The sequence below is a fragment of the Sylvia atricapilla genome, chromosome 16 (genome assembly GCF_009819655.1).
Source record: "Sylvia atricapilla isolate bSylAtr1 chromosome 16, bSylAtr1.pri, whole genome shotgun sequence".
Taxonomy (NCBI): domain Eukaryota; kingdom Metazoa; phylum Chordata; class Aves; order Passeriformes; family Sylviidae; genus Sylvia; species Sylvia atricapilla.
The window spans coordinates 8,665,631-8,788,421 of NC_089155.1; the positions used below are offsets into that span (position 1 = coordinate 8,665,631).

Genomic DNA, 122,791 nt, shown 5'->3' on the forward strand with positions numbered 1-122,791 from the left:
TGCTCCAGCACAGCCTGGGTGGATTCAAAGGCTCTGGCCTGCACTTGTTAGCACACTCCCTTGTCCTACACTTTTATGAGAAGATATATCCTGAAACGACCTCCTGCTTTGTACATAAAGACTTGTGGGATTGAGGCTTGGGAAAGCACGAGGAAGATACACTCTTCAGACAAATAGCTCTTTTTATTCCAGCTGCCTTCATCCCCATCCCTCAGTGGGATGAATAAACCAGCAACCGTTGTAAAAATGGTAGTATCTGTTTTAAAGACATTTTTGAACCTGTCAACAAGGAAGTATAAGAACCTTTAAAGCCTGCCTTCATATTTATGACTGCAGTGCTCTTTTGTTTAAATGACAGGGACTATCTGTGATGACCCAAAGAAACATGAGCCATCAAGGCGTAGAAAAAGGACATATGCTCTGCCTGAGCTTCCCCAGAAGAAGGGGAAGCTTATTTCCATTATTTCTGTTATTTCCCTTATTTCCCTTATTGAAGGGAAATAGAAGTTTGAATATCCTTACTGAAATCAGGATTTCCCAGAACTTTTCCTTGCCTTTTCCTTACTCACAACAAGTCCCAAAGTCCACCTACACTGAGCATGAGGCAATGGTTGAATGGTCTGGACTCAGACAGGGGCTAACCTGGCCTTAGCACTGCAGGGAAGTTGGTTTTGATAAGCCAAGCCCAAGATCAGGCTCCTCAGGTTTTGCCATTTGTTAGAGGACTACTTCTCAGGCTCCAACATTTAATAATCCAGCCTAACCATGCTGAGACTGTTTAGCAATTAAATAACATAAATCCAGAAGCTAGATTAATAAACAGTCTGGTCTGTCTAGAGCAGTCTACAGGGTGGAGAGATAAAACTATAAAATATTTATTACCAGCTTGAGGATAAAGTCATTAATTTAATAACTACCCATTGCTTTGCTTCTTACAGTTGTTAGGAGTCTGAAGGTTGCAGAAGATTAGGTGGGAAACTTACTGCTTCCCTGCTGAGTGGAGCCTTTCCCATGAAAGCCAGGGCCCAGTTCCCATCTGTCACCCCATTACGTACGGAGGTGGTGAATATATTACTGTGCCGCTTCCCAAAATAAAACAAAACAAAATTTCTGCTGGCCACATGGCAACCCTCTGCAGGATTTAATGAGGACACTGCCCTTTGTGCACGAGGCCACTTCCAACAGCTGTAGAGATGAGGGCAGGGGATCTCTGACCACGCTCATGACGTGGCTCCCACGGCGAGCACAGCCCTGGCAGCACTGCCACTGCAGGTGCCTTTGGGGACCAAAGCTTTGGCTGCCTCTTGTCCTGAGAGGTCGGGAGCACTGTCTGAGCCTCCCTCATCAAGGATTTCTCAGTGGGTCTTCACGTTTTCAGTAGAGGGAACAAGGGTATTAGTTGGGCCCCTGCTGTGATTTGATATTGGGGAGCATCCAGGACTTAGATCCACGCATCCGCTTTGCAGTGATTATGGCTGGAGCCCCCTGATGAGTGTGCTCCCCTGCTGACAGCTACAATTTGCAGCCATGCTGTAGCAAAAGTCATGGGGGGAGAGGGAGGGAGGGTGGCTGTGTGCCCTTGGCATGTTTTGTCATTGGTTTTGTCCAGGGACAGCAAAGAGGTGCCAGCTGAGGGAGCAGGGTTTGAGCGGGAGCGGTGTGTGATGAGGGACATCACTGCTGATGAGGGGCTGGGACACTGCTAATCCTCCCCGATGGCTGCACTGACAGCAAAGGCAATCAAATTCCCTAAATAATTGAATCAAATCGTTAACCTGTTTTGTAAAATAAATGAACTAAAAATGGGCACAGCCTGTGAACACCAACTACAGCATGGATGAACACGGGTGCAGCCACCCAGCCCTGCCTGGCCTGTGACTGATGGCTCCCTTGGGAGGGATCAGCTCCTGCAGCACTTGGTGCCACCCCTGTTCCCAACACAGGCAGGGAAACAGCTCAGGGAGTACTGAAGGGTGCTGGGGGGCTCCTGTTGTGACAGAGCTCAGCCACCAGCCTCTCAAGAGCCCCACTGTCCATGGGCATCCCCGATCCTCTTCCAGTCCTGGTGAGCTGCAGAGGCACAGGACTGACCCCAAGCAAAGCAGGAATAGTAGGAATCTGAAGTGAGTGCCTTGAGGAAGTCAGAAAGGTCAACAGGAGAGATGGTGGCCAGGGATGGAGAATGGCATCTGTGCTGTCCAGGTGAGAAAGGAAAACAACATCTGTAAAATAATGCTCTGGCTTCTGAGGAGAGTCTTGCATGAGGTTTGTGGGCAGATCAGAACAAAGAAGTCCAAGTCTGGGTGTCCAGGTACTGGAGATGAGAAGCTCTGGATGGATGGATCTGCAATACCTTGGCCAAGAATTTGTACCATAAACAGAGTGAGATTTTCAGGGTACTTTCAGCAGGGTAGGGAGGAGAAAGAAAGAGAGAAAGTTCTTGTGAATCACAACAGACCTGCAAGATATTTCTACTGTCACCCAAAAAGTACCAGAAAGGTTTCTGCAGAGCATTCACCTCAATTTTTCTCTCACAGCAGACTAATTTGAAACTGTCAGCACAAGCATCTTTGTCCTGACCATCCTGTACTGCAGAACACATCCAGCACAGACAGGGCTAACTGCAGAGGCCCCACTCCAGTATCATGTCATCACATTACCCTTTCATTTCTCTTATCAATGCTGCCATTCAGTTCCACTCCTTATTCCCAGCCCTTATCACAACGAGCCAAAAAAGTGCAGAACATCAGTCAGGAGGGAAAAAAATTAAAAGAACAGGTGAAATTCTGATTTTGTCAGCTAAAATAGTTTCTAGATGAGCTCTGCCCACAAAGAAGCTGAATCTTGGTGATTTAGTTGCCAAATTTTACATTTGCTCCCTCTCCCCCATCTGTCCTCTCAGCTCGGAGCTCAAAGTGGAGTCCTGACATTGTAAAGTGTTAATAGAATTAGTCTCCTGCTATAAACTGTTCACTGGGGCTTGTTAGCTCAATTGTTGATGCTAAATTCTTATCAGCAGAGCCACTTAAAAGAGCATTAATCAAGAAAAGCTGAACTCCCTGCCTGGGTCACAGAAATTTAATTAAATCCCGAGTAAAACTGGAAAATCATTTTGAAAAGAGAAGAGACGAATGCAAAATGTTTTTCATCATTTGACTCTGCATCTCCTCAGTTCAGACCCTCAGCTTTGTGTTTTGCCACAGCAAAGGCTGAGGGAAACACAGAAAAGACTTTCCTCAGTGTCTCCTTTAATACAAGGTCCGGATGCTTATCCAGGGTGAATGAAATATGGAAACCCACTGATTAAGGCCTGTTAAGGATCTGCACCCACAAATTCAAAGGAGCAGAATGCAAGCCCAAGTAACACAGTGATCTCCTTGAGTAAGGTTCTGTTATGTTTAAGGCTGTGTTATGGTTATTAATTTATGGATTTGCATCTATTTTCCATTTGTTCTGCAGAAAGTCTCATGCACCAAACCATTTATTTGACAGATGCAGAGAAATATCAGTATTGCTACGACCTCGTGTGGGATATTGTGTGTAGTTCTGGGATGTCTCTTTGGAAAAAGAAAAGATTAATTTATCCTTGAACAGGTGCGGAGAAGGACTGGCAGAGCGATTAGCAGAACCGAGATCCTATCTTAGGAGAGGAGATTAAAAGAGCTTGGCTTGTTTAGCCTAGAAAAACAAAGGTTAAGAGGGGATATGATTACTTTTCATAAATACATTCAGGGTGGGAGGAAGGGGAATGATTTATGTTAGAGGATATATGGGTGGGAGGATCAAATAAGACACATCTTGGCCAGGAATAAATTTCCACAGGAAATTCGAAGATGTTTTCCTATTGCTGGAGGAGGGAGGTTTGGGGAAAGGCCTTCTGAGCAGGATGGATGTGCCCCCGTGGTCTTTGAGGGAACGAATGTGCCTGGCTCAGCCTGACCAGTGAGTCTGAAGGTGGGACACGTCGGGCTGCCAAAGGCAAAGGAGGAAGTGTGATATGGCTGCTGTCTGATGGTATTTTTATTATTTATAAATCCATAAACCCTATCAATTTTATTTAATCCATGAATCACTTGAAAGATCCGGGAATGGTTTTTTTTTTTTTTCCTCCATCAATATGAAAAGCTCAATTTCTGAGATTTTTATTCAGGAGCTGCCTCCTAAATCCTGGCAGATGGGCCACAACAAAGCAGCAGAGACAGGACTGAGAGCTGGGCTCACTGCTGCTCCTGAAGACATGAAACACCTCTCTGCTCCATGTCCCCACTGTCAGGGATGTCTGGGGACACCTTCTCCCACTCTCAGCCAGGCTGCAGCATCTCCTGGCTGCCTTCCTTCGATGACACACTTAAGTGAGATGGATCCAGGGCTTTAGGAGTCCTTTTTCCATGTGGCACTGGTTATGTGCGGTGCAATCCAGTGGAAATCAAGACATATGTTCTTCCTCTTGCTTCAGCAATTACTCACAGAGCCCTGAGATGAAGTGAAGCAAGAGGACACACACACACACATATATATATAAATATAGAAATCCTTTGCATGGAGGATCTCAAGCGATTTGCTGTCAGTGTGTTCATATTAATTCTAGTGTAAATGCATATGCCTGCATGTATTTGCATATATGCACGTGTGTGCATATCCATGTATAGAATATTTGCATATGAAAGTGGTATAGAGCCAAATTGACCACAGAAAATACAACATGGCATATTTTACAAAATAATAAAAAAAAAAAAGGTGAAAATATACCCCTATGATTTAATGCTCCCCCAGCTCTTAATTTATGTGAGTCCTCCTGTCACTCACTAATTACCCTGCTGACTTAACCAACCATCTGTATCGCCAGGCTGCAGGTCAGCTCAGTCTGCTGGGCCCTGGTTTGGGGGATAAAATGCATTTCTACTGTTTGATCTTCCAAATAAATGAAATAATCTCATTTTTAAACTCAGCATCACTAAGAGTTCAGAAGTCAATTCATGCTGACTGTTGTTTTGTAAATATTTATTAACGAAATTGGTCTTTAAAAAAATGAAGGTGGAAACTGTAAAACACAGGGAAATAAAGACAAGGAAAATCTCGGCGTCAGCTTGGCCTTGTGAAAATTGCTGGTTCTCAGCAATTACCTCAGCTAATGAAGGATGGAGACTGATTCTCCCTGGTGAGACTGGTTGCTGAGAGCAGGGACCTGTGCCTGTGAGGGACCCTGCCCTGCCCCAGCCGGGGAGAAGATGCTGAGATGCCACCTCCGAACCCCGCGGCAATGCCTGTACTGCTGGGGACACCTTGTGGTGCACGGCTGGGACAGGAACGCTGCCATTGAAGTGCCACCAGGCCCTGCTTTCCTTATCCTGCTCTGCTTTTTCCACTCTCAGGTCCTGCTGGGGCTCTCCAAGCCACCCACAGGCGTTTGTAGACAGGAGAGAGGCACTGATCTATTGCTGACTGTAACTCCAGGCTCACCCAGGGAGCTGTACGGAGGAAATGAGGGACTTTGTAAAGAACAGGGAAAGAGGAACACAGAGAATCAGCAGCTGGAGACACGGGGAATGATAAAACACTCAACCATTTTATTATTTTTTTTTCCTAAATGTGGGGATTTTTGCAATATTATCAGGCAATTTTTGGTATCCTCCAGGGCTGGAGCCCTGTGCTCTGACACCCACGGAGGTGTTTGCAGCCACAGCTACATTCTCGAAGAAAAGAGATGGGGAAAAGCTGCCAGGGGAGGAGAACCAGTGGGAAGGGGGGATGAGCCCATGGAGCAGTGATGTGCAGGAGTTAGAGGTAAAGAAAACAACCTGTCCCTTGGGGATGACCGTGTCCTTTCAGCTGCTCCCTCCCCGTGGCTGTGCTCCTGACAGGTTTGGGGTGCAGGCAATGAGGTAGGGACCTCCAGTGGGTAAATATCCTCCCTGTGTGTTTCTGCCTGTCATTCTCTGGCTGGAAATAGGAGCTGCAAGCCTCCCTGATCTTGGAAGTTCAAGGCTGCTAGGAGTCTTGAATACACCCAGGAGCGGACAGAGTATTTGGGAATCCCCAAATCACTCTTCAGGTTCTTACTGGGCTTCCTGAGGACTCCTTGCTGCCAGAAAGAGACACAAGCAGTGCTCTCCTACATCCCTGCGAGCTCTCTGCTGACAGCACAGCTGCTTTAGCAACAACTACAATTTTTTATTTTTTTTAACCCAGCTTTTATTTTACCAATTTTTGCACACAAAAACCTCCCCCCAAAAAACTAAAATCCGACTGCTGTTTTCTAAGTGATTCCAGCAGCAAAGGGAGCAGATGCTGAATGGGATCACACGTGCAAGGAGTCTGTGTGTCCTGCGTTTGCAGTTTCCAGTGCGTTGCCATTATCCCTGAGCATTCTCGCTGTGAAAGACGAGGAGAGTGCAATCACCACGGCCTGTTTCGGTTGAATCAGCAAGGAGGAGTTTCAGAGCTGGCTCTCCACGAATAATCCCATTCTCCCAGGCAGCTGTCTTCTGCAAAATGAAAGTGCAGACATCTACAGTATTACCCTGCGCCTGTTTGCAGAGTCTGCTGTTATCACGTTAATGAAGGGAGCTGAGATAATCACCTTAAAGCATAAATAAATCTCGAAAGCTGATTCACTTTCTCTTATTTGAGTCTCATTTACCAGGGCAATTCTTATTTTTTTTTTCTGCTGCAGGCTTGTTGTGTCTGCCAAGACAGCTTGCCTTTTTTTTTTTTTTTTTCTTTTTTTTTTTTTTTTTTTTTTTTTCCCCACAATTCATCTCCAGAGAACTTGAATTAAGAGGCCTCTTGTCTTGTTGCAGTTATTCCTTCTCATTTTGCAGCCATATGAAGTCCTAGATCCAAGGCCAGTCCAGACAATTTTATTTGATCTGCAGCATCAGCCAATGCTGGGTGGGTCACTTACACATGAAAACAAACACACACTTTTAGAGGATAATTTCTCTGTCTTAGGTGACAGGAGACACCTTTCCCCCAGGTCACTGAAGGAGCTCATACAAGTGTGTAGAATTTAAATTCGTAAATGTAAATTTAAAATTTAAATGTAAGATTTAAATTAACAGTGAGTTATGGGACAGGGATCCCTCACAAAATGAATAGCATGTCAAATATTGTGAAATTTCACAATATTCCATGTTTCCTTCAAGCCCCAGCCCCTGGAATCAGGTGAATCTGCATCTCACTTATTTATCCTTCAGTAAATTCACATCTGTCACTTACGGTTGCAGGTAGGAAAAAAAATAACCGGAGCATGTGACTAAATTTGGATGTTCATCAGCTCAAAATTAAGAATATCAACCAGTTCCCACCACATTTTTTTCCCCCTGAGTTCCCATGATTTTTTCCCAAGACTTATGACACCAGAGCATCTTGTGCCGGCCAGGCTTCACACAGGAGGTTCGGCTGCTGTGTCTGTGCCGGCAGCTCACCGCCACCTCCCCGTGCCTCGCTCTCCGCATCCCTCCGCATCCCGGGATGTCCTGATCCCGCCAGGAGCCGGGACACGGCGCTGCCACAGCGCCATCGCTTGCATCAGGACTGGGACAACTGGGACAACTGGGACAACTGGGCCATGAGCTGGAGGAACGGGTGTGGAGATGATGCCTCGTGCTGGGAACAAGAATTTTTGGGAAGGGCAGAGACTCCGGGAATGGGGGAAGGCATCCATGCTGCGGTGGGGCGATGTTCCCAGGAGCGCTGAGATGGGAAAAACGAGAGTCACAGCCTGTGTCTGGCCTTGGTACGCCATACTGAGAGTGCCTGGCAAGCCTTTGGTAGCGGGGTGGCTTCTGGGAGAAGCTGCTGGAAGTTTTCCCTGTATCTGACGGAGGCAATTCCAGCCGTCTCCATCCCCAGGACTCCCCTCTCCCGGTACAGCCCCGTCCCCCGCGCCGGCTCCGCGTGGTACGGGCCACCGTGCGCCCCCCGCCGGGCGGTAGTGGTGTGCTCCTTCTCCCCCCGCCCGCCGCGGTGGTTCGCTCCGCGCTTGCGCATTGCCGCGGCCGGCGCTCAGCTGGGCAGTGTTTACAGCCCGAGCGCGCCGGCCTCGCCTGAGCCGAGCCGAGCTGACCCGAGCGAACCCGAGCCGAACGGAGCCGAACGGAGCCGAACGGAGCCGAACGGAGCCGAACTGAGCCGAACGGAGCCGAGCCGAGCCGAACCGAACCGAACAGAACAGAACAGAACAGAGACGAGGCGAACCGAAACAGACCGAACCTCACGGAGCTGAGGCGAACCTAACGGAGCCGAAGCGAGCCGAACGCAGCCGAGCCGAGCCGAACGCAGCCGAGGCGAGCCGAACGGAGCCGAGCCATCCGCTGAGGTAGCGCTTTTATCTTAAATCACGGAGTAACCTCCCTTTTACTGCTCCCAGCGCCGTGTCGGGGCAGCGATTGCCCTGGAGACGTGCTGGGGCTGAGCAGCCGCGGTTTTGAGTCTTGTGCATTGTTCGGAGCCCTGCCCGAGCGGCGGGCCGTGATGGTGTGCCTGGGCAGGAGCCGCTCCAGGGACAGCGCCTTGTGCCAGCCGTCGGGCTGGGCGCTTGGTTCGTCTTCTGGTTTGTTTTTCTCCGAGGGGAAGATGGCAACGAGGGGATGTTTCAACACGTAAAGCCACCTTTGATGTTTCTGTGTTGGGCAGCGGTCCGAATTTCTGCGTGTGGACTTTGCCCCTGCTCAGATTTGGGGAGATCCGTGTTTTGCCTTAGAAGTGAGGAAAATGCTCCCGGGGTTTTGCTGCGGGGGGAGAGAGTTTTATTTTGAAAAGTTTAATAAAAATAAGACCTACTTGGTTCCCGTTTTCCACCAAGTTTAGCGAAAGCGTGGAATCACATGAAGAGAGCAGTCTGAATTGCCAGAGTTTTAAGTTCTGCCTACAAAACATGCATTTTACTGGGAGTAAGTTTATGTGCAGTGAAAGTGACGATTTCGGAAGTGACTGGCACCTGTCACAGCTCGGATATTCCCATTGTGAAAACGTCTCAGCCAGCTGTGTTTGTTGTTGTTTTCATGGTGTGGAGCATGGAAGAGCACTAGTTATCCATGGAGCTGAGCTAAAACCAGGTCAGACCAGTTGTCCCAGTGGGGCTTGCGTACATCAGCAGGAATTTGTTGGGGATCCAAAGTGGAGCACTGTTAAAGGCACAATTTCCTAGTCATGCTTTAAATCTAAAAATGTAGATTTGGGGTTTTTTTTAATAGCAAAAAAGTGAAAGAATGAAAGAAGCCTAAGAATAAAAAAATATATAAAAGAAAGTCAAGGGAATCAAAGCTCTTTGGTGAAGAGAGTATTTTAATGTGGAATGTTAAATAAAACACCAAAGATACAAGCAGCCCTGTGTTGCAAATGCAGTGAGGTTTTTTGTGTGTAAGAGGAGGGGGAAAAATAATTGGTAGATTAACCCACCTGAACCTTCAACCTGATGTGTTCCCACTGTGAAGTAATAAAACACAATCATTTTTTGTAGAGAAAATGAGGGAGTAACTGTAGAAAGTGGAGTGGTGGTGTTTTATTTCCAGTGTTATTAATGGTCTTGAACTGGATTGATGTGTTTGGGACATGAATGGATTAAGAACTGGCTCGAGTTCCCTGCCTAAGTATATCCTGTTTTGTGTGCCTCTACAGGTAATCAGAACGGTGTGTTATTTGAACAACTGTGAAATCTCCTTGGAGTCCTGTAGCTTTGCTTTGTTTCCTGAGAGGATGGAAGTGTATAATTTGCTCTGGCTGAATGTAACAAATAAACCCCAACAATTTCGCTGTAGGCAGATCTTCTGATCCCAGGAATGAACTCCAAAACTGCTGCTTCGTGGTTATTACTGTGAGCAGGGATAGGCATTGTAAATAAACACGTCTTAAAAATTGTGCTGTGCTTTCTGGATGGGATTTTTTTTCCCTTAAGATGCGAGAAGGGGAGAAGAAGCCAGGTTAATTTTGAGTGGATTTGTTTCCCCTATACGTTTTCCTTTAAAACCTGTAGGCTGCATTGGGAATTCTCTCTGGAGCTGCTGTCTGTGTCATTAAGTGCTTTACTAATGGTGGTGGCTCAGGCTCTGGGGATGAGCTGTGTGAAAGTGCATTTGCTAAAGTGCATTTGCCAAAGTAAGCAAGGTTGACGGGTCAGAGTTTTGTTGGGTATTTTGAACCTCTGTGCAATCAACATCCTGATGCACGTTCAAAGGAAATGCAGTTTGAGATTCTTCTGGATTTTCTGCCTGTGTCTTAGTCTCTTCAGTTGCCATTGGTGCTGTTAGAGGTGGAAAGTTTGCGTGTGACAGGAGCTCTGACAGACAGCCCAAACTTGCCCTGCTGTTCGGGCTTGCAGTGAAAAATGACCCCTAAGCGCAGGAGCTGGAATAATCCTTTATATAAAAGGGTTCAGCTGATGTGCTGGTAAAACGATGGGAGGGTTTGAAGACAGGCCTTGCACATTGAAATTGCCTATTGTGATTTTGTCCCCCACTGGTGTCAGGTACTGGATGCCAGATCTGCTGCAGTTTGTTTTCCATTGTTGGGATGGGGGACGGGAGTGCTGGGGTGAGGTTTTTTCTGGAGCTTGTGGCCCTTGGAGTAGGTAAAGACCTGTCTCAAAGTGCTCTGTCTACAGCTGCATAATTTAATGCTGGAGTGGATGTTCTGTACCTCACCTTGCTTTGTTGTTATTTCATTTTCAGTGTTTTCAGGAGGCTACTGAAGATGGGAGGCGCGGTGAGTGCGGGAGAAGATAACGACGAGTTAATTGATAACCTGAAGGAGGCTCAGTACATCAGGACAGAGCTGGTGGAACAGGCATTCCGAGCCATTGATCGGGCAGATTACTACCTGGAGGAGTTCAAAGACAATGCCTACAAGGACTTGGCATGGAAGCATGGGAATATTCACCTCTCAGCACCGTGCATTTACTCAGAGGTGATGGAAGCTTTGGACCTGCAACCAGGGCTGTCCTTTCTGAACCTTGGCAGTGGCACTGGTTATCTCAGTTCCATGGTTGGACTCATCCTGGGTAAATATCTCTTCAGTTTGTGTTAGAGCTTTGAAAACAGGTTTTGAAATCAGGGATGAGGCATTCCTGCACTAATGGAGCTAAAGAAGTAGCTGGGAAAGTAAAGAATGCATTAATCCAGCTCGGCAATTTATCAGGATTCTCACAACCTTCTCACTGGAAGTGGATGGGATCCAGATTTCCATCGCAGATCAGAACAGGCAGCAATGTAGTTGTAGAGGTGGCTATAGTGGATTCCTGCAGGTCTGGACACAAACCTGGGTTTGTTTCCCCTTAAGCAAGACCTGGGGTCAGGATCAGGAGTACAGAGTTGAAACTGGGACTGAGCAAGTCCACAAAAAGCTGTGATTATACCTACTCCATGCCTGGTTTGTGTTCACAGTCCTGTCTGAACTTCTCAGTTTGAGATCCACTTTTGACTCTTAACTCCCCAACACACAGATGGGAATATTCTCTGGAAAACACTTTAGTGCAGCAAAACTGATTTTGTGACCACATCTACAGTGGCACAAAGCAAATCATCCAAGTGTAATTGGACAATATAAATTCCCCCTGCTGTGTTTCAGTCAGAGTTGTGCTGCCAGGATAGATAGCAGGTGGCTATAGGGTACTTATTTAAATTTTGGGGAAGTGTCCAGAATTTTGACTGCTGGGATATTTATTCTCATGGTAAAATCTCATTTCCCATTTTTGATTTTCTCCTAGTTTTGTTGACATTGCTTACAATACCAATATGTAACTCCAGGGCTTTTTATATTCTTTTTGCAAAAGTTTCTCTGTCAGTTCTTTATAAAAAGCATGAGTGCTGAACATCTTTTGTATTTTCCAGTTAGTTTCTGCTGTTAATTGGGGTACAGTGTATGATAACTGTTCCTGGTTAATTGCAGAGATTTTTAGCATATCAGCAAGGGGATATAAAAATAACATGAATGTGCTAAAACATGCAGGCCATTGGGATTTTTTTCCAGGTGGTCACTTTCACAGCAATGGCATCAGTGTTTCCCTCCTATAGAGAAGTTTCCTCCATAGTTAAGAGCAAATGATCCAGAATCAATTGTGCACAAGAGGCTCATTTGCTACCAGAAATTGCAGGTACAGGGTTGCAAATCCCATTGTAGCAGTGAGAGAGCTGACCCTACACAAACACCGGCTCTGCCGCTCGTGGAACAATCTGCTGGAGGAAGGAACCCAAAGTGTATTAATGCTGCTGGATTTCCTGTTGTTGCTGGTGCCATTCCCTGGTGTTCTGCACTTGCAGGTCCTTTTGGGGTTAACCACGGTGTGGAGCTTCACTCAGACGTGATCGAGTACGCGAAGCAGAAATTGGACTTTTTCATTAAAACAAGCGACAGCTTTGACAAGTAAGAGTGCAAAATGCCTGTTGGGATTAATTTTGTGCTTTTGGCTTTACTCAGGGCAGTTCTTGCTCCCATGTGGCCCCTCTGGATTCAGGGTAATCTGAGGATTCAGGCTCCTTAGGCTTGCTGAGCTGCAGTGTGTGACCTTCGAAGCCTGTGTGTGTGGTGGGGAAGTTTCAGAAATGTTTGCAGTGTTTTTAATAGCAGTGCTGATGTTGCAGGGCTTAGAGGGAGCTGAGGAAGTTTTATTTTTAAATGCACTTGCAGTAACAGCTTAAAACTTGCAAGTAACAATGCTTGGTTGTGCTTGTGATCTGAGAGCCTGCGTGGTGATGAAATTATGAGCTGGTTTTTGTGGTGGCCTAATATGTTTTATCTGAGAAGAAGGAAAAATGGCATTTTAAAATATGAAGGTAGTTTTATGATGATTAAGTTGGTACTAAAACTGCCTGGGATTTGATTTATGTTCTTCCTTAGACCCTCCATTCTGCTACTGTCACAAGTAATAACTTCCCAGCTAGATAACCATTGCTAATGGTAACCTCAGCAATAAAAGTTGTGGCTGTCACATTTTTGGATCTGTTTCACAGTTTGTTCAAACGGGGAAGCAAAGCATCTGTGAATACCTGATATCCTCCTCTCCTGGGAGGAAGAAAATTAAAATCATGACATGCAGGATTTTAGGCTGCTCAGCCTTTTGCTGTTCCTGCTGCCCTGGGAAGCTGCTGAGGAGGGGGTTGTATTTTCTGCATATTGGCAGAAGACTGAAAGTTTCTGGCATGGATGGTGCTCAACAGGGTTTTTTTCAGTCACATTGCTATTGTTTGAGGAGATGTTTTAAGGAAGACTTTCTTCTGCCTCTAGACAAATAATAGCTGTGGAGCAACAAGCAAGCTGAATTAAGAAAAACATGCCTGGAAAATTTGCTTTGCTGAGTGATGTCTGCTGGGTTGTGCTCCTGGAACAGCGTGTGCAGGAACTGTTCTCTGGCTGCTCTGAATGTCCAGCACTCTTTGCAAACCCAGAAAGCTCCAGGAAGCATTTAGGAATAAAATAGGTGCTATGTTGAGCTGCCACTCAAGATACCAGTAAAAGAATGGATGTGTTGAATAACTTCTACCAAAATCAGCCTTTAGACAGAGGACTTAAAACTTAGGGAGTTTTGGAGCTTCTAAGAAAACCAGAGGCATCAGAGAATCACTCATTTTTCTTTTAAACCGAGTCAGAAATACTGTAGGCAAAAAGTCTTTTTTATGAAGGGTGAAATCACACTTCTTTTGAAGCTGATGGCAAAACTTCAATTGGTTTCAGCACAGCTTACTTCTGTAGCATCAGGTGGTAATTCCCCGCATCTGAGAACCAGTTAAAAGCTTTTGAAAATGCAAAAATAAACCCAGGTGCAGTCCTTAAAAGACTTTGACATTTGGAAGCTTAGGTCTAATATTTGTATTTGCATGTTACATCTGAATCAGCATCAGGTGACTAAAAATAGCTTGTTCTGAAGAGTTACCTGCAGCTCAAGTATGAAATTATGCATCCTTATCCTTTGGAGATTTTAATCCATGAATTCTGACCTCATTGTGCTGTGGTTTTGAGACTTCTAGCTGTGGTTATAATAATATTTAGAATAGATGGGCTTTGGAGGAGTAATCCTGTAAAACTGTGGGGTTTTTTCAAGTGTTTCTCACAGTTCAGTTTTTCCAGGATTGTGAAAACAATTAATTTGATAAATTGTCATATTCTTGTCTAACACAAGTCTTTTTCACTTTCAGGTTTGAATTTTGTGAGCCATCCTTTGTCATAGGAAATTGTTTAGAGATTTCTCCAGACTGCACTCAGTATGACCGTGTTTACTGTGGAGCTGGAGTCCAGAAGGAGCACGAGGACTACATGAAGAACCTGTTGAAAGTTGGGGGAATTCTTGTCATGCCTCTAGAAGAGAAGGTGGAGTGCCCTTTTACTTATATTTCAGTTATTCTTAATTCTGATCCTGGTTAAGTCAGTTGCTGTTCCTTTATCTTGCTCTTGTAGCAGGCTGAACAAAGGATTAAGTGCACCGGTTTTCATATGACTGAAAACTGAACTCTGCACATTCCTAATATTTAAGAAATTTGTGGTTCTGCAGCCTTCCATATATTGTAATCTGTTGTTAATTGCAGTTTTATTTCCACACTGCAGAAAATGTGAGCAAAGCTTTGTTTAATTATATAATTTAGTGTTGTGCTTAATGGCAAAACACTACTTTTTGTACCCTGACTGGCTCTTGAAAGAGCGTGCAGGATGTCTCTATTCACAAGTGTCAGTGGATTATTTTTAGTAAAAAGTGGGTCAAATGCCTGACCTTTTACCTCTGTCAGGGAACGTGAGAGGAGCAGGGTGCAGGGTTTCTTCCCAGTAAGAGGCTGTGCAGTTGGCTGGGGTAGGAGATTTGATCTGCAGACCTTTTCAGGGGCGAGTGTTCATGGTGACTCAGGAGTTTTCCCAGAGGTCAGACACAGCTGCTCTGGTCCAGCCTGGAGGAAGATCTGTGCAAGCAGAGTGACCCAATTACCAGTGCTCATGCTCTGTTCCAATAGATGAAATTACTTAGGGCTAATCCTACAAGGAGTTCCCAATTGTTTTTTCCAAAAAGCCAGCGTTGTTTCTCCTTATGACCATTTACTGTTGCAGCTTCCAGTACTTCAATTTGTCCAGGTAGAAAAGTCATTTGTTCACTTTTGTGTTCAAAAATCTCACTGTAAGTTCCCACAATGGATAATAATCTGTTTGTTTTGCTTCAGTTGACTAAGATAACTCGGACTGGTCCTTCTGCCTGGGAGACAAAGAAGATTCTTGCTGTTTCTTTTGCTCCTTTGATTCAGCCAAACCATGCAGATTCGGGAAAATCGAGGCTCGTTCACTTGCGTGAGTACAGACATTCCTGAGCACGGGGGAGTTCCTTCTGCTGCTTGGCTGTCATCTATAACATCCCTGGCAGTCCTTTCAAGGAAAATGACTCCAAGTCCTTCCTTTATTGAACAGTTTGCTGTCTTGTGGAAGCGTTGGAGTTGAATGAAACAGATTCTAAATCACAGACTCACAGAATGGCCTGGGTTGGAAGGGACCCTAAAGATCATCTAATTCCAATACCCCTGCTGTGGGCAGGGACACCTTCCACTGGGCCATCATTCTAAACAATTTCTTGTGAAGTTGTATCTGAACTTTGCAGGGTGTTTTATCCTTGTTTTTGCACATTCTGTTTCAGTCCTGAGTGATTGATTCCTGTCACGGTTCTCAGGCACTGTGCCATAAGGAGAGGAAAATACACAAGCAGTACCTGTGAACAAATGTTTCTACCCAAGGACTCTCCTCCCCAGCAATCCAGAATTATCCTGAACCTGGAATGCTTGAGGGGATGCAAGTTATGCAGTTCTTGCTTAGGTGTTTGAAATGCAAGTCGTATCAGTGGCCCCAATCTTTAGATTAAGACTTCAGTGTCAAGAGGCCTCTTAAGAACACATGAAGACAGAGGTACTTTCATAAAGAGATTAGTCAGGCTTTGGTCTTAACCTGGAAAGGTGTCTGCATGACAGAGAGGAGCTCAGAAAACAGTCCACAGCATGCTAGAAAGTCTAATAAGTGCATGTTTCAGCATGTTCTCGTTTTGTGGTGAGACCTGCACATAAATTACATGTAGTTATTTTCTGCTTCTTTTATTCAGGTCCCAGGAAAGCTCACTTGTTGGCAGAGGACAGGGACTTTTTGTGTCAGTTTTAATTCGTTTTAGTTAGTGGATCTGTGTGCATCTATACATTTTTAAAAAGTTTTTACTGCATTTCTAGGCTGGCAACAAATAAGTGCAGAAGACAGAATAGTCTTCCAGGCCACTATTGTGGGAGGCATTTTAATGCAGTAACTTACTGTAGTGTTTCTATAATTGCTTCTACAAAATGGTTTCCAGCCTGTCTTCACCCACTAAGTCAGAAGCAGTTTTTGAAGAGCAGAAATAGTACTTGCGTTTTAGAAGTGCAGAACTTGGCAAAGCTGAAGAAACTGTACAATAGAAAAATCATTTTATGGAAGAATTAAACAGACTTCAGGTCTAGTTATCTAGCACAGGAAAACACCTTATTCTAAGCCATTAAACAGTCATAGCTCCCATCACTAGGTCTGTATTCATACAGTCTTTAAGATGTGCATCGTAGAATAATGGAAAACTTGAAATCGAGGCAGGAGATTTTTTAATGAGAGAAACGCGCAATTAAATTTTGTTTGGAAAGTCGCAACACAGTTTATCCGAGCTGACAGGAGCTGAATGGAGCTGTTTGTGCCATCCCAGCAGGGAATTCAAATGGCCTGATTTAGTCTGAGCAAACAGAACTTTTCCCGGGAGCCCTTCTGGGGGCGTTTCTCCGTCCCTGCTGACGGCTCTGGTTTGTTTGCAGCCCCCGTGGCCGTCCGCAGCCTGCAGGACCTGGCGCGCATCGCCATCCGAGGCACCATCAAGAAGATCATCCACCAGGAGGCCTTGAGCAAGGCTGGCAACGGGCTCAAGAGCCCGCCCAGGTTCAAGCGGAGGCGGGTGCGGCGCCGGCGCATGGAAACCATCGTGTTCCTGGACAAGGAGGTGTTCGCCAGCCGCATCTCCAGCCCCTCGGACGACAACAACAACAGCGAGGACATGGAGGACGACAGGCCCGAGGAGGAGGACACCAAACCCTCGGAACTAAAGCCAGACCCCCCCGTGAACTTTTTGAGAGAAAAGGTCTTGAGTCTGCCTTTACCCGATCCCTTGAAGTATTACTTGCTTTATTACAGGGAGAAGTAGTTTTTCCTTCTGCTAGGAGGTGGGAAGTAGGCAGAGAATAAAGTATTCCTTAGGGCTTGACAAACATGTCCCACTTGCTTGCCTGCCAACGTGACACCCGAGGCAGTAGGCTGGCTGGGGAATGTGGCTGCTGTAAACTTTGACATTATAGCTTTTTTGAGTTCCTTCTTTCTTCTCAGTTGTGTGCTATAGTTTTATCCTACAGCAGGGATTCCTTAGGAAGCAAGTTGGTGAAGTGCTCAGCTGCTTATGGAAAGGAGGATTTAATTCCCTCGAAACTAACTGCAGGAGATACCCCTAAAAATCTCATGGCTGCTCTACCTGATATCAGTTGGGAAAAACTCCTAAGCGGTTCCCCAGAGACCTTTCCTGTCTGTGCTCTCTCCCACTAAACCTGCCATGTATTTGCCATGGTGTGTGTTTAATGGAGGATGGAGATTATTAGTTAAAACCTGACCTGGCAAATCATGTTTCTTCCAGAATCTGAAAAGCACAACTTTTACAGAAAGGAAAGAATTTTTGGCATTACCCTTGTGGCATCCAGGTTTTGATGAGAAGGAAAGCATCAGCTCCCCTTTGATTGGTCTGTTTTGCTTGTAAATTATATATAATTTTTCAGTAAAAAGTGTTTTACAGAATATTGGGTTTGTTAATGGGAAACACCTTCTAGAGAACGAGTTGTTGGGTTTTTGTGGTTCTTTTTAAATCAGTGGAGGCAAGGTAGGAATTGCAAAGGTGTTAGGATGCAAGGGTAGTCAGGGATGGGACTGTTACCTCTGGAAGCGTTTACAGAGTAATTCTGAGTGGGGAGGAGGGTAGAGAAGAGCTACAGAGCCGTGAGTTTGTGCAAGCTGAAAGCAGTATCCATGAATTTTGCTGTGGTATGAGATAACTCAGATCATCTGGGCTGAGCAGAGCGAGGTGCAGAGCACCAGCCTGAGCAGTAAATCGGCCAGACAGAGTTTTGTGGAGGGTCTGCAGAAGCTGAGAGAAGTCTGGAGAGCCAAACTGATGCAGTTCTCAGGTGTTCTTGTGTGTGCCCCTGCTGTGGTGAGGTGGCCAGAGTACAAATTGTTCACAAGTGTTCCACAGAGGAATGAAACTGCTCAGCTTGGTAGGTGAGTTTATTCCTGCAGCAACAAAGTAGAAATTTTAACAGGTTCATATGGAGGAACTTGTCACTCTGCAGTTCTGTGGATGTGAGCTGTAATTTTTATTCCCAAAACTCTGTCATGGTGATGGAAGGAGTTGCCATGGAATCGTAGGATCAGAGAACGGTTTGGGTTGGAAGGGACGTTAAAGACCATCTTGTTCGAGCCCCTGCCATGGGCTGGGTTGCTCCCAGCCCCATCCAGCCTGGCCTTGAGCAGTTCCAGGAATGGGGAGTTCACAGTGTCTGTGGATGATAAAATACTGTGTTTAGGAGAGGTTTACTTGGTTCAGCCTGTTTGGAAAATGTGCCTAAACTGGTAAAGGCTGGAAAGAAACCCTGGAGTTTATGTTGATGTGAAATAGTCCTGAAGCTGGGGGGCATGAAAAGCTCTCTCTCAGCAGGTAATGAAGCTGTGTTAAGGCATTGCCCCATCAGGAGCACTTAAATTGGTATCACTTTGGTATCTTTTGGGTTTTTTAATGTATGTTGTCTCCTCATTTTCTGAGGAGGGATGAGTGAAGACTGTATTGCCAAATGGTCATGAGTTGCACGACTTGCTTCATGAAAAATAGTTTCAAAGTTCTGTGTGGCTTTGAAAATAAATGAATAACTTCTATGTCTAAGCCTGAAGTGGAGAACTTTTCCTTGCTTAACAGGATTTTTGTGTCTCTTTGGGAATATTGTCTGATAATCCTGTATCATGTGGCTGCTGGCACGTAACACAGTCAGAGGCTGGGTTTTCCCTCTGTCTCCACTTCTGGTCTAAATGGTACCCCAAGTTATCTTGCTCCCTTGGATTTTGATTTCTTTATTTGCAGTGGGGCAGTTCTGTGACCACTGAGCTGATGATTTCCTGTAAAGGTGCACGTCCCCATCGTTGGATTCTGGCAACCCCCATGAATTTCTTCCTACAAATGCAATTCCTGAATGTGGTGGTAAATAGAGGGTTAATAGAATCTGTGTGTAATTATTCTCAGTGCTTCCCTGCAGGCTGTGGTCTCTTATTTACTGGAAAATTCTGCTTAATGGGTGTCATGCCAGGTATGTGCCTTTCTGGTTTGTGGCACAATTTCCACACCCCTCCATAGTCCAGGGTGCCTCCTGCTTTTGGCTACCAGGTCATCCTGCAGTTTAATCACAACACTTTTAAAGAAGTTCCTTTAAAAATTACATTAAACTTTGGGTTCCTGTTAGTAAGCCTTGCAGAGATTCTGTTAAAGCTGACCATTTGAGGGAGGATTATCTTTCATTTATCCCTTGCTTGGTTTTTATCCCCTTTCCAGTCCCAGTTGTAAAAGGTATTTTATCAGATTTTTCACCAGATTTGCCTTTTTTATTACATTTGCTAGTTTGTAGCTTTCTATAAGATGCATAAATACTGCTATTTTTTCCTGGATAAGGTTGAATAAATATATATATGTATATATATATACAGGAAATTTATGTTCTAGGTTGTCAAATTGTCCCCTTGTCCAAAAAAACCCCATAGTTCTAAACAGATTGAAATTTTATGTATAACTGTGAAATAGTATTGCTTATAGCCTGTACATAAAGGGGAATTGTCAATGCATTTTCCCTGTGCACAAGCACTTGCACTATAGTTTTGTAGGCATTTCTAACAGAGGGATTGAGGCAGAGCTGGGTTTGTATGGATCTGTGAGCTGTCCAGGAATTGTATCTGCTTTTGTTTCCTTTTGTGTTCTCAGTAGTTGTCACTTTTTGTATGTGACTCGTTCTAGGTTTTGATCCTGCAGCAAATTTGCAAAGAGAACTGAACTTCAAGCTGCTTTAGTCATGAGTGTGTAAGCTGAAAAATCTTCGTATATGAGCTGGAGATCAGTTGGCCTGAGGCATGCAGAAGTGTTATGCAATTTAAACTTTCTTAGTAAGTGTTTCTGTATCAATAGATGCAGTAAAGGCTTTTTAGCTTTCTTAACATGGCTTTGCAACATGTTGTGATTAGAATACTTTGTAGGTGAGTGCTTATTTCCATAATTGGAGGTCAAGACACAAAAGCAGCAGAAAAAAATGCTTAACAATATGGTGCAGGTGCATAGTTTTGGATGAACTCCTCAGAATGTGATCTCTCAAACCTGCCCAGATGATGAGTTCCAAACCTTGAAGAAATGCAGTTGTGCAGGATGAATTTTGGGATCAGCACACACAGGACTGATGTAGATTTAATTTGTCAGAGTGGTTAAAGAATGAACTTAGTTCCCTGGCTGTTTGACCTGTAAAGAACAGATATCAAAAGGTGATTTAATCCATTTCTGTACTTCAAGGAGTTGGCTAAACCAAACGTGTCAGGAGTTTGTTCTGTGCATTTTCTGAACTGCAGCTCTCCTCCTGTCCCCCTGGGCTCTGTCTGAGTGTTTAATTAATGCGGAGTTTTAAGAGCGGGTGTTCAAGGCTTTCATTTCTCCAGTATTGAGAACAATATTTTGGTTTCAGCTGTGGTAGGAATCTGATCATAATAGCAAATACAGCTGCTGCTAATTAAATGAGTCTGTTAACCTTTATTCCATAGGATAATTGCCTGTCTGTGTGTTTCTTCCTGTCATCTGTGTGTATGATAAATGTCCTTTTCCCAGCTATAACAGGAGATTAGTTCAACGTTAATGTTTTCCTTCACGTGATGTGTGCTGAAAGAAAATCTCTTTTCTGCTTTGGAAAGCTGTGGATGTGTCATACAAATGGTATTGAGGAAATTAAATTTGTCAGATGATGTTTATGATCACTTCATTGTAAGACATAGAACATCACCGTTCCCTGGGGTGCAGAGAGCGGGCAGGTCCCCTGAGGGAAATCTTTTTGCTGAAGAAAAAGGGATAGGAGAGTTAAAAATTAAAAAAAAAAAGGTGAAGGGAAAAAAAACCCACACCTGAGGGACCCTCCCCAATTTTCTTGCTTTCTACAGGTGTGAAAAGCCTGTGTAGCAGAGGCTGGATATGCTGGAGCATGGGACACAGGGGTTGACACCGTTCCTGGTTTTCAGGAGATAAGTTTGCTCAGACATGCACATTCTTTTTTAAAGAATTTGTCATGTTGATGGAAAGTAAGACAAATTCATATGAGATTAAGGGCCCTGTGATTGCTGGTGTTCCTTAAACCTCACTAACATCCCATTTATCATCAGGGGAGATGGGCAAGGCAGGAGAGCTGTGAAGATCAGCTTCTCATAAAATGTGTGGGTTGCAGAACTTGCCTTCTTACACTAAAATGGTTCCCTGTGCTCTGTTAAATCTGCTGACTTGACTCCAGGTCCCATTCCTACAAAGCAATGGGCAAATCCCCCTCAATCCATCCTGAAGCTACTCCCTCCCAGCACAGCCAGACTCCAAAATGCAACTCCACAGACAGGACTCGTCACACAGAAATGGGACAGGCCCGGCCCAGCTCTCCTCTTTGCAATACAAATAAAAAGGGATTTTTTTTGTTATTGTTGCAGAGGGTTGGTTTAGAGCTCAGAATTTATGCACCAAAGAGGCTGAAAGCAAAACACTCATTTGCAAAGTGACCAGATGTGCCAGGGGAGATGGTGGCTCCAAAATAACTGATGCATGGTTTGGAGAGAGGGGTTTTGTTCATTTTCCCAGCTTTGCAGAACAGCCCCATACCAGCTGTGCTGCCCTGTCCCAGCAGAATCCGGCGTGCTTTGGAAGGAGTTGGTGTGGGGAGCAGTGAGGCTGGAAGGACACAGCTTCAGCCAGGAAGATTTTCACGTGCCATGTGTTCCCTGATGGACATGGAGGACGTGCTTCTAATGCATTTAATGCCTCAGTGGAAATAAAACCTGTCCTATTCACCAGAGCCCTCTGATTTCAGCTGCCAGTTGTTGTATGAAAGCTGAAGATGATAATTTAGCTTTTTACGACCCGTTTTTGTGAGCAAGGTTGGCCTGAGTTGGGTTGGTGGCCGCTAGAGGACACTCTGCCCAAAAACATGAGTTCAGTGAACTTGCTCGGGTTTCCAAGTGGTGGCAGGGCAAACAAACAGCTGATTGCCTGAGGGCTGAGTGCAGAAAGCCTGCAGTGTAATTCTGTTTTATAGCTGGACAAAAGAATACACGTTTTACCTTCCATGGCATGAAATTTTAGGTCTCCTGAAAAAGAGAATCTGAACCGGGAAGGTTTAAATATCACTCTTGTCTTCTTTGCCACATTAATGATTTGTAGTGTACAGTACAAAGCAGATGTGCAGGTTGATGGGAAGCTTTCATTTGACCTGCCAGGTTATGTGGGATGATGCCATGGTGGAAATTCCTCAAGAACCTCTATATTCTATTAATTCAGCTGGAAACAAATCTTGCTTTCTGCATCTTAATTTTATCATCCAGTAGGGAGAAACAAATAGAGGACTGAGTTTCCTACAGTTCAAACTCAGTTGATTTCATGGTTTTTTTTTTCTCTCTTCACCTCTCAGTTGCCTCGAATTTCTCAAAAACCCTGACATTTTTCCAAATCACATCCTTGTTGAAAGAAATTATACTTGGTCAAAAGACCTTTGAAATGAACCAGCTTTTACTCTGCCTAAGAAACTTCACAGATTCCAGGGTGGGGTTTTGACTTTGTTTGTAGGTTATTTATCTCTGTTAGTGATCTCCCTTTTAAAATCCCTTAAATGTTCATCCCATGCCCACTCAATGGTTAGAGGCGTATTTTTGCTTGATGTTTTAGCATGTAATAAGATACAGCTTCTTTCCTGAAAGTCTTACAGCACAATACATTTGATAGGCTGTTAGATAAGACTCTCACTTTAGTTTGCAGAGTGTGCTAGGGCAAAAATAATTGACATAAAAACCTTGGCCCTGGGTCTTTTGCATCCCAGCTCAGCCCTGGAAGCACAGGGTCGGTTTTTTGGTTGCTGTCCATGGAGGTGCACTCTGCTTTCAGACAGATGCCTGAGGAGAAGGTGAGGAGTTAACTTGGCTGTTTAAAAGAAGCAACAAGGCGAAAGTAGACCAAAATGAAGAGTTTGTATTTCAGCGCCACAATTAGCGAGGGGTGGGGACAGTGTGATCTCCAGTGATGTGCAGAATGGCAGAGAGGGTGGGCGGTTGGACTGTCAAACTGCCTTAATTTAATTGCAAACACATGCTGATGAGTCCCCTCCTCCTGGACCTCGGGGCTGGGAAACTTTTTTTGTCAGCTCCCTGCAGCTCAGATTTGAGGCAAATACGCTCCAGCAAACACCATGCTGATCAAACCTTCGGCTCTTGGAGGGTTTTTATATTTTCTCCTCCTGCCTGGTTTCTCCTGCTCCTGCCCCAGCCGCTGCCTGTGCTTCAGGACTACAGTGAGATGCATGCATCTGATGTTGGAAACCATCCCCGAGATCCCGCCCCAGACAAACATTCTGTGAGTAACCACTTCATTTTCCTGCCTTTCTTACCTGCGTGGTCTTTAGAAAGAAGGGGGGAAAAAATGAAAATCAAGGCCAAAGGCATATTTTATTCTCTTTTTTCCCTGCAGAATTATCTGCCTCAAGAACTGTTTTGTGTTTTAAAACACAAAACAGAAACTGCTTCTTTTGGCATCAGTTAATTGCTAATGGGACAATCAAGGGAATTGAAAAGTTTAATGAGAGTAATTCCAGGACTAGCACTGGAAGACAGTTTTGGGGAATCAAAGGTCAAAAATGTTAAACTGAGCTTATGGAAAGGATTTGTATATGGGTGTAGGGGAGAGAGGAAATAGAGCAGCTCAGGCTTTTGTCTTCAGTGACATGAACACTTTCCTTATATATACAACACCATTTCAGTACTGCTTTTCCACTTTCTACTTCAACTGTTCAAACCAAAATTAAGGCTTATTTGGAAGGTAACAACTGTGGTAACTCACAGATTCCTTGAGAAATAAGAAGGTGAGAGAGCTGGTGGTTGGGTCCATTCAAACAGGAAACGTGGAAGAAAAGGACATTGAGTGCTTGGAGACTCCTAAAGAACTCTTACTGATAGGTGCAGAAGAGTACTTCCCTGTGATTCTAAACTAATCCTGAATTTAAAGGTGTGTTTAAGGTGCAGTGACATGTGACAAAATCCTTCCCTTCGTGCTACTTTCATCTTGTCTTGGATGACCCTTTTTCTGTAAGTAGTTGGAAAGACTTGTCAAAAATGAATCTTCCTTCATTTTTGAGTCAAAAATACTCATCCTCCTTCAACTGCTGCCAGTTGCAAAACTTTTCCAACGTGAGTTTGAGCAGCAGCTTTTCCCTTTGCTTACAACGAACTCAATTTTATCTCAGCTGGCATATCCATGCCAGCATTTCTCCCATGAACATCTCACTAATATTGCTACTGCATTTTCTCTGCTGGCAGCCAGAGGAACATGCTGTGGCCAGGATGCTGGCATTGGACTGCTGCCATCCAGGTTTGCTTTGGTGGGTGGAGACCACGGAGGTTCTTGCATTGGTGGCCCACAGGATAAGATCTACACTTGCAACAGCTGCCAAAGCTTTCTCACTGCCTGGGCTGGTGCTGGAATGATCCTTCTCAGTGTGACCTGCTCAGTATTTGCTCACAGGGCAGTGCTTATGTGCTCTTACAGTAACTTGCAGCATCTGACTTCTCACACTCTGACCAGTCTTTTTGTCCCCCTTATTCCCCTGCATCTTGAAATATTAAAATAGTTAAAATACCCTGACACTGATTTTAGCAACGTAACTTGCTCCTCCTTGTTTAAACCTAGATTTTATTGAGGAAAAGTTGTGTTCCATTGGCTGAACTGAGGTATTTCTGATATCATTGATGCTTAATTCCTGTTCTCTGAAATGAGGCAACATTTGCTGTCACAGTGGAGCCTGAGTGTGTTTCTGCCAGAGATCCTTCGAGTGCAGAGGGAAGGAAGTTCGCTGTGTCACCAACTCTTCCCCAGTTCTGGAATGGTGTGGTTCCAAGCTCCCTCTGGCAGCAGAACACTTCATTCTCTGCACCACCTTGAATGAGAAACTGGCTTTTAAAACAGTTAGAGAAATAGTGTAGGTGTGAAATATAAAAATCGCAATATTGCAAAGGAAGGTGACTTCTCACAAACCAGTATTTTTTAGGGTGATTTATCCATTTGATCCTCTTTTACTATTGTCTGCATAATTATAAGCAAACCGCACATTGGAAATCAGAAATCCTCATAGACATAAAGGCAGATGAGCCTGGTGAGTGCTCTCTGTTGGCAGATCATGGGCCTTTGTGTGGCAAGTAAGAATCCTGACTGTCTGGCTATCTTGAAGATCTAATGTGTGCAAATGCATTTCCCAGTCAGCATCCCATTTATATCCGTTATAAATAGCATTAGAATAATAAACTTTTTTTGAATTGTGGAAGATCAAGGAATGCTTCTTAACCAAGCCCTGACTCCTCCAGCTTTTTTGGTATGTTAGTGTTTCTCCTGGGAGAACCCTTGTGTCAGACTAAACATTTGGAATTATAGCAAGAATAGTCTTGATCACGGAGTTATTCTGAGCAGAAATTGTGGGATTGGGATATTTTCCACAGTTAATCTTTGGTGTGAACAGGACTGAGTCTGTGCCTGCAGCTCCAAACACCGATCCCAGGCTCCAGCTCGGTTCCCTTGAAGAACAGCTGCAGTTTCCAGATGGAGTTTGCTTTGAAGTTGGGAGTTTGGGACTTTCTGACCTCCGTGACTCCATGCCACCCTCTCTAAGGATTTTGGAAGAGTGGGGAAGTCTCCTAGCTGGCACAGGCTGTGCTTCACCATTGGCAGCTGGCCCCTGGGGCTGCAGCCAGCTCGCAGCACTCGGAGCCGCCCATCGCCTTCTCTGAGCGATGCTGGGATTGGCATCAAACCAGCTCCAGGATTGATGAGCTGTTACTGGCTCCTTTTGGGTCACCATTTCCCTCCTCCCTTCCCAATCCCAGCTGGGTACAGCTGAGGATCTGGCCCAAAGTCTGGTTTTAGCAGTAGACTATTTGTCTTTGGTAATGGAGTCTGCTCTCTTTATCCTGAGCAGAGAATGGGATGGCAGGGACAACTACACGGTTACAGATAAGCCATAAAAATTCATGGTGTAGAACTGCAAACGTAGTTTGGCTGGTGTCTGTTCAATTGGAACACGATTATCCAGATGTGATCTGCTGGTTACCGCTGGGATTCAGGCAGTTCTTCCAGCCAGCAGCCCAAGGAAGGGAACAGCTGTGGAACATACACTCCGAAAATTTCAATAGGTCTTTAACCTCCGCAGCCATTTGTTCTGCAGTGTGACATTTAAAACAATAAACTTGGAAACGTGTGGGCATGAGTAGAAGAAATCCATGGAAAGAAGTTCCCCTCTGGCTGGCAGCTAATGGATTGCAATCCAATTATCCATGGGTTATTCTTCTTTCTGCATTATGCAGGGCACATAATGAATGAGTACTGCTGGAGAAACGTAGCTGAGGGCACGGGGCAGGATCTGGGATCTGAACACATCGCTGGCATGAACTGAAGGTGACCCAGTTGTTCACAGACCTGGTTGCTAATTGGGCAGTGTAAGCATGGCCAGCTTGGCAAGTTTTGTTTCCTTTCCTCGTTGTGCTTCTTTTGGTGCCTGCTCAGTTCCTCTCTTGCTCCTGCAGGAGGAAGGCTGGAGTAGGGCAGGGTGTAGCTCTCTTAGTCTATTAGTGGACACGTTTTGAGAAGGAATTTTATACATTTGTTGGGGAAAGGTTTACTGAGCAAATGAGTTCTTGGAAATGCTGCTGTGTTTGTGGTCTCCGTCGTGTGTTTTGGGTTGAAGAAGGGATTACTCATTTCCTCTGTGTGTGATAATCTTATATGCAGCCATTAAATGCACACCCACACATTCTGCATGTGCCAGGTAGAATCTCTTTCTGACCTCTTTCACTGTTGTATTTAATCCTTATTAAACCTTCTAGAGGTGACCAAGAATTTAATGTTCTAATTTTAGAAGTCTCTTCATTGGCAGAAAAATGAGAGGGGGAAGGTATTTCAAATATATTTCCTTTTAGAAATATTCCAGCATCTTTTGATGGAAGCATCCTAAGTCTTGTGATAGTAGCAACCTTGAGTGTTTAAAATCCTGCTTTCCCTGAACTTCCCAGTGCTTCAGCATCTGGTTCCCACTTGAGTATTTGTATTCTTGTTGCTCTCACCCTGTAGGGATACCAGGATTCTTTCCTGTGCTCTTTAAAGAGAAATCAGTATTTTTTTGGTGAAAGAATCTGTCTGTATTCTAAAAACTTTAATGATCATGCTCTTAAAAAAGTGGAAAACTGACACTTAAGCTACATAAGACCCAATATTAAAGTGTTTATTTCACTTTCTCTGAATCAGAGTCAGAACACACTTCAGGAGGAGGGAAAGTTTTCTTCCTTTGATGTAGGCAGTATGTTGGATAGATGGTGCAAAGGAATTATGCATCAGCTTAAGAGAGTCATGCTGCCAGGAATGCCCAAGAATAGACTCAGCTGCTTTGGGTAGAATCCGACCCTAATCTTCATCCCACTGCTAATAAATAATAGCTCACATTATCTAACATTGATGAATTCAGCATCTTCTTATGTAATCTTCCTACTTGAACATGTGTTCAGGACCAAAACCATATTTTGGAGGTATTCCTTGTTCCTGCCCTTCCTGGAAAGAGCTAAAGGGATGCCAGGTGGTATTTGAAATGTTTCCACCAGGAATGAGGCACCAGCAGATCCCCCCTGCCCTGGCGTGGCCTTTCAGGCATAGCATTCCCACCAGCTGACATGGACAGAAAAAGTGAGATCAGACCAGCTTGGTACACTGGCTCCTGGATTACGGTCAGGTTCCTGCCCCAGCTGACGCAGAGGGAGCCCTTTTGAAAATCTGTTTGTGGCAGCTGAAATCTTAAAAAACCAGGTTCAGGAATGCCTGTGGTAATTTCTTAATTAAAATCTAGTGTTCCTGAGTCTTCAATATGCGTGGTGTGGCAGTGCAGCAGGGAACCACAGCCTGTTCTGCAGAGGGAGGATCCCTGCAGCTGCTTGCTCTCCACTGTTTCAGCCATGATCCCATCACTTCATTTCCTCGTATCTCTATGCTCAGCATATTTTCCTTCTTCTTCACTCTTTGAACAATCAAATCTTGATGTCTTAAGCTGGTAAGGCCCAAAATAGCCAGGACTTGGAAAACCTCCAGCCCTGAGCCTCCCTCATCTGCCTCACAGGGCTGGCAGGGCTCAGCTGTCCATGTAAGGGTTTCTGGGATGAAGGCTGTCATTTATTAAAGCCACTTGGGGACTTATGTGGGACAGGGACATTCCTGACTTGGGGAGCTGATGACAGTGGGTCTGGAAAACTTCATTTCCATCTCAGCAAGGCAGCTTTCCCTTCCTGCCAGGACTGGGGTGGTTTGGCAGGACTGGAGAACCTGCAGAGCTGACTCTGATGATGTGCAGATAAATGTGGGGAATGAGCATCTTTATGATAAATGTCCTGGCTCTTCTATATTGGAAACTTGACTTATGGGATATTTTTAGGATGTGTTTAGGATGTCTTTCATGTTCTCCCTTCCTCAGGAAACACTGGGAGGAACTTCAACACCTTATCTCTGTAAAAGCACCTTTACTCTCGGTGTCATTGTTGGTAGTGATTGTGTGGCTGCCACTTTCTGGGCAGAACCATCAGCATCACTGCTGAGCACAGGGTTGGGAACACAAAGGATTCTTCAATGAAACAAACCCAGTAATTTCCATGGAACTGCAGTAAACCGCCTCTTGTAGCTAATTATCTGCTTAGTTAACATAGTAATACATGAGTCTGTGAAAGCCTAAATAGATTAAACAGAAGTGGAAGTTTCTTGTAAAAGCCATTGATTGCTTTATATCCTAATCACTGATAATTATTTAACACAAGGCTTGCAGTTCTGATTGTTCTGATAGCAGCTGAGAGGCTCAGACAGATTTGAGTGCCATTCTGTAAACACCCAGTTCCCCATCCATGTGCAAATTCTGGCGTTCTTCGTAACCTCTGTTAATAATTCCCAAATTCAGGAAAGGTGACTGATTTCTACAGCAAATCCTGGAGTATCCACGTAGTCCTGGTCACTTTCCTGTCAGAGCATGAGGGTTTGGTGAGATTTGAAGCTGAGCCAGTCCAACTGGTGTTGTCCAGAGGGATCTGTGTTGGAGGATGCTGCTGTCCCAGGCCTCTGCTCTGTGTGAAGGTAGAAGAGGATCCAGAACCCTTTAGCAGCAGCTGCTCCTTGTAGAAAAGTCATTTGTAAACCCAGGCTGCCATCCTTGAAATCATGGGAGAGAGTCAAATCACAAAGGATTAATTTTTTCCCCCATTTTTCAAATTCCCAGGTGGAAAGAAGGGGGCAGGAGGGAGGAGCCCAGCTGCTGGAGCTTGGGGCAGCTGCGAGCGGCTGCCCTGGGACAGGCTCCGCGGTGGGTCCCTGGAAAAAGCACATTTGTTCCTGAAAAGAAACGTAAATTTCCAGAGTGAGTGCCCTGGGAATAGAGAGGAACAAGCGTTTCTGTGTGAGAGGAGACAAACTCTGCAGGGAATTTTCTCAATCAAACACATGCAAGCCAGGGAATTCCTAGTGCAGCCCTTCCCTGCTGGCGATGCTTCAGGCTAAAGTGAGGTCTGGAGTAAAAACGCTAAGGATGAGCCAAAGTATTGGGGTTTTTATATGGTAAAGAAGAATTACTAGGTTCCTCTGCATGCCCAGGGGCTTCCTTGGCTGTGCAGGGACATCATCACTGGTCCCTTTTACTGCTATCTGGGGTACAGGGAGCAGAACAGGCTGGTCCATCCTCCAGGGCAGGATCCACCTGCCTAAACCATGTGTGGCTAATGCCTTTCTCACCTGAAATCCACTGGGTGTTTTATGAGCCTTGCTAATTGAGATATTTTTATAAACCCCTGAATCTGCAGTTTCAGTCAGTGACTATTTGCCCTTTCTGTTTGTAGCAATTTCCTGTCGTAGTTAATTGTATCTATAGTTAAGCAATTTCAGTTCTTCTCATTGTCATGCTTTCTAGACTTCATATCATTCCCATTGCTTTCTTTTGGATTCTCTCCAGTTATTTCACATCATTTCTTGAAATGAAGTGCTCAGAGAAGAGATGCAGTATTTCTGTTCCATTTTTGTTTGTGGGGAAAGCTGCTGCCATTGTGATAGAGAGCAAACCAAAAAGAACTTTCCAAAGGACTGAAATGCAGCTGGGGTCCAGAGAATCATCTAAAAACCTTACCTGGAAGAGAAAACAGAAGAAAAACTAAAATATTTTATTAAAATAGTAAGCTAAGCTTTATGACATGATCCTTGGGGGTGGTGTAGTTTAAAATGAGCTGTAGTTCTATGTGGTTTAAAGGACTGTAATTGTCCTCGTTCATTAAAATACTCAGAGACTTTTTGTCCCCACCTGCAGCCTGTGACCCGAAGATGGATTTTACATTTGCTCCCTGCTGCCTTCCCTGAACATCACCAGCTCCAGCCCTGACCCCTGTGTGTTCCTCCCATGTATTTGTAATGTTCCCTATTACCTGCAGCCAGCTGCCTGGATTAATTACAGGGCCCTTTACAGCCCCCAGGGCAGCGGGGTTGGTGTTTGTGCACTGCAGGGCATAAATCAAGTTTGCATTTCTTCACCTTTTTCCTGGTCTAGTCTTTCCTGGTCTCCTTTTAACGAGGCTGTAGAGAAGAGGCAGCACGCTGTGCTGTCACTGCTGCCTATGTTTAATTGAGTTTGGCTTTATGGTGGCAGCCATTGCCTTGGAAAATCCATAAAGGTGCCCTCAAATTCACATTTTTGTGAATGGAAGTCAGGGAAGAAGGATATGGAACTCCCTCCCAGAAGAAGGGCAGGACATGCATATTTGAAGCAATGCAAGCTGAGCCAAGCACACCTGAAAATGTCAGAGGTGTGAAAATGTCAGGGACTGCAGCTCACAGTGGTCAAGCAGAGAAGGTGAATTACAATTAGAAATATTGGATTTTTTAAATATTGTGAAGCTGTGTTTCTTTCTGCCCTCTTATTCTTCTCTGTGCAATATTTATGACTAAGAGAGGTTAAAGATTTCTTTCTATATTAGACTTTTGAATCCTTTTGTTGAAGTGGAAAAGTTAAAGGAAAAAACACAACAGAAAAAACAACTTCCACTGGCCCGTGTGCTGTTCCATGCAGTGATAACACAGGGGTAACAAGGCAGAGATTTGATATTTCAGTATAATATAAGTAAAAATGCCTTGCATTTTCCACGTGAAACTTAAGAAAACTTATTATGAATTTTTTAGCATTGAATGACAACATTTTGCAAACTGTTAAGCTAAAGAAATGTTACATCTTGGGGCGATGGTTTTAAACTGAAATAAGTCAGGTTTACATTAGTTATTAGGCAGAATTTTTTTTACTCAGAGGGTGGTGAGGCCCTGGCACAGGGTGCCCAGAGAAGTTGTGGCTGCCCCATCCATGGAAGTGTCCAAGATTAGGTTGGATGGGGCTTGGAGCAGCCTGTGGCAGGGGGTTTGGAATGAGATGAACTTTGAAGTACCTTCCAACTCAAACCGATGTGTGATTCTATGAGTCCATGATCTTAAAATAAAATCAGCTTTACTCATTGTGCAGCCTCTTCCTGAGTACTTGCTCCAAGCTGTTTCAGCCCCCTTGGATCCTCACTGTCAGTTTGGGGTTACCTGCAATGACTGCCCCTCTTTCTAATTTGAATTTTGTATCTGCCACAATTCTCATTGCTGCCTGTCTCAAAACAATTGTTGCCTTTGCAGCAATTTGTCGAATCCTTGTTTTAAATTCCGCCTCCAATTGTGACTTTACCACCACAATGGGCAACTTGTGCTTTTTGCCTCTTAAAGCAAATGCCCTTAAAAGGCTGCCTTAAACCAGAGAAATAGCTGTGTATTCCCTAAATGTGACAGATCAAGTGGTGCAGGAGAAAAAAAAATCCACTTTATTGTGTGCTTTGGACAGAAACTTGCAGCGATCCCTGTTTGTCAGCCTTTTGTGACTTGCTATAATACTCTGGGCCACGCAAGGTGCCAAATCAATGCACGTTCCCTATAGAAGTGTTTCTCCTTGGTTAAGCAGGTTAAACCACTTAGCTCCTATTTCATTATCCCATTAGCAATCCAAACCCCATGTTTTTGGGTTCCAAGCTGATGTAGTTCCATGGGCAGCCCTTGAAATTTGCCAGAATCCCCTGGACTCCAGTAATTCTAATTGAAGTTGGCACAGATTTGAAAAGCAGGCAGCGATAAGCTGTTGTAAGTCTTGGAGCATTGCAGAGCAAAATGGGAAATTCTTATTATATGAGGTTATTTGAGCAGATTTAACCATTTTAGGGCAAAGATGGTTTTAGTAGGGAGCTAAATTATGGGTCCATATGATGATGTGTGCTCCTCTACAAATCAGGGTGAGATGCAAGAGTAATTGCACATGAACATGGGGTGTTTTGCTGCAGACTTTTTTCTGGTGTCATGAGAATGATCCCTTGAGTCCTTTTAGTGTCTGGTTTTCCCTGCAGTTAGAATAAAGAATTTTCTGACTGTAGGCTTGTCCCAGCTACTGGATGAATTTGCAGACAAGAGCAGACCTCAACCATTGTCCCCACTCCTTCTCCACTCCCTTCCCTGGGCTAATGACTTGTTTATATCCTCTGCTTTTAGAGATTTACGCTTCAACCACATCAAGGAGATACAACCTGGAGCCTTCAGAAGACTGAAGAACCTCAACACACTGTAAGTTGTGTTAGTATTGTCCCCTAAAATTACTTAAAGTTGGCCTTGGGCTTTTATTTATTTCAGTCAAGTTGTGCATATCCAGGCAAAGCTTTAAAATTCCCTCTCCTTCACCCTGAATCATGTTTCTTACCTTTTTTTTTTTAATTTAAATGTTGTTGATAACTTTCATTTTTCACAGTTAACCATCTCTTTTTAGAAATAAAATATGGTAAGTTCTAGCACTGACTGAGGATGTTTGAGCCTTAGAGTAGCCCATGGAAGGAGTTCTCACCTGGGATCAAGACAGTGGAGGGATGGATTAAAATCTTCTTCCTTTCCATGGTCTCCTCTAATGCATGAATCACATCAGTTGCAGTGTGTGAATTTGACTGAGCATCCTCCAAATGCCATCTTTCCCTATGTCTTGCCCTAAAAGAGGAGTTACCCTACTCCAGGTAGGAATGGGGGTAGAAAGCTGCCCCTCCACCCTTGTATCCCACTCTCACATCCCTGCACACACTGCTCCACTAACCAGCTCCTCACTCTTCCCAAAGGAAATCCTGGGAGCCTGTGCTCCTTCTGGCTGCTGCAGGGCTGAGGGTTTGGAGACAGATCTGAGTGCATCTGCACCCCGTAGCCAAGGAGCTGCAAACACACCAGCTCCCAAATCAGAACCAGAAGCTGTGTCAGCACAGCCCTGTGCTGGATGCAGTTGGGCTGCTGAGACTCAGAGCTAATTATTTGAGCTGTGACATGGTGCTAACAGCCATAGGATTCCCAGGTCCAAGCTGGAATTCCTCAGTGAGGCAAAGCAGCTCCTTTGAGAACCTGACAGATGTTCACACATTCATGATCCCAAATGGTAACAGAAAGTTCAGGTTGTTTTTTGTTGCCTGGGCTTGAGTGATCTGAAGTCCCTGATCCTGTGAAGGTGGCAGAGCTGAAGGAAGGCAAACCTGGGCAATAAGGCATTCAGTCAGCTCCAAGTAGTTGTTGGGAAAGTGGGATTACAGCAGGACTTTATTACTGAGACCTGCTGAAGTGTTATCTTTGAAAAATCAGCATTTGCCAAAGATTGTTGCAGTCTGTGTGTGGGACTGAGTGGCCATGACTGCAGGATGCTCCAGAGTACCCTGAATAGGTGGTCAAAAACTTTACTGACACTGATGCTGTTCATCCAGAACAGCCCAGGTTAGTCCCTCAGACAGCACTGTGTGGGATTAATTGCCAGAAATAATAGAGAAGAAAGGATGCTTTGGATGGATTTCTGTCATTTGAGATAGGGTCAGATACAACTAGAAATAAGAAAAAAATATCTAGAGAGATAATAGAGTCTGAGTCTGTAGGGTTTTGTCTTATCACAAAGCTCTGCTGAGGCCTTTTGATCTCCAGCCCTGCTCTTCCACCCCTGGGCTCTCCTGAGTGGAGGAAACAAAGGGTTCCAGATGATGTCATCTCAGTGTGATGCAGGCAGATGTTTGGCAGCAGCTCCCAGGACCACCAGGCGAGTTTCAGCAGAGCCCTGGGGAAAATGAGGATGCTGGCAGGGCTTCACTGGGAGAGATGCTCCACCCAACCTGCCCAGATTTGTAAGGGGTCCCAATTCCTGCCCTGCCACCACCTTGGACTGGAGAGGTCTCTGACCTGTGCAGGACTTTTGCTTCTGTCTTCTGAGTCCTCCTCTCTGTGTAGAGGTAGACACAGAGGGAACCTGACTGAGGGGGAAGGACCTGTCTCTCTCTAACACCATGAATTTCTCCAGTTCTTTTTCTTTTCTGTTTCCACACTGTCCTGGACAGATACCTCAAGGACAGCAATAGGCAGGAATGGACCCCCTGACACCCCTGATCTCATGGTTGAGGATGCCAGGGAAGAAAGAACCATGTGTTTTCAGAGGTGGTGGGCAGACACTCCTGCTTTCCTAAACAATGTCCTATGGCCACTGTCAGAGCTGGAATACTGGACTAGGTGAAACACTGCTCTAACAAAATGCTGCATATTTATCTTCGGATTCTGAAAATCAACCCGATTCACCAAGGAAGCCTTTCCATTTAGACAGTGCTTCCTAGGCTCAGTTGTATTTCCTGGGCTGGCCAGCAGACTGGAACACTCAGTTCTAACTACACCTGTAGTGTTAACTCCCATGGCTGAGGAGCTTGATAACTGAGAGAACCTTGGACCTCACACTCCTGAAGCAAATTTCTCTCCAGGAACTTTCGTTTGTCCAATTCCCACATCAAAACTGACAAGAGCTGAAGAATTTGCTGATGTTTCTTAGACAGTAAATTTTGCCTGAGGACTTAGAATTTCAGGTGATAAAGAGAATAAATCCTGTAAAATCCCTGAGAGACTTCCTGGGAAAATATGTCCAGAAAATTTGGAGTGAGAGGTTTGGAGGATAGAACAGCTCAGGTTCCACGTGCAGAGCACTGAGCTTGAAGCTTTCTGCCACTGAATTTAAATAAATCTTCCATAAGCAAATAAATGTTTTTTAAAAGAGCTTTTTTCCACTAATGGCAGAGGAAGAGCAACAGATTCTGGTGAAGCTTCTGTTCTCCATCTCCTTTAGGGCAGGGTGGCTGTTCTGTGTCCAAGTTTGACAGTTTATAAACCACCCTGAAAAGGAAACCTTTGTAGCCTGTGGTGGATGCAGGGAAATGATTTGAGAGCCTGACAGGAGAGGAGCCTGTGTGGATGTCCAGTGGGGCTGTTCAACAGTTCAAACCCTCCCCTGGCTCCTCTCTGCTTTCCCCTGCTGTGGGAGATTTGATAAATCACACAGCACTGCTGCAGCATTAAAAACAGGAGCCCTGTTTGTGGAAGAGACACAGTCACTGTTTGCTTCCAGCTGGGGACTCCTGGTACAGCAGTTATCCTAAATCCTGCACCACTGGGAACTTCTTTGGTGGCTATGTGCAGGTGGAGAAGTTCTCTTGGGCTGAACATCTCAGAAAGGTGTGAGATTTCCTTGTCACCTCCTAATGGCTCTGCTCTCTTCCCATCTATGCAGATGGTGCTGTGCATTTTTAAACTCTTGATATGTCACCTTGGTAAAAATAAATTAATGAATAAATAAATAAGATTTAGGGTAGCAGGGAGAGTGAGGCAAAAAACCCCCTTTGTATGCCATCCACAACCCCCCCAGCTCCAGGCCAGCTGTTTTGCTGCAGTTTGCCATCACTTGCTGCAAGGCTGAAGCCAGTGTTAGCTCAGAGCAGGTGCTGGGCTGTGGGACAGAGAGGAAACTCTGTGAGCCCATGGTGAGGCACAGCCTCTCACTGCAAAAATCCAGTTTTTGCTCCTTGAGGTCATTTTTGGGTGGGGATGGATGATGACACCCCTGTGAGGGGTGACACCCCTTCTCCTTGTGTGTTCCCCCAGGATCCAGCACTGCCCTGTTAACCCGTTCAGTTCATTGCTGGATTTTCAAACCACAGCCAAAGCCATTGCTGCTCCTTGGGTCTCTCCAGCACCATCCATAGAAATGTCCAGCCCAGGGAACAAAGTGTTTTCACATCCCCAGAGTGTATTTTACTCTTCCTGAGGCAAGAGCACCCTGGAGAACAGGGGACTATGGAGACCACATTGCTGGTGCCTCTGCCTGGCCCTTTGCCCTGTCACTGCTCACATCATGTTTCTCTTTCTGCCCAGATGAGAACAAAACACTTCTGGTGAGTCCTGCAGCTCTGCTTTAGGTGCTGCTGCTGAAGTCTCAGGGTGGACAGAGCAGTAACGTGGAGTTTCTGTCTTTTAGCCTCTAGTAACTCCTGAGAGAATGTGTTCCTGCCAGCAAGGAGGGGATGTCACGGCCTGCTTGGATCTCAGAATAAAAGTTTCTCCCTTAAATATGGGAAATGGCTATTCCAGATCATTCTGTCAACACGGGGGAATGTGTGGTTGAACATAAAACTCACTTTTTCTCCCCCTCTAACTACACTACATGATGATTTCTATTACTGGCGTGAGGAAAAAAAAAAAAGCTGTTTTGTCACAATGACTGTAGCATGTGGTTTGTCAAATGAAAAGAGGAAAGAGAACATGGTTTGAGTCTGAATTCTGTCCTGTCACATCATTTAATACATTCTTCAAAATAGAAAACCACTCATTTAATGCAACTTAAGCTTGTGCCTGGCAACCTGTAGAGAGGGTGGGGAAGGAGAAAGGAGAGGCAGTCAGGACATAAAACAGAGAGGAAACTGAATGTAAAATGTTCTCTTAGTGAATCTGGGCCAGATCTCACGGCACTTGTATATCTCAAAGGTCCCAGAAGAGTTTTGCAGGAATAAAACCTGTGTGATTGAGTTCTCCTACTCGTGTGGAGTCCAGGGGAATGCCCCATCCTATTGCTGGGAAATGTGCTTCTGAAACTTTTAATTTAGCCTGTTTTGCTACAGATAATGTGCTTAAGATAATGATCTTCCCAGCCTCTCTCTGCCAGAGCATTTATTCCCAACAAATCTGGGATCTCAGCTTTCAGCCCTCTAAGGGGAGCAGGAATTTGGGCATTTTTGCTCTGGGTGGCAGCTGGGACTGATAGCCAGACCATGCCATGCCAGGATTTTTGCACACTTCTCTGCCTGGATGAATTGCACAGAAGTCAAGGAGCAGACAGCTGTGCAGGAGCCATCCAAAATCTTTCTAGGAGCCAGATGTGCTGCCTTGTCCATGGATTTCTCTGAAAGCAGCATTTTGGAATAAGTGTGCTATTATGGGCTTCATCATTGTCTCACTTTCAAATGTTTTCCAGGACTTATCCTCCCATTACAATGGGGAATCCTGAGACAGGAAGCAGAGATGGCTTCTTCCATGCACTTTTTATCCTTAAATCAAGCAATGAACAAATTTTTAAGTATCAGACGATGAGATAAGAGCCGTGTGTGCTGCTTGCCATCTGAACTTCCAGGATTCATCTTATTTGGCTGGGTCAGTGATTACACTCCGTTGAACTGTGCAAAATAGCCAAGACAACAAAACAGACGGCGATAATGCTTTTAAATAGCCCCAAAACACAGCCAGACAACACAATGCAAATGGAAATCCCAGTGGAGATCAGTCCTGGTCTGAACTCTGAGCATTAAAGATAACGATCAGTGAAGGGCTCCAGACCATGCTGCTGCCTGGGCCTGCTCAGGCTGTTGGTGTGACTCTGCTCGCCTGGTCACTGTCACCTGTCCCCTGGGAGGCCAACGGCCAATGCCAGCTGTGTGACAGGAGCTCACATCCAGAGAATGAGGTGGATGCTGTCAGCCCATTGTGTGCTCAGAAGTGGGGCCAAGGATCCGAGAGCAGAGAAGGAGCTGCCCTGGTCCTGCTCTGGCCAGAGATGAAAGCTGAGAGGGGCAGGGGGGGAGCCCTGCCCGTGTTGCCTTGGTCCTGCGGGCAGATAGACAAAAGCCCTCTCCCACACGGCTCTCAGGCGGTTATTTCCAGCCCTTGGGTGTTCAGTCATCAAATAAACTTTTGGGTTGATGCTCAGGGACTGTATTTCCACTCAGCATAGCTGGCTGTCAGAGCGGGATCGTGTGTTCCAAGGAGTTGACATCATTTTTGCATCCTTATGAGTGAGCCCGGGCTGTTTGACCTCAGCTGTGTGCACGGAGCCTTTGCTTCCAGCTGTGCAGGAGCTCTCCAGCTTTCTCTGCCTTTACCCTGTGCCCAGCCCTGGCATGTGCTGTCCACACCCGTGGTATCAGGGCAGCTAATCCAGGGAGGACAGTCAAATCCAGGATAAGGAGGTTTTTCCCAACCCCTCGTTACCTGACTTGTTTGCTCTTGAGTTTCTCACATGCGGTTTTTTATGACTCAGTGTAATTTTCCACCCGAGAAAAAGCTGGTGTGGCTCAGGTGCCTGGAGGGAACTTGTGAAGCTGCCACTGCATGTGTGTGCTTCTGACATCTTTTATCTCTTCTGTCATCCCTGAGGTGTTTGATTTTACCTTCATCTTCTTTTCCCACAAGTTTTTTACCATTTCTCCCCCATCTCTTTGTCTTTTCTCTCTGTCCTTTACCTGCACAAGCTGTTTTTGGCCAGGAAAAGACCTGGGTTGTAATGACAGAGGCTGGCTGCTCTTTTTTCTCCAGGAAAGTGGGGCAGAAGATTGGGTTTTGCTGCTGGGAAAGTGCTGAACTGTCTTCTCACCTGCTGCCTGGTGGCAGATCATTCCTGAGGAGCAGAGCTATGGCAAAAATCAGCTTGTAAAATGCACATCCAGTGCAGTCAGGTCTGGCTGCTTGCACAGGGAATTGCTGTTTTCCCTACAACACCTGAAAAAGAAATCTTTGCAGTACACGGTCACAGACTCCCTCTCTGCCCACAACTCCATTTAGGAATTTTAAAAATTAGTGCTGGCTGGTGAAATCCTTAGCTCTGGTCTGTGCAGCTCTAAAAGCTCCACCAGCTCTGAGCTTTGCCTGACCTAAACATCAGTGGGATGCCACAGCCAGAGACCCGCGGCCGGGCAGCCACGATGAATAGCTAAACTTTGGGTATTAGGGAGCTATTTATAAGTGATTTATTGTGTTTCCTCGGTGTTGGGCTTGGCAGGGGCTGCAGGAGAGCTCTGCAGGGCTCAGCTGGGTGGTTGTGCTGCTGCACAGCGTGGCTCTTACAGAGCTGGGCTGTTTCTGGTCACTGGCACTGGCCATCGATTGCACTCACAGTCATGGCAACTGCACACACAAGTCACACACGGCTCTCCAGTGCCAGCTGGGCCAGAGGTTTTGTGTTAAAATCTGGCACAAGGCTCCCAAGATTGAAAGAGGTTGTCTCTGAGCAGCCTCAGGAGTCAAAGTTGAATTTATTTCTTTCTCATTTGCGGGTATTGGTTTCAAAGGGATTAGAGCGAAGCCATCAGCATTTTATGGCTCCTATAACTCCACTGGGAACTGGTGTTTTAAACTGCATTTGTGCTTTTAAAACCTGACTCTGCACTCCCCTGCTCGCTTGTTGAACACAACCAGGCACCTCCAAACCCCATTGTGGCTGTACAAGAGAGGCAGCAATGATTTACTATCTCACACCCCACTGCTTTTTTCTGCCTGTCTCCCATCCCCTCATCCCTTTCCTGGACCAAATTGTCACTTTGGGGTGAAAACTGTGTCAGAAGTTAAGGAAAATGCTTTGAACAGTGCAATATTGGAAGTACTTGGCCCCTCTGGGTGAGAAACCTTCTCACTGCCTTGTCTGTGAATACCCAAACTTTGACTTGCTAACCTCATTAAGTCTTAAATTCTGTGACATCTGGGCTCAGAATTTTTCAATGGGCATCCAAGAACAGAAATGCCACAAATCTCACGCTTGCTGACTTCACCAGTTGTGTTTTTCTTTCTTGATTTGGACAGGCTGCTGAACAATAACCAGATAAAACAAATTGTGAGAAGATCCTTTGAAGATCTGGAGAATCTGAAATACCTGTGAGTTGGTAGCTCAGTAATTTCTTAACCTCTTTAAAATCTAACAACCCACTTTTAATATTAGCCAGTCAAGGACATACTGGGTGTGTTTGGAGTTCAGTGTCAGAGGTATAAAACGTTGCCCTTGAATCCAGGCAGCGAGTTCTGCTGTGGGTTGAGGGTCACTGCTGTTTCCTGAGACTTTTTTAGAACAAAGCTGCTGATCAGTTGGCCTAATGCTGTTCCCTTTCTCTCCTTTTGAAAGCTACCTTTATAAAAATGAAATTCAGAGCATCCAGCAACATGCCTTCCACGGGCTGCGTTCCCTGGAGCAGCTGTAAGTACAGATGAGCCTTGTTTGCACGCTGTGTTCCCAGGCTTGGGGAGCAGCAGGCACTTAGTGAGGGGTAGGATGAAGCTTCTGCTCTTTTATCATCCAGATTTGCCAGACTTCACTGGGTTCATTCGGAAACAGCTGTTCTGAGCATTGGTTTTGGTTAGTTAGTGCTGAGGTCTCTTCCCACTGGTGTTCCATATGTTTTCTCCTGCTCCCAAACCTCTGGAGCATCGGAAGAGGCCAGCTGTGCTTCTGATGGCCTTTATTGCCAAGGACCTTCTGATGGAGGAGAGAGGGGTCTGCAGGAGGGCTGGAAGCAGCAGGCAGCTGCTCTGCTGGGTTTGTGTCTGGGGATTCCTTGGGCAGAGAGTCAGATCTGGTCCTTTACTTAAACTGAGGGTGCTGCTTGGGTTTCCCTCTCATCCAAAGCTCTGCTGGGAGTGAATGGGTGAAGGGCAAGCTGGGAGCTGGGGCAGCCCAGCCCTGGGAGCTACCAGGATGGTGGTGCTCCCATGCTGCAAAGTATCTGCAAATTCCAGTGGGGGAAGATGATGGATGCAAACAAACACAGTAATGACCTTCCCTCAAGCTGCGTGGCACTCTGTGCTGGATCTGGGATGGAGGGAGCCTCATGTGTTTTCCTGGCAGCTGGAGTCCATCACAGTGACACTCCAACAGTCCCCATTTGCTCCCCTTCTGTGTATGGCAAAACTCTGCTGTTTATTCAATTAAGTTTTGGTTTTTGACTCTTAGTACACCACTCTCGAGATGAGGTGGGCAGACTGAGGTCTGACTCTTCTGAAGTGCCTTCCTAAACTGGGACTGGATTTTTCTTACTTGGGACTGGTGGAGAGTGTGAGCTTGGATATTGGAATCATAGATGCATGGAATGGTCTGGCTTGGATGGGATCTTAGAGCTCATTTCATTCCAACCCCCTGCCATGGGCAGAGACACCTTCCACTATCCCAGGCTGCTCCCAGCCCCACCCAACCTGGCCTTGAACACTTCCAGGGATGGGGCAGCTGTGGGCAACCTGTGCCAGGGTCTCAACACCCTCCCAGGGGAGAATTTCTTCCTAATTATTTAATAGGAATTATTTGTATCACTGGACAACAGGGACCAAAGGTGAAACTGGTCTAATTTCTGAATTGTTCTCAGCCACAGCATTTATAGGGCTGGAATGCAACCAAGGATTTGGCTGTAAAAGAAATAGGATCCAGCTTGTTCTCCAGGTTGACAGCACAAGAGGACAGAGCATAATTGGAAGTTTCAGGCAATCCTGACAATAGGTTTGCCACCAAGCTTATGTACAATGTGGCTTTTCATCAGCCAGCTCAGCAAGGATGCCTGGGAGAAAATTTAGGAAGCTGAAACTGGCTCTAAGCTGAGCTTAGAGAGCTGATGCTGCCCACAGGGATATTTCAGCAGTGAGCTTTCCAGACTTGATGTCACGAATAAAAGAAAAAAAACAAAACCAACAAACCCACAAAACCAACAAACAACCCCCTGAAAGTTCCATCTGTTTTCAATCCCAGGCAGGCTTAGCTCCAGAAGAAATAGCTTTGCTCAAATCCTACCCCGTTTTCCTGTCCCCCACAAGCCAGCTTTTCAAGAAAAAGTAAAACCCAATTGATGGACAGGATCAGATGCTTTCCTCAAGGTCCAAAGCAATCTCAGCAGACATCTGAGACTGATTAGAGCATGTCCCTGTCTTCCCCACTGTGATCCTCCAGTGCAGAATCTGAGTCACCCTCTCCCAGTTTGTGCTCTGATACTGGACCATTTATCATGAATCCTTCCATTACAAATCAAACAGCCATGTGGAGGCTTAGGCAATTATTTCTCAATGCAGGCAGCTACAATAGCAGAATGAGTATTTGTAGATCTGTGATTAATCTGTGTCTGCTGTGAAATTTATGCCTGTGTAAAATAAAGGGGAACAGTTTAGGCAATTTAGGGACTGTGCAAAATCCATCTAAATGTCAGGAATGTGCCAGTTGTGCTGGTGAATGTCACAGCTAATGGCAACAGAGAGGCTCAGGTATTGTGGTGAGCTGCTCTGCAGGCACCACGTTTCTTCTCTTGATGGCAAGGGGTGACCTGGGACAGGCAGGAGGTCCCCATGGCCTCTGGAGTGGCAGATCACACTTTGGATTTGAGAGGAACTAAAAATATTAATCTGTATTAGCAGAAAAGCCATGTTGGCTGCTGTGTTTGCATGTGGAAACTGAAGACACCAACATAGATTCTGGCTTCTCAACACCTGCCCTGGGATGAGTGGTGACAGCTGGGGGGCACTGCTGGATTGATCTGGGAGGATCTCCTGTCTCTTAAATTGCAATCTGTGTGTGATTTCTGTGTGATTCTGTGTCACAGGTACCTGCATTTCAACAACCTGGAAAGTCTGGAGCTGGAGACTTTTAGTGACCTGCCTAAACTTGAAAGGCTGTGAGTAAAAGTAGGGTATTTCTTGGGACTAAGAGGGTCAGGAGAAGGGGGAAAACCCGTTTATTTAGTGTAGCAGTTTTGGTAGCATGGAGTGCGATCTCCAAAATGCAAGAAAAAAGCTTCTTTAAAGAAACAGATTTTACATAATTGCCGAGTAGGAGGGAGACTGAGGATGTGAAGGGAATTTCCCACTTTATGTTATGTTCAGGTTTCCATCTAAATAGGAGTAAATCTGCAGAAAGTCCTACAGCTGGTCAAGCCAAGTGAAATTTTACTCTGAGCATAAGGTCAGCAATATTAGTCACTGTTGGGCAGAGTGAGCAAAAAAAAAAAGGGGGTGGAAAAGGGATAAATTCAGAAGAAAGTCTAACAAGAAAAACACACATCCTTCTTGAGAGCAGTAGGGAAATGGAGTCTCCTGCTCCCTAGGATTGCTTCTAGCAGTAATGGAGCCACCAGCTCCAGCACAACAGCCCATGTGTAGTTCCCACTCCATGGAGAAACCAGCTTTTCTGGGCTCTGTGGAAATGTGCCTTCTATCCGTACATGCCAAAGAAATAAAATTGTGGGATCCCACACCCTTAGGAAAATTCAGACCTGGATCAGTACATGGCTGATCTCAGTCACTGTATTGGATCCAACAAAAATTCTGGATTTAAATTTTAAAGGAAGGTTTTTCAGCCTCCAAGCTGGGCAACCAGGCTGGACTCGGGTGCACACGTGTGTGTGTGTGCCGACATTTGTGCTTGAGCTGTGCAGCTTTTGTGTTCTCTCCTGCTCCACCACCTACTGAAACTGCTCCATGTCTTTTATCAATGGTCTCTTAGGAGTTTTAGATGTAACCAACACAAGTAAATTCGGAATGAGGAGTTAATTATCTCCTCTTGGTCCCCACTAAGATTATGTATTTTAGCGCAATCAGGATTTCTCCCTAAGAACTGGGGAGTTTTTTGTGTGTGCAGATTCTGGAAGTGAGAATTTGCCTGAGTTTTGTTCAGGGATAAGGCCAGTTTAGGTGGCTGTTGTCTGAATTAGATTTGCTGATGGATTTGGGTTAATAACTACATGGAATCTGAGGCAGGAGCTGTCTAACACCGATGGCTGCCCTTGTAAAATTGTCTCATCATCTGCACAGGGAAAGGAAAATGTCTCTTCTAAACTGGAGCTGACCCAGGCCCAGAAAACAGAGAGTGGGTCCAGGCTGATGGATTTTGTGCCCTTTCTCCTCCTTTTGCAGAGAAACTGAAAGGGTCCAGTTTAAACCTGTTCCATCACATCCTGAGTCACTGTTTCCAGCCCACACCCACTCTCTGCTTTGGCATATTACATCACACCCACCAAGGGATGAAATCCCTCCAGCTCATGGAAACAAACACGGAATTTAAACACTCAGCTCCATTTTGATGAGCAGCCTTTGCATTTAAATTGAGTTGTGACCTGGGGTGTTATCATCCTCACAGTGCAAATACTGAATAATGTTTTGGCATGGCTTCTCCCACTGCAGATTCTTGCACAACAACAAGATTTCCAGGATTCATCCAGGGACATTCTCTCAACTGGAATCCCTCAAACGGCTGTGAGTAAAAAACATTGCCTGCAAAGAGGACTTGTTTATCTTCAATCAGATGGGCAGGACCTGAGGAAGAATGTGCCTGGTTGGCAAAGCTTTTGGTTGTTGCACTTCTAAGGCCACTGCTAAGTTTATATAACAGTTTTGATTGGACCTGAAAGATTATTTAAGCAGTTAGAAGTTTCTTTATGCTAGTGTCTAATTATAATCAGCTTACAGCTTAATAATGCCACAGGAATGAACGTTCCTGGAAAGTCTTCACAACAGTTTGAACCCATAAAACATCCTTGAAAAATGTAGAAAGTCCAGGTTACGGATATGACCTTGAACATGTCTGTAGATCAGTATCTAACATGGAAAGAAAAATCATAGTCATGAAAGAAAAGGCTTGTTTTCTAGATTGAAATTAGTCACAGGGGTGCTAAGGGGCATGATTCTCTTTCCATGCAGGAATTCCCCAGAGTGCCATTCCCACACAACCTGTCTGTCTCTTAAGCCTACTTCTTTCTTGCTTTGGTTTTATGACCTCTGGAAATAAGTCCTATTATGTGTTTGGGAGGAAAAAAATGCAAAAGGTAAAGAATTTTGGTGGTCTGCCATGATTTTCAAGTACAGTAAAATAGTGTATTTCTCACTGTAGCCCTCGGTGATTTCTGCAAGCAGGTAAAATGCTTTGCTTCTCTTCAACAGGGAATAACTTGTGAAATGCTCTCTGTAGGAGCCAGAGAAAAAGCTGGGGTGTCTATAAAATACTCAGTTACGGCCCTGTGTGACATCTCACATTCTCAAATATGTGACCCTGAAAGTGTTAGGTTTCCCTTCCATGTTTCTTGAGTTTTATTTGTTTTTTTGGATGGCTGTTTTGAAAACCATCACAATGGCCCAGACCCATTGACTGTAAAACTGTCAGTGGGGAAGGAGGCACAAACTAATCCCCCTGCAGTCCTTATTTATCCTCGTGGATAGCCCTGCTCGTAGGAATGAGGTCAGTGCAGGGAAGAGGCTGGGGGCACTGGGAGGTCACTGGAGCTCCGTTTGCTGTGATTCAGGCTTGTATTGCAGCAATAAAAGTTCTTCCAGTTGTGCAGAAATGCTGCAACCCCTCTCAGCTGGTTACAGAAAGGGTCCGATCCCATCACACATAAATAAAGGGGGAGGTTTTCGGGTAAAGCCCAATATTTCAGTGTCTCAAGTAGTCCTCACCTACATAATCCAGTTTAACCAAATAATTTCTATCTGAAACTGGAATGGTTGATGGTAATTGGTTAAACATCCTAGTTAACCATCACGGCAATGAGGTATCTCAAATTTTCACTTGGGATATAATCAAATGCAGGCCAAACCACCCAGGTGACCCTTCACTGTGCAGGGCTGTTCCCCTGCTGCTCCCTGGAGAAGGAGGCAGCACAGCAGCTGCAGCCTGGGCTCTCAGCTCCCTTTCCTTGGCTGTTGCAGGAGGCTGGACTCCAACTCTCTGTTCTGTGACTGTGACCTGCTGTGGCTGGCAGAGCTGCTGAAGCAATACGCAGAGCAGGGCAGCATCCAGACTGCAGCCACCTGCGAGGGGCCGCGGGCTCTGCACGGCCGCTCCATCGTCACCCTCACCGCCCAGGAGTTCAACTGTGGTGAGCCAGGTCAAACCCCTCCACCCCCCACCCCCAGCCCCTGGAGGTGGGCTTTGGTCTGGGAATTGCTTCCTCCAGCCCTTTTCCTCCCTGTTCCCTCTGCTGGCATCCCGATTTCTCCCTCCTTCACTGCTGGAATGGGAAAATCCCGATGAGGCTGCAGGAGGAAGCTGACATCCCCAGAGGTGTTGGAGGCAGCTCTGTTTTGGCTGCTGGGTGTTGTCTTGGCTTTTAGCATGGAGTAGGGCTGGTAAAGGATCTGCTGCAAGCCTGGCTAAACCAGAAACCAGAGGAAATATCTCACATTAGGCTGAAGAGAAGGGGTGCACTGGGAGAGCTGCAGTGGCTGGAAACACAACTGGAGACCTGAGGGAGAGAATAGTGGATATGGAGCTCAATGCTGTGTTTGACTGTGGTGTAACCAATGAGTTTTGTTAGGCTGTTAATCTTTGAATGTAGAATTTTAAATTAGGTTTTGTTCAGAAAAATCCTAAACTTAGTTATTTCATATAGAAAAAGACAAATCTCTGAGTTTTAAATGGAAGTAAGTTAAAACTCTGATTTTGAAGTGGAGGTTGGCACAAACATTGGCTGTAGTTCCATGGTGCTTTGCTGTTGGCAGAGTGAGTTTGAGAAATTCCCACCCACATGGGCTGGCTGTTAGCATCCCTCCTGGATATGCCAGTCCAGCTGTGCATCATCCTGCTGTGAGCCAAATGTGTGAGCTCAGCTCAAATGTGGATTTTAAAGAGCTCTCCATTGAATTCTGCTTTCTCTTAGGATTTTTTTTTTTTAATTCTGACCATTTCACAGCTTAATTTAGAGCACAGCCTTGCAAAGAGTTGAGCTGGCACAAATGGGTCTGTGACCTCAAGGGAGGAAGGATAGAAAGGGCCTAGAGAAAGCAGCTGGGGACACATGGAGTGGCTGTGCCACACAACAGGCTGTCCCCAACACACTGCCAGTGCCACAGTACAGCTGTTAGTGCAAATTTGTTCTGGTTTAGGCATGGAAACACAGTGGGGTGTCTGTCAAATTAGCCAGAGCACCTGGTGGGAAGATTTTGCTGGCATTTCGTGGTGCGCCATCTGGGAAGATAAATGATCCAGGGTTCAGCACAGAGCTCTACCCATGCAGGTGGCTGATATTCGAGTCAGTCTGAAAGCTGCTGGTACCATTAACCCACAGCTTGGAGCAGCTGTGAGCCCCAGGGGCAAATCTGCCCCAGGTCAGTGTTTTGTGCTGTGGAGCTGTGCTGGGTTTGGGCTGTGCTGGGTTTGCCTTTGGGGATTTTTTCTGAGCCATTTACTTGAGGAGAGAGGACACAGACCTTCCATTGGAGGAGGTGACAGAGTCTCAATTTTAGGAATAATCCAGCTGGTTTTACTGGATTGCTGGTGAGCATGCAGATTGTGAAATGGATAAACTTTTTGCTGAATCAAGATCAAGCACTCCAGGGCCTGTCCATAAATTCCTCCCTGTTTTAGCACATCCTTTCAATGTTTAACTTGCTTGGTGCTTGAGTACATCTCCAAGTGAAGCACACAGTGAAAGGCTTGGCTGGATAGGGATAGGATGATGAATTAGGGCCATAATAAATGAAATCCTCTTGGGAAGGAAGTGGTGTGGTTTGCAGGGAGCTGGCTCTGTGTTCAGGTGGAGCAGGAGGCTGCAGGCTGCCAAGGGCAGAAAAGTAACCCAAGTGAGGATGCTACTGACTTCTTTCCTTCTTTGGGGGAAGTCAGGGACCAGCTCTATAATGAACCCCTGTACAGTCAGCTCTGTAGGAACTGCCCAACATACTGGGAACAGGAACAGCAACAATTCCCCAGGGCCCTGACAGGTGAATGATGCTATTCCTTCATGATATTTGCAGGTGTTAGTGAGTTTTGGGGTGCCTCTGAGCAGATGTTGCTGTGCCTGGTGCCTGTTTCTTGGGGCATTGCAGGGTGGGTGTTGTGTGCCCCAGCTGGGCTGCAGGAAGTTTTGTGCTGCTTTGGACTGGGTTATGTTCAAATGGTGTTTTGCAGAGAGGCCTCGAATAACCTCAGAGCCCCAGGACGTCGATGTGCTCCTGGGAAACACAGTTTATTTCACCTGCAGGGCAGAAGGCAACCCAAAGCCTGCCATTATTTGGCTGCACAACAAGTAAGTCAGATGCAAGGAGCCCTAGGGTGGCAAAGGTTTTCAAGCACTGAGCTCTTCAGTGCCTGCCTGTATTTACAAAAATTGTTTCACACGACGTTAAAAAAAAAAAAAAAAAGGAGAAGAAAAAAAGAATTTGTTATTTCATGGGTTATATTTACCTTCCTTTTAACAGCATTCTCTGGTGACCACGTAATCCAAGTGTTTTCATCTGCATTTGAAATATTTCATCTGTGTTTGTGATGGATTCCAAGAGCTTATAACTTTCCTATAAACATACTCTGCAGGCTGAAAGCAATTGTCTTTTGATCAGGAAAAAAAATAAAATTAGTGTTTCATGTTGCTCTCAGCCACCGTGCTTGCCATTTGTTAACTGCTGAAATGCTTCTCACTAATGGCTGATTGTGCTAGGTTATGAGGTTTCTTTCCAAAGGGAAAAACTGCTGTGCTCCACTGAAGGGCAGGATTTGCAAATTCATGTATAGGTTATGTGCTAGATGCCAGAGTGTTCTGGGAAATGCTGCACAATAAAATATTCTGTGCCCACTGTGGAAGTGAAGCTGCTTTGCTGCTTTATGATCTTCTTGTCTGGTGAAGCCTGAGCAGGGTTCAGTTATTAATAAAAAATGATCAATGTGTGCTTCTTCAGCAAACCTCCCACCAGGCAGAGTTTCAGCTCAGAGCAAAAGTTTATGGCTGAGTTAAGTCCCTTTGGAAGGAAGGTTTTGTTAGGGAAATGCTGGCAGGCTCCCAAAGACAGCATTGTAAGAAGGGTAATGATAATAAATGTTCAACAAACGAGATATGGCTGGAGTGAGGAGACACCAGGGGAATTAAATAAATGCCCAGCAAGCAGATCAGATTGCATAGTGGGTTCAGCCTTTGTCCTAGGGGGAGAGAGGTCCCTTCTTCCCTTTCCATCATCTGCAGCCATCCAAGATTCCTTCGTGCTGGGAGAAATGGGATGCAGCACTGGAACCTCCTGCCACAGGCTGGGATCCAGGGGTCACAGGTCCCTGCAGAAAGAAGGAAGATGTTTCACAGCTCTCAGGCTGGGTTGGAGTCCAAGCTGTGATGGGGTCCCATGGTGACCTCTCGGAGCTTTTTGCTCCTCTGAGGCCTTTGAGCCTCGAGTTTGAATAGCAATGGCAGCACACAAGAACAATATTAATTCATCCTTAAATTTGCACTTAGTGAATAAGGAGAACAGGCTTTCCAGGCCAGGACACCCTGACAATGGCATCGATGCTGTGACATGGGAACAGAGTGCTCTTCTGATGGGCTGTAAATGTCCTGTGTAATCAGTGGGGAGAGAAAAAGCAGCTCACCCAGGGAGCAAATCAGAGCTGGAGCTGCACTTCAGTGTCGTGAATCAGAACTCTTGATGCAAATTTCATGCAGTCTCAGAATAGCTCCAAGAAACACCAACTTACTGCAGTGCAAAGCCCCCAGATCCCCCCAGGAGGGACCACCAGTCTTTATTCCCTTCAGATTTTGCATGTTTGTGGCTGTTTTTTCAGTAACAAGATAGACATGAAAGATGACAACCGCCTGAACCTGTTGCAAGATGGAACCTTGATGATCCAGAACACCAAGGAGTCAGACAAAGGCGTCTACCAGTGCATGGCCAAGAACATTGCTGGGGAGGCCAAGACACAGGAGGTCGTGCTGCGCTATTCTGGCACCCCATGTAATTGAGCTTTGTGCACCCCTTTACAGCCCAGCTGGGATTGGGGAATGGGAGTGGAGCTAAATCAGAGTCATTCCCAGCTTTGTGTGTGCCAAGATGTCCTTGGTGTGCTGGGGGCGAGAGTGGTGACAGCCAAGCCCGGGCTTGAGGGGTTCCCAGTGGAGTGGGAATAGGGGTGCTTAGGGATTGAAGGTAAATTGGGACTGGGGTGGGAATTTGAAGTCTGGCATGAATTCTGCAGCACAAGGGTGAAGGGGACACAGGTGTGGGGAAGCTCCAGCACTGAGTGAGTGGGTGTGAGGAGGTGGTAGGAAGATGCTGGGGGCATTGCACACAACAAAGATTTGGATGTCAGGGAAGAACCAGGATGGGTTGCTGGGTTGCAGAGGAGTCCAAGCAACTTCCTCCCATCAATGAGCAGACAGCAGAGCTGGTTTCTAAAACTCTCCTTTCCTTCCAGCCAAGCCCACTTTTGTGATCCAACCACAGAACACCGAAGTACTGGTTGGGGAAAGTGTCACCCTGGAGTGTGGGGTCTCTGGGCACCCCCACCCTCGCATCAGCTGGACCCTGGGCACGGGCTCTCCTTTGCCACAGGATTCCCGTTTCACCATCACCAGCTCTGGAGGGCTCTTCATTCAGAACGTCACCTTCTCAGACCAGGGCCAGTACAACTGCAATGCCAGCAACTCTGAGGGCTCCATCCAGGCCACAGCAAGGATCATAGTGCAAGGTGAGGGCTCCCAGGCTGTGGAGATTCTGCGACATTTCGGGGACACAGTGTTTGGTCAGCGGGGTGTATTTGGGTCTTGTGACTGGTTCTGCTCCTATGAACTCCCTGAGTTTGCTGCCTGAGTGTTTCCTGCTGCTCAGTCATTGCTTTCCCTTCCAGATGCTCCCAGGTTTCTTGTCATTCCCACGGATCAGACAGTAACTGAGGGACAAAGTGTGGATTTCCCCTGCTCAGCTGAGGGTCACCCTCCCCCAGTGATTACCTGGACAAGGGCAGGTACTGCCTCACTTGACTCGTGGTTTCTCTCTCCCATCATCATCTCATCATCTCATCATCTCATCCACGGGGTGTGGGTGGGCACAGCTGAGCTGCTGTCCAGGGTGGTGGCTTGAGTGGTGGTGGCACAGGACAAACTGTGACCAGCACAGACCCAGTCCCACTAGGAGGTGTGTTGTAGATCTCCAAGCAGGTGTTAAGCACTGAGGAAGGAGCATCTTGGGTCTCTGTCACAAGGAAGGAGTGTGATGGTTTTCATCAGCATGAAACCCATGGGAAGCCTCACACTTCTTCCTGCACTGGCTTCCCACCTCCTCTGAAAAAGGCAGGGTCTGGACACTCCAGGTCAGTGGATATCAATCACAAAATTGCTTGAGTGGGAAAGGACCTCTAAGGTCATAAATTCCAACCTTTATCCCAACACTGCTATGTTCATCACTAAACCGTGTCCCTACATGCCAAATTTACACTTTTTTTAAAAATACTTCTGGGGATGATGATTCCAGCACTTCCTTTTGCAGTACCATCATGTGCCAGCTCTGTGTCATTGTCCTTGATTTGCTGCCCTTGGGGGCACCATTCACTGGCACGCCTCAGAGTTTTCTCTTAGCATAGGAAAAAAGATTTTGGGGCAACAGGTGGTGGTGAACTTTTAAAGTCTCAAATAATTGTTAATGCTGGCTCCACTGAACTGATCTCATCCAACACTTTCTGGGACAGAAGCCAGTAATGCTTGGCCCAGAGGTCCTCCAACTTTTCCTTATGCTTCACAAGCCATAATTAATGGTTTAGGACTGTGGAGAGTTTGTGGGTATTGTGTTCCAGCTTCCACAGCAATGGCCCTGACACAGAGCTAAGAAGGACCAGCTGAAATTCTGCTCTGCCAGCATGTTCTCCATCTCCTTTAACCTGTTTCCCTCCACTTCCCAGAAAATACATCTTAGGCACATGGAAAGGAGCACAGTGACAAGAAATAAGGTTCATAGCTGCTTTGTAACCAGGTTTGCACTCAGAACTACATAAATAAAAAAATCAACCAAGCTTTACAGTGCTTTCACATGCTAAAAGCAAGACAAGAGGAGGGGAAGTGGTGGAGCACTGCTCATCTCAAAGCCACCTTTGAGCGTGTAGGGTGTTTTGGTATTTGGCATGAATAAATAAAGGATTAATAAATGGAGCAAAAAGGAATATATTAAAAAAAAAAAGTTGCTAATCTGACATTCTTTGATAATTTTATTTGGGTTTGTTAAAGAAATTTAGTTCTCAGCTTTTCTGCTGAAATAAAGAAAATATTGAAACAATTGTTTCCAAACCAAAAAATCAGACCAAATTTAGAAAGGCAATGCCAAATGTTCCAATTTGTTTGATGAAAGAGAGAGTTTGGATAATTTGAAGAGTGATTTGCTATCCATCAAAGGTCAAAAAATCTGCAGGTTGTGCTAAGAAAATACTTAGGAGGAAAGAAAAAGTGTTCCAGCTCTTCCCAGCTGCTCAGAGAATAGAAATCAGTGTGTAAAGGTGGTATTTCAGGGCAATTGATGCTGGGAAGGAAATGAAATGTGTTACTATCACACAGACCCTCCAGTGATGGTGATGCCTTCAAAACCTAGAAGCAAGACAAAACACTTTTGAGACAATATTAATAGAGGGAGTAATACAAAAGCAGGTCTTTAATTGGAGGCATCCAGGGGCAAATATGGCAAATTGCAATCTGAAACCATGCCAAAAACGCACACGTGTCGAAGCACATGTGACATAGAGCAAGTACAGTTTTATAAGTTCAGCAAATCAGTATAATTGATGAGAATCCCCAGTTAGAAACAGAGGTAATGAAGTGATTCCCCCTCTGGGTTCGACCCCTACTGAAGCCTCCCTCCTGGCTGCCTGTTTATGTCTAACACCTGAGAAAGTGTCTTGAGAGGGTGTCTTGTCCTTGATTCCCATAAGAAGCAAGATCAGAACTGGCCCTCAGGAATTCATCTAACAGGAAAATTGCTGGAGTTAGAAAACTATAAACCAACCCAGCAACACCCTCCAGAGCCCGCGAATAGATAGGAAGAAGATACAACAGCCAAAATCCTCTTGGCATCGATGGGCTGGGGTTCTGTCTCGGGGAATTAACGAGCTGTTCCTTCCCCCAGGTGGGCCCTTGCCCAGTGACCGCCGGCACAGTGTGCTGTCCACGGGCACGCTGCGGCTGGGCCGGGTGGCCCTGCACGACCACGGGCAGTACGAGTGCCACGCCATCAGCGCCATCGGCGGTGCCACCGCCCCCGTGCAGCTCTGGGTGACCCCACGAGGTGAGCTGGGCACCACAGGGGAGATGTTCATTCGGGTTTTTATGGTGAATGACCGTCTGAGCAGGCGGAGAGCTGCTCCTTCTGCTCTTCGAATGTCCGGCTCAGAGGGCTCCAGCAGCTGGTGGGGAATGCTGGAGAGGTTTGTTTGGAGTGGTGAGGTTTGTGAATTGGGAATGAGCTGCTGCAGTGTGGGGAGTTGTCATGGAAGAAATTGCTTTGGTGAAGGAAAAACGGGTAATCTGCAAAAAAACACGCATCAATTAAATTCTTACTTTTTATATGTATATATATACATATACACACACACACATATATATATAATATATATGATATATATAATATGATATATGATATATTATATATGATATCTACAATATAATATAATATAATATAATACATTAATATTATAGTATTATATAAAGTATGTATTATATTACATATAATTATGTATCTTAAGAGATATAGAATAGAGTATAATATATTTTATATTATATAAAATATAAATATATAATATATATTATATTACATTATGTTATATTATATATAATATCTATTATATTATGTATCTTATATATATATCTTTATTTTTTTTTAATTTTAAGTTTTTCTGTTTCCCATAGAATTAATTGTAACTTTTTTTTCAAACGAAAACATTCTGCAAAACATAATGTTTCTTTCTAGCAAACATTTAACTCTGGCTCTTGATGCATTTGTCTTAAACATTCCCTACCAAGTCATAGGTTCAATCTATATTTATGTTTTCTAAAATCAAGGCCCTGTAAAACACAAGTCAGACAGGGATGCTTTTGCTTAATTAATGCTTAATTTCCTTTTTTATTTCTTAATTTTTTAAAGCTTTTGCTTAATTTTCTTTTTTTTTCCTTATAATATGTTCTTCTAAATAAGCAAACTTCCCTTCTTGTTCACGCACAGGCCAGTGTTTTACTAACGGCCCACTGGAGGGAAGGAAACGCTCTAGAAGCATGAAATAAGTGAAGCTTCAAGCACAGAATTCACAGAATGTTTTAAGACCGGCATGATCAATATAATTACTTAATCTGGCCTGACTAACACTTCCAGAGAGCCTCATCTGATAATTCCTGAAGCAAGTCATGATCCCTGTTTCAGCTGGAGCATCTTTTCTAGAAAGCCTTTGAATGGAGGATTTTAAATGATGCAGCACATTCCTGCGTAATTGCCCCAAGTAGAGATGCAGAGGAGCAGAAAATAATGAACATAAATTACATAAATTTATGAACAGAGAGCCTGATAGCAAGACAGAGAGCACAGGGCGAGCTGCTGCCCCTCTGCAGAACCCTTGCAAGAGCAGCAGCTCAGCAGCTCTGCTTTTCCCACGCTGAGATGCTTTATTACAAACAGATTTCTCTATTTTCCTTGATGCATTTTTCACCCCAGTGATGTCTTTTTTTCCCTGTGTTGCACAGTGATCCCAGTGTTCCTTCATCCCCCTCAAGACCTGGTGGCAGAGACAGGCCAGGACGTTTCCATTTCCTGCACTGCCCAGGGAGACCCTCGGCCCACCATCACCTGGGTCAAGGTACGTGGGGGTTTCACATCACTGGGGACTGGGATGGCTCCCCTGGGGGAGAGTTAAACAACTCTCTCCTTCAGCACCTCTCCCAGCTTCAGGAATTTTGCAGTACAAGTGGATAAAGACCAACATTTCCACTGATTCGGGGTTTTTGAGAGAGCATTGCAATTTCTCAGGCTCAAAGCCTTCCAGCAAATATTCTCCTGTTCTTCTTTCCGTAAGAGTCACCTTAAGCCAGTGAGATTCCAAGTTGTTAAAAATACTTGATTGACTATCTCTGGAAAAAAATAAAACCCTGAAAATTGATTTTTTTTTTCAAGTAGTTGGTCCTTCTATCCAGGATTCCTGCTGATGGTGTTGGATGCTGCTTGTTGGCTCCAGCACTGATGGGGCAAAGCCATGATTCCTTAAAATCACATGGCAGCCTGGCTGATCTTTCCAAGAATTCATTAGATAAAGCTCTTTTGAGCTTTTTCCTGCTGTTCCATAGTAAAACACTTGGGACCTTCCTTGTTACCTGCCCTGCCTTTGAGCACAGTCAGGCACAGAAAATGCTTAAGCCCCACTTACCCCACAGAAGTCTGGTGGGAGGTGAACCAGCTTTCTTTCTTTGCAGCTTTCTGTGGGCTCATCCAGAGCTGGGAACAGAAAGAAAGGGCCTGAGAGGACAGCAATCCAAGCTTTAGGTTGTGGCAGGACAGCAGAAAGAAGCAGGAGAATAAAAAAAGTAAAACCTAAAGTCACTTCTGCTACCAGCCTGGCTGAGAGGTTGGGTTTGAGTGAAGCTGTGACAGCCAGCAAAAGCTGGGATCTGCAGATCAAGGCCAGCAAAAATCCATCTTTTTGAAGTTGCCCTAAAACTGGAAACATTTCAGCTTAATTCTGTGCCGTGAAACTTCTGTGAGGGCATCAGGGCCTGGGACTTGTTGCAGCCAGCCTGTCTGTGTGGGGTGTCTGTGTGGGGTGTCCTGTGGGGAGACCTGGGCTGGGCCAGGGGAAGGAGCTGAGCAAGGACCTCCTCACTGTGGGTCCCATCAGGAACAGCTGTCCTTGGACTTGTCTCGGGTTTCTCTGGAAGAGCAATGCTAACATCTGGTGGCCACATTTGCTCATCACATCCATCCCTGGGTTTGCTGAGCGGGCTGAGGGCTGGGCTGGTGGGAAGCTTTCCGTGCTCTGACACAGCTTCTGTCTTTTGGTGGTGCGACAGGAGGGCATCCAGATCACAGAGAGTGGCAAGTTTCACATCAGCCAGGATGGGACCCTCTCCATTCAGGACCTGGGAGTGGCTGACCAGGGCAGATACGAGTGCATAGCAAGGAACCCCTTTGGCTTCACCTCCAGTGCCATGCAGCTCACCATCACTGGTACTGTGTCTCCCCCTGAGCCCTCTCTGGCTTCTGTGTCTTAAGGAGGTGCTGTGCTCTGTTGGCAGCTACACTTTGAGCAGATAATTATGTAAGAAATGATTTCTTCAGCTCCTTTGCAGACAGGTCCCTTGGATCAGAGTCACCTGGTTGTGAAAGCCCACGCATCTCCCAGCTGCCCCTCGCTGTTTGCTCAGCTGAGCTGCATTTGCTTCCTGCAAAGCCAAAGGTGTTGACTTAAACCTCCTCCTGCAAGCCCAGCTGTCAGTGTCCATGTAGTTATTGCCTCTGCTGGGAGGGAGAAACTTATTAAAATGTGACAGTGTGCTCACAAATCATCAAAACCTCGCACGCCAGGGAAGGGAGGAACAGAATGACATTGTCACTGCAAATGCAGGGTTTAAATGTCTGCTCAGTCATAGAATCATAGAATCACGGAATCAGTAATGCTGGAAAAGATCTCCCAGATCATCAAGTCCCAACTTAGACCGTGTGTCACTCTTGGGAATGGGAACTAAGTCTGGTTTTCCATCTCCTGCTCTGTGCCTTAGGGACGCTGCAATGAACTAGGAGGAGTAGCTCTCCTCTGCTGGTCAACCCAGAGGTCAGGAGTGGAAATTGTACCTCTTAGAGGGTAAGAAAACCAGCAAAAGAAAAAAGAAACCAAAGGCAAACAAAGAAGTTTAAAATAAGAGTAAAGAGCTGTTCCTGCAATAGTCAGAGTGGATTGTGAGTCACTTATTAGATCAATTTAATAACATTTTCCACACAGGGGTCTTAAGCAAGGAGCTGAAAATGGTCAGAAATGTCTTTGTTGTTTGAAATAATTCCTGAGATAGTTTCTGTGGTTTATTCTTGATTGGTGCCTCATTCACCAGCTGGCAGTAGCATATACCAGTAGCCAACTGGGAATTGGTTTGTTCAGCTCTGACAAAGGCCCTGGCTTAAAAAATGCATCCTGTAGTAATTTAAAAGAAGGGATATCCTTACTTCTGAAGGTATTCCAACAACAACTTTGGTATTTTTTTATTTGAAATGATGTAGCAGATGTGTTAACACTAAGTTGGAACTATTATTATCATAAATATCTATTAATTACTACCAATAATTAATAAGTAAAGTGTTCCATAACCAGAAAATTAATATATGAGCAACATATTTAAATTAATTTCATTAATTTGAGAAGTACCTCTGTGGGAAGCAAATATGTTATTTTGGATTAACTCACTGTGATTTTTACATTTTCTTTTTGCAGTTTAACCACTAACCAAAACAGATTTTTTTTTCCTTTTGCAAAGCTGTACAGGAGAAAACTCTGAATGTGTGTCCACACATATTTCTTGGAAACGTCACCTTCATTTTCAGGCAGTTCATGGTCTTCATGACAGAGCCATCATGTTCTTCATGACAGACTATCTGTCTTAAAAAAAAAATATATATATATACATATATATATATAAAAATACATGTATTTTATATTATTTTATATTTTAAATAATTTTATATGTAATTGATTAGTTATAAAAATATATTTTATATTTATATTATATAAATATATGTTTATATTACAAAGGGACACACAGTTTGTCCAGCAGTGAGGTCACTCTGGAGCTGGAGCTGGCCCACAGATTTACAGATTTACTCTGGAGTTTGGGGGGCCAATTAAAGCAAATTGAGGGTGTTCTGTTGTTCCTTTTGTATGTTTTCTGTGTGCCTGGGCAGCCACGGACGTGGGGCGGAGTGGGGACACGTTTGTGGCCACGTCGCTGCGTGAGGCCATCAGCAGCGTGGACCACGCCATCAACTCCACGCGCACCGAGCTCTTCAGCAAGTGAGTGTGCCCTGGGAAGTGCCTCAAACCAGGGCCTGCCTGCAGCAAAGCGTCCCCCACACCCCCAGCAGGTGTTTCCAAATAGGAAAAGAGTTTTGGTTTACCTCTAGACACTTTAGGAAGTTTATGTAGAGTTTTCCATACCCTCCTGGCAGTGACTGGCTCAGGGTAAAGTGAGAAGCATCTATTGGATCTTGTCAACGTTCTTCAAGCCAGACCAAATTGTCCCTCCAAGAACATTCAGTATTTAGGAAGGAGCACTAAAGAAGTAAAAGAGCTTTTTGGAGTGTTTTAGCAAGGTGTCAGAGATTTTCTCGGACACCTGTGAGCAGCTTATCTTTTGCTTTCTGTAACATTTGTTATTTTGTTATTTTTCCTTATTAAACCTTTTGCTTTACAAAACACCTCTGAAGAGCAGACTCGCTAATTAATTTCAGCCACTTCTCTGCAAAGGCTGGACCCTCAGAAATTGATACATTAGGACGTGGTTCATAAGATTCTGACCATGTGCTAACCTGTATCACCTGCCTGAAGCAGAAAAATTATAAAAAAACCACATGAAATGAAGCTCTCTCAAAGCTCATTTTATCACTGGCAACCCACAAAGGAAAGCTACAGGATTGTTTTGAGTGCTGGAGGTTGGAGCTGCACCATGTAGGATGTGACAGAGCTTCCCAACAGATTTGGGATTCTGGAAAAATGAGATACACGAGTATCATCTCTTAAGTCACTTCCATCTGCATTTTGTCAGCTGGAGCTGGTTCTAGAGATAGTGAATAAAAAGGAAAATAATCAGAGTAGTCATTTTATGAATGCAATTGAGTTTGTGGAGGGTGAACAAAAATAATAATATAAAAATCCCAAGAATTTCCTCAATATAAAAAAAATTCTCGAGTGAATATGATTCCCTCCTTTTCTACCCCAATATATGTTTTTATTGGAAAGATGGATAGCTTGCATGAAGCCAGAAACCCTCTGGGTTTCAGCTGTTGACAAGTGAAAAAATAAATTGCTATCACAGAAAAAACCCAGAGAAACTGAGGGAATTAAATATGTGCATTTTCCTGGGGAAAAATATCCTTTTTTAATCATCTGCAATATGTAGGCAAGCCACGATGATCTTATGTACTACTTTGGGGGCCAAACACCAGACCAGCTTAGAGCCTAACTCTTGCAGCTTGTGGGGTCTCAGTGCCCTGAGCAGAGTTGATTAATTTTAATGATCCTGCATCACTTTTAATTCCTGGAAACAGGCGCCCCAAGACTCCCAATGACCTCCTGGCTCTGTTCCGCTACCCAAGGGACCCCTACACCATCGAGACAGCCAGGGCAGGGGAGATCTTTGAGAGGACCCTGCAGCTCATTCAGGAACACGTGCAGCAAGGGCTGATTGTGGACATGAATGTCACAGGTAGGAGAGATTTCATTTTCCTTCTTCATTTTGTGTGCAGGATGAAATGAAAATAACGATGTGTAGACATCCAGAAAGTCTAAAATGTGTAGTGGTGTATCAAAAAATCCAGATAAATGTTGGGTATATCAAGAAATGTGTCATCTGGGTGGCAATTCTTTCTATATTTCATGGTTTTTTTAACAGCTGAAGGGCTGGTCTTGTGTTCACTGAACCAATTTGATACCCAGGAAATGTTTTAATTCTCTATTTTGGTAAAGATTTCTTAGACGGCTATAAAAGCCCTATTCCTTAGAAAAAAATGTTAACCATCTAACTGATAAAGGAGTATCCTTGTGAGTCTGAAGTTCAGACCCTCAACAGCATGGTCTGAGATGTTTCCTGCCCTCCACATGGCAACAAGAACAGTGCTGTGAGCTCTGAGGTATTTGGGTGCTGCTACAGAGGAAGTGGGATATCCCTTTTCTGCCTCTACTACTTTGGCCTCTTAGCTACAAACTCAGGTAAGTGCCAACAACTCAGGTTCCTTCTACTGAAGTAAGATAGGAAACAACAAAGCAGTGTAGCACCAAAAATACCTAATGGTGTCCAATCATGCAGCTGGAACCCCAAATTTCCTACCTGGCACTTCCTTGATATACAGTAAAGGTTCCCAAACGCTGTGTGCTTCTGCCTATACGTGTGATTCATCATGTAGCAGGCATGTGTGTTTGGGGCCTGTAAATATTTTTTTTCCTGCCTGGATGTATTCCAGCGTGCGAGGAGTCTCTCTCCAGGCAGCAGGTCTGGTCTGGGCTGGTTGGACTGCCAGCCTCTCCTCCTCATTGCCCTGTCAGCATCCACACAATGCAGCATCATTCAGCGCTTTCACACGGCGCAGCAGCTCCCTGGCAGTCACCCACGGCTTCCTGCTGCTGGTCACGTAGGGCTGGGGTGGGTGATGGAGCTCGTGGTGGCAGCAATAACCCAGGGAGCCATAAAATAAACCTAGAATAGGGACCAAGACCACCCTCACAGTTTGTGCTGCCAGTCACAATATTTCTGGTTTCCAGCTCTGGGCAGTTCAACTCTTTTCCCTTTCTTTTTTGCTTTGTGGGCCTGATGTGATCCTGTGCTTCCTTTGCTTCCCATAAATTCCACAGCAACATCACGCTCAGAGACCCCACTGTCCCATGCCCATCCTGACGGGGGTTTTCACACAGAGCCATCCCATGGGACAGTGGGAATCAGGAGGCTGCAGCTGACGCCTGAGCTGGTGCTCTGCCCTTCCCTCTGCAGGCTATCGCTACAATGACCTGGTGTCCCCTCACTACCTGGCCATGATCGCCAACCTGTCGGGCTGCTCCGCCCACCGCCGCACACCCAACTGCTCCGACATCTGCTTCCACAAGAAGTACAGGACCCATGACGGCTCCTGTAACAACCTCCAGCACCCCATGTGGGGTGCATCCCTCACAGCCTTCCAGAGGCTCCTCAAACCCGCCTACCAGAACGGATTTAACCTCCCCCGAGGGTTTTCCTTGGCAGAAGACGCCAGGGATCTGCCCCTTCCTCTACCTCGCCTGGTCTCCACTGCCATGATCGGGACCGAGACCATCACCCCCGATGACCAGTTCACGCACATGCTCATGCAGTGGGGCCAGTTCCTGGACCACGACATGGACCAGACAGTGGCAGCCATCAGCATGTCCCGTTTCTCAGACGGAGCCCCTTGCAGCGAGGTGTGCAGCAATGACCCTCCCTGCTTCTCCATCGCCGTCCCCGCCAACGACCCCCGCGTGCGCAACGGGCGCTGCATGTTCTTTGTGCGCTCCAGCCCCGTGTGTGGCAGCGGGATGACCTCCCTGCTGATGAACTCTGTCTATGCCAGGGAGCAGATCAACCACCTGACGTCCTACATCGACGCCTCCAACGTGTATGGCAGCACGGAGCAGGAATCGCGGGAGCTGCGGGATCTGAGCGGCCAGAAAGGGCTGCTGAAGCGAGGGCAAGTTGTAGCCAGCTCGGGGAAGCACCTCCTTCCCTTTGCCGTGGGGCCACCCACGGAGTGCATGAGGGATGAGAACGAGAGCCCCGTGCCGTGCTTCCTGGCAGGAGACCACCGTGCCAACGAGCAGCTGGGGCTCACGGCCATGCACACGCTGTGGTTCAGGGAGCACAACCGCGTGGCCACGGAGCTGGCTGCCCTCAACCCGCACTGGGACGGGGACCTCCTGTACCACGAGGCACGCAAGATTGTGGGTGCCCAGATGCAGCACATCACCTACGCCCAGTGGCTGCCCAAGGTCCTTGGGGAGGCTGGGATGAAGATGATGGGTGAGTACAAAGGCTACAACCCCAACGTCAACGCGGGGATTCTCAACGCCTTTGCCACGGCTGCTTTCCGCTTCGGGCACACCTTGATCAACCCATTCCTGTACCGGCTGAATGAGACCTTCCAGCCCATCCAACAAGGCCACATCCCCCTGCACAAGGCCTTCTTCTCCCCTTTCAGGATCATGCAGGAAGGAGGGATCGACCCCCTCCTCCGTGGGCTGTTTGGGGTTCCTGGGAAAATGCGGGTGCCCTCTGAACTCCTCAACATGGAGCTGACAGAGAAACTGTTCTCCATGGCACACTCTGTGTCACTGGACTTGGCTGCTATCAACATCCAGAGAGGGAGAGACCACGGCATCCCACCCTACAATGACTTCAGGGTCTTCTGCAACCTCTCCTCTGCACAGGAGTTTGAGGACCTCCGAAATGAGATAAAGAACTTGGAGATCAGAGAAAAGCTCAGGAGGTACTGTAGCCTGGATGTGGAAAGATCAAAATTACTGGAGACCAGTCAGTGAAAAGTTCCTGCTTCTTCCAGTACACCCAGGGAATAACCTTCCCAGATATTGCCCCCCACAGATGTTAAGATAGGGTAATAACTGTGGTTTAACAATGGAGTAGGACAAATGAAGTTTCTCCAAGTGATCCGTCTGGTTCTGGGTGGAATGTTGTCAGGCACTGCTGTGGTGTAGTTTGGGAGCAGATTGAGCCTTGGAGCTATTTTCCAGTCAGACTAAACTGCGTCCTATCTGCCCTGGCTGCCTCTTCCAAGGTGGATCTTTATTCTATTGTCTTTTAGATAAAACCATTAAAAATATTGTCCAGATGAATTCCTGGTATACAAATGTCTATGTTGGTATCAGATTTATATTATCACCACTCTTTAAAAACCCCTTAACTTCTTCTGTTTTTTTTAATACCTGTTATCCTGCAGTTTATATGGAACAACCAAAAATATTGACCTGTTTCCAGCTCTTATGGTGGAGGATCTTGTCCCTGGGACCAGAGTGGGACCAACACTGATGTGCCTGTTAACAACTCAGTTCAGAAGGCTGAGAGATGGAGACAGGTATTGCCATTGGAATCATCCCACATCCTTTGGTATTCCCTTTGGGGGGATTTTTGCCTTACAGGAATCAGAAGAATCTGTGATTTTTTTATTATTTATTGTCTTCTGATATGCGGGACAGTGCTCTCTGTCCAGTGTATTTGCAAAAACACTTGTCACAGTTACTGTCAAGGTGTCCTTTCTTGATCTAATGACTCTCATTTCACTGCAGAACCCTGGGAATCATTGAGGATGTTCCCAATATCTCATGAAAATCCTAGAAAATTTCCACAGGAGCTTTTTTCTAATCCCTGTTTGCTGCTTGTGTGAACAGGACACCTTTCCTGGTGATGCACTTAGGGCAGGAGCACGAGGTTTTTTGTGGGTTCAGAAAAAGCCATCTGTGTTTGCAGCCACCTGACACCAGAGCAGACGCTCATTTTGAGGGGTGTGGGTGCTGCCACACAGATGTCAGGGAGCTCTTCTTCCTCTCCCAGCCTCACTCACTCACTCACTCACTCACTCACTCACTCACTCACTCACTCTCTCACTCTCTCACTCCTCTCCCACTCCTGAGTCATGCTGTGATTACACCCCACTGCAGATTTTGGTATGAGAACCCCGGAGTCTTCACGCCAGCACAGCTGACTCAGATCAGACAGGCGTCCCTGGCTCGTGTCATCTGTGACAACAGTGACCACATCCAGCAGCTGCAGAGAGATGTGTTCCAGGTGGCATCATACCTGCAGGGCATGGTCAGCTGTGAGGACATCCCTGCTGTGGACCTCCGCCTGTGGCAGGATTGCTGTGAGGGTAAGGACAGGGATGCTCTGGCACTGACTGCTGTGGGCATCACTCTGGCTGGCATTTGTCACATGCCACAGCAGCTTTTATGAAATTGTAGCTGATTTCTGGCTGCACCATGAGACCCTTGTGTCAGCAAATGGGTGCAAAGAGAACTGAAAATAGAATAGAATAGAATAGAATAGAATAGAATAGAATAGAATAGAATAGAATAGAATAGAATAGAATAGAATAGAATAGAATAGAATAATTTCAGTTGTAAAGGACCTGCAGCAATCATCTTGTCCAACCACCTGACTAATTCAGGGCTGATCAAAAGTTAAAGCAAATTATTAATTACGTCTTAATAATTATAATAGCCAAATGCTTCTTAAACACCTAGAGGTTTGGGACATTGGCCACTTCTCTAGGAAGCCTGTTAGCTTCATTTAATCTGTCTGAAAGTCTCTCTCATTGAGGGCATTGGTCTCTGACTGAGGGAGAAACTAAAACAGGACATGATCCCCACCATGTGCCACTTGACACTTCATTTGGGAGCCTAAATCTCTGCCAATAAACCTCAGATCCTGCCGTGGTCTCTTTGGGCTGCATTCTGGTTCAGATGTCCATTTGAGGTGTAGTGATCATGAGTGATGCACATCCTTTTCCACACCTTTGTTGCCTCCTTCCCTCTGGCCGAAGAGATGTGTCCAGGGCGGATGGTGCAGGAGGGCAGTGCTGCCCTGTGCTGCTGCAATTCACACAGTCCTGCTTTAAACACCAGTGCTCACTGCAGACTTTCCCTTCCTTCCCAAGACTGCCAGACACGAGGGCAATTCCGGGCTCTTTCGCAGCGGTTCCGAAGCAAGAGGTCTCCTGACTTCAGCTACCCAGAGGAAAACCCTGCAAAGCACAAGCCTGCCTTGCCCAGGTGTAGTATCACCCCTTCTACATCCATTCTATGAAACAGAAGTTTTAATAACTCAGTCCACTCAGGCCTCTGAATCTGGCACTTTGCAGAGGTCAGGGGTGGATCAGTAGAGAGATGCTGAGCTCAGCCAGTCCTCCACACTCCAGTGCAGAGCCCAACTCTGATGTGTAAATACCTGGGCTAAGGGGCTCTTTGGCTGGCATCTCTTGGCAGGTGAATCTGGCAGTTGGGCCCTTCCCTTTGATGCTCACTTGGGGGCTGATGTTGGAGAAGGCAAAATGATTCCCTCACCTAGGAAGCTGCTGTTTGCATCACCCCTTTCACTTTTTATCCCTGATCCCAGACACGAGGCACCTTCTCCAAGCTCTTCCTCCAGAGAGAATCTTGAGTCCCTTGTGGCTGAACTGGAGAAGACAGTCACTTCCCTACGGAAACAGGTAAAACTTGGTGCTCCAATGTTTGTCTTTCATGGAGTCATGAACCTCAACGAAGAAAACTTGAGCCAGCATTTTCTTCTTGGTATTTGGGACAGGTCAAAGATTAGCTGTGCAGTGGTGCAGACTCCTTGCTTTTGGGACAGGTTAAAGATTACCTGTGCAATGGTGCAGACTCCTCTCAGAGCTGCTGCTTTCTCACCCCCAGGTGAATGCACTAGAGAGCCAGCTGAGGTGGCACCACAGGAACACCAGCGCACGTGGACAGGGCAAGAAGACCGGGGACAAATGGAGAAAAAGATGACCATGTTACCTCCTTGTATAAGGTCAGTGTGTTTATTCTGGGCTGGGGCCCCATAGGGTCAGTGTGGGGGGACACCTCAGCAGTGTTCCCATGCAGGAAGGAATGGAGCAATGAGGTGATGAATGGGACATGAGGTAAGAGACTGCAATGCAGCAGGTGAGACACTCCCCTTTCTGCTGGAGATGATTAGTGACTCACTGGAACGGGCTGTCTGGGGACGTGGTGGCGTATCCATTCCTGGAGATCCTTTAAGAACTGGTTTGGCAAAGATGGGGAAAGACATAAGTATAGGATGGGCCAGGTGGATTGGGTGAGGTCTCCTGGGCCTATTCTCCTGGGACTCTGGGTAGGTTTATTCTAACCACATTTAATGTCATAACCCCAAATCCAACAGCCTTGGAAGGACCTTTGTGGGGAGAGATAACACAGAGCTGGGTGATGGAGTGGATGGACTGGTTCCTCCCCAGGGGAACAAGGACATCTGGGCAGATGGAGCAATCCAGCATTTGCGTACAAACTGGCAGAGGTTTCCCCCTGCCCATCTGAGTCACTGTGCTCCTCACTCCTGAAGGCACCAGTCCTTTGTTGAGCCCAAGCCAGGGCAGCAAAGCTGTGAGGTGCCTGTGTAAAGTCCCTGTCAGCCCCTGTCAGCCTGGGGACTACCGCTGCTTCTCAGCAGTGACACAGCCCTGGCCAGAACTGCAGCCCAGGTGTTCATGGGCACGGGGAACACAGCCTGAGCTCCCTTCTCCTGCTTCCCATGGAGATCCCTGCAGCCTTGAGAGAGAGGCTGAACAGCTCCCTGGCACCTGCCAGTCTGGAGAAGGTGGTGAATGGGTTTTATGTGTTACAAATCATCACTTCAGGGACAGGAGCAGAGGGGTTTTGAGAAGTGCAGTTCTGCCAGGCAGTCAGTACTAGGAGGAGCATTCATTCTCTGGAAGTTAGATTAAAAGATGGGGCTAGCAAAGGCTGGTCTGTACTGATAAATGCAGCAAAAAGCAGAAAGAAAAAGCCTTCGAGGCTGGCCAGGCTATTAATCAGCGATTTGGTGTTTTGGTCTTTACAGATTTTCTAGTCAAACAGTGACTCTGCTTCAGAAATGTGACAGAGTGCAGTGTGATTTATGAATTGGCTTTTCCTTGCCATTATTTCAGATCCTTGATGAGGCCTGAGTTTACAAGGTCCCTGAAAAGTATTGCTGTGGGTTTAAAGGTTTTCCTGCCCCAGACCTGCCAGGCACTGTACAAACAGTTCACTCTGCCTCCAGCTGCTCCTACAGAGCTTTTCTGCTTTCTTGTGCCATTTCAGGTGCCCTGTGACCTGCATTCCTGCTCTCCACCAGCCAGTCCAACCCACCCCTACAGGGCTCAGAGAGCCACCATGAGACCCCTGATGCTGTGCCTGCTCTCACACCTCCTGTGCCACTCCCTGTCCCAGGACCACTGTACTTTTGCCTGTATTGAACCCTCTGCACTGACTTTGTATGAGCCCCTCAGCCCCTGGACCCTTCCTGCCTTCGATGGTGGCAGCCCAGAGTCTGCCAAGGTGCCTCTTTCTTCCACAGCCCCCAGGAAACAGAGACAAATTGAAGCTGCTTTAATGCCACTGTTCTGCTCTGCTCCTCTTCCCATGCCCTGCTGTCATCACCCACCAGCCCTTGTCTGAACTGTCCCGTGGACACCCACCCAAAACAATTCATAAAGAGACTAAACCTTTCTCAAATGCACTGTGGTGCCAGGGAACATCTGGAGAAATCACTAAAAAAATGAAAGATAAAGAAACATGAAGCCCAGGAGAAACCCCAGCCATCTTCTGATGCCATCAAAAAGAGCAAGGGGAACCTCAGGGCTGGGTGTTTCAGGATGGGGTGCCAGGCATGGCCACCCTCCATCTCCAGCTGTGCTTTGCCAGTCGTTGGTGACAAGTTGCACACCCCATGACCCCAGAGTCACCCATCAGTCCTCAAAATCATTTTCCTCATCACGACATGCATCCTCCAACTTTTCTCGCCTTTAGGGGATTAATTGGAATTATGCTCCTCTTCTTTTATTTTTCCCTCCAAAAAAGCTTTTTTGCTGGAAGATGTATTCTGAGTGTAAACGTAACAGGACATGGAACAGAGCCTCAGCTAATTAGGTGTAATGGGCGCTCTCATTAGTGGAGGGGAGCTGCTGGTTTCTGTCAATTAGGCTGGGAGGCCACGCTGTGGTGTTTGCCAGGCGGGTGGATGCAAAGTGCTGTTTGTGTTTATGGCTCCCTGGTCCAAACCAGGGCTGTGCAGGCAGCTCGTCTGGTTTTGGTGCTCTTTGGAGGTGCTCTTTAGTGGTGCTAGAAGTCAGGTCCCTGTGTACCCACCACAACCCCAAACCTCTGGACAGATTGGTTTTTAATACATCCTTGTAAGTGGTCACAGGGACTGAAGAGAAAATACTTGATCCATCAGATATCTGTGCCTTCCTTATCTTTATCACTTTTCCTGCATCCTCCCACTTTCTTTCCACAGCACAAGGACGAAAAACTTCTATGAACAGGCTTTTTCTTCTTTATTTTTTTAGGTGTTTTATAGTACCAAAAGGGATTCAAAGCAGCAGGGATGCTCCTGGAACTGAATAGGAAAATAATAATAAAAAAAATACTAGAAAAAGGTTGTGATTTATCATCTCTTTCCTGGCATGGGGCTGAGCTTTGTGTGTGTGTGTCCTGTGCAGACAGAGGTTTGCAGGGATGAGTCTGTGCTCTGCATGTCTGGTAGGCTCAGCTCAGAGGCAGTATTTAGTCCTCAGGGGTGTTTGTCATTTGGAAGTACTCTTTCATTTAGGTGCAAATCAAGACCCAAAGCCTTGCGTGTCAGAAATCAGCTTCACTCATCTATCGCTGGTACCTCTGGAGAGTCTAATCTGGCAAAGGTCAATAAAGGTAAATCAGTTCACAGTCTGCTTCTGCAGACCAGAAGTTCAGTGAGACCTCTTTCAAAACAGTGAGACAAATGTTCCATGGTGGACTTATCAGATCTTTTTTCAGGGTACAACCAGACAGCCCCTTTTGCTCCTGATGGGTGTGACATTAGGAGCACACTTGTCACAAGGGCTGCAGAAGGACAGCAGAGAAGGTGTCCCTTCCCTTGGGTTTGCAAACCCTTCTGTGCTCCATCCTCAGTTCCCCTCCTTGTGCTGAAGTGAGAAAAATTCACAGAGACATTGCACAGTGGGAAAAGTGCACAGAAACTTTGCCCATCCCTGTGTGGCACTGGGGGTGAGGTTGTGAGCTGGGCAGGGGCAGACCATGGGGGACTTACCCGTTTATTCAGTGCTACTTGGCTGAGGAGGGAGCAGAATATTTTATGAAGGACTCCCTTTCTTCCCAGTTCTCATCAGTTCAGGAATGCAGAGGCCATGCTGAGGAGTGCTCTGTGCTCCTGCCCTCTGCCCTGGCCATCTCTGCCTGGAACAGGGTGAGGAAATTGCTGAGTCCAAAACCCAGACAAGGAAATCCTTTCACAATTTTTTTTTGGCCACTATGGGACACCCAGGATGCAGGACACAGCATGTCTAGAGCTGTTGACCCAAGGGTGGGTCCAGCTTGTTCCTCATACCCCACATGGTTGCAGTTCGCAGCCCAGATTCCTACAATTAATATTTCTTATTTCTTTTTAGGTAGGCTCTTTCAAATCCCTACTACACACCCAAAATGAGCTACACAGACCAACTGTAAGCAGAGGAGGGTCAAAATAATGGGCTCAAGGCCAGGAGTGGAGTTGCACAGTCCACTCCATTTTGAGTCAGGTACAAAACTCCCACTAATTAGATGGAACAGTTAAATGACAAAGTCCAGGTGGGGGCTAGGGGGTTGGAGTAGGGATTTCTCATTGGAGCAGTGGTCTTCAAGTGGCGTAAAGTGCACATGGAAGATGTGAGGGGGTAACCTCTCTCTGATGGCTGTGAGTAGTGGGATTTGGGAGGGGGGTTGGAACATGCCAGTGTCTGAGTGTGAGCAGGGCTGGGGAAGTGTGGCTGTGCTGACACAGTGAGAGCTGAGGGTGGCATTCCAGGACTCGGCTGTGGATGCCATGCAGGCACCTGAGGCTGATTCAGGCCCTGCATCAGGCGAAGGTATCCTGATTCTGAGGAGGATCCATCTCTGCTGGAAGCTGAGTGATCCACAAGATCCTGGTGGATCTGGGATGTGAATTCCCTAGCAATCCTCTGCAACAGGGAATTAGTGTGAGGAGGCAAATGTTTAAGTGAGGTGACTCTGGGAGGTCACTGTAGACTGAAGGAAGAAAGGATCTCGTGTTATAAACCCCACAAAATCCACTCAGAAATATCCAAACTCTTCGGATCTCTTCTAAGGTTATTTCCTTGATTCTGTTTTAACTCTCCCACATTATTGTCCTATGGAAAAAAAAATATCCTCCCACACAAGTGGGATGAAGACTATTAACTGGAGTCAGCCACTTGTGACAAGAGCTGCTTGAAGAACAGAGAGCTGTGTTTATGGCGCTTTGGTAAGAAGCAAAGAGCGTACTTTAAAATAGTGATTAAATAAAACAACAGCCGTTCTTCTTCTTCTTCGAGAGCAGCAAGCCCGGCTCCAGCTGTGCCTGTCTCCCAGATGTGCCCGTGGGTCTGAGCGTGGGACTCCCGCCTGCAGACTCGTCCCGCCTGCAGACTCGTCTCACCAGATGAACCAGTTTCACTTTCAGAAATAGGAAGTTCTCCGGGAAGGGCCGGCGAGCGCCCAGACGCGTGCGGGTACCGCGGGCGGGCAGGATGAGCTCCCCGGCCGGCGGCAGCAGCCCCGCATCTCCCCTTCCCCCGGCCTCCCGCAGCGCGGTGGCATAGCCCCGCGCACCCTCCGCATCACCGGCCATGGAGCAGTTCGTCAGGAAGCGCCTGACCTTCCTGACATCCTTCTGGAACAAGCTCCGTCCCCGCTCCGTGACGGAGAGCTGCTCGCTGGGGTATCTTGGCTCTGATTCCGTTTCGCTCAACTCGGAGGCGACTTCCATTTCCTTCATCCCCAAGTCCTCTCTCTGTATCGCTTTGTACGCTTTCACAGCCCGCAGCGCCGAGGAGCTCAGCATAAGCGCGGGGGACAAACTGCGCGTCCTCAGAGAAGAGGGCGAGTATGTCCTGGCCCGGCGGCTGCTGGGGGAGCCGGCCATGGGCTACGTCCCTGCCGCCTACGTGGCCAACCTCAGCCAGGGCACCTCCGCTCACCGCCCGTAAGTATCCGCTGCTGTGCTCCACGGGGGATGGAGGCCGGGCCAGGGCAGTGCATCCCCGCGCCGGGAGCGGCAGCGCGACAGCCCTGGATGGCAGCCCTGGCCATCCGCGGGGCTGAGCGGGGATCTGCCTGCCCTGGGCATCCCTGCCCTGCGGCCCCTGCAGCTTCTGCAGCTCCTGCAGCTCCTACAACCCCTACAGCTCCTGCAGCTCCTACAGCCCCTACAGCTCCTGCAGCTCCTACAGCCCCTACAGCTCCTGCAGCTCCTACAACCCCTACAGCTCCTGCAGCTCCTACAGCCCCTACAGCCCCTGCAGCTCCTGCAGCTCATACATCTCCTACAGCTCCTGCAGCTCTTGCAGCCCCTGCAGCCCCTGCAGCTCCTACAGCCCCTACAGCCCCTGTAGTTCCTACAGCTCCTGCAGCCCCTGCAGCTCGTGGCAGTGGGGTGGAGGTGTTCGGCAGAGGAAGCCGATTTGGGGCTTCTCAAAGAAGAGGTTTGGGGGATGCGCCAGCGGGGAGAGCTGCCGGTGCCCCTTGCTGACCCCGCACGGGATGGGATGGCGCTGGGCTGGGGTGCGGTGTGATGGTGAGCAGCATCGCAAAGGCTCCCGCTTGTTCCGGCTGCTCTCCCTCTTGTTAAAACGGAGCCAGAAGGAAGGGAGTGAGATGGGGAACTTGTATCTGAGCCCTGCCAGCTCCAAAGGGCTTGGGAGCACGGGAAGAAGCATTTTGGGGTTGATACCTGCCAGGAAGCCCAGAGTTCTGTAGGGCCAGCTGTTGATGCTGCTGCCGCCATCCTGCTTATCCAAGGCTGGGGGCTTCCCCCCGGTGGGTGCCCCTCCCTGCCGGCAGGGAGCTCGGGGCATGTCTCAGCCCTCTGGCAGCCGGGAAAAGCCCAGACTCCGCGTTGCATAAGGCCGCCCGGGAAGCTCATCCTGCCTGGTCCCGACACGTCGGGCAAAGCGCCCCGAGACACTGCTGTTCCCTCTGTCCCCGGCCCTGAGTCACCCCGAGTGCGGGCAGTGCGGGGCCGGGCGGGTGTGGCGCCCAGGACACCCCTCGGCGCTCGCCCTGCGCTGAGTGGGGTAAAGGAGAGGAAGCCCGGGGAGGGTCCCCGATGTGCAGGTGGGATGGGACAGACCCTCCCTGCCGTGAGATTTGAGAAAGGCAAATCCAGTCCTGTTGGGCTGTGCTGGGACCACAGCGGTGTGGGCCGGGGTTGGCTACCTGCCTTATTCCCATGGCATGGGACAGTTGGACAGGCTACAGCGGAGCGTGTGGCACACACACACGTGTGTGCACATGTGTGTGTATACATGTCTCTGTACATGTGTACATGAGTGAGTACCTGTCTGTACATGTGTACCTGTATGTGTTTGTACCTGTGTGTGTACCTGTGTGTGTACCTGTGTGAGCACCAGCCGTGAGCAGCCGGGGCTGCCACATCCCCATCCTGGGGACAGGGACAAGGGCGATGTTGACGGCGTGGGAGGGCAGAGGCAGGAACGTGCCCGGTTCCCAGCCGGAGCGAGCCGTGAGCTGCACGCAGACTCCGCGGAGCCGCGGGCCGGAGCTGGGTGCTAATTTGTTCACCCCATCACGTATAATTTCCTGCGCGGCTTCTCAGACGCTGGCGATCCCAGCTAATGACGAAACTTTTGGCTTCACACGTCCTGGCTGCCTTAGGCTGCATGGAGCTGCGTTTTCCCGTGCATCCCTCTGTGTCGGGACCCAGCCAGCCCACCTGCCTTTCCTTGTGGGAATTCAGTGATGGATCTCAGTGATGTGGCACAGAAAAGGGGTTTGGCTGGGTCCTCCCCCCCCTCGGTGCTGTGAAGTCTCCAGTCAGCACTGCCACGGCTGGAGCAGCAAAAGGCAATTGCCAGAGATGTTTTCATTGATGCCATTTGCTCATGGGCTCAGAGCTGGCTCTGCCCACGAGCTGCAGGTCAAGAAATGCAAAGGGATCCTGTGCCTGCAGATGTTGCTGTCATGGCAGGACACAGGGACAACCCCACCAGAGCACCTTCCACACAGCACCAGGTGGCTGGTGCTTTATTTATCACAGGCTGGCAGCCCAAGAGTATAAACCTCATGGGCTTGGGATGGAGCTGAGACCTGGACAGCTTGATACAGCAGTGTCCAGACACTGCTGGAGGAAATGCCCCATCCCTGGCAGTGCTCAGTGCCAGGCTGGATGGGGCTTTGAGCAGCCTGGGTTAGTGAAAGGTGACCCTGACCATGGCAGGAGGGGTTGAATGACATGAGTTTTAGGGTCCCTCCAACTGAAACAATTCTGGGATTCTCTGATTCTGTGAAATGGTCTGCAGGCAGTGAGCTGCGATAAACTGCAGCAAGTGCCTGTAAACCCACCCAGTGGAACAGCCCTGGTGCAGGCAGCCACATCTATAGGTTTGGAGACATTTAGCCACCAGGCCACTTGGTGGCTGTAGGAATGAGCAGAGTGGGATCCCAGCAGCTGCTCCCCCTCTCTGGCTCAGGAGGTTCAGGATTCCCTGAAATGGATGGAGACCCATCTGTGCAACATCCCCTTGCCCTGCTCTGACTCCTCTGCTCTGCTCCCCAGCTGGTACTTCAGCAAGATCAGCCGAAATGAGGCAGAACAACTCCTCCTCTCGCCTCCCAACCAGCACGGCTCCTTCCTCGTCCGGGACAGCGAGAGCAGCAAGGGCGAATACTCTCTCTCAGGTGACCTTGTGGCAATTATCCAGATAAAATTAGCACAGGGAAAGGAAGCTGTTCCTTAGGGGCAGCTCCTGGCTTGCTTAGCATGGGGTGAAAAACAGGGATAAGTTTAAAGCATGCTTTTCGGCACCTTGTTGAAGGGATTGGGCTGCTTTCTGAGGGCAAGGGGAAAGTTTACAGAGCAGGGATGGATTGTTGAATCACTGCGGCAAAGGAAAGTGTGTGGCTCCTGTCTGGGGTATGAAAGCCATAAACATTTCACTGCAGCTTAATGATGGTTTCATGGCACTAACTCCCAGGATTTCATTCCAGCAGCTTTTGTCATCTGAGGGTTGTTTAAAAATATGCTGCCGCTCCTGATTACCAGGGCCTGGGCTGCTCCCACGTGCTGAATTCAGGGGGTTTTGGACCAGGAAGTGCCATTATGATCTGGTTTTTTCCTCATAAAAGCAATCCTAGGAACATTCATGGCAAACTCTGCATCCCACCATCAGTCTCTGGGCTGTGGGACTCACAGGTGCCCCTGGTTTATCCTTTTTGAGCAGCTCCACTGAGCAATCCATGGCAGAATTATGCCTGACAATAAAGCTCATTATTATCCCTGATAATAAAGATCACCCCTGTGGTCCAAAGGAGCCTGGCTCACAACGGCCAGGAGTCCTCTGGCCCAGGAGGTGGGAGCAGAAGGGAGGTGAGGAGTGGGATGAAGCAGTCCAGGGGAGCGTTGTGTTGCTTTATCTCTATTAAAAGTCTCGGAATCTTTAAAGGAGAGAGGATGGAGTCAGCAGGGAACTGGGGAGGGACTGAGGATCTTTGCAGTAGTTGAGTTTTCCCCAACCTGGCCTTCCCCACAGTGCGTAACCACACCAAGGTCAGCCACTTCCGAATCTGCAAGAGCCCCCGGGGCAGCCTCTACATCCAGAGGGGACATCCCTTTCCCAACATGGAGGAGCTCCTGGCCTTCTACACGGAGCACTGGAAGGTCATCCAGAGCCCCCTGCTGCAGCCCTGCAGCCCTGCGGTGTGTATGCCAGGCACAGCCCAGCCCCGCTCCCCGCCACTGCCGGGATGGGAAAAGGGAAAGGGAAACCAGCGAAACTGGAAATAATAACTCTGTCCGTTTGGGGTTTGAGCTTTATTAAACTGAATTTAAAGCCCACCATTAGTATAGCTGCCAGCCTCACCTTTGATCAGCCACGTTAAGGCTGGGTATGGCATTTATATGTGTTTTTGACCAGCCAAAATGCACAGGATTTTCTGAGGTGTGTTGTCCATCTCAAAGATCGAAACCAAGTTGTTACAATCCCCCTCAATATGGATTCTGGAAATACCTGCTCTTGCAATTTTTTTCCTGAGAATATAAGACAAAGCACATGGCCTTTATAAAGTTTTCATACCAATTAGTGCAGCAGTCATAAGTCTAATTACAGTATTAATCCCAAATTGCCAACTCATTTCCTGATTAGAGTTCCATCCACTGATTATGACTTAGAAACAGCAATTAACCATGTGAATAATCCAAGAGTGAAATTGAAAGGTGTGGGATAAAAGAAATGCTTAATGAGCTGAGGTCTAAATCAGCCATAATATGCAATAATATTAATTCATTCATTTTCATTTATTGGTGGAGATGGAGAAAAGTGACTTTTGAGGTCTGATGAGAAGTGAATACTGCTGGTATTTCATGTAGTCTCCAAACTCTGCCCCTTGCACCCCTGGGGTCCCAGCAGGGCTCATGCAGAGGATGTCCTATGTGTTTTGTGCCTGCAATGAACATTGAGGGAAGGGCAGTGCTTGGGCTCAGCCCCTGGCTGGTGGAGCACCATGTCCTGCTCCTCTGTGGGCACCAAGGGCTGGTGCAGGCCCCAGCAGCAGGTCCTGCCTGGCTGGGTGATCCGAGTGTGCCGTTCCATGTCCATCTGGCAGACTCCCCCCGAGAGGGACGGCTGGGAGCGCCCGCGCTGGGAGTTCACCCTGCGGAGGAAGCTGGGAGAGGGCTACTTTGGAGAGGTGTGGGAAGGGCTGTGGAGGAACACGGTGCCCGTGGCCATCAAGATCATTAAAGGTACGTGGAGATTCAGATGTTAACAGCAGCCAACTGAGTCTCTCGTTCACTGCCATTATCATTGACCTTCCCTTTATTTCCTCATCGTCTTGGCCACTGTGACAGTTTTATCAGGCAAACTGCAGTAGGACCTGGTTAGGAGCCACAGGAATATTTCTGTGCACAAACCTAAGCTTGGGCAGCATCCCTGTAAAATGGCTCCAGCCAGTCAGTGTGTGACAAGTGACATCACATCAAATCAAATGGGTTTGTAATACATCAAGTCCTAATAGGACTATGACCCTGAAAATGGGATCCAAAGCCCAGTGGAACACATCTCTTTGGCTGTGAGACACAGGTTGTGCAGACCTGAGCTTTGAGAGCAGGGATGGGCTGTGAGGAGGTAAAAAAGGTCCTCATCCCAGTTGGCACTGAGGTTCCCAAGTCTGCAGGAGAACGTGGCTCGCGAGGGCTGTGTTGGCTTTCTCCCACAGCTGACATGAAAGCAGAAGACTTCACCAAAGAGATTCAGAACCTGAAGCGCCTGAGGCATGAGAAGCTGATCCAGCTGCACGCCGTGTGCTCCCTGGAGGAGCCCGTGTACATCATCACCGAGCTCATGCGCAAAGGCAACCTCCACAGCTACCTCAACAGTGAGTGCTGCGCTGGCCCCATGGGGTGGGGCATCCTGGGTCACTGCTTCCCATGCCTCAGAGTGGCCCTATGGATCTGAAAGGGGGTCCTAAGAGAGTGCCAGCCTGGTTCCTGTCCTGTTTGGTCAGTGGTAACGCAGAGCTATCCATGGGCAGTTGGTGGAGATGGTCTTGGGATCACAAAGTCAGGCATGATCCTTTGGGTGTCCACGTGGGTCTGTATTAACCCCTGGGAGCCCAAGCCTGTTGGTAGGGACCTTCATCCCTCCACCACCTACCCGTGGTCTGCCAGCGCTCACCAGTGCACAGAACCACACTGCCTTGTTTGGGCAGCTCCACCTTCTTTAGGAATGGAACACCCAAACCTCCCCATGGGTTCGTTTGTGTGCAGAGCCCATAACGTGTCATGGACCACTCATCATCCAGTTTAATTTTCTTGGCCTTCCTTTTCCTGACCCAGCACAATTGGTCTTGAAAGTAAACAAAATAAACCTCTTCCACCAAGACCTGTTTTCCTACAGGCTACTTCCCCTGCCACCCACACTGACCTTGCTTCTGACTGGGGCTCCAGCAGCATTTGGTGCCTGAGGGGCTGGAGCTCACAGGTACAACAGGATGAGAGGCCTTCAGGGAGATTTGCATAGCAGAAGGTCAGCTTTGGCTTTGAACAAGTTATGGATATCTGTGACCTCAGTGGTCTTCAGAGCCCACCCTTGTCCCATGCCTGAGGAGCACACGGCTGTGCTGAACTTTCCACACAGCACAACCAGGACAGATAGGCAGGAGGACAAATCTGAGGTTTTACATGTTCCCCATGTATCACACTGCCAGCACAGGGTCTCCTTCCAAACCAGAACACTCGAAACAGATGTCGGTACATTGCTCCTCTCAATGCTTGGATTGTCTGGATTGACAGGTCCTGAAGGGAAGTCCCTGGGCACCTCCCACCTGCTCAACATTTCCTGCCAAGTGGCAGATGGGATGAGGTATCTGGAGGAGAAGCACATTGTCCACCGGGATCTGGCAGCCAGAAACATCCTGGTTGGAGAGGAACTCACCTGCAAAATCGCTGATTTCGGACTTGCCCGGCTCCTCAAGGTCAGTTCAGGGGATGCTGTGGTCCCTCCCTGCCACCACTTGAACTCATAAAACTGTCCCATGATGGAGCCATTCCCTGCTGTCCACTTTCCCCAAAAGCCGTGTCAGTGTTGATCACCCCACCTCTCATGTCCTGTCTCCCTTCACTTTCTAGGATGACATTTATTCCACCAGCAGCAGCACTAAAATCCCAGTGAAGTGGACAGCCCCAGAGGCAGCCAACTACCGCACCTACTCCCTCAAGTCCGATGTCTGGTCCTATGGGATTCTGCTCTACGAAGTCTTCACGTATGGGCAGATCCCATATGAAGGTAGGGCTGCTGCCCCACTCTTGTGCCTCCATCCACCTGCTGGGCAGCTTGCCCATGGTCCCCAAAAGCCTGAGAGTCATGAATTGTTGTATTGTCCCTTCCCTAAGGGATATGGAAGCAGCTCCTGGAGCATGAGCAGGTTATTGTCCAACTAGGGGATGGCTTAGAGGGATATGCAGTGGTTGCAGGGTGGGTGCAGGAGCCAGGGGCAGGAGGTTGGTCTGGATCCCTCAGATCCTCCTTCCTAACACCCCTTGGACAGAGACACACTGCCCCACCAGTGACACCTTGCCCACTGCAGGTGTCCCTTCAGGGCATCCTTTGGGGACATCAGACTCAGGGGCATCTTTTCCTTCCTCACAGGAATGACAAACCAAGAAACCGTACGGCAAATCACCAGGGGCTACCGCCTCCCCCGGCCCAGCCCCTGCCCCCCCGAGATCTACAGCATCATGCTGGAGTGCTGGAGTGGCAACACGGAGGAGCGTCCCACCTTCCTGGCCCTGAGGGAGAAGCTGGGCTTCATCTACAGGCGGCTGCTCAGCTCCCTCTCCTGAGGGATCCCTTCCCGCACAAGCCCCTCCAGGCCAGCTCTTGCCAAGAAGTTCCTTCCTTCTGGTTTGCCCTCTGACATGCCTATGAGGAAAGCACATCCCCCCAGAAAACAGCCTGTGCTCCCTCACAGCCAGGGTGCAGGGAGGTGGCCAAGGGAGAAAGCAACAAGTTGTGGAGAACTCACTGCCAGCACTTGGCTGTGTGACAGTTTGGAGAAGCCCCATGGAGGCATCACTCAAAGTTTACATCTTTGTTCACTCAGTAGGGTGGGAGATCCCTGCTGCTCCCCACATGAACGTGAAGGTTTGCAGTTCATGTTCAGTTGTGGCTCTGCTCGATTTATCTTGTAGTGTGTGTTGGGTGTATTTATCAATAAATGTGTGTGCATCCACCCGCAGGAGTCCTTGCAGGGTGTTGCTGGATGCTCCTCCCACAGCACGCTGCTCCACTCCCTCCCAGGAATTGGGGAATGGCTTGGGTTGGAATGGCCCTAAAGCTCATCTTGTTCCAAACCCCCTGGCATGAACAGGGACTCCTTCCACTAGAGCAGCTTGCTCCAAGCCCTGTCCAGCCTGGATGTGAACACTTCCAGGGATGGTTTCAAGGAACCCACCAAGGATAGGTTCAGGGAAACACTGATTTCCAGCCAGTCCCACTCTTGCAACCACAGATAAAACCATTCTTGTGTCCCTTTGGACTCTGTTCACCCAAGCACCCCTATGTGCCTCTGCCACCCCTTTCCCAGGCAGCCCCACATGCCCCGAGGACTCTGCACAGTCACATCCTGACTGGGCTGCTCCCCTCTGGAACCTTGTCTCACTCACCCTCGTGTGGTTATTCCAAAAAAACAGAATGTCTAATGTGTTCTAATATTGAATGCCTCCTTATGCCAGTGCAGGCAGCAAAGGTAAAACCCTGCATCACCCTGCTTTGCTCTTTGACCCACCCACAGGACAAGCCCAGAGATACTCCCACGTCCCCCAGCTCCTCCCTTATCCCAGGATATGGCGTTGCAGGGGGACCATGAGACTCTGGTCCCTCCCAAGCCAGGACAGAGTTTGCTGCAGCCAAGTCCCTGTTGCCCCCTGCCCATAAACACTCCCAGAGGCTGGACTGTCCTTGGCAGCAGTGGAAGGACACACGGAAAAGCAGGAATTGGAGCAATGCTGATGATCCAGGCTGGTGCAGGCAGGCCCAGGCCAACACAACTGTGGCACTGATGGCAAGAGCAGACAGGCTGTGGGTGAAAGGCAATTGGCAGAGGTTTAGAATTCCTCCTGACAAGCCCATTTTGCCCTTTTGCAGGTGACCAGTGGGACTGAGCCAACAGCCACGTTGGAATTTATAAAGTTAATAAAGTTTATGCAACACTCCCCACGCCTGGGCAGCGTCTGTGCTGTGCAGAACAGCAGAAACAAGTCTGGCTCTTGGCTGAGCAAGTCTCCAAGCACGAGGGGCCTGGAAAGGGGAGGCAGGAATGTGGTTTAGGGGTGGGATGAAGCCTGCTCTGTTCATGTCCAGAGAGCTGCAGCCCTGTCCTGGGAAGGCAGCAGCTCCTGGTTAGAGCATTCCCAGACGGAAAAAGCAACAGGTTGAGTTTGGACGTGGCTGCAAGAGGAAATCCACTCCTTGCACAAACATTTTGCAGCCTGATCAAACACCTTAGCAGAGAGCACACCTGTGTACAGCCCAGGTTCTCTCCTGCAGGAACGTAAAGCCTGAAGCCACGTGCAGCAGGTGAAGGGTTATGGCACACTGAGGAAGGGCAGGGACATGCGGGGGCTGCTGCACCACAGAATCACAGAATGGGGCTTGGAAGGCACCTTCGAGCTCACCTTGTTCCAGCCCCTCTGCCACAAGCAGGGACACTTCCCACTAGATCAGGCTGCTCAAACAGCAATAACGACAGTAAAGTTGCAGGTCTCGCTGCCACCAGATGGAGCTCAAAAATAAGCAGGAGGAGAAGGGTGCGTGGGGCGATGGGGCTGGTGTGGGGCAGAGCCGTCCGTGGTGGGGTACCTGGAGAAGGGCTGGCAGGGCACATGGCCCCAAACCGGCTCACAGTGACCTCTTGGGGATGTGGAGGGGGAATATGAGGATGTGATGACACGGTGCTGCCCACAGCAGTTTTCCTTCCTCCTTCTCCTCCTCCTCCTCTGCTGCACGAAAAGCCAATCCACAGCCTGGGTTTGCCCTCCAGCACGGTCTGCTGGGTTTTGGCATTTCTTAGAGTCATTACTTGTTTTTAAAAAGGAGATAAACTTGGGCTGGGGGGGAGTGGCACCCAAATTTTCCTGTCTGCTCCCAAGATCTCAGCCTGGGCTGGGCACTACAGCCCTCCCCCAAAAACTGGAGCAGGCTTTTCCTTAAATACACTCCACAGAGGCAGGAATGGTGGGGTCCCGGTCCCTGCGGAACCACTCCGGAGTGGGCAATGCCAATCCTGTTTGCAAATCCTGTTGTTACAGGTATCTCCTGCTCCATTTGCAGCCCGGCATGTGCCCCTTTGCGGATTCAGGGATGGGAGCCTTGACCCAGCGGCATTTGGAAGCAGCCTCAGGCTAATGCGATGTATTTCAGCTGCACAGCTCATTTCTATTTTTAAGGTTTGATGGGTGAGGGGGAAGCAGAGCTGCTGGAGGGAAATAAAGCAAACCAAAACAACCCCCTGCAGCAAGAGGCAGGGAATGTAAAGAAATACTTCTCACCGGAGGCGGCGGGGTGGCACCAGGGCTGCTGCAAGGGACGAGTGAGCAGAAAACACCAGCGAGTTTCTAGCAAATACGTGAATTAATCAACAGTTAAAACACCATCGAGCGAGCAGAGGGGGGACATCAGGCCCTGTGGAGCTGATGGCATGGGAGATGGGTGCTTGCCCCTCCAATATCAAGCCTTGCAGGAAGCAGGGGATTGATTAGGGAGGTGTGCAGTGTGTGGGGAACCCCTTTCATTATCTTGCTCCTACTGCACAGTGTTTCCCTTGCTATCCCACCACAGCAGCAACACCAAGACACAAGACACAGGAAACCAGCTGGAATCATAAAATCACTTAGGTTGGAGAAGCTCTCTAAGATCATTGAGTCCAACCATTCCGCCAGCACTGCAGGGCTCACCACTAAGCCATGTCCCCAAGCGCCACATCCACAGGTCTGTTAAACCCCCAGGGATGGTGCCTCCACTGCCCTGGACAGCCTGTGCCCATGCTTGGTACCTCTTTCAGTGGCAATTTGCCCTGATATCCAACCTAAACCTCTCCTGGCACAATTTGAGGCTGTTCCATACAATTGTGAAATGAGAGTTTTCTCTCATCACTTGTTACTTGACAAGAGAGACACCCACAGCAGTGAAGATGGAAACAGAACAAAAATAAATTCGTTTGGCTGTCAGATGCTTTTCTGAAATACGTCTGAAGGCTGTCAAAGGGCAAGAAAGACCCTAAAAGCCTTTCAATCTCAAGCAAAAAAAAGCAATGCCAAGGGCTTTGCTCTTAGAAATGCCATGAAGCTGCCCAGGAGCAAATCTGGGGGGAATCTGGACTCTCCCTGTATCTTCACTCCCAGCAGAGAAGGAGCCTGAGTCTGTGACACTTCACAGACATTCAGAAAAACAACCTTTAATTCAGCCGGGTTTTTCCAGGCAGTTTTGCTTCACTGGACAGGGAGCCATGAGCATAAGGACAGCCACTGACTGATGTTGCAGTCCCTGCTGTAAATCCAGCCCACCCTGGAGCAATGTGGGAATGAATTAACCTCCACCCAGCACCCATAAGCTGGATAGGGGAGCAACCATGTGCTCAAGGAATCACAGAGCAGCTCACTTAGAGCTGGGTCAGGCTGGAGAATGTGCCCAGATGAAAGCCAGGGGTGTAGGGTTGGTGCCTTTGCTCTATCACTACCTCCCCTGGGTGCCTGGGGACAGTTGCTGGGTTTGTCCTTTCATGATCACAAGACAAACAAGCAAATACAGTAATATTGACTTTACCTCTGTGTGTCCACACTGATTTCCAGGCTTGGAAAAAAAAGTACTTGTCTCTTCAAAATATGTGGGTTTTGCTGGCAACAAGCAGCAGAGGAGATGCCTGAGGCATCCTGGGGTTGAGCAGCACCCAAAGGGCTTTGCTGGGGCCTGGGAAGATCCTGGAGTGGTGCCACAACCACAAGTCCCAGCCAGCCAGCCCACCATGCCTTGCCTTACTCAGAAGTTTATTTTATCTTGATTTTCCTGTGTTCTGTGAAGTTCAAAAGCTGCCATGTGCTTTCTGGGATGTGCAGCCCTACGACAGCAGTTTGCTGCCTGACTGGAAGTCACATCAGATCAACTGACTGCCAAGGACATGGGGGTCCCCTTCAGGGTGATGTGGCAGCCTCTGGGCTCCAAGTTGTGTGCCCAGACTGCTGGATGCACACACTGACACAGGGGGAGCAGAGGTGCCAGTGCTGCCCCGGCCCCTCGGAGGGACAGGGGACACAAACTCTGCCCCAAGACAAGGACCAGTGCCTGGGGAAGCAGAGCTCAGTGAAAAGCTTACTCAACACTTTTCACTGTAGAAACAACAGAGCTGTCGTGACCCTGGATGCCCCTCTGCTGAGCAGACAGAAAGCAGAGCAGCCGCTTGCCTCCAGCTGCTCCCTGCCCTTTGCCCAGCATGGGACATGAGGCAAAGTCACAGCTCAGGGGTCCCATGGCCTCAGCTGCCATGGGGGCTGCAGGCCCTGGTGCACACAGGGACAGCCCTGCACCTCATGCTGTGGCTGGAAGCAGAGCAGGAATGTTTGGCACCTTTAAATCAACCTCTGCAAGTTTTTCTTTTTGCCTCCAGCAGGAACAAAGACGCTCCCTTCATGCAGGCACCTGCAGGCTCTTGTTTTCCCAGCTATTGGGTTGGGCACAGAAGGATCAAACAGCCAAACTGACTAATTGGAGGCAAAAATGAGGCGAAACAGCACTTGGGGCAGTGCAACACATGGGGCAGCTGGGACCCAGGGCTGCAAACCCAGTGCAGCCTCTCAGCTGCCATCCACACCATGAACTCCAGCCTGATTTCCCAACCCACAAAACACACATCTTGAGCAAGCCTCTCCTCATTATGGAGCGGTCACTGTGCACCCAAATCCTTCCCCCCAGCCCCACCACACCTGCTCAGGCCCTGGCACTCTGTCCACCCCTCGAGCTACCAAAGCAGTGCAGGGCAGCTGAGTGTTCAGGGAGCAAAACAAGTTCAGTGCCAGCAGGGACTGGCTGTGTGGCCAAGTAAGGAGAGAAGTTGTTGAGGGAAGGCGTTTGCAACACCACCACAGCCCAGCCAGATCCTGCTCACGTGCAAAACACACATGGCTGGCGTGTGATATCTGCCACCACCACATCCTGCTGCTGCGGTCAGGAGCTGTGCTGTGTCCTGTCCAGCTCCACCAGCACTGCTCTGTTCCCCACTCCACGGACAAAGAACAACCCACAGCGTTCTTTAAAAGGCTGCTCCAGTTTATTCGTTGCCATTGTACGAGTTCAAGGTAATAAAAACCTGTTACCAAGTCTGCTTTGAGAGGGCTTCGCTACACTTGGGGGAGAGTTAGAAAAAAAGGGCTGGAGTGGAATCGTCGGGGTGGCTGCGCTTTTCCATCAGAGAGCAGCACCTTTGGCTTGGAGCAGCCGGCTACTCTACAGGGGAGGGGCTGTGCCCGCCGGGGTGGGAGGGAGCAGCCGCCGACCCGCTCACACCGACGGCCCCGCGCTGGACTCGCTGGCGTGGCGCCTCCGTCCTGCGCCCGGGGCGGCCACCAGCCCGCAGGCCATCGGTCCTGTGGCCACCCGCAGGGCTCCCAAGCTGCAACACATGGCAGAGAGAGAGAGAGTCAGCGATCATGCCAACCCCCAAATGTGGCAGTACTGCTCTGCATTTATTGCTGCAGCAAAGGCATGGGAGCCCTGGGCATGCACATGGTCCGTGGGGTCAGAATGCACCGTGGGGGATGCAGCAGGGATATCCCCAAGTGTCCTGGGGGCTGTATGGGTGCACCCCCGTGTCACCTCACCTCTCCTGGGACTCTGACACCGTTGTCATGGCTGGGTGAGTCGTCTTCCCAAAGAAGAAGCTGGCCCACCACTGGCCGGGGTCAGACTTGGGCAGATCTGAGGAACAGGGTATGACAGCAGAGTTCAGGTCAGTGCAACCTGGGCAGGCCCATGGCCACCCCACCCTCATCCCACTGGGTCACCTCCAGTAAGATTCCCCAAGGAGGGACTGGGAGCAGAGTGTCCATGAGCCAGGACAGGTGACACTTACCTGGGCCATGGGGGATGACCTCCCCGGAGTACTCTGAGCTGCAGGAGCTGGTGCTGGATGTGGAGCTCAGGCGCCCTGTGGAACAATCATGGCCATCAGAACCACTGCTGACCCATGGTCGTGCCATGAGAAGGAAAACACAGCCTTGGTGAGGCTGTGCCTGGGTGACACAGCTCAGCCTCATTGATAACTCCACTACTTGCCCAGTTTAGTGCCAGGCCAGTAAAAACCACTAGGAAGGGAATACTAGGGAGATTCCAACTGCAGGGAGCAGAAAAACACCTGAACACCTCACTAAGAAAAAACCCTGCAACCCCAAGGACAAAGTTTAGTGGCTTTGAGAGCCCTCTGCAGATGTCTGGAGGCCAAGAGGATGCAAATTCCTGTGTATAACCCATGTGCTTTTAGGACACCAGCTACAAGCCTGCTGCTTGTTTCATCTCGGGGAAATCCTTTAATTCCCTGTGGTTGAAGCAATGCATTAAACCAGGAACTCTCTCCCGGGTGAGGTACCAGGAGCAACCATTGCCCACACTGGTTTTGCAGCTCATTTCTGAAGCAACAGTGCAAGGTGAAATGGTCCACTCCATCCCCTACAAGCTTAGTACCAAGTGAAGGAGATCTGAGCCCCCTCAGCAGCTGGTACAGCTGGGCTGGGGGCCCCCAAAGGAGGGTCAGGGCACCAGCAGAGGCACTGCTGGCTGTCCCCTTTTCCCACCAAACTCTTACATGGGGCTGCAGCCAAAAGCACAGACCTGAGCTCAGCTCCAGCTCTGCTCCAGCCACATCCCCCCACGCCTGGCAGAGGACCCCCACGTGCTCACCCACGGCCCCAAGCCCAGCCCAGCCCCCAGCCTGCCCTTACTTCTGCGATAGTTGTGTGTGGCCATGAGCGAGCCGCTGGATGGGATGGATGCCATGGTTCCTGATCTTGGATCTTGTGCAGATCTAAACCTGGGAGCACAGAGGCAGCCGTCAGCACCCACCCTGACCCGCCCCTGCACCCCCAAAAGCTGCAGGAGTGTAAATGGAATCAGTGTGACTACCGGAGGAAAGGGACGTGCAGCCCTGCCCTGGGAACGGCGGCTGGTGCTCACTGCACACGGATTAGATCCACAGAGCTCCAAGAGCTGCGCACAAAGCCAAAGTAATTCCGCCGTCCACAACTGCCCGCCCGGAGCACAGCCTGGCACAGCCCCTTCCCGACCCCTCCTTCCCGCAGCTTTTCTTGCAAGAATCGAGCTCCCCTCCTTGGGTCAACATCTGGAGTTACAAAATCCCAGACGGAAGTTGCATAAGGAGCAGAGAAATGTTGAACTGAGGCACACACCGAGGGTGTTCCTGCAAGAAGTTTCAGCCCCAGCCCGTTCTCAGCAGCCTCCCCATCACCCACAGCCGGGACAAACACGCCCGCCCTTCCCCTTTGATGCGGTTCAGCTCCAGTTCTGAACTGGAAAAAACTGGCAAGTTTTTTTTTTTCCCTCTTCCGTGTACAAAACACCTTCCTGCCATCGGCTGGCTCTCCCCACACTCCGACCCCTTATTCTCCAAGAAAGCTTTAAAAAAAAGGCTCAGGCCGTCCAACGCGCCAGCTGCCAACATCTGGCGGACACCGAGCGCCATCCTCGAGAACCCTCAGCGGGGAAACCGAGGCACGGGGGAAGCTCCTCCCTCCCCTCCCGGCAGCGCACCTGGGCCGTGTGCGGGTCCGGCGGCTCCGGCGGGCAGGAGAGGGCAGGAGAGGGCGGGGGTCCGGCGCTGGGGCCGCCGATCGCTCGCACCGCACGGCCTGAGCCGCGGCGCTGCCGAGCCGCCCCCGCAGCGCGCTTTTATCCGCTCCGGACACGCCCTGCCCAGAGATGGCCAATGGCAGCGGGGGCGTGCCCCGCACGACACGCCCCTGCCAGCGCTCGGCGTTGTCACCGCGGGGACAGGGGACACGCCGCGGGGACACGGGGCACCCCGCCAGGACACCCGGACCCGCCGCGCAACCGGCCAACAGCGCCCTGAACCCGGGGAGATATTTCTGAATAAAGTGTGTGTGGTTTTTTTTGTTTGTTTTGGTTTTTTTTTTTTTTTTGTTTTTGTTGTTGTTGTTGTTGTTGTTGTTTTTGTTGTTGTTGTTGTTTTGTTTTGTTTTGTTTTGTTTTGTTTTGTTTTTGGTTTTGTTTTTGTTTGTTTGTTTTGGGTTTTTTTGTTTTTCTGGGGTTTTTTTCCCTTTTTTTTTTTTTTTCCTCTGGTGATAATCATAATCAATCGTATCTTTTGTTTTTCTCTAGTCATAATTATAATCAATCGTATCTATATTTATAGAAATATATCTGTATTTATAGAAATATATCTGGTGTTCCATCAGTAATCCTGTGGGACGAATTCCATAAAGGTTTAACTACACCTGTCTAGTCCTTTTCACATAAACCCTTGACAAAGTCTGGGGCTGGGAGTGGATCCAGCCATTCCCAGGCTCCTCTCCCAGGAGTTTGGAAGCCCTGGGGGTCCTGGAGGGGATTTGGGATCTCTGGGGGATGTTGGGGGTCCTTCCTGCACCTTGTGACCCAACAGAAGCTTCTCTGGAGAAGTTTCTTTCTCCTTTCTAGCAATGCTGCGTTTAAAATGAGGGTAAACATGAAAAACAAATAATTACGGATTCGTGGGATTCTGAGCTGGCTGGGTTTTATCAGTTTTGGGAGAGAACACTTTATTTCAGAGGAAAAGCTTACAGCAAGGCCAAAGTACAACCCACACCACAGACCAGCTCCTCCGTGTTTGGGTACCAGGGCAGCATCAGGTGCTGCTCCAGAAACCACTGGTTTTGTGGGATGTGAGAGTGTGTTTTGGGGAGAGCCAAGGCAATGCGTGTGTGTATGAGGAAGCAGATCTGTTCAAGAGGAACAGAAACTTCACAGAAAATTTCTTTCTGTTTGGAATGGAAATTGGGAGGTTGAGAACAAAACACTTGAAGAGATGCCGGAGCCTTAAGGGATCTCCACAAAGGCAGTTTGGTACCTGCTATACCTAAAATGTTGCTCATTTTTTCTCCCCTAAAATTCGATAATGCTCCAGAGCAGGGCTCTTTACAGCCCAGCACGCTGAGGGCTGCAGTAAAACCTTGCAGTTCAGGTGCAGCCATGGGAAAGAACATTTTGGGGGGTGATGTTTTAACCATTTTAGGGATTGAAGGCAGAAGAGAGCCCACACGCCAACCTGGTTCTGTCACAAACTCCCCAAGCAACGAGGTTCATTCCTCCCCAGTCTGGTTTTTTTCCTTTTTAATCCGGAGTTATTCTTTAATCACCAGGATGAGGAAGCAGTGCCAGGGGAGGCTGCCCTGGGTTGCCCCAGGACATCGATCTCCCTGCACAGCTCATGGGGCAGCAGAAGGGCTGAGCTGCCCTCAGGGGTGTGTTTCTCAGTGAGGTATGACCACCCCAGCATGGGGACACTCCAGGTGAGCCATGTCCCCAGCTGACCCAAGGAGAAGGCCATGGAGACCACTGCCATAGCCACTGGCATGGACACTGTATGCACCCTCCCAGGAAAGCAGACAGGCTTTCAGGGAAAGCCTTGACACCACAAGTCTGTAAATAAATAGATTATTTCCAAAATTTGCCCCAGAGGTTAAAGGGCCAACACAAGCACATGTGTGGTCCAGCTGGGGACCGAGTTCCTCCAGCTGTGCCTCAGTTTCCCCGCTGATAATACTGACTCAGCGCTTTCCAGGGAAGGATTTGGCTAAAGGCTGTGATGGACTTTGAATGCACAAATTCCAACGGGCAGTTTAAAACAGCCACGTGGTTGCTTTCATGCCCAGCATAAGCTTTGCTTTTGTGCCGCCTGACTGGGTTGGATTATTGGTTTGATTTCAGGGTCCTGACACTCCCAGCCCATTTGGTCCCAGCCCTGCCTGGCTACACAGCACAGGGAGTCCCAGGATACAGGCTTGAGAGCATCTTCTGGCCCAGAAGGGAATGATAAAAGGCTAAAAATTCAGTGCTTCAGACATGAAAAGTCACTTTTTGCTTCAGTGTAGCCTGTGCCATCTCTCAGGTTCCTCCTCAACTCCATCCCCCTAAGAATGTACAGAGCAATTAGTGTGTACTGATATAATGATTATATTCCATAATGGATTATATCCTCCCCATCAGGTACAGGATGGCTGTGCACCCCACCGAGCCTGAGCAGGCTAATTGCTTTAATTAATGATAGAGCAGAAATGAACAAACCTGCCCCAGTCCCTTTGTGGGGTGGCACCACTTACACCCACGTTTGGAGCTGCTTTTAAAGGATCACCTCTTTGAGCAGATAACACTGGGGCTGTGATGCTGCATCCACAGCCAAGAGGGGTGAGCTGGGCCTTTGCTTCTTCAGGGGGATTAATCTCCAGCAAATTGTTCTTGTTCTGCTTTTCCTCTCAAAATCAATTCCATTTTGCCTTAAGGATGCAGCAGGAGCAGCATGGGCAGGACAGAGCAGCCAGGGGAGATTGATGGAGGAGCCAGTCTGGTTTCCCAGGACAAAACCTGCTCATACCAGGTGTGTTGAAAAGAGGAAGATACATTTAATTTATATTGATCAAGAAATGGTAGTTTTACAGTGAGCAGATGACAAGATTTGGATAGATTTTTCTCTTTGGTTTCCCTCTCATTAGAGCCTCTAGGCGAGAGCCTAGGGCTGCAACTCTCTCCTGTTTGCTTTTCAGCAAGGTTTCTGTGTTTTCCTTTTTTTTTTTTTTTAAATCTAGCTTTTAGCTTCTGGCAACTGGCCTTTGTTATCTGCTATTTGTGTGGGCTGTTGAGGAAGAGCCTGTTGTGTCATTCTGAACTTGGCAGAAATTTCTGGAAGCCTGCAAAAGCTGCAGAGCTGAAGGAGCTGCTGCCCCAGGACTCCACCAGCACTCGTGGGTCATCAGTGGGTGTTTGGGGCACCCCAATGTTTTCATGCTGCTACCAGAGTCCTTCTAAGGATGTGACATCCCAGTGCTTCAGGAATTTGGTCAAGAAAAGGTTGCCCAGCAGCCCCTTCCCCACCAGAGTATTTCTGGTAGCAAAAAAGTAGCAATTTTCTTCCAGGGTAAGAAGGCAGCACTTAATCCTGGCACTGCAGTAGAATCACAGACCGGTTTGGCTTGGAAGGGACCTTAAAGCTCATCTTATTCCAACTCCCTGCCATGGGCAGGAACACCTTCCACTAATCCAGGTTGGTCCAAGCCCTGTCCAGCCTGGCCTCCAGCACTTCCAGGGATGGGGCAGCCACAGCTTCTCTGGGCAGTAACATAGACTTGAGCTCTCTACAGTGCTACAAAGCCTGATCCCGCCCCACAGAGGCCTTTCCCTAATTTTCCCTCTGCTGAGGACCCCTTGCTGCAGAGGAGGGAGCAGGCAGGACCTGTGTTCAGGCTGTCCTTCTTTCCCCGTCCTCCTTCTCTCGCTCCTCCTCCTCCTCCCCCGCCTTTTCCCGGCTCCGTTACTCATTGCCAGGGTTTGGGATTAGGGCAGCGTCCCGCCCGGCACAGGCAGCTGCTGCCACCTATGGATAATAATACCCAAAATCTTCATCCCAGGTGCCCCAATAGGGCCATCTCTGGTCAGAGCAGAGCGGCTGTGACACCAAGCCAATGCTCAGGTTGTGGCCTGATAGAAATGCCTGGACATCTTCCCCTGCCTATATGGGTTTAAATCAGACAGGGGAATGTCCTGGAAATGCAGGGAAAGGACTTCCCTTCAGGACAGTGCTTGAGCAGCATATTTTACCTGGAAAATCGTGCTCTGCCTTCTGGGATGTGCAGCAGTGATCCAAGGTCCACCTTGGCAGGAGAATAAACCAGAGTCTGATGAGAGCGTGGATCAGTGTCTCCACGGGGATGGGAGCAGCTCTGCTGTCCTCACCTGCAGTCCAGTTTCCCAAAGGGGTGGACAGGGAATTGGCATCAGGACCTCCAGAATTCTGAGTCTGATCTGAAAATACTCACATTGTGGAGGGAGTTAGACAGAGAGTCACAAACTGTCTGATTTGCCTGTGCAAAAGAGATGTCTGTAATTTGGAAAAGCCAGTGAAGAGAGATGACAGCTGCTTGCTGTAATCCAGAGGCTTGTGCTGAACTTGGTTCCACAAGTTCCTGACTTCCAGTTCATCTGTTCCTCTCTAAAATCTGGAAAATCATCTTGCAGAAACAAGCAGCAACACCGAGCAGCATCCATGTCTGCAGAAAACTTCACCAGCAACTCCTTTGCGGGATCAGGGGAGATGCCACTACCAGTCATTACCAGCACATGAAAACAAATTATTCACCAATATAAACCCTAGGGCTTTGATGGGACTTGGTTCAGCAAAAAAAAATTCTCATTAAGTTCCTTGATCCTCTTTTCACCTCTGGATGCATCCAAAGCTTATGCTGTTATCCAGGTTTCTCCTTTAACATTTCCATTAAAGCCATCAGAAGATGTGGGCAGCCAGGGCTCTTTTCACTCAGTGGCTGTGGTTTGATAGGAAAAGCCATCCCTGGGATTAATCAGGCTTTTCCTAACTGGGAAATGTGCACAGCTGCCAAAACAAACACTTCAATCTGGTGTAGCTCGGCACAGCACCAGACATCTTTGCTGAAAACCCAGCACGGCCCAGGGGCAAGGCAGCATCCTGCAAACAGCACTAAACCACAGGGCAGAGGTGCCTTATCTCATTTGGGCCTGACCTAGATTGGGCTCTGCCCCATCCTCAGCTCACGGGGAGATTTAAGGGATCAGCATCTCGCAGCCCCCACAGATGCTGCAGCCAGACGCCAAAAATGTCACAGTGTCCCTGATGAGATGTGGATGAAATGGTGTTTTTCCTCCTTCCCTGGTGCTAAAAGATATTTCAGGGCATGGAAATGTTCATCCTGGCTGCTTCCCAGACGGGCAGCAGCTCAGGCTGGACAGTTTTATCCTCCATAGCCTCAACCCCGTAACTCAGATATTTGGTGGAAAAGGGGTTCCTGGAAGAGCAGCCCCTGGAGCTGTGTGCTACCACAGACACCCAGGATGAATGGGGACAGTTTTTCAAGGCCTTTAGGCATTGTCTCTCCACTGGGCAGGTCCCAGTGGTGTGAGCACCATGGGGAGCAGCCCACCCTGCACTAGGTACTCTGCTGTCCCATCAGGGATGACACCAGACTCCATCTCCAGCTGGCCAAGTGGCTGGAGGACTTGGATGTCTTGTTATCACTTCCAAAGTTTATTTTTAAATCTCTGGCTCCAATTTAAAGGTATCAGCAGCATATGCTGACTGCAGGACCTCAAAATACTCCCCTTCTCCTCCTTCCTCTGCCTTTCTGTCCCATAAATCCTGTCTTTATCTCTCCTCTCCAGGTCTGCAACATGAACATGAGCTGAAAAATCTGCTCATGTTAAAAGTCCTCATGAAATCTCCCCCATCCCTGGAAGTGTTCAAGGCCAGTTTGATGAGGCTTTGAACAAACTGGTCTAGTGGAAAGTGTCCCTGCCTATGGCAGTGGGGTAGGAATGAGATGGTGTTTAGGATCCTTTCCAACCCAATCCAGTCTGGGATTCTATAATCCTATAATCTCTTCCTATTTGGTGTCTTGGGCAGGAGTGTTGCCAGGCAAACACACTGGGAGGGTCATGGCATGTAAACAACAGGGACATGGGAAGTTTGACCTCAAAGCCAGCCCCAGGTAAAATGCTCTAGAAACCCCCGGGATGTACAGCAGGGAATCCCATCCTGTTTTAACACCAGTTAATCTGGGGTTTAACTGCAATGGAAATGTTTGTTTTGTGTGCACCAGCAGCCAGGATTGCCACTGGATGCACAATGTGTGCCTGAGCAGAGGATGGTCAGTGCCTTGGTGTTTTGAGCTTGTCCATTCCCAGCAGATGGTGAAAGCTGAAATATCAGAGTGCAAAGCCTCGGCAAAGCCTCCAAGGCTGCTGCGGAATGAGCTGAAAAGCCTGACATGGGAAGAAGGAAAGCCAACAGCCTCCACTCTGCCCACCAACTGCCCCTTGGAGGACAAACACTGCCCTACCCACCTCTGATCTGCTTTACCCATGGCTTTTCCATGAGGCCAGGCTGCACTTCTTCCTTTCAAGGACTCTATCTCTATTTCTTGGCATAGAAAGAAAATAAAAATTTACAGCCATCCCTCTGTCCAGCCCCAACTTCTCCCTTGTGAGACCAGAGATTCTGGAGTGACATCCAGGCTGGCGTTCCTCATGACTGCCATCAACCCTGCCCAAATCCCTTCCTTCAGAGGAGACCTGCTGCATTTTATACCCACAAACACACAATTGCTCAGTGAGCTGAACACTCCCAGGCAGAAACACCCCCAGAGCCAGGCAAATCCAGGCAGGCAGCCTGGGGTGTTCACATCCCAGATCCATACAAATTACCAGCACTGCGGATTATTCCCTCTCCCAGTCACACTGTGCAGGCCTCTTGGGGAAAAAAAAAATAAATTCCTTTTGTTCTGTCTGGGAAAATAGCAATTTAGTGTAGTTTAAAGCAACCAAATGTCAACCCAGGGGCTGTGGGGCAAGATGGGGTGGAGGTGATGATGGTGAAAGGAATAAGAGGTCCCTGCCCCGTTTGTGTGCAGCCCACGTTTGTGGTCCCTGCCCACCCCTTCTGGGGAAGGGAGGTTTCTGTTTTCTTGAGTCCCCCTAAATCCTTTGGTGATGGTTTATGGGGAGGGTGAATCAAGCCTCAATATGATGTAGGAGAATTGTTTCAGCAGGGATGGTGGATCTGACACCAGATGGAGGGAGACAGGGCTTCAAACTTCCGCCGCCCTCGGATTCACTTGCTTGGGTCTCTGTTATTTTACACGGCTGAACATTTAAGGGCAAATTTACACCGTTTTTTGTGCAGGAAAATTATTCCACTCAGGCATGGCAGCTGAGCTTGATGGTCCCCAGGACCACATGTGTTCAGTGAAGTCCTTTGCCCAGGTGCCAGGCAAACCTGGGCACACAGCTGTGGGCTTAAGCCTCTCCAGGCTGGGTAAAGTGGCTTCAGGGAGCTGGGATTAGCCAGGTCTGACAGCCCTCTCTCCTGCTCGGTCCTGGACTATTTATAGGCTGATGGGCTGTCAGGCTCTATTTCAGTGCAGAACAGGGCACTGCCCAGTTCCCCTCTTCCTGCCTGGGAAAAGGGGTGGAAACTAAAATTTTTTTTTACTGGAGAAGGAAAGGCGGCAGGAGAGGCCCATCCCATGCTCACCTGGCAGAGGTGACCAGGATTTACTCCATTCCCATCTTCATTATTAAACTCAGCCATTGCCCTGCTGAGGGCAGTTCCCAGGCTGCCTCAGCCCTTGTGGAAAAAAACAGGGCAAAGCACTAAAATATAGACAGGAAGAATAAGGGATTTATAAACCTCTCTTTCTCTCATGTTATCACACTTGCTGTCCATCTCCAGCCCATCCAGATTTGTGGTAAAGCTTCTACCCCAGTCCCAAAACAAGGCTGGGGTAATCGCTTTAAATCCTCTTAGAGCCCTCTCCTTGGAAGTTTCTTTTTATTTTTCCTGGCACTCAGTGCATTTTATGTTGTGCAAGGAATGCTTCATAAAAACAAAAGATAGCTTGACTATCATATTTCTATGAAAATACCAATGAGCTATAATATTAATTTAAAAAGACCTCCCTTTAAGCACTAATGAGAAATTAGGACATTTTATCCACATGATGAGCAAGTTTTTAACCATTAGTCTAGGAAGGTAAGAGTATCTTCATAAGGTTATCTAATTTAGCTGTTAAATTCACAGGAAGGATAGTCTGGGCCATAAAATTGCTCTGGGTTATTTCATAGCTTTATTCAAAATTAGCTTTCTTTTGATCTATATTTGGCTTTGGGACACAGAAAATTTTGGATTGGCCTTGGAAATGCACAGTTGACACAGACATAATTATTCTGACCACTACATATTATTTTTTATACAAGGAAAATGCCATTATATTACTGAAGGAGATTACTTATGGTTTCCTTATTCTCCTAGGACTTGAACCCCACTTCCCATTAAAAATGATATGATGTTGTTAAATCACAAACCCTTGAGCAGCCCCCATTTGTGTTGCAGGTGCAGAAATCTGTTTTGTTCTGTTTGCCCCTTGCTTTGTCACTTGCTCGCGGACTGATTCATTCTCAAGGAGGCAGAGATGTGGGGCAGTGCCCTCAGGGTCTGCCCAGTGTCATGTTTGTGCCCTGCAGGGACCCCTCTCCTCCCAGCCCCTCGGGGGGCACAGCCCTTCCAGGGATATGGGACTTGGTGGCCCTCTCCAAACCCAGCCCTGTCCCTTCACTCCCAGGCTGCCACAGGGAGTCCAAGTTCCCCTGGGCCAGCACTTCCATCATCTTCCAAAAAGCGCTTCCCTCCATCTGCCTGTCTTCCTTCCATGTCTCTAGTCTCTCCATCTCCTCCATCCCTTCTTCTCCCTCTCATGGCTTCATCTTCCATCTCTCCTGTTTCTCCACCTTTCATGCTCCCATCTTTCCCCCATTCCCCTATCTTCCATCCTGCTGTTTCCCTCTGATTTCAGTCTTACATCTCTCCATCTTCCCATCCCTTCATTTTCCACCCTTCCATCTCTCCATTTCTCCTCCATTTCCCCCATCTTTCCATCCTTCTGCCTCCAGCCTCTCCACCTCCCTCTCCTGCCTTCATCTTCCAGGTCTCCTGTCTCTCCATCTTTTATCCTTCCACCTTCCTCCCATCTCTCCATCTTCCATCTTGCTGTCTCCCTCTGACTTCAGCCTTCCAGCCTTTCACCTTCCCACCCCTCCATCTCTCTCCACACCTCTCCATTTTTCCCATCTCTCCATCTTCCTCCCATCCCTTTATCTCCCATCCTTCCACCTCCTTCCCATCCTTCCACATTCCCTCCCAGTCCCCCGTCTCTCCCGCCTCTCTCTCCTTCTCCTTCTCCTCCTCCTCCTCCTCGTCCTCCTCCTCTCCCCGTCCCCCCCCGCGCCTCCTCCTCCTCCTCCTCCCCGCCCGGTACCGCATTGCCGTAGTGCGGGGGGGCCGCTGCATTGCGCTGCCGCCGTCGATAGGTGGGCCCCTCCCGCGGAGATAAGCCGGCGGAGCCCAAGCCGGCAGCCTCTGGCCGCCCCGACCGCCGCCCCGGTAAGAGCTGCGGGACCCGGCGGGATGGGGGGGACAAGCGGGATGCGGGGGGGTGTCCTGCCCCAGGGGACATCAGTGCCCCCTCCCCGTGTGTGGGTGCTGTCAGCCCTGGAGTGGGGGTGGGGGACCCCGAGGAAGGGAAAGGATGGGGCTGGACCGTTTCCTTCATCCCGCAGGTGCGTCTTTCCCGCAGGTGGGAAATAACACGCAAGCCGTGGTGCTTCAGGACGTGAAAATCCTTCTAAACGTTGTGCATGAGGAGGAAAACCTGATAATCCCCCCCCAGCTCCCCCCTCCTCTCCCCCCACCCTGCCTTGAGAATCACAGAATCCTCGAATGATTTGGATTGGAAGGACCTTAAAGATCATCTCGTTCCAACCCCCCCCCCCCTGCCCTGGGCAGGGATGTCTTTAGCTCTTTAGGGAAGGAATTAAAAAAAAAAAAAATCCCCCAATTCCCAAAGCGATCGTGCATCTCCCTCCGTGTGCCGGGGGTCTGCCCAGGGCTGGGAGCTCCGGGACCGAGCATCTCAGTGGAGCCTCAAAATGGCCAGATCCGGGCAGGCTGGGTTCAAGGGCAGGAGGGACGGGACAGCCGCTCCTGCTGCCCAGGGAAGCTTCTCGCTGGGAATGTTATCACCCGCATGACTGAATCGCTATTAGAGCAGCAAACTCCTCCTGACCTCCTTACTTCTATGGGCAGATTCGTGAAATTGGATTTTATTAGACGTCAGATTAAAGCTCCTAATGTGCCCGGTTTGTGTGCAGCTGCAGAGCCATGGCAACGCCGGGAGATGCCAGGACAGCTCCCCGGATATATCCGTTCGCGTTTTTAGCCTCCTCCCTCTGTTCCATCCAGCTTCATGGCAGCAAAATATAATAAACTCCCCGAGTCCAGGCTCAGAGGAGCCGTCGGCAGCCCCGATGTTGGCAGCCCTGTTTGGGGAGCAGGCGAGGGCTATTTTTGTCCACCCCATTTTGCAGACTCTCTGTTGTCACCTGAGCTGTGCCCAGCTGGGGAGCGGCGAGGGCAGCCCGGGAGGACGGGCACCCTCGGCTCCTCCCAGGGCACCCACGACACGGAGGAGATGCCCTCGGGTTTGGAAAGAGCGAGAAGGCGGCGGGAAGGTTTTCCAGGGAGGAAGGGCACCTTCGAAGCATCGATGACGTAGCCCTGGGAACCGGGGGTCTCCGCGAGGGCGGCGGAGGGCAAGATGCCGAAAAAACACACGGCACCTTGCCGAGACTTGGAGGCTGGACGTGGCAGCCCGAAATAGCCCGGCTGGCCTCCTCCGGGGGCAGGCTGGCTCGGACCCAGCGCGGGCAGAGCTGCCAGACGAGGCCGGGCACCTCCGGGCGCATGGTCCAGCGGGAAGGTGGGGCGAGGGGAAGGACACAGCCCTTTCCCGAAGGGCTGGGAGGGGGCTGGCACAAGGGGGGTTCTTTCTTTGACGCGCCTGACTGTTCCCCCGCAGCCTCCCCCAAAAGGCAGCTGCGTTCCCACCGCCCTCCCCCAGCGCCGCCCGCCCCGGCCAGCCCCGCGTAGCCCAGCAGCATGGGGAAGGAGAAGACGCACATCAACATCGTCGTCATCGGGCATGTGGACTCTGGGAAATCCACCACCACCGGGCACCTCATCTACAAATGCGGGGGCATCGACAAACGGACCATTGAGAAATTTGAGAAGGAGGCTGCCGAGGTGAGGAGCCCGCCCCTCCGCCTGTCCCCACCCCGCATTCCCACCCGCGGGGATGCTCCGCGCTGATCCCCGCGGGTATCCCGCAGGCAACATTCCCCTTTTGCTGGTGCTGCCCTTCTCTTACCTTCTATTTCTCCCTTTGTTCCCATCTATTTTTCTCTCCCTCTGCACCCCTGGGTCTTCCCGACTTCTCTGGCCTTGGGAAAATAGGCCATTTGGGCGCTCGCCACCCTCTTTTCCGGAGCTGGGGGACTCCGTGCTGCCGGCTGTTAATGAGGGCAGGGGCACGGCGAGGTCTGCAAGATGGCTTAGGGAACCAGCAGGAATCGCTAGGATTCTGGAAAAGCCACAAGGCATGAAATTCCTTCTAAATATGGTGCGTGACGGGGAAAACCTGATAATCCCTCATTGCATAGGTCAGGGCTGCCTGAATTTCACCCCGAAGCATCAGTTTCCAGTCCCTGCTGGCGACAAGGTGCAGCATCAGCTGGACCACTCGTTTGATCCAGTTGAAGAACCTCATTCTCGTTTTCCTCAGGCAGGTGGTCTGGTGTGAAGTGTGATTGGCAGCCTATGATACAGAAAACTGGCTGGAAATCCGAGCATTTAAGTTAAATTCTTTTGTTTGACCCCTGCAATGGTGGCATTTATAACAGTTTTATCATGCATGCATTTAGAAGCTGTCACACAGCAAAGCACCACCCGATACCTGTAATGTGGCAAACCCCAAGATTAAAGAGGAAGAAACAGTCTTGAGAAGAAAAATGTCAATGGGGAGTCCTGAGAAATTAATGATGGTAAATTCTAGAGAAGTGGGTGAGCCGGAAACAGCCTGGCTGTGTTATCCATAGGGCAGCTCCTGTCACTCAGAAGATGGCTTGTCGTCATCGCTCTGGGAATGCAGATATCCCTCCTTTTTTTTGTATTAATTATTTTTTTCTGGTCAATATCTCACATTTCAATAACAGAAAAAAAAAAAAAAAAAAAAAAAAACAATTTACAGAGCTGCCACTTTTGATTTCACATTTTGCTGTCTGTCTGTCTTAACCTTTTTAAATTGCCGATAGCATCTGAGCTAAATCCCTGATTTTCCTGCCTCACTTTCAGCTTTTTTTTCTCATCCATAAGCCAAAGAGCCTCTTCCTTGATACAAAACGATCCCTCTCCCCTGGTTTAAAATGATTGCTGATATCCTTCCATAAATCCCCCCCCCCCTTTACCTATAAGATCAGATAAGGCATGATAAGGTTATCATCGATGTGATTGCAGTGATTTTAATTGCACAGACACTTTCACTGACTTGCCAGGATCTGCGGGCACCGGAGGCTGCTATTAATAGCCTATTGACTGAGCTTACAGACTCCATTTTCTGATGCAGGGCTGGGGAAGGGTTTGCTTCCATTAGGTGGCATTCGCAGGAAATGGAGGCCTGTGTGCACCCAAAAGGCCAACAAAAAAACCCCAGGGTCTGTCATTTTATTTAAGAGAAAAGAGCGAGGATTTCTCCCTTTTTTTCCTTTTGATTCAAGGGCAGAGGTAACAGTATCTCTGAAAGAAGAGTTGTTCTGTTTTAAAAAAAATTAAATAATCATTGTTTGTGGCCTCCGAATAGAAAGCTGTCCCTCCACTGGGGTTCGATTAGGGAAATTCAGGCTATTTCTGGCACTGAACAGGGAAGGTATTGTGCAGAGCTAGATAATACCCTGGGTTTTTCAACACCAGCTCTGGGTAACTGAATACACCCCGTGAAAGGAGGGAAACTGCTAAATAAAGGATCTCATTTGTCTTCACGTTACGTGTGATGCCGAGCTCTGGGGGGGTCTCACACGTGATGAGCAGCTGGTTGTGTGCGTGGACGTGGCTGAGGGCAAAAAGGTGCTGATTCCCACTCAGCTGCTGGGGGAGAGCCAGGGGTCTACTTTGTGCCTCAGTTTCCCCATCCAGAAGGGTGGGAGTAGGCTGCTGATGGGGGAAAGGCTGTAAGATGTGCTGGCTGACCTCGTGCCCGAGAAGAGCCCATTATTAATGCAATGCACAAATGCACCATTGCCCTGCTGTGTCTCCGTTGCCAGCAGTAAATGAGCACACTCTGATGACTCCTCCCTGTTCCCTGGGAAGGAGGAGTTTGATGTGTGTGCTAGAAAGGGTTAACCTGGCCCCATCCCTGGACGTGTTCAAGGCCAAGTTGGATGGAATTTGGAGCAACCTTGTCTAGTAGAAGGTGTCCCTGTCCATGGCAGGGGGGTTGGAATGAGGTGATCTTTGAGGTCTTTCCAACCCCAACCATTTTGTGATTCTAAAATCCTCCAAGCTCCTGCTCTACTCCCTGCTAAATCCAATGTCAGGAAGATGCTTGGGAGCAGAGACTTGATTCTGGATTTTTCCATCCCAGTGAGAGCTCACAGCTTCCCAGCAGAGATTGGGCATCACCCCCTCAACCTGGCATCCCCTCTGAGGAGGGGAAATCTTGCCTCTGGCTTTAGGATTTTGCCCGTAATCCTGCGGAGCAAGCTGCAAAGTCATCGCAGCACTCAGCTGTTATGAAACAGGCTGTCACCATTAATTCCTTGTGCTGGCTGGGAACGGGGCTGGAGTGTGGGAGATGGAGCAGACCAGCCCCCGGGCACGGTGTGGGCAGGGCAGGTTTGGATGTGATGCTGTGTTCTCTTTCGTGGGGTGGCTCATCTCTGGACTGTTGGGTACCTGCCATGGGGAAGTGCTTCCCTCCCACTGGTGATTGATAATGGGCCAGCAGAAACTGTGATTGTAGGGAAGAGATGGATGGATGGGTGGATGGATGGGTGGATGGATGGATGGATGGGAGCAGGGTATCACAGCTCTGACGTTGCATAGCAATAGAAGACCATTAAATCATCAGCAAATGGTTTAAATTACTTTCTCTACCTTAAACCCCCCCTTGTATCTGAGGCCAGAAGCTGATGGCTGCAGCTCTTTTTAATCCCTTGCTTTGGCCAGGCTCCCCTGACTGCCCCAGTGTGGTCAGCAAAGGTGGGCTTGTCCTGCCCCATCTCCACCTTGGCAGGATCCCAGCTCAGACTGGGAGCATGACCTCTATGCTGGAGGGAAATCCAGCTCTCCCTGGTGCAGTGACGTCAAAGGCTCCAACCCAAAGGAGAAGGCTCTTTGGAAGTGCCACCGTGGCTTTACCAGGGAATGTGCTTTATCACAGGGCAGAAAGATTTACTGGAGCTAATCTCGCCCAGTGTGATTTCCTGCATTACAATGTTGGCTGAGATTTTGGCCATTTGGCAATGACAGTTGGTCTGGCTGCAGCTCCCAGTAGCTTTTTCCTGTGAATTTGCACACTCTTTGGCAAAAATCAATCACGTTTCTATTCTGCTCGTAGCAACCATCTCTCATTTCATTTTCTTTTAACTCATTCCACCCCTGCTAGTTTTGGGCTCCTCATATAGCAGTGCCCTTTCCGACTTACCAGCTGCCTCACAGGTCTGAGTCATGGATTAAAATGTCAGAATCAGAGAATTATTTAGGTTGGAAAAGCCCTCTAAGATCACCAAGTCCAACCAGCACTGCCAAGCCCACCACTAGACCATGTCTCTGTGTGTGCATCTCTGTGAAACCATGGGAAATAAAACAAAATAAATCTCATAAGCAGACTTTTTTCAAAAACTCCATGAGCATTAGGAAATGTGATAAGTATATAAATATCCTCTCAGAGATATTTACTGGGACAAGAAGCAGCTTTTCCATGTTTCTGTACAGGATTTCCCAGCATCAGTGCAGGACCATGGTGTTTCATGGAGGAGACCTCATGGATTGCTGCCTCCAGGTCCTGCCCACCCAGCCCCACCCACAAATCACTTCATGGCTCTTCTTCCAGCCTCTCCTGCATCCTGTTGAGGAACATGTTGAGAACAGTATCTCCTTTCACCTGTATATTTTAGTAAATAGTGTTCTCACTGAATGTAGGGAATTTCACTTTTAAATGTTTGCGGTGTGACCCTGTGTGAGCTGGGAAGCTCCCTGGAAGGTGAGAGGCCATCACCATCTGTGTGGGCTTGGGTTTCTCATTGTTCCTTGCCTCTGTGTTGGCCAGATGGGGAAGGGGTCCTTCAAATACGCCTGGGTGCTGGATAAGCTGAAGGCTGAGCGTGAGCGTGGCATCACCATCGACATCTCTCTGTGGAAGTTTGAGACCACCAAGTACTACATCACCATCATTGACGCCCCTGGCCACAGGGACTTCATCAAGAACATGATCACCGGGACCTCCCAGGTGAGAGATGGGGCCCAGAGGGGTGGCTGAGGTTTGTTCATGATCTCAGGGTCATGCAAGTGCTGTTAGAGTGCTTTTGGTGGGGAATTGAGAGAGCAGACATCGAGGAGCGTTCAGCAGAGTCCACACAGAGACTGGGTGGCACAGAGACAGGGGTCCTGCACGTCCCTGGGGGTCTGGGAGAAAGGGTGTCTTTGGGCACAAAGAGGTGGTTTCTCCACCCCATTTCCACCCACATGGGAAGGTGGGATGAATGTGGCCTGCCTGGGAGCTGGGATGCTGTGAGCTACAGGCTTTGGTCTGAGGGCATCTCCACACTATTTTAGCCTCAGCCAAATGAGATAGACAAGAAACTTCCAATGATCTGCTAGATTTTATTGGATAATGGAGGCTCCACAGATCTTTTATCCTTCTTTTTCCTCAGAACAGCTGTCTTGGTCCCACATTGTATTGCCAAACTCAATGGCCGAGCCTTTCTGAGTAGGGTGGTTTCCTCTCATTGCACTGTGGCACATTCCTGCATCTCCCTGGGACTGATGGGTGCTGGGCGAACCCCACTACATGCCCAGTGAGATTTCCATTGAGGTACCAGCTAGACTGAGCATGGCTTTCTGCCAAACCCAGCAGCTTCTGCTGGTGTGTTTTGGTACAAAAGTAATCTGGGGAACAGTTTTCATGGCTGGAGTTGCACTCATCACCCAGGGAGGGGTTTTTTTGCAAGACTTCAGTAGGCTTTTAAATAAAACCTTGTCTGTAGATGATCAAGATGAGGTCTTGGTCAGACCTCCTGCATCCAGGAGGGATCCACACTGGTTTCCCACCCACAGTGAAGAAACATGTGGGTTGGCAAGTCTGAAATAGCACAGCTGGGGCAGTTTGGAGATAGATCACAGGGTTATGGGTAGCAGCTGGCGGGGAGTCATCTGTGACTCCCTCAAAGCCCTCAGGGGTGTCACCAGGGTCATGCAGCAATTCATTTGCTCTCCCCAGGCTGACTGTGCTGTCCTGATTGTTGCTGCCGGCGTGGGCGAATTTGAAGCCGGCATCTCCAAGAACGGGCAGACCCGTGAGCACGCCCTGCTGGCTTACACCCTGGGGGTGAAGCAGCTCATCGTGGGCATCAACAAGATGGATTCCACAGAGCCCCCCTACAGCGAGAAACGCTACGACGAGATCGTCAAGGAGGTCAGCGCCTACATCAAGAAGATCGGCTACAACCCGGCCACAGTTCCCTTCGTGCCCATCTCGGGCTGGCATGGAGACAACATGCTGGAGCCCTCTCCCAATGTAAGTGTGCCTCGTGTTACACTTCTCCCCCCCAGCCTGAGGGTCCTGACCTGGGCTGGAGATGAGCTCCGTGCTCTGCAAACATTTCATGCACTCGTTGTGCACAAAGGCTCGTGCTGGCAGCACAGATGATGTGTCATGGAGCTCTGCTTGGCCCCGGGCAGGATGAATGGGCTCACTCTTCATGGGTGCTGTGCCCTGGCCAGGCACCCCAGCAGCTAAACATGAGCATCTTCAGGAGATGATCTGTCTGGCTTTGCTTCTGGGCCAGGATTCGAGGTTTTCGCCTTGTCAGGACTCACAGTGACATTAGAGCAGCAATTGTCACTCTCAGCAGGAGCAGCGGCTGTGTTTTTAGGGCATTGTTTTCTGAGGGGAATGACACAATCTGGGGTTGGGCTTGGAGCAGTTCTCACAGTGCAGCCAGACTCCCTCGTGCTGGGTCTCAGGTCCCCTTTCCCATCGACGCTCTGTGTCACTGCAGTGGCCAAACCTCCACTTTCAGTGCTGGGATCTCGCTTCTAAAGGTGACATTTTCTTCAGGAAGTACCAGGTTTGCCATGCCAAAACCACTGCTCTCTAGAGCATCTACTGGAGGCTGCCCCTTTTCCAGCTGGTTTTTCCTCCCTCTGTGGTGGGGAGACAAAGGCAGGGTGCTCTGGATGGGTCAGTGCCATCATTCCAAACAACAAAAGGAAGAGCTTAAGAGGGATGGAGGTGTTTGGCAGACAGGCTGCCCATAACACTTGTTACTCTGAGACTGGTTTTGTTGGAGAGGAAGGCACCTCAGGGTTAGTCTTTTAAAGAAATGATGGTTGAAAAGTTCTGGACAGAGGAAGGTCCCTGCTCTCCTGGTGACTTCTGTGTGACCTTGAGCAAGTTGCTCAGATCAGACACCCAGGAATCTCTTGTGAAACCAATGGGAAATTTGATGCTTGGGGGGACTTCAGGACATGACCTGTGGATTGGGGCAGGGCTCTGTGACAAAGGAGGCAATCCATGAGTCCAGCAGCAACTGAGGAAGGTCAGGAGAGGCCTGAGGAAGGGGAATGCTGCAATGCAAACCCACACAGTCATGAAACACAGCTCCTGCCCTGCACAGGAAAGCTCATTGGAATGGCTTGGAAGGAAGGAATTATTGGGGTGCTTGGGAGATTCCTGCTCCCTGAGGAGCAGAGCTGGGATAAAGGTCAGCCACGGCCATGCCAAACCCTGCCCCGTGGTTCCTGGGTGCCTCAAATCAGGCAGGCTCCAAATGTCAGCAGCTGCTGGGCTGGGAAGATGATCCTGAATAATTCTCCTATAAATAGGCAGCAGAGGGGAGGCAGGGAGCAGGACGGGCTCTGTGGCCCCTTCCTCCAGAGGGGTCTTAGGGCAGGTTCCCAGTGTGATGTGCTGCCTGAGAGAAGGCAGGGGATGAAACAAATCTCTCCTTTGTCCAAAGGAGGCAGCTGGCTCCAGGGTTCTGCCTGAACTAGGGAATTGGGCAGAAAACCTGGCCTGGTCTGGAACTTCATGAGCTCTGCTAGAGAGGGTTGAGGGATAGACTCCTCCTCCTCCTCCTCATATTGCACCACCTTTGGGAAAGCTTAAGCAGGAACCTGGTGTAGATGTCTCTTCTCTCTTTCCTCGCCTGAAAAAGCTCTGATTATTTTCACTTGTGATTTCTGGACAGGTTTCACTGAAGCACAAGGCAGTCAAGTGACTTGTCTGTCTGTCAGGGGACTTATCAGAAAGTGGGGATTAGAGCCATGATGTCCCTGCAGCTCCTGTTGCCTCTGAGCAAGGGGCTGTGGTGGTACGTCAGGCTGGAGCCAGCTCTGTGTGGGAGACTCCAGCCCACATCCCTCTTGTGCAGAATCCCAAGGCCAACTGCAAAAAATGACAGCTGGGCTGTGCTTCCATCAAAGTTTGGCATGTGAGAGCTTTTTGGGAAGTGGGGTGTTCTGTGAGGCAGCTTTGTGATGCTCCAGCTGCCAGAACGGGGCCATTCTGTGTGGTTTGGGAGATTTTCACCCCACGGGTGCTGCAACCCGAACACACCCAGTCTCTGGTGCCAGGAGGTGGCGCCTGGGTCTGCAGCCTCAACACTGGGGTGTGTTTTGGGGGCTGTTGAGGTGCTCATGGGCTAGGCAAAATTAGGGAAAGGTGACTGCTCTATAAAATAAACTTCGAGTGTAAAAGGGCTGGAGCTCAGCTGTTATTTTGGGGAGATGGGGCCTGTCTGTTTGCAGGATTTGGTCAGGTCCTGCTGTTGCCATAGGAGCGGTGGAGTAGGAATTGCCCTTTGGGGAGCAGATTTGGGCAATACATGACAGAGATTTTATTGGGTGGCCATAGGAGGCAGCACAAACCAGGTTTTGCAGATGCTTTTCGCCCTGAGGCCATGCTGAGGTTTCGCAGAGATTTATTCCCAGAAGGTGTCTAAGTTCACCTTTACCTGATTCTTGTCATGCCAGATGTTCCCTGGAGAGAGGGATGGCTCTAACAGCCAGGTGTCATGGGCAGAGGTTGTTACTCTCCTGTGTGCCAGAGCTGTGTGGGGCACAGGGACAGGACCCACGGGCACTTGGTGGCTGTCATCCTCGAGAGCAGAGCCTGTGGGCAGGTGGCCACCAGGCAGCTGCTGGCACAGGTCCCTGCCTGGCATTTGGGCCATGCAACAGCAGAGTGGGGGAAGGTCTGAGTCATCCTGCACATCACACAAGGCTCCCTCACTGCCTGGTGGAGTTTTCACTTTGGCAAGCTGTTGCCTGGCTCTGGGTCTGGCTGCATGGTGAGAGCTGCAATGCCCTGGGAAAAACCCACTGCAAAATTGTCCCCAGGCTCCTCTTGCCACTGCCACCAAGAAAGACAAATGGTGTCAGACCCTTTGAGGGTGGCTGACCTGCATGCTTTGGATGCAAGCTGAGTTCCCTGTCTGCATCCCATCTTTCCCTCTCTCCTTCCCAAAGCTGGTGCAGATTACAGGATAGGAAACCAGACTTGGCATTAGCCACATCCTGCAGGGATGGCTGTGGCGCTGGGGGCACTTTGGGGGGGGTCTTGCTTCACCCCAGCCCCCCACGCCCACTGCACTGTGCCACTGGTGTTGGTGCTAAGGGAAAAAAGCCACACCCACAAAGTGTCTGATGTATTTGAGTCACACAGCAAGCATTAGACATTAGAATGGGAAACTACCGTGCAACCTGCTCTGTGCAGGGGAATGGCCTTGCAGACCAATCTCTGCTTGTTGTATCAGGGTTGTCTCGGACCCAGGACTAAATTTTTCTTACCAGCAAGCTCCAGGAGTTGTGACAACATCCAGATGTGCAGCATCACCCCAACAAAGCACTGCAGTTCCCTGCATTTAACCATGGTACCTGAGCACATTTCCACCCCTCTCTGTTTCTTTTCTGGGCAATTTTTAGTTTAAAAACCCACTTTAGGGCAGGAGAAGGGAACATCTGTGAAAAGCAATCCTGTCTCTTGGCAGCTGGGTTTCCAGCATTCTCCCAAGCCAGTTTTTAGAATCCAGACCCAGGAGTGGGTGGGGAGAAGCATCTCTCTGGGGCTCGCCTTGGAGAATCTTGGACCCCAGGACTGAAGGTTGAGCACTTTGTAGCTGGTACTTGGCTGCAGACCACGTTATCCCTGTGCTGGAGGCAACATTCCTGGAGGGCAGGACCCAGGCAGCTGCTGCAGTGCCCATGGGTTGGTGTTGGAAGTGGGGGCTGTGGGTTTGTTGGCTTTTAACCTCTTCCCATCCTTTTTCTCTGTTAATGGATATCTTGCTCCTTTCTAGAAGAGAGAGAAGGATACTGAGCAAAGGGGAGCAGGCAAGCCTGGAGGGATGGTGGAGTGGAAGGAGCTCCCCAGCCCCCTGGTAAAGCCAGGACATGGCAGGACTGACTTTATGAAGGTTGTCCTGGTGGGACATCTCTCTGGGTTTACCTCTGGCTGCTGAGGACAGGCACACTCAGTGCGTTGGAAGTGTCCAAGGCCAGGTTGGATGGGCCTTGGAGCAATCTGGTCTTGTGGAAAGTATTTGTGCCCATGGCAGAGGGGTGGAATGAGATGGTCTTTAAGGTCCCATCCAGTCCAAACCATCCTGTGATTCTATGGTTCTCTGTTGCTGCTCTCTCCCCAGATGCCTTGGTTCAAAGGCTGGAAGGTGGAGCGCAAAGAAGGCAACGCCAGTGGGGTGTCCCTGCTGGAGGCCCTGGACACCATCCTGCCCCCCACCCGCCCCACAGACAAACCCCTGCGCCTGCCCCTCCAGGATGTCTACAAGATTGGAGGTGAGCTTGTCACTCCTCTGCCTTAACTGGAGTCTTCATTCCAAAGAAATCTGGGAATTTGTCCATAGACGTTTCCAGGTGTTGGGAAACTGGAGGGATTTGACTCTTCAAACCAGAGATAAGGTTGGAGAGAAGAGTGGTAGCTCCCAGGCAAAGACCTCATTTGAGCCTGGGCTGTCTGGGGTGGAGGTGCACATGCCCAAAGATGCCCAGGGACCAGAGAGGAGCAGCAGGTTTGTGAGGTCTCCCCAGGGAACACATGACGCCAAAATGGCTGCAAATTTGTGTGTCCCAGAGATCATGGCTGCCCAGGCAAGTTGGAGGCAGCAAAAAACATTCTGTGACCCAGATGAGAGACAGGACCAGCAGGGAGGGCCACTGAAGCTGGTGCATGGCAGCTTGGCTGTGACCTGCCCGAGCTCCCCAAATGCTGGTGTCCATCATCAGCACCTCCTCCTGATGAGCTGTGCCAGCCATGTAGGGAGCACCGTGGCTGACGCATGTCCCCTTCCCTCTGGAGAGGTGATGGGGACACTTTGCTCAGCTATAAATACCCTGTGAGCTCTCTGACCTGCTGGCAGAAGTGGACAGCACTGCTGACTCCCTGGCTGCTGGATCAGGCAGGCACAGCCTTTTCCAGCTCTTTCCCACCCTTTTCCAAGGACACATGCACTGCAGGGGTTCAACACGGGATTTTACCTGTGTTTTTAATGCAGGCTGCTGTTGTTTGCCAGGAGTGTGAAAGGTGGTGAGCAGGTCTGTGTCCTCCCCTAGCTCAGCTGGGGCAAAGGGATCTGGTTTTACTGGGAGGAAAGTCATTGGGGAGCAGAGACACTGTGGAAAGGGGGGAGATAGAGGCAGCAGGGTGGATGTGGAGGAGCAGATGGGTCCAGCCAATCTCTTCAATCTCTTTTCAGTGTTGGTTCTCTCAATCATTCTTCACCTGCCTCCAAAGGGGAATCTTCCAAAAGTCTCCTGGTGACACAGGGTGTAAAATATCCCAGTCATTTAATGAGCAACTCTCATTCTCTGTCACAGCTGGTGGTGTGGCCATCAGGGATGTGGACAGTGTTCTTGCACACATGCTGGGATGTCCCAGTCCTCCATGCAGGAGATGCCACAGCTGCTCCAGGAGAAGAAATTCTGGGGCATGCAGACTGCTTAGGACTTTCTGACTATGGGCTACATATTTTTTAAAAAACTTTGAGTAGGAAGGATGGAATCAGTTATTTTCAAGATCTTGATATTGATCTGCTCAAAACTTGGGGGTTTTGGGCAAGGAGCAAACATGTTCTTTGGTGCCAATCCCTGGAGAAATCTTGCTTTTGCTTTGTTCTGGCCCAGGGATGCACCAAGCAGGTTGAATTTTGCTGCACTGTGTCCTTGTCTCCGCAGGGATTGGCACAGTCCCCGTGGGCCGAGTGGAGACCGGAATCCTGCGGCCTGGCATGGTGGTCACCTTTGCCCCTGTGAACATCACCACTGAGGTGAAATCCGTGGAGATGCACCACGAGGCCCTGAGCGAGGCCCTGCCTGGGGACAACGTGGGCTTCAACGTGAAGAACGTGTCAGTGAAGGACATCCGCCGCGGGAACGTCTGCGGGGACAGCAAGTCAGACCCGCCGCAGGAGGCAGCGCAGTTCACGTCCCAGGTGAGCACGGCTTCCTAATGCCACCACACCTGCCTTGCCACCGTCCCCCAGCTCCCAGCCTGGCCATGACACTGCTCTGTCCCCCCCAGGTGATCATCCTGAACCACCCTGGCCAGATCAGTGCTGGCTACTCGCCCGTCATCGACTGCCACACCGCACATATCGCCTGCAAGTTCGCCGAGCTGAAGGAGAAGATCGACCGGCGCTCCGGCAAGAAGCTGGAGGACAACCCCAAGTCCCTGAAGTCGGGTGACGCAGCCATCGTGGAGATGATCCCTGGCAAGCCCATGTGTGTGGAGAGCTTCTCCCAGTACCCACCCCTTGGTAAGGAATGGCTCTTTGGAGGTCCCCTGAGGGGGAGAGTGAGGGCTCTGTGGGTGCAGACCTCACACCAGACATGCTGAGCTTCTCCCAGCTGGATGGGGAGGGAGCTGAGGATGTTTCTTTGCTCTCCCATGTGCTGCTGACCTGGGTTTCCAAAGGCTGGGTTTTCCCTCTGGGAGCAACAAGACTTTTCCCTTATGTTTACTAAACCCAGATAGTTTCTGAACACAGAAACATTTTCCAGTTTCCTCCTCTCTGCCCTAGAACACTGTTCAGGAGAAGAAAGAGGGAAGTTTGCTCAGTGGAGGCCACCTTTTAATGCAGGGAAGTGCCATGCTTAAGTGGTTTGGATTGGAAGGGACATTAAAGGCCACCTTGTTCCATCTCCCTGCCATGGGCAGACACACTTTCCACTAGACCAGGTTGATGTTGCACATGTGGAAGCTTTAGCAGGGCTGGGACCTTGCAGAGAAGAGATGAAGTTTAAGTTTAAGAAACAGTAATTTAAATAGAGAGGAGCATCAGGATTAGCAAGGCTTGATAGCTCTGATAGCTCCAGGCTTGTCCCTGCAGGAACCTGCTCCAAGGGCAGGGATAACACCATAAGTGGGGGGTGCAGATCCCACCAGCACCCTCCCAGAGGAGCCCAGCCTCGGGGTCTCACTGGCATTCCTCCTCCCTCTGTCCCTCAGGCCGCTTCGCTGTCCGTGACATGCGGCAGACCGTGGCTGTGGGCGTCATCAAGAACGTGGAGAAGAAGAGTGGTGGGGCTGGGAAGGTCACCAAGTCTGCCCAGAAGGCCCAGAAGGCTGGGAAATGAATTGTGGGCTCCCCGTGCATCGCGCAGAAACCATCCCTGACACCAGGACGCTGCCACCGTCTCCCCCGGGCGCACGTGTGCACATCAGCTTGTAAGAGTTTATATGTCAACGACTGGATGCTCACCATTAAGGTCCAGTGGAAATTCTTTAAAAGGAAAAGCATGTTCCAGCGTTTGTGAGGCTTCATGTTAATTTTACCAATAAAACTGGTACAACATCCACAGTGGGAAAAAAAAAAAAAAATAAAAAAAAAAAAAAAAAAACAACCCAAATCAAACCAAAACCAGACAAACCCCCCCCGCAAAAAAAAAAAAAAAAAAAAAAAAAATCCAAACCCAAACCAAAACGAACCAATCAACCCAAAAGGTGTGGAGCTCTGTGTGTGTGTGTCTGTTACTGAGAGGGGCTGGGGGTTGGCTGGGGGTTGTGTAGTCTGTCTTAGAGTAGATGGTGGGGACGGGCACAGGAGGGCCTGGGACAGAAATAAGGAGGAATGAGGACAGTTGGGAGCCCGTACTCAGGGTGTCAGCCAGCACTCAGCTCTTCCACACCTTGCACCCCTTGACCCGGGTGATTCCCCCAGCCTGAAGCAGTGCCAGCTCTTACAGCAGTTATGAGGCTCTCCTTAACCAGCTCAAGTCTTTAACATAATTTTCCAGGGTCTTTATTGGGTTTTTTTTCACGCAAAATAGGCTTAAATTGAGCTCCTACAGTTATGCCACTGAAAGAAAGGAAAATAGGGCACCCCATGTCTCCTGTAAGAGTGAGCAGCATCACTTTGGGTTTTGTCATTCCCCATCATTTTCGGAAGCAGTGATTGAGACTGTCTTCTCTCCCCACATGCTGCTCTGTCTCACACATGGTGGATCCCCCAGCCCTTTCCAAACAACACAGCAGGAATGGTTCTTCCTGACTGAAGCCCAGACATGACTCAGGTCTCACAAGAAGCCCCAAAACTCATGGTCTTCACCATGGCTGACTCCCATCACAATGGAGTTGGGAGAGCTCCACCCAATGCAGCTATCCCAGTCCAGAGGATTGTGGTTGCTGAGTGGATGGGATTGACCAAAAAGCAGCAGCCAGGAGCTGAGGGGGAGCGCTGAGTGTGAGGAGGAGAAGTAGGTGGTACAACGGGGCAGGGGGAAGGAGGGAGGCGGTGTGAGAGTTGTGCTTCTACTGCATCATTCCAGGGATGTTTCCAAAGGACATTTCCTCCCTGAAGGAGGCATTAGCAGAGTGCTGGGGCACCCTGAGCTTGTCTGTGCCCATGACTCGGCTTTCAGGAGGACACAGTGCTGGGAACAGATGGCCCTACACCGTCTCTGTGAAGGGCAGCATCATGCGAGGCCCTTCCCAGGAGACCTCCAGAGGCACAAGGATCATCATTACTGTTTGTGTCACAAAGCCCTTAATGATCCTAATTAACATCTGATGCTTTGCAGTGCTGAGCGTCCCCAGGCAGAGCCTCAAGGAGCTGACATGCAGCTGAATTACAGAGAGCTCTGCGTGGTCTCACACTGCCTGCTCCCCAAAACTCTCCCCATCCCATGTTTGCATCTGGCAGCCCATGGACATGGACTGGCTCTCTGGGCCAAGATCCTCAAAAGGATCTTGCACAGGCCACCAAGGCTCCTCACCCCTCTCCTCACACCCCACATCCATCAGCTTCAGCCATAGAAATCCATGTGATTCCCAAGGTCTTTGCAGTATCTGGGCTCTCTGAAGTGCCGTGTCCTTGGCAGGCCACAGATTGGAAAGGGGATCTGGGGATCCCTGCAGGCACAGCACAGCCACAGGAGAAGGCTGTTTTCCCGCTGATAGTTTAATCTCATCTTCCAGCTCCTCCTGCATTTCCCAGCTCCTGAGGCACGTTTTCCCTGAGACAGCTTGTGCCTCTTTCTGGGTATTTCCAAGCAGGAGAACATCCTCCTGTGTGTGATCTTCCTGCATCCTTTAAAGCATCAGCAACAGGAACTCCTGTGGGAATATCCCTCCCACGCTGCTCAGGAACCTCCAGCTCCCTGGTGCCCCATGGAAACCAGCCCGTGGCACAGCAGGAGTGGGGACAACCGTGGGGTCAGGTGGGGGACAGAGAAGAGCAGCAGCAAAATCTGCACCTCTCTCACTATTTTAAAAGCAAAAACAGGCTTGACAAAACCACGACTTCGTTTCCATAGATTTATGCCAGGGGAGCTGTGAAAGATACTCTGGTAGCACTGCACAAATGGTGAGGTAATTAATGATGGAACTGCAGAACAGCAAAAATATAAACCCCAGAGGATTTAACTCAGACTTGCTCATGGCTCAGAGCAGGGCCAAGTTTTCAGCCTCATTTCAGTGTGGGTTGGCACTCCAGGTGAACTGCAGGAGCAGAAAGAAGAGATGGTGCCTGAAGGGAGATCTCAGCAGCAGCAGCATCCCCCATTTTGAGAGGTTTGGGTCAGGATCTTTAGTGAGACAAAATTTACAGAAATATTGTTAATTAAACCCACTTAAAGCATGAGGTTCCCAAAAGAAAAATACGCTGAATTTCTGGGCATCTCAACAGAGTATCAATGAAGCCACAACCTGTCTGCAGCCAAACCTTGGGTTTGAATCCACTGTGGTTCTGTATTTTGGGATTGGATCAATACTAGGTGCAAATCACTGCCTGGCCTCACAGGGCTTGTAGGCATACAAGCAATGATGCCCTTAGTTTGCTGTGATCCATTTTAGGGTCCTACCAAAATGATAAACAGCCCAATAGCCCCCTGGACGGGACCACAGGTGGATTTGGGCAAACCTTTCAGTGAGCTCAAGCTAATTTTGGAACCATCATCAGCGGGAGCAGGTGGGCGTGTGTGGACCATGGCAGGTGACAGAGCTGTATTGGCGAGACGGATTTTAAAATACCAAATTCTCCTCCGATTCCTCCCTGCCATGGCCAGGTGTGCTGAGATCCACAAGCCAGAGCTCAGAGGCATTTTTTTCATAGCGACTTTTATTGTTTTGGACTCATTTTCTATCCCAGTCCTCCCCGAAGGCGTCGCGGTGGCTGCTTCCCCAAGCAGCCTCTTCGGTGCCATCTCGTGGAAAGAGGGACAAAGTCCTCCCCGAACAGCTGCCAAGCAGAGGAAATCCAGACTCACGGCCCTGATCCTGGCAGGCAGGCAGCACATCCAAAGCAAAAAGAAAAGTCTCGGGAGATGCAAAGCGCTTATTGTCATTTCTTTGAGGGCCAGAGTTTGCAAATGTGATTGTATTTCCTGAAATCTAAAGCTGGTGGAAGGAAAATTACTTGAGGTTGTAGGAAAGCCAAAAAATATCAGGGCTGGCTCTGCTGTACAGCTGGAGATCAGCTCCTCAAGAGGAGAGATGCCAATGGCCTGGGCGAGGAGGGAAGAAGAGGGAGCTGTGTGTGGGCTGGATGTGAACCAGCACCCAGTTTCCAAAAGGGACATCACCTCCACCATGCAGCACACCCTGCACCCAGCATGGCACTGATGCCTTGGTGGGGGTTCCTGATGGAGAAGGGAAGATCCCACAGAAGGGACCGTCCTGTAGGGGTGAGTGGACACCTCTGCCAAACCCCAGCCTGCTGCTGGCTGCTCTTGTGGCATCCACGGGAACGAGGAACGAGCTCTTCTCCTTTCCCACCTTTACCCTCGTGTCTGGTTGTGTGATGTTAATAATTTAAAGTAAGTTTTCTTAATCCACTGGAGCTGATTGGCCGACTCAGCAGACGTTTGGGGCTGCTCTAAAAAATTTATAAGGCTTTTGCAAGATTGCAAGTGAAATCCAGGCTGCAGATGCTGAGCTGGGGGAATTTGAACCTCCTGCTGACCTTCTGCACTTGGAGGGGAGTTAAAGCATCAGCCACAGCCCCTTGTCATCCTGGACAGGTCCCTGCAGAGACCCAGCACAGGCCACACGTCACTGGCAGCAGAAAACCTTTTCCAGTCAGGACAGTTCCTCTCCCATGGCTCCATCATCTGTCACCGGATTTTGCTGAACCTTAACCCCAGGCAGGCAGTGAGGTCCTGCCTGTGTCACGCTGACTCAAAAGTCTTGGTGACATCTGAAGCATTTACACAGAATTTGAAAACACGTCCCACTAGTGGAAAGAGCAAACAAAGATCTCCTGACCTCCCATTCCATTTCTGTTGCCTTGGAAGCCAATGGCACTGACTGCCAAGGAGGCCAAGGTGCTGTTCAGCCCAGAATTCCCAGACGACATCACCAAGGGGGTTCTGCCATCACCTGCTGGTGATGGAGATGCTGAATCATCTGTGGTAGCAGTGGGAACGATGCACATGCAGCACAAAGTGACTATATGACCTCAGAAAGTGACTTCATCCCTAAAGTCTTTCCTTGTGTCCCAGCAGATGCTTCTCTTCCCCTTGGGCAGCTGCACAGCACATTTCCCCTTGCAAAGCTGCACAGCCAGTGGGCAGCTCTCCATCCAGCATTGGTGGAAATCACCTTTGCTCTGCTCCCAGCCCAAGTGTCTGGGCTTGGCCTCTTTCCTGAGCAGATCTGCACTATGTTGGGCACCCAGGTCAGAGCAGATGGGGCTGGGGCCATCCCCACAGCCTGGGCAGTTGCTGGGCCATCCCCAGTGCTTGGCTCAGTGGGGTTGAGGAGTTCTGCCTGGGTTTTGTGTCCTTGGGGCTGGACACAAACCCCTCAGACTAAACCTTCTTGGGAAACAGAGGATGGGCCAGAGCAGAAGCTGTGGGAAAAGACTGATCAGGGCAGAGAACATCCCATGCCTGGGTGGGTCTCATCTCCCCATCCTGCTTCCATCACGTCCCTCCATCAGCCACCCTTCGCCCCAGAGGCACAAATTCAGGGAGGAGGGTGGGAAGCCAGGCTCTCCCCCAACATTTTGTAATGTGCCAAGGGCCAAACCTGGGAGGTTTTGATTAATTTCCTTCGACAGCCTCCCTCTGCACTTCCCCAGTTTGAGATCCACATTTTCAGGTGCATCTGCAGCTGGAGGAACACAAAGCAGCAGCTCTGGCCAGGGCAATGCACCACGTCCCATCCTCCTCTTGGCCTCTGCTTTCCCCTGTGCAGAGATATTGCTGAGCTGAAGAGAAACTAGAGCTGTAGCACAGCCCAGGGTGCAGCTCTGGGCCAGACCCTCCCCTCTGCCTCGGGTGCCATTTGTCCACAGCTCTGATGTTTTACGTAGAGGTACTGCAGCATCTTCAAATAACTCATTTCAGCTCTGCTCACTAACACTCGTTTGCTGCCTACAAATTTAGGATGGCCTGGTTTTGCTTAGTCTAAATGATTTGTAATCACCCCGAGTCTGGCACTGTTCTCATGCCTCGTATCTGCTGAATGCTCTCTGCAGTCCTGGCCAGCACAGCCGAGCACTCAGAGTGATGAGTCTGGAAGCAGCCAGGCTCTGGGATGGGGATACAAGTAGGGGACAGAAAAGAGGTCGACCCCCCAAAATCAGCTCTGTGTGAATGTGACGGGTGTGACAGCAGTGACTCCGCACAGGCTGCGTGTTTCTGAGCTGGGTTCTGGTGTGGGGCAGGAGTTCAGGGGACACGGGAGTGTCTGTGCCAGCCCTGCCACATCTCCCACGTCAGTGCGGTGAGGAGATTCCTCTCCAAGGACACAGCGCAGAATTCTCCCCCAGCAGCGCCCCGAGGGACTGCGGTGACAGGCGGGGGCGGCAGGCGGAGGTGCTGTGACCGATGTGGCTCTGTGGATGCTCCGTCCCCATCCTCGGCTCCCGATGGTTGGGAGCGAAGCGCTGCCGCAGCTCAACAGCTTCGGTGTCCTCCCCGGCCGCAAATCCCCACGGGGATCGTGCCGAGAGTGGGCACAGGGCGGGGTGCCCGAGGCTGAGCACATCCCCAGGGGTGCTGCACAAACTCTGGTTTTGACTCGGAGACGGGGTTCCTGAGAGAGGCATTTTAAAGACACATCCTTAGTAGTTCTATTTCTCTAAAATATCTCCTCTATTTGCAAGGTCATAATTTGAAACTCATTTCTATTTCAATTTCTCTTCTCAACAACCGCTGTCCTATTCCGTGGCCTTTCTAACTCAGCATACTTTATCTCAGAGTTTGCCCACAGATGCACAGGACTATGTGAGCCTTCTGCCAGACTTTGAGAGTCCTCTACAAAGCCATTTCCAGACACAGGTGGAGCTGAAGTCGCTGTCCGGGCAGCTGAACTGTGCCCAGCTGACAGCTCCTGTCAGGCTACAGCCACAGCTCAGTTTTGCAGCTGCCTGCCCCGCCCTGCCCCGCCCTGCCCCGCCCTGCCCTGCCCATCCCTGCCCATCCCTGCCCATCCCTGCCCATCCCTGCCCCGCCCTGCCCCGCCCTGCCCTGCCCCGCCCTGCCCATCCCTGCCCCGCCCTGCCCCGCCCTGCCCCGCCCTGCCCCGCCCTGCCCTGCCCCGCCCTGCCCATCCCTGCCCTGCCCAGCCCTGCCCATCCCTGCCCTGCCCATCCCTGCACCACCCTGCCCTGCCCCGCCCTGCCCATCCCTGCCCATCCCTGCCCCGCCCTGCCCATCCCTGCCCCGCCCTGCCCCGCCCTGCCATCCCTGCCCTGCCCCGCCCTGCCCCACCCCACCCTGCCCCGCCCTGCCCCGCCCTGCCCCGCCCTGCCCTGCCTGCACACGCAGGCGAGCACACAGAGATGCTGAAGGAGAGGTTTTGAGGGCACAGCCCTCAGTCTGGATGCCCGGAGGACAGGAACAGCATGAGCAAGGCAAAGTTGTGAGAACCAAAAAAGGGGTTGCATGGAAATCAAGCTGGAAACGAGGAAATGTCAGCCTGCAGGCACAGCACCGGCATTTTCGCCTGGGGGAAGGTGCCCGAAATGCTTGATCCTGCCTTGTCCAACACCCGAGATGTTTAGCAGGTGCTTCCTGGATCCAACGTAAGCCATCAAAGAGGGAATTTCATGATCAGTAGAACCAGGGGTGTCCATTTTCCCATGGATTTATGTTTCCAACCATGTCCTGTGGGTTCTCTAATGTCCATTATTATCGTGTCCATGCATCACCATTTCCTGCAGTGAGGAGATTTCTGTCCTCCCTCTCATCACATATTCTCACTCGAAGCAATCTGAAATCCCCCCCCCCATCTTTAATAAAGAAGATAAAAAATTGCCCCAAAGCTCTGCAGTTATTAAAGGAGGGAAGAGAGATGCAGATGCACGTACACCAGCTTTCCTTAAGACCTCAGGTTAAAGATAAATAAATCATAAACCCTTGCCCTTTCACATTCTTTTGATTTCCCAGGTGTCCAGACTGAAAGGCTGAAGAGAGCCTGCAGCAAAAGCCCTCGGTGCAGAGAAACTATGAATTTAGTAACTTCAAGAGTTTTCCTTTGCACATGACACATGGTATGCTGTGACAGAGGCAGGAGCATGGAGACAGCCACGTCTGCCTGGCAGCTTCCCAACAGAATACTTCCATTTTTTTAACCTGAAACATGGATCAAAAGCAACCCTCCTAACGAATATCAAAATCTAATATTCTTTCTTTAACGTTTTTGAAATGGAAAAAAAGTTACATGGAAAAAATAGAAAGCAATTTTTTTTTTCAGTTTGGAAGGTTTTTCCTTTTAAAGGTCTCTCAATAATGAAGAGGTAAAATAATTTGCCTTAAAGCTTTACAGTATTTTACTAATTGGGTTTTCTTACTTGCTGAATCTGTAGATTTTGACATTTTGGAAAGAAAAAAAAAATTGAAAAAACCCATGCTTTTGCATCAAAAAAGAAAATAATTTTTCTCCATACAGGTTTAGAGCTTTTGCCCCTCCTCATGCTGCTCCCCTCCTGTTGGCAGGGACCCTCCCAGCCAGTGCCTTGTACCCCCTTTCCCTGCTCTTCCCTAAGGAACACCCCATCCCTGTGATGAGATCAGATGGGATTATCTCCTTCACAGACCCCCTCTGATCCAGCACAGCTCCCCACGTGCTGAAACCCCAACAGAGCTGGAATCCCCCTCACGTCCTGCCCTACACGCCCACACCCCTTTCATGCCCCCAGCACCTTCCAAACTTGGGGTCTAGGACACCTGGGGCCATTTGCAGCCTATTTATTTGAGCTGTTTTCCCTGCCGTGTTGGGATAAAGCATAGAGCAATCTGATGTGCCTCTCCTTGCAGAGATGATGTGTCAGAATCAGCTATTTCAGTATGGGCTTGTTTCTTTTGGATGACAACCTCCAGTCCCTAAATATTCATGCTGGTTTTGATTCAGCTTTGAAGTCAGTGGGAGGCAGGTGCTTGAATGGGAACAAAGCACCTAATGGGCTTTGTGGGACTGGGTCGCAGCCAGGATGCAGTTATGGCTCTGGGAGGTGCTTCACTGGGAGCAGAGCCAGTCCTGAGCTGGATTCCAAGCTCCTGAAACCAGGCAAGGCTGGAAGAGCTCCCAGGTGAGGCCAAGTTTAGTTTTGTTGCTTAAGTTGTGCATTGTGGAGAGCACAGTTCTGGTTTGGAGACACTGCAAGTGGGGAAGGCTCCTCCATCTCTGAGTGGCCACCCCCAAGGAGCTTGTGGTGGCCATCAGGGTGTGGGAGGAGGTCCTGGAGCAGCCCTGTCCTGGGGGATGAGGTCAGGGAGCACTGAGGTGACAGCAGTTTGATGGTGTGGCTTCGGTCCTTGTGGGTGCAGGAGGAGGCAGAAGCCCAAGGAGGTCAGGAGGAACAATGTGAGCACTGGGAGACGTGAGGGATGACTAAGAGAGCTAAATTTACAGAGTCTGGGAAAAGGAAGGCTCAGGGGCAACTGTGGTCACGGGCTAAAAATACCTTCAAGGTAACAGCATAAATGAAGAAAGGGAATTACACGTGGTCCCCAAGGAGGAGAGGGCAGGAGAAGGAGCTGGAGGGCAATGATGGAAGCATGGAGAGTAGAGATGGGGAAGGAGAGCTGGCCAGTGGGGAATTTGCCAGGAGAAGGGTCTGTGTGACTGAACAGGACAGAAGCAGAGCAGTCTAAAGGGGGCAGGGAAATGGGCTGGGTGCTGGTCCCACCAAGACTTTCAGCTTTGTGGGTGCTCTGAGAGCAACGCAATTTAATTCAATAGAATTCACCTCAATTTTGCTTTTTTTCCCCCACTTGTTTCTCCTTCCACATGCCCAGTCAAGGAGTTGTTCTTTCCAGAAACCAATTTTCCTTAGTCAGGCCTTCACAGCACAAATTAATATTTAGACCTCGGCAATTTAAATCACCCTTAGAAAGGAGAAACATAAATTTCTAGTTAAGAATGGAGCATGAGTGTCTCCCAAGCTAATTCAGTGTAACTTGGGGAGATTTCTGTTCCTACAGTCAGACACTTCCAGCTGCAGCTTAAGCTGATCTCTTACAGCAGGATTTGTCCCGGGTTTTTCTGGAGCAGCTTCCAATGAGGTCAGTGCTGTCTAAGAACAGGGCAGGAAGATGGATGGTGGCACAGAAATTTTGCATCCAATAAATATGTAATATAAAATAAGCAGCTCTGTCAGCAGCAGGATAAAGGGAGCCTGGCTTCTTCTTATCAGCATGTTGCTTGCAAATTCTGATTGAAGATTTTTAGTGCCTGGGAGGCGTGGCCTCCTCATGGGCACCTTTTCCTGTGCCTGGTAAAGAGGAGAATACACTTTAAAATCTGCTTTGAAGAGGGAAGAAGGAACCATTGGGGAGCCTCTGTCTAGCAATGCTTCTAGTTTTGATGGAAATTGATAGAAACTTAATTAGCATTGAAATTGATGACTGTCAGATTTGATCAGAGCTGGAAAACCATCTGGCGCATCTTCATTCCAGGTGATTAAAAAAAAAAGCTTAAAAAATCAGTGCTGATACTGTGGTTGTGACTGATTGCCAAAAGCAGCCTTTGCTCTCTGCCCAGTTTGAATCCTCTTGCTCTCGAGGTGGTCCTTCTGCACCAGTGTCCTCACCAGGCTGCAACTCCTCTGCAGTTGTGCCCTCATCTCTTTATCCCAAATGTGGAAGCTTTGGCTGAGCATTGCCTTCTATTCTAGCCAGAAATGTCACGCTCACCTTTCTCCTTTGGAAATATGTAGATTTCTCCATTTGTACACATGAATTATCTTTCCTACAACTTTTTTTTTTTTTTTTTTTTTTTTTTTTTTTACTTTTTTTTTTTTTTCCCCTGAAGACTCCACCTTATGCTGGGGAAGCATCTCCTTCCAGGTTGAGTTCCTTGCATGAACCAACCTCTCTTGGGTCAGGGCCGCTGGTTTCAAAGCCAAAACTGATTTGGCATGTGTTGGGAAGAGCTAAGAAGAGAAGAGACATGAATAACCAATAGATAGGGGTTCCTGAGGGCTGTTTTCTGCTCAGAGAAGAGGATGGGGGTGGTGAGAGGTGAGAGGGAGCTGAAGCAGAGTGAGATGGGTGGACACTGGGTACAGAGAGACCAAGCTGGTAATGTCTTTTCCCTTGGCAGGTTAGTATTGCTGGGATGTTGCAGCATCCTGTACAAGGGGAGGTAAAGCCATCTGCTTTAGGATTTGAAAATAGCTCTGGGAGAGAGCTGTGAGTGACAAAACCCAGGCTACGGGTAGCACAGTTCACACAAACCACCAGCTGGGTGGGGATGGAGAAAGGGCTCTCGTTCAGTGTTTCAAGCAGAAATTTATCCCTGGAGTCATTCTATATATTTCACACCAGTCATTTCTTACTACATCTCAAAATTCACCAGGGGACAGAGCATGGACTTTCTGTGTCTTAACATGGATTGATGGATTTCATCCTACCTTCAGGGTCTGAGCTATCTGCCATGGTGTTTGTGTTTTAAAGCCATCACCAGTGTTGAAAGCAAAGGACTGACTCAGTAATTCTGTTTGTTTGTGGAGACATAATGTCCTTGGATCAGATAAAAGCACCTTCCCACTGCTGCTTTTATATACCTCATTAATTCCCAGTGTTAATGGCTGTGTCTTGTCTTCTGCCACCCAGCAGCAGTGGCACACAAGTGACTTCATCTCCGAAATTACCTGCTGCAGGCTCCGTGCAGGACATCACAGCTCAGGGATGTGTTTGTGTCCCTGGGACTGCTGCTCCTCTCAGGGCTGTAACTGGCCAGGCACTGCAGGCTGGACCAAGGGACAGCTCCTGTGGGTGGCATGTGGGGGTGGAAAGGGGAAATCCACCTCCTTCTGAACACTCAACGGCAGCTGGAGGTGCCAACACATGGAATATTATAAAAAAAGGAGGTAGAGATGCCCTAAGAGTCAAAGGTAAAAAGAAAGAAGGGGTTAAGCTAGAAGAGGTCTTCATCCACAATTTCAGGCCTTTTCCACCTTCCAAAGACCACTGTTCTCAAAAGGAGGCAATCCTTGATGCCACTTGCTCTCAAGGCCTTGCTTGTCTTTGAGGTTTTTCCTCCCTCCCAAGTGAAGCAGCAATCCCTGACAGTCCCTACAACCACCCCGTGCCTTTCTCAGCCCAGCCATGGTTTGGGAAGGCTCAGATCCCACCCCTTGCCTCTCCCACTCCTGATTTCTGGTGGTCTCAGAGATGCAAGGTACCCAAAGCTGTGCTGCAGTGTCACACTGCCAGTGACCAACTAATTAGGCAAAGAGGAGTACATTGAATTTAGATTCTTCTTTAGGGCTCACAGGCTATTTGTAATCTTGAATTTGTTAATTGAAAATTGCTTCCTTTGTTTGTTGTTGGCCTTTTTGTGGAGGGGGATATTTCCTGCTTTGGGACTGCGTCACTGGATCTATAATAATGCACTTTGTACATTAGTGCCAGGCACATTTGTAATTGGCCACCCTATTAAAGAACACTAATGATCTTACAAGTGTTCACAAATAATGAATAGAATGGCCCCTCATTGAATTGAGCAATTTATTCCCTGACATACTTGCAGATCTGTTTTTCCAGTATTTAACCCAGCTTTAGTTTTCTGCCTGCCTTGCAGTGATGGCTTCTCTTTTCAGCCATGTGTTGGAGAGAATATGGGTCACAGCAAACGTTCTGTTCATAAAAAATGTAGGGCTGCTCCACGCTTGCTCTCCTCTCAACGTGCATGACAGGATTTGGGGAGTGAGAGGCAGCAGCTTTAATCTCAGCGCTCCTCTTATCCATTAGTTCTCACTGGGATCCTCCTGAGAAATTAGGAGAGGACCAGAAAGCCAGGACTTGAGAAGTGCATTCCAAAAGGTTATGTGGATTTTCTCAGTTAAATATGAATTTCAGGAAAAGCTGGTTTTCCAACAAAACCCAGCCCCGTGTGGCTCCTGCAGCCATAAAAACTTGGGGCCACCATTTTGCTGCTTGCCTACTGACATTGTGTCAAGGCATTTATGACGAAAGGAGCAGCTTACCTGAGCTTGCAAATTAATTTACATACAAAAAGTTTTGTCCTAAAGCCCTGTTTTACTCACAAAGAACATGCAGAGGTTTGCAGTTCATAGATCACCTATGATTTTTTGGGTTTTAAGGGATAGAAATGTCACTGGGAAGGAGTTGATGGTTTGGGGTTTGATTTTACTTGATTGCAGGTCTTCCCATTGCACTAGAAAGAACCCTTTCCATGGAGGATAACTGTGGGGCAGGCACCTCTGTCCTGTCTTCTGCAGTCTGCCTGTCTTCTGAGTCCAGTGAAGGTGTGCCAGCAGGAAATATGCCTTGGGGCAGAATCTGGCCATGCTGTGAGAGGGGAAAATGCTGCTGCTGGACTATGAATAGTGGGGTGTTAAAGAGCTGATTTGGGTCAGCACATCTGGAGATGGACTTTCTGTGTGGGAGCTCTGCTTCTGAACAGCTTGATGACCACGTCACGGCGCAATTTCAGCACGAAAGCTGAATTTGGGCTTCCAGGGTGATAGGCTGGGCCTTTGGGCAGCGTGGAGAAAGGGAATGACTTTGCACACTGGGATTCGTGGAGAGGTTGAGCAGGTCTGTGGCTGAGCGGGCTCACGGAGGGGGGGCGTGGGTTGGGTCCCTCCGGTGACACCGTGGCCGTGTGTGCACCTGCTGCCAGCGGGGACATCCCACGGCACGGCGCTGCCCGGCCCGCG

General features: G+C 48.8%; 5 protein-coding genes across 7 annotated transcripts; 4 read left to right on the top strand and 1 right to left on the bottom strand.

Moving 5' to 3' along the window:
• The first annotated feature begins 8,170 nt into the window (after nucleotides 1-8,170).
• On the top strand, nucleotides 8,171-21,042 carry PCMTD2 (protein-L-isoaspartate (D-aspartate) O-methyltransferase domain containing 2). 3 transcript variants are annotated; one of them, XM_066330833.1, is made up of 8 exons: nucleotides 8,171-8,320; nucleotides 10,671-10,999; nucleotides 12,258-12,360; nucleotides 14,130-14,301; nucleotides 15,138-15,261; nucleotides 16,782-17,101; nucleotides 19,136-19,252; nucleotides 20,057-21,042. In XM_066330833.1, exons 2-8 carry the CDS (start codon nucleotides 10,693-10,695, stop codon nucleotides 20,090-20,092), a joined length of 1,179 nt encoding a protein of 392 aa, XP_066186930.1. In that variant the 5' UTR covers nucleotides 8,171-8,320; nucleotides 10,671-10,692; the 3' UTR covers nucleotides 20,093-21,042. The 3 variants fall into 3 exon arrangements, with proteins under 3 accessions (XP_066186930.1, XP_066186929.1, XP_066186931.1); XM_066330832.1 differs by having other exon boundaries at nucleotides 19,136-21,042; XM_066330834.1 differs by lacking the exon at nucleotides 19,136-19,252.
• Nucleotides 21,043-23,198: 2,156 nt separating this feature from the next.
• On the top strand, nucleotides 23,199-67,261 carry LOC136368549 (peroxidasin homolog). Its single transcript, XM_066330835.1, has 23 exons — nucleotides 23,199-23,674; nucleotides 32,930-33,001; nucleotides 40,325-40,396; nucleotides 40,641-40,712; nucleotides 43,090-43,161; nucleotides 44,666-44,737; nucleotides 46,187-46,356; nucleotides 48,387-48,504; nucleotides 50,022-50,191; nucleotides 50,652-50,924; nucleotides 51,084-51,200; nucleotides 53,342-53,500; nucleotides 54,946-55,058; nucleotides 56,263-56,419; nucleotides 58,142-58,250; nucleotides 59,504-59,661; nucleotides 60,940-62,443; nucleotides 62,912-63,046; nucleotides 63,630-63,838; nucleotides 64,625-64,739; nucleotides 65,083-65,176; nucleotides 65,382-65,499; nucleotides 66,789-67,261. Exons 1-22 carry the CDS (start codon nucleotides 23,511-23,513, stop codon nucleotides 65,475-65,477), a joined length of 4,221 nt encoding a protein of 1,406 aa, XP_066186932.1. The 5' UTR covers nucleotides 23,199-23,510; the 3' UTR covers nucleotides 65,478-65,499; nucleotides 66,789-67,261.
• Nucleotides 67,262-70,169: 2,908 nt separating this feature from the next.
• On the top strand, nucleotides 70,170-78,467 carry LOC136368550 (tyrosine-protein kinase Srms-like). Its single transcript, XM_066330836.1, has 8 exons — nucleotides 70,170-70,704; nucleotides 73,297-73,418; nucleotides 74,270-74,436; nucleotides 75,342-75,480; nucleotides 75,954-76,112; nucleotides 77,029-77,210; nucleotides 77,365-77,521; nucleotides 77,885-78,467. The coding sequence occupies exons 1-8, from the start codon at nucleotides 70,349-70,351 to the stop codon at nucleotides 78,076-78,078; spliced, it is 1,476 nt and encodes a 491-aa protein (XP_066186933.1). The 5' UTR covers nucleotides 70,170-70,348; the 3' UTR covers nucleotides 78,079-78,467.
• Nucleotides 78,468-83,533: 5,066 nt separating this feature from the next.
• On the bottom strand, nucleotides 83,534-86,184 carry PPDPF (pancreatic progenitor cell differentiation and proliferation factor). The gene is made up of 5 exons (XM_066330837.1): nucleotides 86,048-86,184; nucleotides 85,222-85,310; nucleotides 84,357-84,431; nucleotides 84,106-84,202; nucleotides 83,534-83,897 (listed from the first exon to the last, which is right to left on the bottom strand). Exons 2-5 carry the CDS (start codon nucleotides 85,274-85,276, stop codon nucleotides 83,786-83,788), a joined length of 339 nt encoding a protein of 112 aa, XP_066186934.1. The 5' UTR covers nucleotides 85,277-85,310; nucleotides 86,048-86,184; the 3' UTR covers nucleotides 83,534-83,785.
• A 10,764-nt stretch (nucleotides 86,185-96,948) lies between these two features.
• On the top strand, nucleotides 96,949-110,013 carry EEF1A2 (eukaryotic translation elongation factor 1 alpha 2). Its single transcript, XM_066330839.1, has 7 exons — nucleotides 96,949-97,172; nucleotides 101,251-101,430; nucleotides 102,421-102,717; nucleotides 106,847-106,997; nucleotides 108,393-108,649; nucleotides 108,739-108,973; nucleotides 109,666-110,013. The coding sequence occupies exons 1-7, from the start codon at nucleotides 97,029-97,031 to the stop codon at nucleotides 109,791-109,793; spliced, it is 1,392 nt and encodes a 463-aa protein (XP_066186936.1). The 5' UTR covers nucleotides 96,949-97,028; the 3' UTR covers nucleotides 109,794-110,013.
• The last annotated feature ends 12,778 nt before the right edge of the window (nucleotides 110,014-122,791 follow it).

Coding starts and splice junctions, on each gene's coding strand:
- LOC136368550 (XM_066330836.1), top strand. CDS start 70,349: ATGGAGCAGTTCGTCAGGAAGCGCCTGACCTTCCTGACATCCTTCTGG. Junction 73,419..74,269: donor GGGCGAATACTCTCTCTCAG/GTGACCTTGTGG, acceptor CCTTCCCCACAG/TGCGTAACCACACCAAGGTC. Junction 77,211..77,364: donor GACTTGCCCGGCTCCTCAAG/GTCAGTTCAGGG, acceptor TTCACTTTCTAG/GATGACATTTATTCCACCAG.
- PPDPF (XM_066330837.1), bottom strand. CDS start 85,276: ATGGCATCCATCCCATCCAGCGGCTCGCTCATGGCCACACACAACTAT. Junction 84,203..84,356: donor GGTCATCCCCCATGGCCCAG/GTAAGTGTCACC, acceptor CCTGTTCCTCAG/ATCTGCCCAAGTCTGACCCC. Junction 83,898..84,105: donor GTGTCAGAGTCCCAGGAGAG/GTGAGGTGACAC, acceptor CATGTGTTGCAG/CTTGGGAGCCCTGCGGGTGG.
- LOC136368549 (XM_066330835.1), top strand. CDS start 23,511: ATGCTGATCAAACCTTCGGCTCTTGGAGGGTTTTTATATTTTCTCCTC. Junction 40,713..43,089: donor CTGCGTTCCCTGGAGCAGCT/GTAAGTACAGAT, acceptor TCTGTGTCACAG/GTACCTGCATTTCAACAACC. Junction 62,444..62,911: donor ATCAGAGAAAAGCTCAGGAG/GTACTGTAGCCT, acceptor GTTATCCTGCAG/TTTATATGGAACAACCAAAA.
- PCMTD2 (XM_066330832.1), top strand. CDS start 10,693: ATGGGAGGCGCGGTGAGTGCGGGAGAAGATAACGACGAGTTAATTGAT. Junction 12,361..14,129: donor ACAAGCGACAGCTTTGACAA/GTAAGAGTGCAA, acceptor TTTCACTTTCAG/GTTTGAATTTTGTGAGCCAT. Junction 14,302..15,137: donor TCATGCCTCTAGAAGAGAAG/GTGGAGTGCCCT, acceptor GTTTTGCTTCAG/TTGACTAAGATAACTCGGAC.
- EEF1A2 (XM_066330839.1), top strand. CDS start 97,029: ATGGGGAAGGAGAAGACGCACATCAACATCGTCGTCATCGGGCATGTG. Junction 97,173..101,250: donor TTGAGAAGGAGGCTGCCGAG/GTGAGGAGCCCG, acceptor TGTGTTGGCCAG/ATGGGGAAGGGGTCCTTCAA. Junction 102,718..106,846: donor TGCTGGAGCCCTCTCCCAAT/GTAAGTGTGCCT, acceptor CTCTCTCCCCAG/ATGCCTTGGTTCAAAGGCTG.